The sequence below is a fragment of the Sturnira hondurensis genome, unplaced genomic scaffold (genome assembly GCF_014824575.4).
Source record: "Sturnira hondurensis isolate 20B ecotype Veracruz unplaced genomic scaffold, ASM1482457v3 Scaffold0022908, whole genome shotgun sequence".
Classification (NCBI taxonomy): Eukaryota; Metazoa; Chordata; class Mammalia; order Chiroptera; family Phyllostomidae; genus Sturnira; species Sturnira hondurensis.
The window spans coordinates 2,088,562-2,232,740 of record NW_028095539.1 but is presented as its reverse complement, the minus strand read 5'-3'; the positions used below and the strand labels follow the sequence as shown (position 1 = coordinate 2,232,740).

The 144,179-nt window shown below is 46.8% G+C and overlaps 2 protein-coding genes, 1 non-coding gene and 1 pseudogene across 16 annotated transcripts in view; 2 read left to right on the top strand and 2 right to left on the bottom strand.

Annotated features, from left to right (window-relative positions):
• Window positions 1-22,291, top strand: part of MAPKAP1 (MAPK associated protein 1) — a 211,292-nt gene extending 189,001 nt beyond the window's left edge. For all 8 annotated transcript variants that reach the window (XM_037036875.1, XM_037036876.1, XM_037036877.1 and 5 more), the window contains 2 exons: window positions 17,821-17,918; window positions 21,856-22,291. In XM_037036875.1, the coding sequence (XP_036892770.1) occupies window positions 17,821-17,918; window positions 21,856-21,981 (224 nt within the window). In that variant the 3' untranslated portion in view covers window positions 21,982-22,291. The remainder of the gene's footprint in view (window positions 1-17,820; window positions 17,919-21,855) is intronic.
• On the top strand, window positions 10,558-10,688 carry LOC118980408 (small nucleolar RNA SNORA38). The gene has a single exon (XR_005065098.1). It is a non-coding gene; the product is annotated as a small nucleolar RNA SNORA38 (small nucleolar RNA).
• Window positions 22,292-72,620: 50,329 nt separating the features above from the next.
• Window positions 72,621-133,244, bottom strand: GAPVD1 (GTPase activating protein and VPS9 domains 1). Of its 7 annotated transcripts, none has more exons than XM_037037020.1 (27): window positions 133,088-133,237; window positions 128,672-128,781; window positions 112,565-112,782; window positions 110,688-111,531; window positions 108,238-108,324; window positions 106,831-106,965; window positions 106,497-106,686; window positions 103,524-103,684; window positions 101,108-101,237; window positions 99,219-99,344; window positions 96,791-96,964; window positions 94,577-94,717; window positions 93,361-93,495; window positions 92,797-92,916; window positions 90,075-90,152; window positions 89,046-89,410; window positions 87,174-87,261; window positions 86,097-86,177; window positions 82,599-82,721; window positions 81,438-81,567; window positions 79,567-79,676; window positions 79,145-79,304; window positions 77,874-78,061; window positions 77,195-77,408; window positions 75,287-75,359; window positions 74,309-74,506; window positions 72,621-73,345 (listed from the first exon to the last, which is right to left on the bottom strand). In XM_037037020.1, the coding sequence occupies exons 3-27, from the start codon at window positions 112,747-112,749 to the stop codon at window positions 73,205-73,207; spliced, it is 4,377 nt and encodes a 1,458-aa protein (XP_036892915.1). In that variant the 5' UTR covers window positions 112,750-112,782; window positions 128,672-128,781; window positions 133,088-133,237; the 3' UTR covers window positions 72,621-73,204. The 7 variants fall into 7 exon arrangements, with proteins under 7 accessions (XP_036892915.1, XP_036892918.1, XP_036892916.1 ...); XM_037037023.1 differs by having other exon boundaries at window positions 101,171-101,237; XM_037037021.1 differs by lacking the exon at window positions 133,088-133,237 and adding an exon at window positions 132,653-132,812 and having other exon boundaries at window positions 128,672-128,780.
• Window positions 133,245-136,312: 3,068 nt separating this feature from the next.
• On the bottom strand, window positions 136,313-136,905 carry LOC118980201 (cytochrome c oxidase subunit 6B1-like; annotated as a pseudogene).
• Between the last annotated feature and the right edge of the window lie 7,274 nt (window positions 136,906-144,179).

Below are 144,179 nucleotides of genomic sequence, written 5' to 3'. Positions count from 1 at the left end.
CTTGTCAGCCAAAGACTGGATTTAGACATCCATCCTGCGGGAAGTGTCACCACCCTCTGGACGACTGGCAGTTGCTCGACCTCCCAGCGCGTAATTACAGTCCTGCCTGGTCCTGCAGAAGAGATCGCTGCAGATTGGCAGGCCTCTGCATAAATGACGAAAGTAGACACAGTCTGGTTGTGTATTTTGGCATATTATATTTTTGCAGTTAAGTAATGGAATATAGTGGTTAGATTGATCATTTTTAGGACTTCAGTCACACTGAGGGAGAGAAAGGACGCAGATCACACTGAAATTTCCCCTGAAATTCCCCTAAAAAAATCACTTTGTGATTTTTCAGATCACACTGAAATTCCCCTGTGGAAGAAGAAAGTTTAAACTACATAAGGACCCGTTCAGTCCACCAAAGAAGGCTGTGAGGCAGTGGTTCTCAGAGTTTGGTTGATATCAGCATTGCCTGCGGATATGAACTGCATTTAAAATGCAGTTGCCCACAGCCCAGCCCAGTAGGTTCTGATTTGGTAACTTCGAGTATAGCTCGAGTATCTAATTTTTCTTTTTTTTTTTAAGATTTTTTAAATTTATCTTTAGAGGGGAAGGGAAGGTGAGAGGGAGAGAAATATCAATGTATGGTTGCCTCTCGTGCATCCCCTGCTGAGAACTGGCCTGCAACCCAGGCATGTGCCCTGACTGGGAATCGAACCGCGATCCTCTGGTTCGTAGGCCCGTGCTCAAGCCACTGAGCTACATCAGCCAGGGCTAATTTTTCTTAATCCATTTTTTCCTGTTGTCCACTAATTTGAGAACAAATGTTATAAGAAATGATAAGAGATGTAAAGGCCAGCAAGTGTTTAGAATATGGTTTAAGTATTTGAGACGTTGACTAAACAGGGGCCTAAAAGAGCACAGAGCCCCAGAAGGAGGCCTGCAGACTGGGCACCTGCCACACTGGCCAGGAGGGAGAGCTCAGCGATAAAGGGGGAAAGAGGAAGGCCAAGTCCACCCGCCTTCCCACCATTCCTGTCAGCCCATGGAGGCCTCCACTCTGCAGTGGCTGCTGGACGAGGCTGGCGAGACTCTTGCCTGCTGCTCTGGGCCCCTTGCCCCAAGGCTGCCTGAGTCCCTCGCCTTTAGATAAACATCTTCTTCCTAATCTCTCTTGCTCCAGCTTGTTGGCCAATAAAGATGTCATTGTTCTAGCTCCTTGCTTCCCAAGAACTCAGGATGCATTGAAAAGTAACATCTTATAAATCCTCCAGGTGTCTGAGAAATGAAAGACAATCACATACATGGTGGATACAGGGATAAGCTGGAGTGGGAAGGTTAGGGAAAGAACTAGAAACAGTGTTCAGGTGTCCCTTACACTCGTCCCCACTCGTTGTGCCAAGGAAGGCTGCGATGCAGACCCTGAAAGGTGTGGGGCGTGAGGAGTGATGCATCTCCACCGCCTCCCAGTTGCCTCGGGATCGTTCAGTCACGCAGCAGAGACGTCTCTGTGAGTGAGGCCAGGTTCCAGGCACTGGTGCTCCAGAGCAGACGTGGGCCCCACCATTTCAGTGTGGACACTCCAGCAAGAGGATCTTTGGTCCCATTCTCAGATCTGCCTGGTGGTTCTGTGTGAAACTGCACCTGTGGGTCTTACAGAGGTCTCCTCCTCTTGTACTCTGTCTGGTCCAGAGACCTAGAAATTGTGACGCTTTCCTGAACAAAGCAGCACACTGCCACAGGAAGACACTGCCTCAGTCCCTGTCCCCTACCAGTGTGCTTTCCAAACCATCTTCCCCAGAGCTCCGGGCTCTCAGGGGACCTCACGGCATGCGTTCGTGCACGTGTGCATGGCCAGAGGTGGGCACCATTGGGCATTTAAGGCTTCCCCTTCAACCAAAGGACCTTTACGTTGTTCTAGTTGGGATTCTGAGTTCAGAAAGTCGACTGATAAAAAAACAATCTTTGAATCATCTTTTATTTTCCATTTACAGTTGACATACAATATTAGTTTCATGTGTACACCCCAGTGATTAGACCTTATATAACTTACTAAGTGTGATCATCCTGGTAAATCTGTACCCTTCTGACGCCAGACACAGTTACTGGAATGTTACCATACTCCCTGTGTGGCACTTCTTAATCTGTTTGCCTTTCTCGCCCAGACCCCTAACCTCCCCCACGGGGCAGCCGTCGAAATGCCTACATCTGCGAGTCTGTTCTGTTCCGCTTGTTTGTTTATTTGGGTTTTAAATTCAGTTGTTGATGGATATGTATTTATTGTCATCTTATTATTCATATTCTTTATCTTTTTTTCTTCCTTCTTAAAGAAGACCCTTTAACATTTCATATAATACTGGTTTAGTGATGATGAACTCCTGTAGCTTTTTCTTGTCTGGGAAGCTCTTTGTCTGTCCTTTGATTCTAAGTGACAGCTTTGCTGGGTAGAGTAAGCTTGGTTGGAGGGACTTCCTTTTCATCACTTTGAATATTTCTTGCCAGTCCTTTCTAGCCTGCAACGTTTCCGCTAAGAAATTAACTAACAGTCTTATGGGAACTTGCTTGTAGGTAACCACCTTCTTTTCTCTTGCTGCTTTTAAGATTCTCTCTTTGTCTTTGACCTTTTGCATTCTAGTTACGATGTATCTTGGTGTGGGCCTCTTTGGGTTCATCTTGTTTGGGACTCTCTGGCTTCCTGGACTTGCATATCTAGTTCCTTCAACAGATTAGGGTAGTTTTCTGTCATTTTTTTTCAAATAGGTTTTCATTTTCTTGCTCTCTTCTCCTTCCGGCACCCCCATGACGTGCATGTTGGTGAACTTGAAGTTGTCCCAGAGGTTCCTTACACCATCTTCATTTTTTCGGACTTTTTTCTTTGTGCTGTTCTGATTGGGTTGGGGTTTTTCTGTTCATTGGTTGGGTGGTCGGTTTGCTTCCTTATATTCCAAATCGCTAAACAAATTCTTGAGAGTTACAGGCTTATAGAATGAAACTCAGACTCCTCAACATAGCCTTTAGACATTGACCACTCCAGGCTCATAGCCCATAACCTCCCTTTCTGAACTTGGCTGTGGTCACTGTGAACTACTTGTATACAACATGCCTCAAATTCTGTGTTTCTGCCTGGAATACGCTTTCATCCTGACCATCTGACTTATGGACACCTCCATTTTCCTGTGCCCAGTCACCCCTTTTTCAAGATCCAGCTCATATGTCAGGCCCCCTCTCTGTAACTTTGCCCCCAGGAATTCGCACCAAGTGCCGTATTTATCTGTTTGGGGTTTGCCCCTCCCCCCCCCCATCTCCATGCTAAACTGATTGACCAAGAACCTGGTTTCCGTAGCACAGCACTGCCTGGACATGGAGCCTAATGAGGCAGAGTTTAGAAACCCAAGGTTACTCAGCATAATTTATGTTGTGAAGGGCCCAAACAAAGACGTATTCAATGAGTCAGCTTGATGCTGTTTTTTTATGATTTCCAGGATCTTCGTCAAATTAATTCAGTGAGTTAATCTATAAAAAGTTCATCTTCAAGACCATCATCAGACCGCAGAATGTATCTACTGAGCTGCCTTTTTTTTTAAAGGATTAATGGTAACCTTTTTATCTTCTGTGTCTGTTGAACCTTAGAAAAAAGTTATTTTAACAGCAGTAAAAGAAATGAAAGTCACTATATTTCATAAGTTTAGCCTGTGATTTTTATCAGCATGGTGATGTATGTTTGTAGCTGCGTTTACATCAAAAATTATTCTTGGGGCCTTCTTGAATGAATTATGGCAAAGAGAGAGAGTCTAGAAGTAGATAAGGTTTTTGATTTCTGCAATATATTTCCTTTTTCATGTTTTTATCTCTCGTAACACAAGTGTCTTGCTGAAGACTGGAACTTGTGACCAGCCAGAATAATTTAGTTGCAAAAACACGGCGAACGTTTATTAAACAGCCTTCTCTACAGAAGGCATTAAGTGTTGTGAGGATAATGAAGTTGTTCCCGGCTTACTTGAGACATGTTTGTCAGAATTTTGAACAAAAAAGAAATGGTTTTTAAAACCTTCGAGTATGGCCAGTTTGCAGTGTTTATTGAGAAAGCTGCTGTCAAACCATTAATTTGGTCGTCATAAGGAACACAACTCAAGTTTAATTGATGCCATATCCAAAAAGTGAGAGAGTAGCTGACTTGGCAGTGGGACTGCGCATCAGAGCGCCTGTGGTGAGATGCGTAATTACGTATGCTGTGGAGTCAGAAAGACCCAGGTTCTGAAACTGGTCTCCATAAATAGCAGCTTTGTGGCTCTTTCCTTCCCCTAACTTCTCCCTCGTAGGCCGTGTTCTCAGAAGGAAGATTTATTGCTCTGTCCCTGTGAGTGTTTAGGAACCTGGAACTTAATGACTAAATAGATACATGCCTTTAAAAAAATTGGACATATAAATATGGACTCTCACAAGAGTTAGTGGAGAGAATCTGTGTATCAAAAGCCCTGGGAAATTAAGAATAAATTCTGCCTTTCTAGATTTTTTTGAAAAGGCATATGCTGCCATTATTATTCAAATCAGTGATTTCTCAGTCTGGTTTTGCCACTCCTTAGGATGTTCTTTTGCTATTTTGAAGGATGTCACAAACCTCTAAAATATGAATTAATTTTAATGCATTGTAACTGAACAAAGATGTTTATGTCACATAGCAGAGGAAAATGTTTCCGTATCAGAAACTACGTGGTTAAATGGTCGTAGAAATAATTCTCCATCATTACACAGGTCTAGACACAGGCTTTGAATGCAGTGGGCTCCCTTTTTAAGTGCTCGCCTCGAATTCCAAGACGGAAACAAAAGCAAGGACTCTGCTGTGAAACTAGCGCCTGTCAGAGACGCTCGGCCATATTTAAATAAAGTACCAGACTCAGTCCTGCCAGGTCTGGTTTTGTTGCAAGAAGGCCGTGCAGGTTTGGGGTCTTTAAAGGAAGCAGCCTATCGTTAAGAAATCAGATTTAAACCTTAATAAAGTAGCTGTCATCTTTATAGCTGAAAAAAGCTCTGTATCTCAATTAAGTATAGGTAATATAAGATCTTAAGGAAGCAACATAATAGAGGTAACCTGATTACATTCTCTTGCAATAGTATAATTTAAAGGAAATCCGATTCTGTTGATGCTGGCTCTGTTGGTGGGGGATTGTTTGGGTTTTCTCTTTGTCTTTTGTTTGTTTGTGTTTGTCCAAAACACTGTTCGGACACAGGATAGGAACTCGGGCTATGAGTTAACCACCCCTTTTAAGCCCTCCTCATGAATAGAACCTGCCGAATATTTGCAATGAGAGTCAGTTAAGGTTGTGAGTTAAATTAGCTGGGCTTATTGGTGACCTCCCACTTAAATGAATCTTTCTTTTCATAAGTACTTGACAAGATCTGTAAAGTAGTGTATTTAATTTGCTAATTAAATTAAAGCTCCTGAATAATGATTTGTCCACATTGATTTAGCTTAAACAGAGAAGATCAGCATTGTTGTGATCTTCAGGAACCTTAATGGCCAAGCCAGTGAAACACAAAGGCCTCTTGTGTTTCATAGGTCAGAAGTACCTAGGTAAGCCCGGGCTGTAATTGAATTGCCTGCACTGCACCCTGCAGTTGCAGATTTCCTGTGCCTTCCCATTCCATTGTTGCACTGGGGCTTAAGAGAATGTTAACGCGGTAATAGGCACAGGGCCTTCCCCATTATACGTCTCGCTATCGAGCGGTTCTGCATGACTAGTTAAAGAAGATGGCAAGAAGATTAATGAAAGCAAGGCTAATACAGAAGGGGGTACTTTTGCAAGACTTCTACTGAGGAGATATTAGAGCTGAACCAGAGCTTGGCTTTTTCTTTATCCTGTGACCTTTGAACCTGCCTTACTGTTGAGAGCTGCCAGGGAAGTCGACATTTTGATTGATGTTGGTACACGAGTCAGTCTTTCCCATTGAATTCCACATCTGCACGAAAATAGCTTTTCCAGCAGAATTCATACTGGCTAGAAGTGATAGCCAAATTGATGGCTGAAATGCTTTTACGTAGTTTCCATTTAAACCTAAAGCTATTTGATGTTTTAATTCAGTTTCCAGTTTTCATAGATTATAAACATTCACTTATATGTCCTTAATGGGTTCATCAGCTCGTCGTGAAAAGCCAGTGTGCAGCGTCCAGAGGTTTGCAGACAGAGCTGCAGGGAGCCTTTAAAGGGGAGTAAACGCAGTCGTCCAACAGCCCCTTCAGCAGTCTTAAAAAAGGAAAACCAGACGCTTAGAGCCCAGGCAGACCGACTTTAAGGTTTTTGTAAATAAAGGAAAGCATCTGTTTTTGGAAAACTGTAGACGAGGAACTCTGAAATCTTGCCTGTACACCCACCGGAGCCCCGGCTCAGAAGCTCCCTCCATCTGTGCCTGTGTGTGCACCCTCCACCCGCTCTCCCAACAGAGGGCGGCAGGAGGACTTGGGTTTTGTGACCGAGTGGACTTGGGGACACCCCAGCTCAGGCATTGCATTTTTGGACCATCCAATTTCTTTCCTCCCTGTTTGACAAGAGTAGTGCCACCAGGGAAAACACGGGCCTGCACACACACTGACATGACAGGCATTCCAGGTCCTGAAAGGGGAGGTGCCCAGGAGTGTGTTCTTTAAATGCTCGTGAAAATGTGTGGGAAGGAGATGAGGGTGACGGCAGCCACCACCAAGTGAGAGAGCTGCCCCCACGGTGGGTGGCCATGGCGTCACACTGTAGACCCATTAAGTAGGGCACTTGGTTTATGCTCACAGGGACCTGAAGCCCAGAGGGGCACAGCGCATCCTCGGGGTCTGTTGCTTCCCAGGACATCCAGACACTTGTAACATTAGGTGGGCAAGCTCTGTGGTGTCTCTATTCTCTGATGAGGACTTATTTCATAAGTTCCAGATCAAATGGGGTGAGTACTGCCCGCTTGCAGAGCACAACGGACTCTAACATATTAAATGCCCCAGTTATTGAATTGCCTTTTCATAAGAGCACTCTGGAGCACAATCAGGAGCAGGCGGTGCCTCATCCTTTTAACAGATATGTTTCCTAGCCCTATTAAAAGGGGTCTTCATCTATCCTGTCAAAGAGAGTCTGCTGGGGTTTTTTAGTTTAATTACACTATCCAATTAAAACTCCTTGCTGCATTTGGATGCGCCTCTCCTTGGGCCTGAGTGGATATGACATTTACAAGGCTCGCCTTTCAACCAGACAATAGTGTGATTGATGAGGTGCATGTTCAGTGAAGGAGGCGAGTGCCTGTGGAAGTGCTGCTTAGTGCGTTTTGATTTATTTATCATCTTCTTCCAAAACAAGGGAGCTGCCGGGAGATGGGTTTAGGCAACTGGGGGACCACCTCAGTTTTTCCAAGTGTGTGGGAGGGAGAGACCCGCGGTGTGCCACCGGGTAGCAACAGAGAGACACTGTAAACATGGGGCCACCGTGCATCGACCGGTGCCAGCCTGCATCCTTAAGTTTTTTGACTCAGTTGGGTTTCCAGTAACCTCCAGCTGCAATCTGCTGTTAAACAGGCTGTCGCTGTGTTTCAAGGAGCATTTCTCTGGGGCTAGATACCATTGGCCGGGGCCCTGAAAACTTAGCCTGTGGGGGCCAGCCCTGCATGTGTCCCATTGACTGACCTGGTCACTAACTGGTGGCACCTGACATTCACACTAGGCATGCCTCTTAGTGCTCCCAGCTGCTTCCTCCAGAAGTTCGACAGCTTCTGTCCAGGGGCTACCGTCAGTGCTCAATGGCTCTGTAACCCTGTCCGGAACTTTTCAAGGCTATGGTGAGAAGACAAACCAGCCTCTTATTCTTAACCTATTATTGCTATGTGCCCTCAGCAAGTGATAGGTGGGACCAGTGTGTTTTCCTGTAGTTCCTGGAAAAGAGGTGTTTCGGTAGTGTGTGTTGTCTTTGCGGGGGTCAACACTCTGAATTTGGAAGGCAGGAGGCCCTCCTCTGAGCCCCATCCAGAGGATGAGAACATCTCACCTCACCTCACCTCTCTTGTTGTCTGCAGCTGCTCCTAGGGGCTGTTGGGGGTGTGTGCGCTGGCTATGAAACATGTGAGAAGGTGTTTGTGATCGAACTGGCTACTGGGTTCTCTTGCATTTCCTGTGGACTTTCTTTATTTTTCCATAGGACTTATTAATGAACCAGAAAGAATTTACTTGCCTTGAACAGAATATTGGTATTTGTTAGAGCAGAAAACATTTAGGGGGTACCAACTCTTTTTTCCCCCTAAGAGAAGCATCCTTTTTGCTATTAAGTTGTCCCTTCACTCTTGACCTGGACCTATGGACCCATGATAACAAAACAGTTATCCAGGGATAATGAAAAATGGGATGCATTTGCATTTTTCTAGATTTGCATTACCATTTCCTCAAATTCTTTCTCTTGATTTTAGCATCAGAAGAGACCCTAACTGAGAAGAGGGGTAGGGTAGGGACTGTTTACTACTGAAAAACTCAGTGTGAAAGATTTCTCAGCTGGATAAATGATGGGAAAAAGCTGTTTCCCTTGCCTCCTGCCAAGCTCCAAATTGTGTTTTCATAATAAATAAATGGAGTGCTTAGGTTTTAAGTTACTCTTATAGACATAGAAAAAGTCAGCCATTCTTTCATTAAAATCAAAATGTGTATTGCTTACAAGATTCCCATAGGCTACTTCCGGGATGGAGCAACTGCTACCAGATTAGCCCTTCTATCATAAATGACTAGAAAACTGCACAAAATAAAAGAAACTGTTTCAAACCCTGGAAAACAGGCAGTACAAGACTATGAGCCCTGAGAGAAAGGAAACAAATGAGGTGAGACCTGCCATCACTTCGGCTTTCTCCCAGGGCTTCCCAGGGAGCGCACAGTCCCAGTGAGCTGGGCGGTGGAGCCCGAGTTGGAGTAGGCTGGAGCTGCTGAAATCTGCACAGTAAAGTTTGTGGAGGAGGGCCCTCACTGAGAAGGAGCTGCAGAAAGAGGCCCTTGAATCCTTTGCTGCGTGCTAACTTACACATGCCTGGAGTGGAACCTCACAAGGCCCGCCAGAGAATAGCTGCTGGGGCGCTAAAATGGAGTTCTGGCCACCAGAGGGGTGCACCCAGAGCATTTAGTAGTGACCCCAGGAAGGCCACATCTTAGGAACATGGCTAAGTTGGCGCTGTATTAAAGACTGCTCTAATCTCTGCCTAATAAAGCTTTAAAAAGAGCAAACTGATCCAGAAGTAAATTAACTGCCTGGCAGAACAAAGCTCAATATTCTTTAAAGGAAGACGACAATGTAATGTTCATAGTATCCAGCATCCAAACAAAAATTACTGCACGTGCAAAGAAGCAGGAAAACGTGTCCTGTAACCAGGGGAAAAAATAACCAATAGAAACAGAGCCAGAAATGGCACCAATTATAGAATTGGCAGATAAGTACACTAAGTCTTCAGTGAATGTTGTCAGTAGGTTCTTGGAAACTGTAACTTTAAGCAAAACGGTGCATAATGAAGCCAGTTTTACAGTGGGCTAGTTGATATAAACAAGCATTAAGTTACTACAGCTTATTTCTGGTCACAGAAATATCAGCAAACTTCTAAATAAAGACCCAAAACTTCTAATATTAAAACATTGAAGTAAATGTGAACTATACATACATTTAAGAAAGATTAATAAAAACGGGTAAGATAATTATTTTCCAGTCCAGTCTCAGAAGTGGCCAGAACCTGTCCTGCAACTCAGCTCAAGGCAGAAACCAACACCGAACAGGACGCCCTTCCATTGCAGGGCTCACATGCCCGTACCCAGACAGTGTGCACACCCAGCACACTGGGTGCACACCTTTCAGATGTGGGAGGCAAGCAGAGTACCTGGGGAAAAACAGTGCAAGCATCGGGAGAACTTGCGAACTCCACACACAGTGGCCTCAGCTGAGAATCAGTTTGTTTTCTCATTAGCATTAATGAAAGAGTGTTGAGCGAAATGATATTATTCAATGACTTGATGTACTTCAAAATAGCTATTGTAAATATGTTCAAAGATTTAAAGGAAAACAACTCAAAAAGAAAAATGGAAACTATTAAAAAAGAATCAAATGAAAATTCTAGAGCAGAGAAATACAATACCTGAATCAAATGATTCAGATTAGGAATATTAGTTAAAAAGATCTGTGTGTTTTCTTTTGTTGCATAATAAATTGCCCCAAAACTTGGTGCCTTAAAACAACAACAACATTTGTTATCTCAGTTTTGTGGTCAGGAATCCAGCACAGCTCAGCTGGATACTGTCACTCAGGGTCTCTCACAAGACTGTGGTCAAGGTGTCAGCCAGGACATGAGCTGCTTCCAAGCCCACTGAGTGGCTTCTGGCAGTGTATTGCCTTGTGGACACCCTTAGTTCTTTGTTACGTGGACCTTTCTGTAGGGAAGCCTATAAGCTGGCAAACAGCTGCCTTCATCAAAGGAACCAAGAACAAGAGAGTCCTAGCAGGGAAGAAGTCACAGTTTTTTGTAACTTAGTCTCAGAGGTAACATCCCAATAATTTTGCTGTGTTTTATTCATCAGAAGTAAGCCTCTGACCCTCCTACAAAGATGTGTCTGTGGTTCCCTGTCTTTGGGCATCTAAGAATTGGAGGCAAAGAGATGTGTATTTGGAGAAGTCTGGGGCCAGCTTGTACCCTGCAAGCTGAAGATCAACCATCTTATCCAGGAGAAAAAGAAAGAAGTATGTAGGTGTCGCCCACAAAGGATCACTCAAGGGTGTGAAAAGCAGGAGGTGAGATCATTGGGAATCATTTCAGAATCTGCTTACACAATCAGTGAATTTAAAGACAAGACAATAGAAACTGTTCAAACTGAAGCACACAGAGAAAAAGTGGATGAAAAGAACAGAGACTATAGAATAATAGCAGCTGTTCTAACATATATGTAATTGGATTCTCAGGGCTGTAGGAGAAAACTTCTGAATTTGATTAAAAATATCAATTCACTAATCTTGGAAGCCCAGTGAAGGCTAAACAGGATAAATACAGGAGAAACTACATCAAGGCACATTGTAATCAACTTGCTGAAAAACAAGGGTAAAGAGAGAAATCTTGAAAGTGGCAGGAGAAACCAAGGTAAGAATGATTGCTGACTTCTCATCAGAAGTGATGCAGCCCAGAAGACAATGGAGTGACATCTCTAACATGCTAAAGGAAAACCTGTCAACCCAGAATTCTGTACTCTGTGAAGACATCCTTCAAAAATGAAGATGAAATAAAGACATTGTCAGACATGCAAAAATAAAAGAACTTGTTGCTATTAAACCTTCACCACAAGAAATGGTAGAGGCTACGAAATACCAGACAGAAATGTGGATCTACAAAAAGAAGTGAAGAGAACTCAAAGTGTCACCATTAGCCACTGTGCGGAATGAACCAAGAAAAAGGAAATGAGCAAGAGAGACCTCTACGAGAGACTGGCAAAGTGGCCCACAGGTTCGGTCCAGCCCACCACCTGGTTTTGTATGGCCTGTGGGCTAAGAACGGTTTTTACAGGTGAATACTTGCCATCGGTTTGGTGATAGAGAACACCAGTCTGGAATTTCATTTCAGTGAAATATTATCTCCCCCCACTAAAAAAAAAAAATCTGTCTTTCTCATTAGTAGACCTATATTTCAAAAAAATGCATTTCACTATTTATTACACTTTTAATTTTGTCAATTAAAATGTGGAAATTTCCCCCCTAGCTTTATAAGTATCTGTAAAATATTTTTATATTTGCCTTTTGGCTTGCAAAGCCTAAAATATTTCTGTCTGGCCCCTTACAGAGGAAGAGTGTGTTTGTCTCCGAGAAGGGAGGGAAAAGACAAAGGGAGGCCACCACGGGCAGGCAGCGCCCCGGCGGGGGGGGCTCTGCGTGCACTGCCCAGCTCTTACAGCAGCCCCACGGGTTAATAGGCATGTGTTTGGAATTGCGGGGTTGTTGATTCTGTCCCGGCACCGCCTCCATGAGGCTGATACTATTCCCATTTTATAAAGGAGAAGCTGGGGCTCAGAGACGTTAGGCACCCTATCCAAAGTTACCTGTAAGTGTTAGCAGAGCCTCACGTCTTCTCTCTGCCACGGACTCGAAGGCCCTTACCTACCTGCTTTTTCTGATGGGAGAGTATCCCTGACTCAGAGTCTCTAAAGGCTTTTAACAAATTTCAGCCACACTTGGTTATCTGGTTTCTCTTCCTAAAGGATCTTAAATGCAGGGAATTGGAAGAGCAGCGGAAGAATGATAGAACTTCATAAAGACCGTGGGAAGTGAAAACTGACCAAAGTTGACCACAAATGAAAGAAAACAAAGCAAAAAACGTTAAAAAGCAACCCAAGAACTCAGTGAGCACGGTCAAGGGCAACAACGGGAAGCCACGACACGCTTGTGCTGCGTACGGGAGCAGGAGCGCGGTCCCTGGGAAGGCACTCGTGTGAGTGGTGGCGTCACAAGCGCAACCAGCCCTCCGCTCCGTGGGCCACGCTTCTCCTCGCAAGGATGAGTGACCAGCTGTGGGGGCGCCCATCAGGGTGTTTGGCAGGCATTTCCTTGAACATGAAGGAAGCAAGCCTACCACTTCAAGAAAAACCAGTGACTATATTTGATCCCAGTGATGAAATTCAAGCTTTTGGGTGACAATTGGAATTTTGGGAAACTTGTGTCCAGCACTGTGAGACTGGCTTCTCCTCACATACTTTTCTGATGAGATCAGTAGTGATATTAATGAACATAATTTTTTTTCATATCAAATAATGAAATGTGCGAACATTTGGAAGACCTGCATGACTCAGTGAGCCAGTATTTTCCAGACTGCTGCGTGGTGTCACAAAATCATGTGAGCGTAAAAGATGCATTTAAAGTGCAAGACAGACTGATGGGTTTTACTGTAACAATACAGTGGGTTTATTAATGTGGTTTTAGATTCCGAATACAAGTAATCTTCAGGAAACCCATCTTTGGTGTGGTATCAAAGAGGGATATTTGCAAAGAAGAGTTTAAAGCGTACCCCCCTTTTCCAAACTTGTCTCCGAGGCTGGCATTTCTTCATAACGCTTCAGCTGAAACAGTGTGTCACAGCAGGTCAGGTGGGGAAGCAGATAGGGCAGCCCAGCTGTTTTCTGTTAACCCAAATGTTAGAGATCTCGAACATGTAAAATAATGCTACCTTCTCATACAACTTTAGGGAAATATAAGGTCTTTCCATTAAGAAATATTTTTCATGTTAACATAATGGGTTTATTACCTTTGATGAATTAATAAATATTTTTAAAAGTTCTCAGTGTTAAACCAAGCGGGTTCTAGACAAAGGTGGGCTGCAGGCTCCACCGGGAAGCGCCGGCCCTGACCACGCGGTGCCAGCCAGCTGGTGCTGGCAGGTCACGTTCGAAGGGAGCCCCTTCCCAACAGCTGTCTCCGTCCCACTCGCAGTGCGAACCCGAGAGCGCGTCTTTTAGCGGGAGGGTGTCCGCTGCTGTCCGTCTTTGCTTAAGCTGCCCCACCTGGTGACCATAGCGGAATGGCCGCTCTGCCAACTTGACCAGGGAGCCTGTTTTGTCAGCGCAGGCTCTTACGTAAGAGGGTAACTTGTAGAACAGAAGCTCAGAGGTCTCCACTTCTGACATCTGTGCTACTAACTAGTTTCTTCTGTGTTACAGTCCATCTTCCGTGTTTCACTTGGGGCAGAAACCTAAGTGTGCACACATTGCTGCACACCCAGACTCCTGCGTCAGCGTTCAGAAGCAGGCACGGTGTCAGTGTCCGCCTTGAGCGGCTGACCGGGCGCCACTGCCACCTTTGAGAGACCTGGTCGTGTTGCGTTCCCTCTGACAGCGCTGCGGAACAGGTCTGCCCAGAGAGGCCCAGTGAAAAACAAACTCTTCAAAACAATGATTTTGCCTTCAAGTATCACTTTTCTCGCAGCTGTAGGAATGATCACCTGCACCCACTGAGCCCTGCTCTGTCCCAGCACTGTGTACGGCCCCCGAGAGGCTCTGCCCCCTCCGTGAGCACCCGGCCAGCCGGCCCGCTGGGGTCTCAGCCTGGCCAACCGCGGGGCTTCTGCTTTCCCCTTGGCACCCCAGGCTTTTCTTGTACCTTAATTTCCTAACAAATGTAACATGCGAGTGAAATAATTGGAACTGATTAGAATAACAGACTTAGCATTTTCTCTTAAATCATACTGGCATTTAATATTTTTTCTCGGATGACAGATTTATGAAGACAGTTCACCCTTGTGGCTCACCTCTCCCTGTGAAAACTGCTGGTGGTCTTTGAGTTTTCAAGGGTAACCTGCCCACCTCTGGTTCCCTCTGACCCCCAGGACCGATGCCCTGGGGGCTGCAGCTGAGGGGTCATTTGAGCCTTCTTCTGTTACCTGAGGTGTGCGTGGGGTGCCTGGGGCTGATGCGGGGTTTGGTGACAGACCTGTCTCATTCTGCGTTCTCATCCAGTGCAGCGGGCGTGGGGGTGCCAGTGGCTCCTCCTTCCCAGACGCCCGTGGTGCACCACGAAGAGCAGAGGCCTCGTGTTTGTTGATCTGGTTCTTTCCAGCAAGAGGTCAGTTAACTTGTTACACTTCAGTGTATAGGGTTTGGGTCGGGTGAAATTATACAAGTGTGAATTCTGCTTATTAACAGATATTCTATTATGAAAGAATCCCCAGGTCTCGCCAGGGTTCCCTTCTTCGTAGTTCTCAGTCAGTCCCTTCGTCGGCATCCCTTCTGCTCTGTTCAGTTAAAAACTAAATACACTCCTACCTGGGTGACTGGCACGGGGACCCCTGCCTCCAGGCCCTGGGGAGCCAGGGCGAAAACCCCAAAGCACAGTGTGACCATTTACTTCACTACGTGACTTACAGCCAACCCACTGGTGGCTTCCTCAGCCAGTGAACCTGGTATTTCCAGCCCTTTGTACCTGCCGGTGTCACCTGGCCACCCGTTCATTATACAGGACCCTGTCTGCTGCATTTGTCCCCACACCATCCTGAGCCTGCTGCATCCTCCCTCCCCCACCCCCACCATGACCCGGCTGACTGCCCTTCTGCCCACCGAGCAGCACAGGGGTCCCCGGGGCGCGCCGACCGTGTGGGGAAACATGGCTGCTCATGCGCCAGCTGCAGGACGTCCAGCCCGCTGTGCTCGGCCCAGGACGGCCATGAGTACTGCCCGACACAAAATCATGAATTTACTTAAACTGGTTTTTTTTCTCATCAGTTTTTGTTAGTGTTTGCGTATTTAATGTGTGGTCCACAACTCCTCTTCCAGTGTGGCCCAGAGACGCCAGAAGGCTGGACGCCCCTGCTGGTAGAGCTTTCCCTCTGAACACCCCCCACGGACCGGGGAGGGGCGTCTGCTCTGGCCATCCTGCCACACCGCCGCCCGTTACTCCTGACGTCTGGGCCGGTGCGGCAGTCACAGAGAGGCTGCTTCGTTGCAGTTCAGACACAGGTGCTCCGCCTGACGCTCTGTGTCCCCTCAGTGCCGTGACTGCTTCCACTGGGAAGGACAACTGAGCCAGAGGCTGTGGAGAGATGGTGAGGGCTGCGACTCTCTCTCATTCCTGTCCACCTCACTTCTCCTAGGGGGCTCTGGAATGAGCCCTGGGGACAGGAAAGGGACACACACAGCCCCCTTGCACAGCAGAACACAGAAGGTAGAGTGTTTGTGGCCACCTGGCCTATCTACGCAGCCTTTCAGGAGACTTGACTCAGGGTGATTCCTTCCTGGTTGTTGGCGTGACTGTCGTGCGGACAGCAGGCCTCCCCTCTGAGCCCGCAGTTGGTCCACTCCGTGCGGACGTGTCAAGGCTCCCAGGCCCTCGCAAACTGCACATCACACACACCACGTGTAGACAGAGCTCTGACCGCAGAGCCCAGGAGAGGTTTTTAATGGAGTCTCAGTTGTTCGGGCGCAAGATGCTCGAGCATCTTGAGGTTTGTTTTCTCAGTGACGAGTGGGAGCAGGTGGTGTGGACAGTTCGTGAGATCGCTTGTCAGAGTGGTCAGTGAACCCCGAAGCTCCAGGTCCGCAGGCCTCCCTACGACCTTCTGGTCCTTCTTAGCCCCAGGCCCTGGAGTCTGTGTCTGTCACGGCCAGGTGTCAGCAGTCAGGCCTCCTGGAGGGGTGTCTGTTTGTCCTTCCCAGCCCCACGACCTTCACGGATGGCTCTGCCTGCTCGCAGCGTGGCCAGCAGAGCCGCCCACATGTCCTGCCTCGCAGTGGAATCTCCATGGCTCCTGTTCCAAGAGGCACCCTGCGAAGGGACAGGGCCACACACGCACAAGCACGCATGTGCAGATGCGTCTGTGCGTGGGCAGTTGGTGCGCTAACACAGCAACCCCCTTCCGGCTAAGAATTCTGACGGTTCAGTGCCACGATGTAGAATCAGGCTAAACTTGTCAAGTGACCGAAAGTGAGGTTTTTCAGAAGTTATTAGCTGATTTCCTCACAATGGGATTTATAGTCACAATTAGAATCATAATGATGCTTCCAGGGTAAAATCCCAGCAGCTCAACTTTTCTGGCCACAGACGGACGACATATATCAGTTTATTTTAGGAAGAGTTACCTACTGTAAATAAAGTTCCCGAGAAGATTTCTCCGGGAAAGAGGTGAACTTACAGTAATGGGGGTGATATATTATTAATTAATAACCGTGACAAGCCGCTGCTTCAGATGGAAGGACGAGGGGTGCAAGGCCATAAAAGGAAAGGCGCGCTGAGTATTAATCTTACGGGCACTGGGGTCTGGTTGGTTTGAGGCCTCTGCATTGGGGACATTTTGAAATAGCCTGCGGAGGAAAGGGGCTCTCTCCCTAAGAACAAGGGGCCACAGGGGTCTCCCAGAGCCCAAGGACAGCATGTGCTCACGGGACAGGGGCAGGTCACACTGGACTGAGCAGGCTGGCGTCTCTGCCACAGTTCAGAGGGGTCCATGGACAGTCACAGGGAGTGTGGGCCCCGCCCCAGGCACCTGCTCCTCCGTGTGGGAGGCGGTGTGAAAAGGTGCCCGCAGTGCCGCTGTGAGGACCCTCTCAAGGAGGGCCCGTTGCGCCAAGTCTCTTGGGATCAGCAGGGGTTTTGCCCACGGGTCGGTGAGAGAGGAGGCGCCCGCCCAGCAGGTGGGGGGTGGGTGCAGTGCCGAGGGCTGGCTGTGGCATGTGAGGGCAGAGGGGTGACAGGAGGCTAGACCAGGAAGCAGTCGCCCAAAAGCGACATGGTTACTCTGAAGGCGATAGGAAGGGGTGTGAGGATTTGAGTCCTCAAGAATTCGGGGGCTCTGACCCGCCGAGGTCCGAGGTCCATGGTCCCTCTGCTTTGTGAAGCGCCAGCTTTCCATGTCAGTCTTTAAAGCAGCCCTCCCCCAGCCCCCCAACCGTTCCATCCTTCCCTGGTAGGAGGGACCAGAGGCCCAGGGAGCAGCTTCCTCACTGGTCAGAAGCCCAGGGCTCCCCCTCCTGTTGCTCATTTGTTCGACCTTAAGCACAGTTATTTTTGGAGCAATAATTTGGAATTAATTCACCTTCTACCTCAAAAATACCACCTTTTACATGTAATTATTGTGTGCAAGAGGTGTTCCTCAAAGCCTCCCTAACATGATGGTGCCCTGAACTCGCTCCAGAGTAAAGTGGGACCTTGCTGGCCATTTGGCCTGATTTGTTTTTAACTGTCTGTTTTCTCCCTGGCCGGTGATGAGAAAAATGAACTCCTGTGCAGAATAGTTGCCGCCCAGCCCCCACTTGATCCTGCTCAAGTTGGAACTCGGAGAATCAGCGGGGCCTTCCCCGCAGGTACCCTCAGCCCTGCTTTCCTCTCTCTCCAGGTCATGCCATATTTAAACTCACATACCTAAGCAATCACGACTATAAACACCTCTACTTTGAATCTGACTCTGCGACCGTCAGTGAAATCATGCTCAAGGTGAGTGTCCTCCTTGGCCCGGCACTGGGTGAGCAGGGCAGGCGTCTGCTGGCCTGGGTCTCCCGCACGCGGATGAGGCTCTCGGGCTGGCTGTGCAGAGGAGGAGCCCAGACGGTGAGTACTGAGCCCAGGGCCACACTACAGGTCCGCTGTTCTGTACCCACTTCAGCCAAAGCAGGACCCCCTTCAGCTTCCTTCTAGCCCCCAGTAGCCCTGATTCTTTGTGTATTTATTATCCTTTTAGGCACCGTTTTCTTTCCTTCCAACCATTGTCAGGAGCCCCTTGAGGCTCCTGGAACAGACTCTGAGGAAGTTACTGTTGTTTGGAGACACCTTAGTGCACCTGGGAAGATTTGAGCAGCCTGTTCTAGATACACCCACCTTGCTGCTGACCTGTAGTTGCCACAGCTCAGCAGAGCTCACGGAGCACCTGCACCTTCGTGAGCCAGGCCAGCACTTGAGATACCACGGTGACACACCCAGTCCCCGCCCCCAGAGCTTCTCCTCTGTCTGCGGACATAGACGTTGAACATTAAAACCACAAGCAGCCTGTGAAGGGACAGAGAGGCAGGGCCCAGTGCAGTGCCGGGGGCGGGGGCTGCCAGGCCACCCGGGGTCTTGCCAAGCGGGGCTGGACTGGGAAGAGCTCCCCAGGGTCTTGCTGGTTCAGGAGGGCGGGGGGGTGCCCAAGATGCACACTTCTGAGATGTGCCCAGGATGTGCCCGTGCTGCGGTCTGCGCACCGTGCTCTGAGTGGCCCCGGACGGTGGTTTCAAACGTCCAGACAGAGAATCTTTCTGTGAACTGATTCTCACGTAGATGATCGATAGGAAAACCCGCTGCTTCGGCAGAGCAGGTCGTAGAGCCAGACGGGCTCTGAGTTGCGTGGTGCTGGCTGGGCATGTCACCTCTCAGGGCCTTGGTTTCTCAGCCTGTGAAATGGGGGTCATGGCAGCCCGCTGCCCCCCACCACCGCAGGCCTGTTAGAACACGAATCAAATGAGGCGTGATAGCCCCACTTAAGTGGAAAATAAGCTCCCTCCCTAAGCGTGGAGGTCACCGAGTAGTAGCAGCAGCAAAGCTGCACCGAGGGCCCCACGGGGCAGGGCCAGGCCCTTCGCGTGCCCCGTGCCATGGAATCTTCCGACTCTGAGGTGCGGGGTCGTAAAGTTGTTCCCGTTTCCTATAAAAATGGGGGCTCAGGAAAAAAGAAGTCCACCAGGACCGTGACTGGCAGAACCAGAACTTGAGCCCAGGGTCAGCAGCTTCCGGCACTTGTTCTCCTAGCCCCTCCAGGTGTGTGGACTTGAGTTGAATGGGAGATTTCAACAAAACAGAAGTGTTTTACAGAAATGTTGTAAGGTCAAGTCCTCACGGCTGCAAAATACTTTTCAAGTAGTAGATGAGAATTGAAAAGACAGTGCCCGGGGCGGGGGGGGGGCAGTCTAGGGCCGAGGCACAGGAGCATGGAAGTGGGTGGCCGGGCGCGGGTTCGCGGACCACCGGGCCACGGGGGCAGCGTGCTGCCTGGAGTGCTTAAAACCAGCAAGCTAAGAGTTACGTGCGAAATCGTCACCCGGCCGCCCAGAGAACTCGTGCAGAGTATGCGGGGAGTAGGTAAAGAAATATTCCATCACCCCGTCAGGGGCTGGGCTTTTTTTATAGCCAGCATTAAAATATTCAAGACTTGAGAAGGATTCCAGTAAAATTATAATCCTGTGTTTGACATCAAAATAATTTTCACAACAGCAGATTGATGACAGAAACACAGGTTTATGACTTCGGTATGAGGCTGTGGAAGAGCAAGTGCAGAGAAATCATTTCATGGGACCAAGGCTCCCGAGGCAGATGCTTTCCTGCCAGGTCCCTGGGCCCGTCGCCGCCCCTAAAATGTCTGTTTTCATATCAAAATGTTTGCAGAAATACTGCATCGTGCGTGGGGCTCCGGGAGAGTCACGGCATGCCCAGGCCTGATTGAGTTAGGGAGCTAACGACTGTGATCCTGATGGAAGATTAAATTCCGCTCCTCCCGACTCTGAGTTTCACAGCAATTTAAATACTTAGCGTCGTCTGCCGTTCCCAGGGCGTCTTTGTGAGCTTCACACTAACACCGAGTGACCAAGGCCCCTGCCCACGTCCAGTAGTTCAGCAGTAGTGTCTCCCTGCAGCTCATCAGGGGTCAGTCTTAGGCTCAGGTAACGCAGCTGGTGGTTCTGGAATCCAGGCATTTTCCACACAGTGAGGGTTTTGTACTGAAGCTAAAGGAGGAAATAAGGAGGCTGAGGTCAAAGACACTGGTGAACAGGCAACTCCATTCGGTTATTCCATCTTGTGCTGTTCTCTGTGTAGAAGCACGAATGTCTCCCATTTATTGAGCACCGCCTGCATGCACGACATTTTAGACACATCGCTCAGCCCTCACAGCTGCCCCCCCGCGGTGTGAGATGTTCTCGTCCCCATTTCACAGATGAGGGGATAGAGGCCCGGGCCCCTACCTGTGTGTAGGGTGGGGTGTGGGCTGGAAGCCCGCCCTGAGGGGTGCCATAGCCACCCTTCCCACCCCCAAATGGGATTGCGCCGAGCTCCGTGTGGTCCCTAAGTCTGCAGGCTCAGAGCGGAATCTCAGAGGAATCATTGGTCTCTTCAAATCGGGTTCTTCTTGTGATCGAGTGATGGGAACTGTGGCTTTATTGGCCATGAAAACTCCCTATATTTTTATGCCTCGAGCTGTAAAATGCATCGGAAGTGAAACACTCTATAGTGCATAAAATTGTGCAGGTTTTAAGCCACAGCATATTAACCAGCTAATGGCAGACCAAGGGCGTTTTTATCTTTTGATTATTACATTAATCTTCCATTAAAATTATCTATGTGATTATCACAAAGCACTGAAGATAATAAATTTAGGAAATAGTTGGCTTGTTAAGGAACGGTTTTAAATGCTTTTGTCAAGTTATATGTGCCAAAAATAAACTGAAAACACTAGGTTGGCTGAATGTGCAAACAATATAACCCAAAGATCGCTCTCATTAAGAAAGATAAAACCTCTCATTTTCACACACTGTCTTCAGTGTCCCGAGTCGTCAGCCCAGCCCTGCGGCCCTCATGATTTATTGCTCTCAGCTGGTAACGTGGCGCGGCAGCGGGCCAGGCGTGTCCGGCCTTCTGTACGCACACACCAGCCCTTCGTGCCTGCTGGCAGCCGTCAGAGCAGCACGTTTGCGGGGGCACGGCCTCGGAGCCTCAGCCCCCTTCAGGTGTGCCATCCCACCCTGCCTCCCCTGGGCACCAGCAGGTTCTCTCTCAGAGCCAGCAGGAGACTTGCCTGCTCTGGGGCAGGACGTGTGACCCGAAGAGGAGAGGCAACAGAGAGTGGCTGGTTTCTCTAGCCAAAAGTATTCAAGTTTTTTTAGTCATAACTTTCTATAGTTGAGAGCGAAGAGAAATGGTGTCTGCTGACCAAAGGGGACAAAAGGGCACCTAGAGAAGCTGGGGGCAGCAGGCTGTGCGCTGTGTGAGGAGGGGGGTGCTGGGTGCCTCTGGGAGGGCAGGGCCTGAGAACTGGGAGGTCTGTCGGTCAAGGGCCTGACCTCGGTCCAGACCCTGGCCCAGGCGCTAGCTGTGGGAGCTTGAGTAAGTGGCATTGCCATTCTGTGGTTTTCATTCCCACAACGTCCTCCTCTTTCCAACGAGGAAGGTGGGGCTCAGGGAGGCAGCTTGTATGAGCAGAGTGCAGGCTGTGCACTCCGAAAAGCTGTCCCACTGGCCTGCCCCACAGGCCGGCAGGCCCGGCGCAGTACCTGCGCCCTCCCAGCCACCCATCCCATCCCAGGGCAGCCCTGGCCCCGCTGTGCCCAGCCTGGGTTCCCTGTTGTCGCCCTGTCGAGCAGAGAGTGGCTGCCTGCAAGTGACCTGGCTGTGTCCTCTTGCTTTCTAGGTCAACTACATCCTGGAATCACGAGCCAGCACTGCCCGGGCTGACTATTTTGCTCAAAAACAAAGAAAACTGAACAGACGTACAAGCTTCAGCTTCCAGAAGGAGAAGAAATCAGGGCAGCAGTGATGCCGGCCGCCGGCTCACGCTGCTGCCATAGCTCCAAGCCTGCCTGCCAGGGCCGGGGCACCTAGGTCCCCACCCCTGGGCGGTGGTCCTCAGGGGGTGGCCAGCAATGACTTTCTGGAGCAGTGCCAGAGCCAGGCGGCCCCGGAGGAGCCTGGTGCTTCCTAGCCAGCCGGTCGCAGCCAGTTGGCCCTGCCCGAGGGTGTACATAGCCACGCCCAGACATTTCCTTGCAACTTGATCAAATTTCTTAAACAAAGAACAAAATGTACATTTCTTTTTTCCTTTTAATAAACAGGTGTACTCTTTATCATGGTTGGTGTGACGGACCGTTCTTTGGGGCAGAGGATTGATTATGTTATTCACTTTAAAATCTGTTCCCTTATTGACCAGGCAGATTAGAAAAGCTTTGGCTCGATTTCTCAGAAGGAATGTTTAGGGCTCAGTCAATAGGTTTAACTATGCCATTTGTTTAAATGAGCGCAGCACTTCGGGGCGGCACCTCGCTGAAGTTAGGGCGTGTGTCCGAGGCCTTGCCGGTCCCCCTGCAGGGGCCTCCCCGAGCCGGTCCCATCGGAGCCACCGACTGCACGGAGAGCAGGGAGGAGGGGGGTGGCGGCCAGCTTCTGCTCATGCTCAGCCCCCATCTGGAAATGGCCTCTTCCATTTGTAAGTAGCGAGTGTCCATTTCAACTAGCAGTTAGCCCTGCATGCGGATTTTTCTGGATGCTTCTCCGCTCTGCCGACTGGGAAGGGCCTCTGTTCCCCTGTTCGTGGCCCCACAGAGCCAGCCTCGCTGTCAGGGCCAATGAGAGCTGCTGCTTCCCACCGTGTCAGGGAGACCGGTGGGCGGACACCCTGGGGCGCAGGGAGGCCTGCGTCCACCGTGGGAAGGCAAGGACGTGCATCCTCTGGCCACGCCTCAGGCCACACTGGTTGCCTCTGCGGTCCTCACCAGCCTCCAGGGTCCCTCCCAGGGTGACACCCTTTCCCAGTGTCCCCAGCCAGGGTCAGGGACCAGACATCTCACTGAAGACCTGCACACCAGCAGTTTTTTAAATTGTTGTAAAGGAAGAGATGTGGTGAGAACAGTATCTCAAGGTCAAGCGTATTTCTTTGCACAAGGAGTCGTTTGAACCAGTTCTTATTTCGTCCTGATCTCTGTCCGGTCAACGGAAGCACCCTTTCCGAGTGTCTTCCATCCCTGCCCACCCAGAAGCAACAGGAATATTATTTGTAGCTTGCTATCTGTATTTTGAATTTTTAGCAGTTTTATACTTACTTTTGAAAAACGTAAATGACTCATTTGGTCATGACGCCTGTGGCATATTCCATATTAAAATAAAAGACCCATAAATCTCATCTTTTTCACAGTGCTTTGGATTCTTGGGGTCCTGAGTGCATTACCCCGAAGACAGCAGCCCTGCAGTGAACTGCTCTGGGCGGCTGCGGCCGTGGCACCAGACGTCTGTGAGATGCCGCGTCGCCTCCCCCAGTGACGGAATCCACACCTCCTCGCAGGGTGTCACGGGACACACAGTTCACGAGAGGCGTGTGTCCACTGAAGGAACGACGCAGGGGGAACGCAGCGTAACTGCCGCCCAGGTCCGCCAAGTGGCCACACTGCTCGGACCCGTCTCCTCGGCCCTCTCTCACTCCCCACAGCTGGACTTTGAGACAAGACTGTGAGCTCCTCGAGGACAGGCTTTTCCCAGTAGCAGGAGGTCAAGTTCCCAAGTTACCCTGAAGCGAGTCCACAGGCCCACTTCCCCTTTGCAGCAGCTTCTCCCGACCTGGCTCTGGTGTGACCTCCTCGACTCGAGGGGATGATAACTCGCAATCAGGACCTCGCCAAGCATGGGTGGCCTCACAGGCCTGAGCAGGGGTCCCTGGAGCCCCGGCCTCAGTTGGCCACTGACACCACCCCCACAGCTATGTGCTGGCCCTTTACAAATAAGCCTGAGCCCCCAGGACCCCACAGTCCACATCTGACGGCCTGTCCTCACCTCCGCGGTGAGGACTCGGGGCCTGGCAGGGCCTCGCCTTTGGTCCGGGACTCACTGTGGCTCCAGGCCCACGGCCACGCCCTCAGCCACTGGGCTGAGGTCTCAAGCTAGCGTCTCTGTGGCCCCGAGCCTGGCACTGCCTCCTTGGGCCTCTGCATCCTCACCTGTAAACGGAGGTGCTGCAGTAGGCGGCCTCTGCCGACCATTCTAGAAAATGTCTTAAATGTCTCAAGAGTCACAGCAAGCCCACCTGCCTTCCCTGGGTTTCGGTTTGCCAAGCCTGCAGGAACTTCTCTGCTTCTGACCGAGAATTCTCCGAGCTGAGAAATCCAGAGTGGGGCGAAAGCAGGTTTACAGTTGTTCATGTGGCAAATAATACAGTAAATAACCATACCGGAATACATGCACTCTGACTGCTGTGGGTCATCGGGTCGGCCGCCGTCCTGCAAAGCAAAAGGTCTCCGGTTCAGTTCCCACCAGGGCGCATGCCTGGCTTGCGGGTTCAGCCCCATCCAAGCACATGTGAGCAACAACCATTTATGCTTCTCACATCAGTGTTTCTCTCCCTCTCTTTCTCACTCCCTTCCCCCCCTAAAAGTGAATTAATTATAAAGGATATAAAAAGGATAAACTCTGTTCCAGTACTCACAGCTGTAACCCTACTTTTGCCCCACCCTGGACTGGGGTATCGTTTCGTCCAGTTTCCTCTGCGTGGGAAGTAGCTGCTGTTCTCTCCCAGAGTCTCTGAGTCTCTGCTCGCACGCCTCCAGCAACAGGGCGCTCGGCACCACTCGGGTCATCATTTTCCTTCCCAGCCCATGTGGTCACCACCGCTGACGGCCCACCAGGATCCATTCAGCACTGAGCTGCCGGCCCCTGCATGTCGGATTCCTCTTCCCGTGGTGAGAGGCGTCTCCTAAAGCCACTCCTGCCTGAATTCCCAGGGGACACAGGTGTCCCCACCACCCTGACAGCCCATCAGCTGTTTGAAGACCCCCTTAACGTCTTTTCTTCATTTGTTAAAAAGCTGGAAGATGGTCCCCACCCCTGTCCTGTCCCCAAAGACCTGCCAGCAGCTTAGAGTTCCGTATTCCCCCAGGTCACTGATTGCAAACAGCAGAGCCTGAGAGGGGCACAGAGCCCCGACTCAGCTGGCAAGACACAGTGCTGAGGCCAGGAGGTGGGCAGGTGGGCCGCAGAACACTCCTCAGAGAAGGCCAGGCAAGCACTGCGGAGACCAGCCTGGGCCTGGAAGGTTCCAGGCAGAGAGGGCGGGCAGGAGGAGGGAGCAGCGGGCTGAGGCCTGGAGGCCTGAGCCGTGTGCTGCAATAGCCAGCGCTGGACGTCCAGGCCAGCATGTCAGGCCCTCAGCAGCCCTGCCGGAGCCGACAGTCACAGCTTCTCGATGTTCCCCTGCACGTGGAGTGGCCTTCCCCTTGTGGAGTTCCAGGACACCTGTGACAAGGTAAGGTGTTGAGCCAAGGCTGGGCGGTTGGGGCAACCAGGCTGCAGTCTCAGTGTGGGGGGAGAATAAGGGCCCGCCCATCTCACACCCGGACTTGGGCACAGCATCGACAGCATTTGTTTCCCAGCCCAATGAGGATGGTGGCTTCCGTGTGGGCAGGAGAGGGGGCCCTGCTGGGGGAGGGGAGCCAGGAGTGAGGGGAAGGGTTTGTGCTTCTACTCAAGCCATCCCTGCACAGCCGCCCACTCCCTGCGCCCAGTGCCCACATCCGTGTGTGGCACAGGCTCCTGCCGCCTGACTTGCCAGGGCTGCCATAGGGTTTCCTCCTTCAAGGAGGGAAGGCCCAGAAAAGTAAGGAAATAGCAGGGGCTTCCCCGCTCGAGCTCAGAGGCCCAGGGGTCAAACCCGGCACCCCCAGCACTGGCCTGTGAGCTCGGGCGCATCACACGATGTTCCTGCCTCCGAGTGGGGGATAAGCATGGGAGCCACCCCACCGCTCCCCATGGGCATCAGCATCGGCGAGCCAAGGGTCGGGGGGTCCTGGGCTGAGGCTCCACGGCTGCGTCCACTCCCAGCTCCTCCGCTCACCAGCCTCACACCCTCCAGGTAAGTGGTGGCCTTCTCTGTGTCTCAGTGTCTGTATCTGTAACGTGGGATGAAATGCCCAGTTCTCATAGCTGGGATCAGATTGAATGAGACAATGTGTGTAAAGTGCCTGGTGCCTGTACACTTGATAAACAGCAGCATGGCATTGACCTCTGTCCTCTCAGTACCGTTGCCTGGATGCCACGTGCTGCCCAGTAGTGCCCTCTCTAGGGGCCAAGAGCAGCTTCCTCGGTGCCAGGAAGGAAGGCACACGGGAGCCAGGCCTCGCCCTCTGCCTCAGGGACAAGGAGTTTGGGTGGGGCTGTGGACCATGGGCCTACACCCAGTCCAAGTGCTGGAGCTGCCCTCTTGCAAAGCAGACCCTAGAGTCGGGCAGATGGCCTCAGAGTCCAGCTCTGCCTCCTGATTGGTGTGTCCTTGGATGAGCTACTTTGCTTCTTTTAGCCTCAGCTTCCTCTTATGTAAAATGGGGACAACAATACCTGCTTCTAAGGGGCACTGTGAGGGTTAGGTGAATTGTCAGGATGGGCTGCGTTCTGCTGCGACAACCAACAGCCCCAAGGCCTCGGTGACTTAACATTTCTCTTCACACGCAGTCGGCTGTGGGTCCAGCCATCCTCAGGCTTCTACAAAGTCGGAGTCAGGGACAGGGGGCTAGGAAATGACAGTGAGAGTGAGATAACTGGGGTTGGAAAGTGACAGGTCACTCCCCACTTCTCCTCGTGTTTCAGTGGCCAGAATCAGTCCCACGGTGATGCCTACTTCAAGGGAGCTGCAGGTCATGACTTTCCAGATCCGCATCAGCGCCTGCCCCTGCCTCTTTTGAAGCCTTCTAGTAGGGCTAATTACTATTCTATTAACCGTTTTCTCAGTCCACCTGACCCTTATTTTACAGATGAGGAAACTGAGGCAAAGAGAACCAAAGCCCCTCACCAGAGGCCGTGCAGTTGCCAAGTCGTAGAGTTGGCTCTCCCGCCTCCCACCTGCCCCCACAAGCTGTCCCCACAAGCTGTCCCCGGCCTCCCAGGGCCCCCATCTCAGCCGATGTGGCCCAAACGTCCGAGATTCCGAAGGCCTGGCTAAGGCTTCGCTGGGAGGGCCCTGCTCTTTGGGAAGCAGCCAAGGAGCAGCAAAGGGTTAAAACTGTCACGTTGCATTCCCGCCAAACACCTCTGCTTAAATGCCAAGCCCCAGTAGGGTGGTGTTTGCTGCAAGCCCCTGAGAGTGGTCTGTGGAGCCCCGTAATCTCGTCAGCGTAATGGGATTACATTTCAAACCGCGGCGGCCTGTTCATTACCCACTTAAACCCCTCTGACAGAGGAACACTTCCATAAAGCGCGCTCTGCAGCCCTCGCCGACTTCCCTGCTCTCCTCCCTGATTAGACAAACAGATGCTGAGGTCTGGAATGAAAAAATAATGTGCCCATTCATTCATTTTTCTGACAAGTCACAGTAGATTTTTAACTGCCAATGAGTGACCTCCCAGAGGTGCCCGCCAGGCAGCGGGCAGCCACTTCCACCAGCATGGCCCCCCCACCCTCCACCCCCACCCCCCTCCCCAACCTGGCCCTCTCCTGGGACCAGAGCTGGCTGCAGTCTGAGCCACTCTCCTCACCCTGGCCTGGCCCAAAGGATGGGTGCTGTCGGGGCTCTCGGCGGGCAACGTGCAGAGGGGCTGGGGGCCTCCCCAGGCAACCAGGATGCAGTGGTGGCCTGGAGTCACACAGGCCTGTGTAGGAATTGCAGCCCCGCCCCCATCTAGCAGGATGACAAGGACATCCGAAATCTCTCAGAGCCTCAGCTTTCCCGTCTGTAAAATGGAGATAGAAGGAGAGGGCACTTCCGTGGTGAGGGCTCAGGGGCGTGGCAGGGCTGGCACCGGGCTTAGCTCCCACTTCCGGTTCCCTGGGATGATGTGACAGGGAGGAAGCAGGACACCAAGTGCCAGGCCCTCCCTCCACCCTGACCTTGGGTGCCCTTGGGCTTTGCAGACGGGCTGGTCACTGGCTGGGTCACAGGGTCGCAGAGCTGCAGGCGGAGGAGCCCCCCTGGCTCCCTCCCACATGTGCCCCCCTCCCCACCCTCCACCCGTCCTGAAGCCACCAGATCCTTGACCCTGGAGACAGGCAGGGAGGGCGTCGGTGTGAGGGTCAGTGGTCCCCCAGCGACCCCCCCCCCGCCGCCGGGGCCAGCACACGCTGCAGACGGCACAGCCAGTCCTGGCCCCAAGCACCCTCGTCATGCCCCTTCTGTGGCCCACCCTGGAAGGGGCTCAGCCACAGACACCCTAAAGGCAAACCCACTCCTGGGAGGGGGGTGTCTGAGCTATAGTCGGGTGCCCAGCCCCAGCCCAGGCCTGGCATGGGGGTGGGGGCGGAGAGCGCTTGCTGTGCATACACTCAGCCCTTCACCCCCAGATGCCTGAGTGCATCCTCTAGGCAGGGGCTGTTCCAGGCCCTCGGGCTGCCGTGAGTGGGAACCAGAAAATGGCGTCCTCTGGGCCCCTCACCTGGCTGGGAAGGCCAGCTTTGACCGAGGGGCCTGGGGTCAGGGGCGGGGATGAAAGCCGGAGTTCCATAGTGGGTGGGGGGCCCAGGCCAGGGCCAGGACCCAAGGAAGCCCCGCGCCAGCCCCAGGTAACCAGTGACAAAGGGGCAGCCAGGTGGGTGAATGCTCAAAGAGCCTCAAGGCGGAACTGAGGACCTGCAGAAGGAATGGAAACCTGCCTCCCTGCTGTGTGACATTGGACTTTGGACTCAACCTCTCTGAGCCATTTTCTCATCTGCTCAACAAGATGAAATCCCACCTTCAGGGAATCCTCACTTCAGGAAGAGTAAATAAGAGGATGTCATGGCCCACGCACAGCAAGGGATCGGAAGCAGGGGGGCGTGGAGACAAGGGTGCCCCATCACACACACACTGTGGGCACAGTGAGGCTAGGCCCTCTCCCGGCCAAAGGGCAGGGGGCAGCTCAACACCCCCAGGAAAGCCCTAGGGCCCAGCTGGGGGGCTGCACCCTCCCTCCAGGGGCTCCCACCGTCAGTTCTCTCTAGGGCACCCACCTGCTTCAGCCCAGTCACCCCAGGCAGGGTTTCCATCTTTATGCGTTAACTCTATGAATACATAAGAAATACTGTCAAACTAATTCTTTTTAAAATGATAAAATTTGTCTATATTATAGCACTCCAGCCCCCAGCTTCCTGAAAGCTAAAAATATTTTAATGTCATATTTCCATGTAAATTTTACTTTAGAATTTAATACCCTTTTAACATACATTAAATTTTTAGCATTCTTCAAGCCCTGACTCTGTTAAAGGCCCAGCTGACGTGCATTGGAGCAAAGGGCTGGGAGGCTGCGAATTAGCCGAGAGCGTTCAGGAGCCACGTTACCCCTGAACCTCCGTGCCCCCTCGCCTCGGGAGCTGCTCCTCGGGCTGGGGAGTGTCCGAGCCAAGCCCTGGGACCCTGGTGAGCTGTCTGGGCTTCCTTACGGGTGGGAGCGGCTGTGGCTGGGGGCTTTACTGGGGCCCCGGAGCGTTCACCACAGCAGCGGCCCAGGTGGGGGACCAGATGGCTGGTGGCCATGAGCCTGGGCCCTGCGGCCAGGTGGCCCTGTTTGGGTTCTCCTTCTGCCACTGCTGACAAGGGACTTTGTTATGCTTTCTGTGTTTCCTCATCCAAAAATGAGGCCAAGGTCAGAGGTCACGAGCAGGTTATCAGCTCCGCAGAGGAGGGGCCCTCCCAGGTGACTTGACTGGCCTTGTTAGGGGTCCAGAGTGATGACGTACATGAGCCAGAGCGTCTCGCTGTGACAGATCTGTGCCCCGCTCCGGTTCCTAGCGTGAGACCTCAGTCACCCAGCAACGCAGAGGCTCTGCAAAGCCCCATGTCGGGCCCACCGGCTGCAGCCTCCCATTAGTTCTTGCCCTGGGGCTTGGCCAAGGGCAGCTGGGGGAAGATTCTGAACGTGGCAGGGAGGGGTCCACAGCAGCCTTTGGGAGAAAATGGGGTGGCTGTCTCATGCCCCACTGGGCTCGCAAGGCCAAGGTGTGGGGCCTGCCTGGGGCACTCGGCCCACCAGCCTCAAACTCTGGATGCTGGGGCTTAGCTGACCTGGGCCCACACCCCCTGAGTGAGTCACACCACGCCAGTGTCCTCGAGTGAAACCTCGGTCTCTCTGAGGGCTCAGAAACCAGGGTAGAACTAACCAAGCCTTCCTTGTGGGGCTGCTGGGAGGGAGGGGCCAGCATGGGAGGGGTGGCTGTGAACATGTGATGTGTAGCAAAATGCTTGCCTGCCATCTGTCCAAGCAATCATTAACCAGTATCAGAAATTCACAGGGCGGAGACGTGAAATTCAGTGAGATGGACAGCTCTGCTGTCTAATCATTTTCAGGGGATGATACAACGCATCGATCGACGGTGAAGAGCCACCGTTTGGGCTCCAACCGGCATCTGTGTCTAAAGCAACAGACTTGTTAACTTAGATTTACAGAGCACGTCTCCATCCTGTGACAGGAAGGTGGGAGGGAGCTGCTGCTGCTGTGAGATGCTGGGGGCATCTGGGGGTCAGGCAGGGACCCCTCTGGAGCCTGCCCGGAAGAAGCCCACAGAATCCCTCCCAGGCAGCCTCTAAGACAATGAGAAGAGTTTCCTGATGGGGAGTGAGTTCCCCGACTCTAGAGGAATGTAAGCACTCAGCATTCATTCAACAAGTACAGAAATGACCCAACTCAGAGCCGCGTGGTCCACAGGCCCAGACCCATTCTCTAGGGCTCAGGTGGTCTGATGTCTGTCACGGGAGCTGCCGTGCCTGGGGACTGCAAGCAGGCACACCCTTCTCCCCACATACCTGAGAACGCTCCTGGGTAGAGACTCGCCCTGGCTCCAATGGTGCTAACAGGAGGATGACAAGCTGGTGGGCACTTGTGGAGGACAGATTCGGAGGCAAGAGGGACCCTCCAAGCAGGAGGGAGAGTGCCAGGTAAGGGCAACCCCATGCACAGATGTGTGAGCTCGGGGGCCTCGCTGTGGGGCCGCGGCCATGGTGCCACAGGGGCCGAGAGCTCAGGGGTCGCAAAGACGTCTGCCGAAGGGCTGTCTTCATCATGACCCTGTAAACCCTCTATGGAAAGGGGCCCCTGGTGGCTACTCCTGGGTCACTGGCTTCTCCCACCCATGCTGGGAAAGGAGGGACCCACCTTGTCCCTGCCTAGGATGCCATGAGGGGCCCTCAGTGTTGGGAGGTGTGGGTGTCAGCTGGCTGACACCGAGAACAGCCCTTCATCAATGCAAGTGTCGCCGGTAGACAGCGGTTCAGCAGCCACCCTACAGCACCTTTACCACCCTCAGCTCTACTGTCCCCCTTCTGGGCCCATTCTCTCATTCTAAGAAGAGCACCCCCCACAGGGCAAGAGGGACATGGACAGGTCTTCAGTGCCTCAGGAGGGACTTCTCTCCCCAATACCATATACACATACCAGGCCAGGTCTCTGATTGGCCTGGCAGGAGTCCCATGTCCATCCCTGGGCCAATCCCTGAGGTGGGGTTGGACTACTGTGACTGGCAGCCCCCCTTCAGGGCTGCAGGGCTCTGCAGGGCTCAGGGGGGGTCCCTAGTTACCAGAGCAGAAGAGGGGCAGAGGGCCAGTAAAATCAGTGGACCTCTTCAGCAGCGATTAGGGGCCAAACTCTGTGCTAAACGCGCTTTTGTAGTTTCTCAAAATCACCAAGAAGCTGGGGCCGATAGCATCATCCCATGATAAGAAGGCTTAAGGGTGAAGGGGCTTTGCCCGGCGAGGAAGGGGCAGTTGTGAAACGCAGACCTGCTTCTGACTTCAGTCCGGAGTGTCTGAGGGCCGCCCTTCAACCTCAGTGTCCCCCGGGAGCAGTAGTGTGTGAGTGTGTGTGCGCACATGTGTAAGCATGTATGTGTGTGCGTGCACTAACTACATGGGGGGTGTTGTGTGCATAAATGAATGTGTGTACATAGATATTCCACTTGTGGGTGGGTGTGTGCACTGCGTGGGTGTGCACTGTGTATGTGTGTGAGTTTAATCTGTGTGTGGCCCCTCGCCCCCCTCCCGGGCAGGGGCACACCCACTCACACATCTGCACTCCAGGCATGGCGTCTGCTCTCGGGGGAGGCCGTGCACAGCCTCTGAGCAGCCGTCCCCACAGCCGAACAGCTGGCCACCATCTCAGCCCACATTTCCCTGTCACATCTGATTTGCAGAGTCGCGTCTGTAACAGACCCACGGGGGTGTCCAGTTAGGGCTTCTTCAGGTCGAGAAGCATTTCCCAGAGTGTCTAGTTTTTCCAACAGAAAAGGGATGTGAACAGCCCTCCTGCCTCCCGTGGGGGCTGACATCCACTGGGGGACATCTTTCTTGGGCTGCCCCAGTGAGGGCCTTAAGGGTCAGCCCGAGGTTCTGTATTATCCCATTTTACAGATGAGGAGATCAAGGCCCAGGAGTCTTGTCATTTTCCCAAGATCACACAGAAGCACTGGGGTTTGAACAGGGCCTCTCTGGCCCCTAAGCTCTCGCTTGTCACCATCCCATCCACAGCCTCCCTGCAGACGCCTGAGCTGTGCAGTGCCTGCTGGCCTGACCTCAGGACCTGCAGGAAGGTCTTCCTGGAGGAAGCCTGCAGGGCTAGCACAGCCCACCTGTGACCCTCTGACTGTCCACCACTGCTTTACAGAGCATCCAGGAAGGTACAGTGCTGGGTGGCTTTGACCTCCTGACCTCACCATCTTAGCCAAAGCCCTTTGACTGTAGGAGAGGAAGCCCGTGGTGGGTGGGGGCAAAGGGGGTCCCATAACCAACCCCCACCCTTGGCACAGCCAGGCCCTCCAGGCCCAAGCCACATTCCCTTTCTTGGGGGCCTGGGTTGTCGGTCACCTCTCCTCCATGCCTCCTGCAGAGTCATGGTCCCCCCAGGTGGAGAGGACACCCGCGCCTCATGTACCCCCCACCACCACTCTCACTGTCGCCGCCTCACCTTGGAGCACCAGCTCCCAGGGGGCTGCAACGAGTCAGCAGTGCCAGTCCCGACCAGGCCAGGGAGGGGCTCCTGGGCAGGGTGTGTCCCTCTGTCCACAGGGAGTCAGGAGTGCGGAGGTGGTGACCGTACAGCCACCTGCCCTCTCCTTCCCAGACACTCTGCCCTAGGGTTAGGCCGACTGTCAGCTTCCAGGAGCAGGGACCACACCTGCTTTTCTTCACCAGTGCCTGGCACGTAGTACATGTTCAACAAATACTCATGAATGAACGTTAAAAGGTAGCCTGGTCCCCAAAAGGTTTCTGTGGACACAGAGGTTCGGGAAGCGCCGTGTTGACATGGCGAGGCAGGGTCCTCTCTGGCCGGACCCCTCCGAGCCTCCAAAGGGCCTCCCTGCACTGTGCTCCAGGAGGGGGGCCCTTTGTGCCGAAGGGCGTGTTCACATTTTCAGGGCTGGGGCAGCCGCGTCAGGCCCTGGCTGGGAGTGTGGTGTCTGGAGTCAAGCAAACCTGTCTGCTGCCTATTAGTTCTGTGGCCTTGGTCAAGTCACTTCACCTCTCTGCACCTCAGTTACCCCGCACACTGCCTTGGGGATCATCAGGGGCACCCCACCTTCGTCCAGGCTGCCATCATCGCCCTCCTGGCCCACACAGCAATGGCCGACCCCCAGCCTCTCTGGCTCCCGTCTGTCTCCCACCCCCGAATGTGAGCTCTGGTGCAGAGGACATCTTGCTTCCCATCCACTGTGTCCCCAGCACCCAGAGCAGGCCTGGCACAAAGTAACATTTATCAAATGTATGTGCAAATGAATGAATGAGTATTCCTATGAGAACACTCCGAGTTAGTCTGCAGCAGGCCCGGTCCAGCAGCCCATGGCCACCCCACCCCTTTCCCTGTCCCTCTTCTATGCTTCAGTCTGGCTCAAACCTAAAGGAAGTCCGAGTCCAGCCCGACAAACATGTATTCAATTCAAATAATTACGGTATATCGTATTGGAAGTTGGCAGACAGCAAAAGATGGTTGGATAATTCTCATACCCACATAAAAACAATAGCCTCCACCTCTAGAGGGTGCTAGAGGCTCCAGGCCTGGGCTCAGGCCCCAGATGCATGAGCTCCTTGCCTCTATACCACACCCGTTGGCAGGACTACAGCCCTGTGCCCATTATACAGATGAGGAGAGTGAGGCTCAGAGTGCTCAGCGACTCACCCAGGTCACACAACTAGGGGGAAGCAGGGCAGAAATTTCAACCCAGGTCCCACAGTCTTAACCCTTCATTGTTTTCTTCTAAGAGGCCTGGGACCGTGGGAAGAACACAGTTCTGGAATCTGGATTGAAATCCCACTTCTGCTTCCCCTCCTATGTGGGGCATCCGGCCATTTTTCACCTCCATGAGCCTCTGTTTCCTCACCTGTAAAATGGGGCTACTAATCCCTTCTCTACACAGTCATGAGAATTAAATGAGCTAGTAGGTGGGAGAGAGAGTTCTGAAATTGAGCCAGTTTTGTGGCTGTGCATGTGCAGAGGGACAGAAAACCCTAAGAAACGGCTGCCTTAAAGAGGAAGCCCTGCCCTGACTGGTGTAGCTCAGCTGGTTGGAGCATCGTTCCATAACCAAAAGGTTGCTGGTTCGATTCCGGGTCAGGGCACATGCTCAGGTTGCAGGTTTGATCACCAGCCAGGGCGCGTGTGAGAGGCAACTGATCAACGTTCCTCTTTCATATCAATGTTCCTCCCTCTCTCTCTTCCTTCGTCTTTCTCTCAAATAAAAGAAACCTTAAAAAATGATGAAGCCCTTGGCTGAGCCTGAGGCATCAGGGCCCAACACAATGGCTGGCGCATAGCAGGGGCTCAGTAAACTTTTGCAGAACAAGTGATTGCCTTCTGCTTATGTCGCCAACTGTCCTGGGACACACAGAGAGGCACAGAGCTTGAACCAGGTCCTCCCCTATTCTCATCACACGTGATGAGACTACAGAGGATGCACCCTGGCTGGTGTGGCTCAGTGGTCTGAGTGCTGGCCTGCAATCTGAAAGGTCGCCAGTTTGATTCCCAGTCAGGGCACGTGCCTGGGGTGTGGACAAGGCCCCCAGTTGGGGGCGCGTGAGAGGCAACCAGTCGGCGTATCTCTCCCACATCAATGTTTCTCTCCTTCTCTCTCTCCCTTCCCTTCCCTCTGAAAATAAATAAATAAAATCTTTTTAAAAAGAGAGAGAGAATACAGAGGGTGCAACAGAGCACTGAGTGATGTGGAGGCCAGGTCAGGCCCAGCCCACATGAGCCCTGGTCCCTGTCTTCCAAGACAGCAGCCGCACTAGGCCAGGAGGCAGCCTGGACAGTCAAGAGACCCCCCACACAGTGGCCACGTCCACCCCCAAATCGGCGTGCCCTGGACACCAAAAGCCCCACCGCAACTGGTTTCAAAACAGACAAATTAATTGTTAAATCATCGCCGGACTCCAGATGGAATGAGTTGAAACCCTGGGAAGCCCAAATTCTCAAGAATAGTCCATCCCCGTGCCCCTGAGAATGCTGGGTAGTTACTTTTCCTCCTTTGTCTTACTGTTTTATTTTAGCAGAACCACCAAGAAGCAGCCACAAAATCAGTTAAAGCTTCCAGAGTGCTTCTTTCCACCGAGATCTTTTACAAAAGGTAAAAGATTTACAAGACCTGAAGAGCAAACCAAGCAGGATAATTGTTTTTGGAATGACCCCAATATTTTCACCCTGGCGACCCTGGCTGAGCATCTTGCCCCATATTTACGATTCCTGGTCCTCCGCACACCGCCGGGCGACCTTTCTGAGCCCCTCTGCGAGCCCCCAGCCCCTTATCGGGCCTGTAACTCACCCTGACGTTATCTCTCGGGAGGGTTTTATGCACTTTAATTTAACTCCCCTCATCATTATTTCCCGGACTTCAAGGTTCTCTCTTTCGAGCTGCCCTTCCTGGGACAAGCATAATCTGTTTGCCATCAAGCCCAATAAATATGTTTGTGCGGGAGACGGAGCCACTGGGGAGAGCGGCTCAGACCCGGGAAGCGGCTCCGCTCTCCCCCGCCGTGGGGCAGCAAGGGCCGGCTGTGTCCTTGAGCCCCTGCCCGGGTGGCAGCCACGGCCTCAGTTCCAGGCCAGGTGCCCACATCCACCAAACGAAAATACAGGATACCCAGTTAAATCTGAATTTCAGTAAACAATGAATTTTTCTTAGTATACTAAGTATCTCCCACTCAGTATATGCTAACAAATGGTTTGTTTTTCTGAAACTCAACTGTAACTCTGTGTGTGTCTTGTGTTTTATCTGCTCCCAGCTACAGGGGGGCCGTCCCACTCTCTCCCCAAAATACACTGGAGAGTGTATTAGTCTGCTCAGGCGGCCGTAACAAGGTACCATAAACTGGGTGTCCCTCGCATTCTGGAGGCCAGAAGTGCAAGGTCAAGGTGCCGGCCAGGTTGGTTTATTCCGAAGTCTCTGTCCTTGGCATGTAGGTGCTGCCGTCTCCCTGTGTCCTCACACGGCCTTTCCTCTGTGTGTCCTCGTTTCCTCGTCTGACAAGGACATTAGCCATACTGGATTAGGGCCCCCATTTAACTAATCCCCTCTTTGAAGACCTCATCTCCAAACACAGTCCCACTCTGAGGCGCAAGTATTAAGACTTCAACATGCAAATCTGGGGGGAACCCTTTCCACCCGTAGCAAGCAGTCTCCCACCCTCTCCGACCAGACAGTCCCAGCGTCTGGGGCTTATATGAGGACAGCCCTGTGAAGGCAGGGTCCTTGATTGTCCCGTAACCATTGAACTTGTTCAAAGGATCTGATCCTAAACTCACCTGCCATTCGGTGCCCATGCCTTCCCACAAGGAAGGTTCTTTGGGCTCTGTCCAGAACAGGGCCCGTGGGTATTTATTTGTTTTTGTTTATGTTGTTTTTAATATATTTTATTGATTATGCTGTTACAGTTGTACCATTTCCCCCCCTTTATTCCCCTCTGTCTTGCACACCCCCTCCCATCTGCATTCCTCTCCACCCCCCTTAGTTCATGTCCATGGGTTGTACATGTAAGTTCTTTGACTTCCCCATTTCCTATGCTGTTCTTAACCTCCCCCTATTTTGTACCTACCGTCTATACTTCCTATTCCCTGTACCTTTTCCCCCATTCTCCCTCCTCCTGCTCCCTGCCGATAACTCCATGTGATCTCCATTTCTGTGATTCTGTTCCTCTTCTAGTTGTTTGCTTAGTTTGTTTTCTCTAGGTTCCATTGTTAATAGTTGTGAGTTTGATGTCATTTTAGTGTTCGTATTTTTGATCTTCTTCTTTTTCTTAGATGAGTCCCTTTAACATTTTATATAATAAGGGCTTGGTGATGATGAACTCCTTGAACTTGACCTTATCTGAGAAGCACTTTATCTGCCCTTCCATTCTAAATGAAAGTTTTGCTCGATAGAGCAATCTTGGATGTAGGTCTTTGGATTTCATGACTTGGAATACTTCCTTCCAACCCCTTCTTGCCTGTAAGATCTCTTTTGAGAAATCCGCTGACCGTCTGATGGGAACTCCTTTGTAGGTGACTGTCTCCTTTTCTCTTGCTGCTTTTAAGATTCTCTCCTTATCTTTCATCTTGGGTAATGTAATTATGAGGTGCCTTGGTGTGTGCTTCCTTGGGTCCAACTTCTTTGGGACTCTCTGAGCTTCCTGGACTTTCTGGAAGTCTATTTCCTTTGCCAGGTTAGAGAAATTCTCCTTCATTATTTTTTCAAATAAGTTTTCAATTTTTCACTCTTACTCTTCTCCTTCTGGCACCCCTATGATTCAGATGTTGAAACGTTTAAAGTTGTCCCAGAGGTTCCTAAGCCTCTTCTCATTTTTTTTGAATTCTGCTTTCTTCATTCTGTTCTGGATAAAGGTTTATTTATTGCTTCTGGTCCAAACCATTGATTTGAGTCCTGTTTTCCTTCCTTTCACTGTTGGTTCCCTTTATTTCACTTTCTATAACCTTCACTTCTTCCTCCATTTTGCAATCATACTCAACCATTTCTGTGAGCATCCTGATTACCAGTGTTTTGAACTCTACATCTGATAGGTTGGCTATCTGTCACTTAGTTGTATTTTTTCTGGAGCTTTGATTTGTTCTTTCATTTGGGCCTTTTTTTTTTTTAGTCTCAGCACACCTGTTATGTAGTAAGGGGCTGAGCCTTAGGTATTCGCCAGGGCGGGGCAACCCACTTTGCTGTATGTGGGGGAGGGGTCCGAGAGGGAACGGTGACGCTTGCTCAGCTCTCTACTGGCTTCCAGTCCCCTCTGCTGCTACCCACAATCAAATTGGACCCTCTGGTACTGATTCCCAGATGGGTGGTTTGTGTATGTTCTAGGTCCCTGGGGGTCTCTCCAGTGAACTCTCCTGTGAGGCTGGGGGTTTCTCCCACCACTGCAACCCCCACAGGTTTTTTCATTCAGAGGTATTAAGATTTTATTTCCCTGCACTGGAACCCTGGGTTGCGCTTGATCTATCTCACTCCCCAGTTGTTCCTCCTGGTTTATCTGCATGCGAATGTGGGACTGCCTGCCCTGGTCCCACTGCCGCTGTCCTGCCCCGAGTCCTCTCAGCTCTGCTGCTCGTCTCCGCCCCTCCGACCCGTCATCTGATGACTGTTTCTTCTTTAACTCCTTAGTTGTCAAACTTCCATACAGTTCGATTTTCTGTTAGTTCTGGTTGTTTTTTATTTCTGAATTGCTGTCCTTTTTTTGGTTGTGCGGGGAGGCACAGTGTGTCTACCTATGCCTCCATCTTGGTCGGAGGTCGTATTTGTTGAACGAATGGAACCAGCACAGGTTGCCTGACTGCGGTTCGTGCCAGCCACAAAATAACCACCTGCACCCCTGACCAAAGGTGCCCATGAGCACTGCCCTGACTTCGCCCTCCAAAAGAAGGCAGACTCAGGAGAGCGCAGACCGTTACATGAAGTTCAAGAACAGGCGTGTCCACTCCACGGCACCAGGGGCTGGAGCGGCCGTGCCACCTGGGGAGAGCTCACAATGAGCCCTGGAGTTGCGGGCGCCTGACGCCATGACAGTTACACCTCAACTCACAAGTTAGGGAGAAGTGAAATAGTCATAAAGTGTGTCTGAGCCACACCAGTGTGTGTACAAAGGATTAAACTGCATAAACACACAAACTCAGAAATGAGAGGGTGTAAAACCTGTTGAAAGCGGAGTGAGCCTGTGTTTCCGTAACAGGTTTGTACCCAGGTGGTTTCCGGGTCTGATTTCGTGTCGGAGCTTCGCAAAATCTTACCCTCGTGGGGAATGTCGTTCAGGCTCCCCACATGCGGTTTGCGCAACTTCCTGTAAGTCTATGTAATTAACTCCAAAACAAAAGTTTTTCAGGAGATGTAAACACGAGAAATGTGTTCAGGAAGTCAGAACCAAATCTTTACTTGTATGATGTATTATAAACCCAAGTGAGAATACAAAATACTCTAGTCGTCCAGGTTGAACTCTGAAAGATAAGGTAGACATGATTTATAAACTCAAAGAACTAACTCTGTGTGGGAGAGTTATTAATACATAACAAGGTAACTGACGCCCATGTGGAGAGGCATGGCGAAAAGAGTAATAGGGGAGAACCATTAATGTTGCATGAAGTAGTAATTTCGTATCCCATCGCTGTCTGACGTTCCCCCTCCGCCCAGATGGACGGGTTTTCATGATCATTATCCAATCATGTGCCCCGTTGAGGTGAAGGCTTGTTTTTACTTATTTTTAGAAGACTCTATCAGCTTCTAACATTTCTAAATATTAGTAATTAATCTCTTGGCTTCTGTACTTGATATTCCAAAATGAAATAAAAACCAAATGGGAAAAATAGGCTGGAATCAGAAAAGACGGCAGGAGAGCAGGAAAGTCAGGTGATTCAGTGAGACGAAGGTTTGCGTCTGTCTGTCTGTCTGTCCGTCAGTTCGTCTGCCTGTCTCCTCAGCTCTCACCCCCCAAGTCTGGCACAGAGCAGGCACACACACGGTTGTTTGGTGAGTGATGCCTCAGTCGGGCTTCCGCCAGCGGCCTCCCTGGCTGGTGAGGCTCCCCGCGCTGGGTGCCCGAAGCCTGGCACCCACGAGTAAAAGTGTTGCCGCTGCACCCCCACAGAGGCCCTGGCCCGTGCAGGCCCCGCCTGTCCCTTCACGAACCTGCCCCCCGCAGCAGGGAAGGACGCTGGGGAGGGAAGAGAGCTCGTGCTCCTCTGGGGAGGCCTGGCCTGGGCGCCGCTGCTTGGGTTGGTCTCAGGCCTGTAAGACACCGTGCTTCCTCGGGGTCTCCTGATACAATAAAAGATTATCAGCTAAATCAAACACGAAGTGACTGGGGCCACTGTGCCCTGTTGGATTGAAATCGTGTGGGCAAAGTGGTTTTCTCCGAGAGATTTATTTCCTGCGCTGGCTTCAGGCAGCCAGCCCAGTCGGAAGGAACAGGGCTGGTCTCCCTCCATTTGGGGGAGGGGTGCGGGCTTTTATTTAATCTTCCCATGAGCTGGAACTGGGAAGACAGCGTGAATGGACATTAATTCTGAAACAAATTATTAAAGCGCGATCTGGGATTCCGGGAAAGCCGTCTACCCCTGCCTCTCTGCCACTTCCCCTCACGGAGGCAGTAAAGCCCCTCCTCTCCGCTTGAAACCAATATCAGGCCGACTGAGGAGAAAGGCCTGGCATTGACCCGCATGCAGCGCCTGGCTGTCCTGCGCATGCCCTCGGGCCTGGGCCCTCTGCCCACCTGGGCCTTGACCGCCTAGAAGGACTCCCATGTTTCTTGTTCCCTCATTGCCTACGTTTGCGCTCAGGATGGCCTAGGCAAAGATGGACACCACCTCGCACGTGGGCTAGACCGCCGTCCGCCTGCACCACAGGCGCCTTCACCACCTTGGACCTCCGAGCCCCTTCCCCAGCCCAGGCCAGTGTGGAGGTGGCTGCTGCCCTGTGGGAGCTGCCTGGCCCCCCACACCCGACTTCCAGGTCCTTCTGTTCCTGAGCCAGCCCAGGCCCTGCTCCTCTGAGGGGAAAGAGACCTGGAATTCAAGGGGTGGCTCAGAAAGCATGGTCTGGGGGGCCTGGGGCCTCCTGGTTCTGGCAACGCAGAGAAAGCTCAGACCCAGCAGCCCTGGGGGCCAGTCTGGAAGAGGGGGACCATCGTTGGTGAGTAACTGTGGTAAAGAGGGTGCACTGGGCATGGGGGGGCACACAAAGGGACGAAGTGAGTCAGCTGGGTGCTGTGGTGACCTCAGGGAGCTTCCAGCTAAGACCCCTGACATAGGCATTGAAGGAAGAGGAGGGTACACAAGCTGGCCCAGGACATTCCGGGCAAAGGAGATAGCATCGGCAAGGGTCTGCTGGGAGAACATTTACTGGTACATGGAAAATCTATAGTGACAGTAATGGTTCTTGTTTACTGAGCATACACCATGTGCCATGCCAAGTACTCCACACCTGTTCTCTCATTTCAGTCTTTCCAGCAACCCTACAAGGAAGTAGGAATTACCATTATTCCCACTTTACAGATGAGGAGACTGAGGCTCAGAGGGGCCCACTTGCTCAACACAGAGCCAGCCTTTCTGTGGGAGAGTCAGGATTTGAACCCAGGTCTCTCTGACTGGAGGGACAATGCTCTTTGGCCTCCCCGGACCAGATCCCAGCTTCCCCGATTGGCCCATGCGGTGCAGGACCAGCAGGCTTCGAATCCAGGTCTGCTCTGCTGACCAAGACACCAGGGAGCCCAGGGCCCAGCAAAGCCACCTGATCTGGCCCTCCCTTCTTTTCTGGTCCCTTCCTGTCCCTCTGAGGACAAAGCCCACATTCCTTCCTGTGGCCGGGGGTCTTGCACTCTGTCTCCTGCAAGCCTCCCCTGCCTCAGTCCCCACCACTCACCCCCTCTCACCATGGCCTGCCTCCCTCTCCTCAAAATTGACATCCTTCCTGCTTCAGGGCCTGCGCCTGCCCAGCTGGTCCCTCTGTCTAAACTGTCCCTTCAGACCCCTCATTGGTTCACCCTTGAGGTCCCAGCTCCAGCACACCCAGTGGAGACCAGGCCCTGCTGTGAGCTCTTGAACTTCTTAAAGTCAAATAATGTGTGATGAGAGTCCAGCCCGTGGTAGACTCAGGGTCCCCCGGAGGCAGGGCCGCCCCCCTGCACTCAGCACGGACCCCAGAAACAGCAGGTGCTCAACAAGTGGCTATTGTAGCATAAAGAAAAGCGCCAGCCCCCAGCCCTACAATGTCCCTCAAACCCTGCCCCTGTCTGTCCTCTGTGCCCAGCCCTGCTGGGGGGAGGGGCCAGGGGAAGAACCAGTGGACCTGCCCCCAGAGATCTGGTGGAGGGTGGGTGAGACAGGCGGGGGGAGGGGAAGGCTCTGCGGAAAGGGGTGGGGGCTTGTGCCGCCCACCCCCGCCTCCCTCCATAACTTCCCGAAGCAGCAACATCGGACAGTTGCCAGCAACAGGATCACAGACAGGGTGACAACCAGCTACGCTGTAAACAGAAGTCGTCATTCTCTTGTTCTCCGATGGGAAGAAAGTACGCATTTCTTCAAATTAGGCCATTAAAACAATGAAAAAATGCCCAAACATTTGGAAAGAATTGAATGTAATCAAGTCACCCCTCTCCAGCTGGCAGGGCGCTCACCTCCCTGCCGGACTAGTTTGCTCAGGTCAAATTTTGCCTCATCAGGACTCAAATGTCTTCCTCCAGGACAGCACGCAGTCTTTCCTGGTCACTGCAATGATCTGAAAATTGTGGGTGAAAAAAGGGGACACATGCTAAACCTGACAAGCTCAGGGGAGGCCTGTGTGGGTGGGCTTTACAAACTCAGAGACCAACATTACCACACAGAATGGTCGGAACACAAAAACCCCTAACTAGAAGTGAATGACGGCAGGTAGCATGTCCTAGGCCTATAGCTTCCCTGACAAAGGTCAGTCTCTACCTGGAGTGAGCCTGTCTATTGTCTTTTTGCATCTAGGAAAATGCCCCTTTGAAATGTCACAGTAGCCCTGCCTGGTGTGGCTCAGTGGATTGAGTGCCAGCCTGCAAACCAAAGGGTCGCCGGTTCGATTCCCAGTCAGGGCACATGCGTGGGTTGTGAGCCAGGTCCCCGGTAGAGGGCGCAGGAGCCCAACCACACATCAATGTTTCTCTCCTTTCTCCCGCGCTTCCCATCTATCTAAAAATAAATAAATGAAATCTTCAAAAAAACAAAAAAGAAAAAAATGTCTCAGTCATCCCCCCTTTCCACACCCCCAGGGCACAGCCTCCCTCCAGAGCACGGGCCACACAGCCCCTCATTATTTTCGTGATCCCTGAGGACTATTTCTGTGTGCTGTAAGGTTCCGCGTTAACTATCTGTACCCACCAACATAAAACAAGTGCATAGGTCTCTGTTTTGCCTTTTTGTCCAATCCCAGACAACCCCACTTTGCTTTCTCCCTCCCCCCTAATCTACCGCCCCCAGATTTCATGTAAGTCTCACATCTCCTCCTTTGAGTCTAACATAAAAATAAGCAGCAAAACTGCCATTCTCTGGAGCATTTTCTCAATCTGCTGATTTCGTTTCCTGGCAGTTGTGGTCAGTTTGGCTCAAATAAACTCTTGTAAGACTTTTTCTTCGACTGGATGTTCTTTCCTGAACAAAATGATGGCAAAACCCCTGTCCCTTTATTCTTTTCTTCTCCGGGTCCCTCTCAGGTCTCTCCTCCCCCATGGCCCTGGGGGCCATGCCTCGCCCCTGCCTGGGTCAGAGCCCTTGGGAAGCCTTGTTGGAGACCCAGGCAGCGCCAGCGGGTTGTGGTGGTGATGATGGCCCCTTCCAAAGACATTGGTCCTTCCACACTTGTGGGAACAAAACCCTGAGGGTGAGTGAGGAGGGGCAGCCAGTCTTGTGTGGGGTTGAGCAGAGCTTCCTAGAGAGGGGGCCCGAGGCTAAATGGGACTTCCTGAACAGACACTGATATAAAATCGTGGCTGACGGGGCCTGGCCCTGGTTCCTTGTCCCCTGGCTGGAGGAGGGGCCTCTGCACCCATCAGGAAAACTGCAGCCCCCCCCACCCCCACCCTGATCTGGGTGAGGCTAGAGTGGGGACCCCCGGCTCTGCCACGGCCCTCCTTCGCTCCTGCTGCCCCTCACTGTGTGTGTGTGGGGGGGGAAGCAGGGGGGAGTTCTCTGGTCCCTGCAAATTGGGAGAAAGTCCAAATCTCCTTTTTTCTGGCGTTGAGGACCCTCAAGCTCTGGCTCCTGCAAGGCCATCCCCTCCCCACCTCCTCTAAACATATCCCTCCCCCAGGTGCAGCCACCCTGTCCTGCCCGCTCTGCTGGGCCGGCACACCTGGCCCAGGTGGGGCTTGGTTCTCTCCAAACCCCCTCTCCTATCCCCCACCCCTCCCTGGGCAGAGCAGGTCAATAGGAAATGTGTTGATTCTGGAAAGAGCTGGAAAGGACCTGAAAGTGCCCAGGCTAGAAAACCTTCAGCTAACGGACATTCACCACCTCCCAGGCCCTTTCTTCAGTTGCCGGTTTGGGACCAGTCAATCCCACCCACACACCCCGCCCAAGGGGGCGCCAGGCCTCCCTGGGCCTGGAGTCAGGAAAGCCCTGGAGACCAGAGGCCCAGTGCACAGTTCAAGAGGATGCCAAACAAAGACACACGTGCACACTCACACTCCTCCATTCCTGTCAACTAGGGATTGTGACCATCTCCCATTCAGAGGGCCTGGAGGTGGGAAGTTGATGGGGAAGGAAGAGACCGCCCCATAGTCTGCCGCCCTTGCCCCTGCTCGGTGCCTGCAGCTCCTGGCCCGGATCCTTCCCTGCTCGTCCCACCGGCCTGCAGGGGAGGAGGGCCAGGAACAAAGGAAGAGTCCCCAGCCCAGCCACACACGCGAGCCAGCACTGGGCCCACCTCCCACAGCCATGCACAGGCAGGTCTCCCTGCTGGCACACGGCCCAAAGCAAGTCCCTGTTCCCGCCCATGGCCGCTCTCACATCGCGAGTGGATCTGCACTCGCGGACACACAGCCTCCCGGACCCCTGCGCACACCCACTGAGGTGCGCACTGTAAGGCCCACGGGTGCCGGGGCCGCGTTTCTGCAGCACCGATAGCCAAGGCCCTGCGGTGGTGGCACCCGCGGGGATGGTGTACTGAGCGGGGAGAGGCGGTGGTCCAGGCGCTCGAGGGTCTGCCTCTCTGATGCCGGCGTGTCCGTGTGGGCCTGGGCCTCGCTCTCCCGGGGTTAGACCCCCCCAGGCCCCAAACACGTGCGGGGGTCTCCACCGACCGTTTGACCGACAGCCATGGTTGACGGACACGCAGGACCGAAAACAGCCAGGTGCCTGCGCCCCTCGAGCTCCGGCCGCGCGCCGCCTGGAGGCCCGGCCGCACGAGTCGCCAGGGAGCTCCAACCGCAGCCTCGTGGCGCCACCTGCAGGCCCGATCCCGCAGGCTGCCCGGCCCAGGGCGTCCAGGGAGCGGCTCCGCGGTGGATCTGAATCGTCTCTAGCATTATCTGTCTCTTCCCCTTCCTGGGGTGCCTTGAGGAACACGGTTCTGCTTCCACCCAGTCACAGCAGACAGCCTCCCAAAGTCCCCACGCCCCTCCGGGGACTTGGCCCCGGTTTTAAGGCACAAGGTTTTAAGGATGGGTAGGAGTTTGTCATCGGCAAATGCAGGCAGCAGTATTTCGAGGGGAGATATGGGGCTTAGGGGCCTGCGGGAGCTTGGCTAGTTCTCTCCGTACCTTGGTCGTTAAGAGGACAGGCTTGGACACTCCCAGGCTTGGACAGGCTTGGGTCCCAGGCCCAGCCCTGCTGTGTGACCTATGGTAGGTGACATGACCTTTCTGACCCTCCCTTTCCTTCCCTGTAAAATGAGAGTGAGGATGCTCTCCTCAGACAGAGGGCACTTTCAGGGCCAGCACAGAGTGGGACGCACAGGGTGGGACACTCGGGCACCCAGGAGGGAAGACCAGGCTATTGATAAGGAGCAGTTGGGGATAAGAGCAAAGAATGACATGGCTGGGGAGGTCATCGGAGGTTGCATAGACTGGAGGGATCTTGATCATCAAGATGCTGAGGCTGAGCCAGGGCTGGGGAGGGGCTCCAGTCCCTGCAGCCCCTTCTCCCACTGCCCCGGACACCCCAGGCCCATGCACCTGCACCCTTATGACCCGGCCTCTGTTTTCCTCAGACACCCTTCCCCCACCACACGCACAGACACCTCTGAGCAGGGTCAGGCGGCTCCGCCATCACTTCTGCTTCCTGCTACATAGATGCTCCCAGACCCGGTCCCACAGAACCAGTTAGAGCAGCGTCCCTGACCCCTGGACGCGGCCTGTTGGGAACCCGGCAGCGAGCAAAGCTCACCTGAGCTCTGCCTCCAACCCCTGCCCCCAGTCTTCCACAGAACAGGTCCGTGGTGCCGAAAAGGTTGGGAACTGCTGAATTAAAGCACCTGCCGGGGACGGGGCTTTGTCAGCAAATTATTTCCAGCCTCTGAGGCCCAGGAGTAAATCTCGGAAGAAAGGATGCAGTGGATTGGCTGAGGAGGGGAGCTGGAGGTACCCCCCAGCAGGTGGGGGGAGGGTCACGTTTGGATCCAGGCAGCTGCAGGCTGGTCTTCACCCCCGCCACCCCCCCGCCCCCTAGCTCAGACCCCAGCACCGCCCCCCCCAATGTTCTGCCAGAGAGCTGCCTCCCAGGGGTTGCATGCCCTGGCTCCACGCCAGGAATTCACCAGGAAGCTGCTTGAAAATGCCTTCCAGGGCTATGGGCCCAGGGGCCAGGGGCCAGGGGCAGGGAGACAGTGGCCTGGGTATCTCCAAGTCCTTGTCTCTATGGCCAGTCTGTCCTTCAGTCCTTGGAGGCTTCTCCACCACGCAGACAGCTCGTGCGGATCAGGACTAGGGCTCCTCACTCACCTATGGGATCTTCTTTGCTCTGAGCCTCGATGTTTCTCTTTGTAAAAGGGGGGTGCGTGGGAGCTTGGCCAGCCCTCCCTGCTCCACAGTTTGAGGTGCCTGTGAATCCCTGTAAGGACTCCTGGTTCAGGTGCAGGCTGGCCTTCCTCCAGGGTGGACTCTTGCCTCGGGCAGCTAAGGGCGAGAGGCTGGGTGGAGTCCCACTCAGGAGCTCCCCCCAGGAGCTCACAGCCTCACAGAAGGGAGGAAAGAGCTAAGGGAGCCCTGGGCAGGGAAGTGGGCATTGACTCCACATAGAGGGTAGAGGCTTACTGGGGAGGGATCACTGGAGTTGGGCTTTGAAGGATGAATAGGAGTTCACTGAGCTGAGGTATCATTCTCCCAAATTAGCAATGAGCCTGGTTCAGTAGCATCTCTGTGAGAATTAGGAACAGCCACTCTGACTTCACTTTGCTTCCATCTTTCAGAAAACGGTCCTGACATCAGAAGACCTGCTGGGGTGATAATATGAACAGTGCATCCCCAGGGTCGTGTGGTGCATGACCCTACTAACTGCACTGCAGCTCTGGGAGAATCAAGCCAGAGGGGCAAGGAGCTGCCCACCCCACCGGTCTGGAGAGGGACAGAGGCAGGCCAAGGAGGCCTCTCGCCAGCAGAGGGCTGCGAGGGGACTGTCCCCAGGGGTGCCATTAGGCATGCCACATCCCCAAACATTGTAGATTCAGAACTTTCAAAGGTACCGACAGGGACCCCCATCTTGGACCATGACCCTCAAGGACAGACTGACATGGTCGTGAGTCCTCACCCAACTCAGTGACAGGGTACTGGGGGGAGGCAGAAACTGAGGCCGCTGTCACAGAGGGACTCTGTGCCATGCTTGGGGTAGCCCAGCCTGGGTTCCAGTTCCTACTTGTCAACTCAGTGTGTGAGCTTTGACGTGGGACAGTCAGCTGGTGTCTGGCACTTAGCACACGCCTGCCGGTGGTGAAGGCTCAGTGCTAAATGTTGCCGTTGGCGCCCCCGCCCTAGACCACCAGGCCCCTCCTCTCCAGGCCACATCCGCATCACCTCGCCACCACCCAGCCAGGCCCAGCCAGGGGCTCAGTAAGGACTTTGTTGTATGGCTGAGCCCGAGAGTTAAGTACCACCATCATTGCTGTCGTATACCTGAGGAGACTGAGGCTCAGAGAGGGTTAGCCCTGTGCCCAGAGTCACGCAGCTCCTGCACAATGTGACTGAATTTGCACCCAGGTCCCTCTGATGACAAAACACAGGCCTCAAAGTGGGTAAGGCCTGAGCGGAGAAGCTGCCAGTCCCCCGAGGTAGAAGGTCACCAGGGAGCCAGGAGCCTGCTGACTCCCCTGGACCAGAAGCCACTCGGGAAGTGCCACAGAGTGCCTGCATCAGCAGCCTATGAGCTCTCCCATCTGCAGTCTCCTGATCTGATTCTCCGGTTTCCACACCTCTGCACCGGGGTGGCAGCTCCTCGCAGGGAGAGCGCCCACTGCTCACCCCAGAGCTCAGCCTGGGGACACCTGGACACCCCCGGACTCACTCTCTGTCCCCGGTCACACTGCCCTAGACCATAAGGGACCCACTCAGACCGCTGACATGGCTGGTGATGATAACAAACACTAACAAAATAATAACAATAAGCAAATACAAAATAGTAATGGCAGGTGGTACCCCAGCCTCTGGGCCTCTGAATTAGCTAAGGAACCCTGCCAATAAGCCCTGATGGAGGGGCAACAATTGTCCCATTTTGTAGGTATAGAGACTCAGAAGTCACTTGTCCAGTGTCACGTGGCTAGCAGATGATGAGGCATAGCTTGAACCCAGCCCCCACTGTTACTGCCTGGTGGCAGGGACAGCCTCTTAGGAGCACTTTCCTTTTTGGTAGTGACACTTTTCATTTCCCATGTGTCTGAAAAGGTAGAACCAGACCTTCAAGCCCAAAAGCTCATAAATATTAAAAATAAACATATTTTTGAGGCAAGAAAACCTGTAAGTACATGAGAACAGGTGGACCTGGTCATGGACTTCAGGGGAGGGAGGTGGGTCAGTGCAGCACCCACTGCCCTCCTCTCCACTTACATGGGCAGCCGGGTCCCGGGAGCCCGGGACACCAGCAAAATACCCCAGCGGCTCACAGGGTGTGACTCCGCACCAGGCTGCCCTCGGGCACTCTGACCATTGTACTGCCTGAGGTGCATTCCGGCCAGGCTCTGGGGGAGCCAGAGACACACTCTAGGAGCCTACCTTCTAGATGTGACCTCTCTTTTGTGATGGAGGAGAGAAGGGGGCTCAGAGAGGTGAGAACACATACCTGAGTGCTCTGGGCTAGTAAGCAGAGGGGTGGGACTCCAGGACTGGCCCCTTCACCGTCCTGGGCTCAGAGGGGCTGGGCTGGCCGAGGACCTTTCCCAGGCCTCAGCCGGCCAGGCTGGCCCGGAGCCTTCCGGTCAGTCCTGCGCCTGCCCAGCTGGGCGGAGCGGGGTGCGGGTGGGGATCTGGAGGTGAGGAATTGTTTTGTTTTTTGTTTCCAGAAAGTCCTCTAACTACAGAGGTGCATATAAAAAGCAATACAGCACGGTATAATAAGGGCTCAAAGAGCTTCTGGCCTTTGACAAGCGGTATGACTTTAGGGCACATTACTTAGTTTCCCTGAGCATCAGCTCTCTCATTTACAAAGTGAGGGTTCAAATCCCCCCATCTGGAGGGTCATTTAGAGGGTAAGTGAAATGATGAATGTGTATCCATCAGCGTTCAACCAGGAAAACAGTATCTCAACTGGGCGCAGCTGATCCAGGAATGAACTACCCAGATGACAGAGTTGAAAAGCCAACTGGAGGAGTCTGTGACCCAGAGATGACTGTAGCAGGAAGCCACTCCCCACCCTGGGCCGGGGCACAAAGGGAGGAGATGGGGTTCACAGGGGCCACCTGGTGGAAGCTGGAACCAGAGAGGGCCAGCTGCAGAGGGCACAATGCCACCATCGGAGGCTGCCCATGGCACCGCCACGGGTGGGGGTGGGGGGAGACCCTGGTTTCTCCCTTCTCCCGCCCTCCTGTTTCCACTTGTGCCTCCCATCGTACATCTGAGGAACCTGGGAAACTGGGCCGCAGGGTGGCCCTGAAACACAGGGCCGAGCGGGGACAACCAGGGACGGATGGACCTGGGGGTGTTTGCACCGCCCTGGCGAGGCACAGCCCGAGGTACCCAGTCAGTGGCTGTGATTCCTGTTCTTTTCCTTCACATTATTAATACATGCTCAACACATTAGGACTGATTTTGGTTGTAACAAAAACTCGCTCTAACCAGGTTAAACATGGGCGGGGGCGGGGGGGGGGCGGAGCCGGGACCAGGAATTTAACAAAACGTTGCAGGGAAGTCTCCTGAAATGCAAGGGCAAGATCAGGGCTTGGAAGCAGAAGCAGGAAAGGTTCCGGTTGTCCCCAGCGTTCCCCTTCTGTCTCTTGCTTCTCTCCGTATGTCTGCTCTAGACTTTTCGTGGCAAACACGTTCCTTCGAGGGCTTCCAGATTCAGACTGAGTCTGAAATTCCTCACTGTCTTTTCCAGGTTCCTGTGGGAGGCCTTCTGATTGGCCCGACTTGGGTCCAGTGCCCGTCCTTATCCAATCAGCTATGGACGAGGGGGCGGGGTCACATGGCTGCCGCTCCTTCGCCCCAGGACCAGTGAGCTGAGAAGGCCCTGCAAATCCTGTGTGGAAATAACTGAAATGTTAGACTATTGTTTGAATTGTGAATACATGTTGACACTTTGGGATTTTTCTGTTTTTGGTTATCCCTACTGTTAAACATAAATGCTGCAACAAGCTGCCCTCCCTCCAGGTGGCTTGGTTTAAAGTGCACGGGCCACGACTGATGGGCCCCTTTACCGCGCCCCAGGACGTAAGTGGTCAACAGCTGGTGGGATTTTCTTAGATGACTGCTCTCTACAAGGAGAGCCAAAATCGAGGGTTTGAGAAACAAAAGGCAGTTGGGCCGCACGGTGGACCAGCCCTCCTGTGGCTGGTTTCCCTTTTTGCATTTTACATATTTATCTGATCATTACTCCGGACTGCGGTGATCCACATGGCAGACTCCTACAGACAAAGGCTGGGCTTCGTTCAATGGATCTTTGACCTCAATAGAGAGAAAGGTGTTTATTTATCAGGAAGGTAAAGCAGTTCACGGCAGCTGGTGGGAACGAGCTCTTTTCTCCCCAATTTGTATTATACGATTTTTCAAAACAGGAAAGTTGGACAATTGCACAGTGAGCACCCACCCAGCCTCCGGCTAGATGTCCACAACAGTGGCTCGCATTTTACCCATCTCCCTCTTTGTTGCTCACCTCTGTCTCTCACTCTGCGTGTGTCTGCCTCTCTGTCTGTGTGTACATTGTTATGTTATGTTTTATACATACAAATACGTAACTTTTTTCTGAGCCATTTGGGAATGCCAGATACCATAACCCTTTGACCTCTAACTTCCTTTCACCTCCCAATAAGGGCCTTCTTCTACACAACGACACTGCCATGATCGCACCTAAGAAAATTAGCAATGATTCTAGACTTACAGTAAACATTTCAGAGGCACTAATTCAAATTTCAGGGAGACTAATTGCTGTTAATAAGCCATTTCAAGGAATAAATAATAGTCCCTGAAAAGCACCCCACGTCGAGCCTGGCACACCCAGTAGGAACTTAGTGAGTGTCAGCGTGCCCCCCACCCCCACCCATGACCACCACTTTTTAAAACACTGAGTAATTCCGAAGGGGATGGTGTGAGGTCACCTCCAAGTGGCGTGCGGTCAGCCCACCAGGGCTGCAGATGGGGCTCCCCCAACGTTCCCCGGCAGCCACAAAAGCAGACCCTGAAGGCAGGAAGAAAATTGCTGGAAACAGAAGACAGAGTCACAGGGCGCTGAACTTGGCCTCACCAGCCTCCCAGTAATGGCGCCAGGGAGGGCGTCTGTGCCAGCCAGTGCTGCTCAGCCACGACGTGGCAGGCAGAGCCGGGCTCCTGGCCGGGGTCCCTCCATCTACCAGGGCAGGAGCAGGGTTTTTTTTTTTTAATTGTTTTCAAAACAGATTTCATGTGGTCCCAAAATGAGACCATGATTGTAAATTAAAGTGTAATTAGCCTTTACGCTTTTATATTCATTAACTCTTCTCTGTTAATGATGCTAGGCTGGAGCAGAAACCCTGCATTATGAAACCACATCCAGGAAATAAAATAGTGATTTAGATAATGGCCACAATGTATTGCTACTTACACATAATTAAACAAATGCTCCATTTAAACTTGGAAACATGACTGAATGTTGATTAACCCTCGCCCAGCAATTCTGCTCGGAACTGGGGAAGGGGCGGCTCCGTGAGCGGGTCCGTAACAAAGCATCTGGCCCAGCCTCGGTAGCCAGCCTCGCCTGCCCGCCCCGTCCAGTGGCCCCACCTGTGCGGACCGGGTGCGGGTCTCCAGCCAGGGAGGGTGGCCACGGGGGGCAGTGACCCGCAGAGTCATCCTGGGACCTCTTAAGCAGCCATCACACTAAGGGAAATAAGCCAGACACAAAATTACAATTACTATATGATTCCACTTATCTAAGGTACTTAGAGTAGTCAAATTCACAGAGACAGACAGCAGAGGGGTGGCGGATAAGGGCTGGGGGGACAGGAAATGGGGAGTGAGGGCTTAATGGGGCAGGATTTCAACCTGGGATGATGGAGAAGTTCCGGAGACCAGTGGTGACCATGGTCGCCTGGCAGAGTGGGTGTAGGTAATGCCACTGAGCCGTGTGCTTACAAACAGTTAAAAAGGCCAAATTTATGCATATTTCACCACAATTGTTTCAGTTTATTTAAAGCATAAAAAGAGAAAGCAACAGAGAGCCCCGACCAGTGTGGCTCAGTAGGTTGGACATTGTTCTGTGAACTACAAAGGGTCACTGGTTCAATTCCTGGTCAGGGCACATACCTACGGTGCCGGCTGGGTCCTGGTTGGGGATGTGTGAGAGGCAAACACACACTGATGTTTTTCTCCCTATCTCTCTCCCTTTTCCTCTCTCTAAAAATAAATAAATAAAATATTTTAAAAATAAATAAAATTAAAAAACAATAATTATTTGTTACCGCTCATGATTTCTGAGGGTTGGCCATGCAAACAGGCCTGGCACCTGGGCTGCCTGAAACCACCACACAGCGGATGGCTGATGCTGGCTGTGCACTGGGGTCTTACCTGGGGCTGTCAGCTCAACCCCCCACATCTACCCTCTCCAGGTGGCCTGGGCTCCTGAAACATGATGGCCAGGTCCCAAGAGCAAGCAGGGAGAGAGAGGGAGAGAGAGAGAGAGAGAACCAGGTGGAGAGGTAGAAACCATGTTGCCATAATGACCAGCCTCAGAAGTCACATAGCATCACTTTGCCATCAGATATAAAGATCTGCCCAAGTTCAAGGAGGAAGGCCAATGACCCATAGTAACAAAAATTTCTGGGGAAATACAGTGAGTAACCATTACCAGGCAAGGTACCCTTACAGGCAATTGGAACTCAATTCCACTAGTGACCTCTAGGAGGCAGCCTGCCACACTATTGAGCATTCACTAGAGGCCAGGGGCTGTGCCAAGGACACAGATATGCCATTTACTGTGCTGCAGCTGCTATTGCTGCCCCCATTCTAACAATGAGGGAACTGAGGCTTAGAGAGTACGGGGCAGAGACAGCCCAACCATCCACCAAACCCATCCTTCCCTCTCACACACACACAGTTAGTTAGACTGCATTCCCCAGGTTCCTTGCTGTGGGCGTGGCCACACACTCTCTCTGCTGTGGGTCGTGAGCTGAAGTAAGAGGGGCCCTTTGGGCCTGGTCAAAAGACCTCCCACACGCTCCTGCCTGCTCTCCTCCCTGCTGGGCAGCTGGGGCAGCGTTCGGAAAACGCCTGTCGACAACGTCAGGCTCGTCCTCAGCCTGGGTCCCTGAATCACCTTCGGGACAGCAGGCCAGTTGCCGGTGTACCAGAACCTACTCGACCACCTCCCCATTTAGATGAACATACATTGTTCCCCATGTTGTGCCCTTACCAATGCAGCCGCAATAAACATTCTTAACTACAGGGGTGGGCAAAAGGAGGTGTACAGTAGATTCTACTTTTTCCTGCACGGAAAAGGCATGCAGGTTATGATCATCCCAATAGCTTTAGGAACTCCAAAGCATGTCACAGTGCAAGTGGAACCTACGTTTGCCCGCCCCTGTGTTTGTCATTATGAATTTGGGTGCGTGTGCCTCTCTAGACGCCACAACGCCGGACTGCAGAATCGGCGCCACTTGCTTACACAGGTGATGCGTGCTATTTGAATTACTCTCAAACACTTTTTGGCAATTGTGTGTATGTTTAAACAAATGTTGACATAGGGCTTAAAATGTGCCGGGCAGTGTTCTATGTTCTCTACAAATATTAATTTACTTAATCTTCACAAGGCTGTACAGCAGGTGCTATTATGATCCCCATTCACTGATGGGAAAACTGAGGCGGAGAGAGTGACTTGCCCGAGGTCGTGCAGCCAGTAAGTGGAGGAGGGCGGGGCTGGGATTTGAGCCGGAGTCCATCTTCATGACCAGCAGGTCCTGCGGCAGAGAGGCCCCCATAGAGGACGACGGTGTGGCAGCTAGACTGGCCGGGACCAGGCTCTCCTCCCTCTCCGGAGAAGTGAACGGAACCCTGCGGTCGCTGCCATTGTGCTTCATAAAACACCCTTAAAAAATGAATCACGTGTGTGGCTGGTGTGGCTCAGCGGGTTAGGTGCCAGCCTGAGAACCTGAAGGTCTCTGGTCGCATTCCCCATGCCTGGGTTGTGGGCCAGGTCCCCTGTTGGGGGTGTGAGACAGGCAACCAATCGACGTATCTCTCGCACACTGATGTTTCTCTCCCTCCCTTCCCTTCCTTCCCCTCTCTCTAAAAGTAAATAAACAAAAATTTTTTTAAGAAAATCAGTCGCTTGCCCAAGTCTTCTCCCCGATGTCTTGCTCTTTCTCAGATTCCTGGTTTCCTTGCTCACTGGTCCCGGGGATCAAACCAAGCTGGGTGCAAACTCTGGCCCTGCCTCGGGCAGCCCTGCGCCCTCACCAAGGCCGTGTCCTTTTGTCCGACAACCAGGGAGAGCAATAGGTCCTAACTCGAAGGTTTCGAGGGTGACGTGAGAGTGAGGCCAGGGAAAGCACTACGGTTTCAGCCGTTCACTCAAGAATTTCTCGAGCCCCTACCGTGTGCCCTGGGCCCCTGTAACCCTGTTGGTGGCCTTTCTGGCAATTTTCAATTCTTCACGAGTGCCACCAGCCCCAACACCAGAGGAACATCCTTGTGCACATTCTGTGCATTTGTCAAATTATTTCCCGGGATACATTTCTAGCTGTGGAACTGCTGGGCCTCAGGGCGTGGTGATGTTTAAGGCCCAGGGCAAGCCCCGCCCACTGCCCCTGGGAAGGCCACGTGCCACTTTGGCCCAGCCAGCAGCTCTGAGAGGCAAGACCTGGTGGCTTCTCTGCTCCCTCTTGCAATGGACACCAGGTAGGACTGTTGTCCACCTCCCCGGCCAGGTTCCAAACCAGACCCGTCACAGGAGATCTGTTCCTAGAACGGAGCAAAGAAAATCCCGAAGTCAGGAGTGGGGGGGTGGGGGGACGGGGGGACACGGGGTGGGGGGCAGGCCTGGCCCTGAGAGGCAGCCCCGACCTATCGCTCCTCAGCCGTAGGCAGCTATGGGCACCCTCCCCCATGGTGTGAAGCCCCTGACAGGGAGTCCCAGCAGGCCACAGGGACTGGCCCTGGACAGGCCAGTAGGGGCTGCTGAGTGGGAGTCAGCGTTGTGCAGAGGTAACTGGGAAGGTCTCCCATCTCCCTAGTCTGAGGAGCAGTGAGTTGGGGAGCGGAGGGGACCCCTGGCCCAGGCCAGCGGCAGGAGAGGCCCCTCTGAAGAGGCAGCATTTCAGGGGTGAAGAGTGTGTGGGCAGAGGGAGCAGCCTGTGGGAAGGCCCAGCGTTGAGAAAAAAGGGCACCGAGGCCCCTGCAGTCACGTTAGGGAGGCTGGACCACATCCGCAGGGGAATGGGGGGCCGTGGGGGCCCGAGAGACAGCCCTCCCGCCGCCTGGTGGAGAACGGCTGGAGGGAACTCAGAAACTAGGTTTCTGTTTGTGCCTTTTGTTTGCACCACAAAGACTAAACCTTTCTTTTATGAGTATAGATTCTATTTTAAATTTATTGGAGTGACATTGGTTAATATGTTTATACAGGTTTTAGGTGCACATGTCTGTGATACATGATCAGTATACTGCCTTGTGTGCCCACCACCCAAAGTCAGATCCTCTCCCATCGCCTGGGAGATGCGCCCCTTTACCCTTTGCTGCCCCCACCCCACCTCCCTCCGCTCTGGAAACTGCGCACTGTCGTCTGTGCCTGGGAGTTTTCAGTTGTTTTTCTTGTTTGTTCACTTGCTACTTTCAGTTTTATATCCCACATATGAATGAAATCATATGGTTCTTAACTTCTCCTAGCTGATTTATTTCTTTTTTTTTTAAGATTTTATTCATTTATCTTTAGAGGGAAAGGGAGGGAGAGAAGGAGAGAAACATCAATGTGTGGTTGCCTCTCATGGGTCCCCTGCCGGGAACTGGCCTGCAACCCAGGCATGTGCCCTGACTGGGAATCGAACTGTGATCGTGTGGTTCACAAGCCCGCGCTCAGTCCACTGAGCTACACCAGCCAGGGCTGATTTATTTCTTCTAGCATGATATTCTCAAGGTCCACCCATATTGTCACAAATGGCAGTATTTTATTTTTTCTTATGGCTGAATAGTATTTTGTTGTATGTAAGTACCACATCTTCTTTATCCAACCATCTACCAAAGGACACTTTGGTTGTTTTCAAGACTAACCATTTCTTAACCTGAACAAGACCATCCTCTTGAATAGTAAGAATCATCCTGGAAATCAAAACTTGGGCAAAGCCCGCAGCCCAAAGTGAGAGCAAAATAAAAAACTTTGCCATTTCAGGTGTGTTCTCCAGGTTTGTGTCTGCTCAAGCCATTCCCTCTCTCTGGAATGCACCTCTCCTCCACCTTAATGCCGCCTGTTTCAGCTCTCCCACCATGGAACCTCCTGCAGGAAGTCCTCCATGATTCACCAGCTGGCAGTGGCTTTACTTCCTTTGATCTCCCTGCGAGTTTCTTATCAGGCAACCTGAGGTCCCTGAACACGTTCACCCAAGTGTGTGACAGTCAAACTCATCTCTGCCCATCTCCTCCACCCCAGCCTCTAGCCAGGGCCCTGCAGAGAAACCTCTGGCAGCAGCTAACCTCTTCTGTCTCACTTTTCTCTCTGTGTTCCCTGCACCCAGCACAAGGCCTGGCACGAAACAGGCATCACTCATTCATTCATTCATCCATTTGCCAAACACAATGAGTTTGCCAAACTCAGGAGAGTGCTGCTCTGTTCCGAGTGCGTGCCAGGTGCTGGTCGCATTGATAAATAGGGCAGACCCAGCCCAGCGTCTCGGAGCTCACCAACTTCTGGGAGAGGCGGAGCAGCCATCAGGCCAACACGGGGGTGGCGCTGGGGTGGGAGAAGCCAGCCCGGGAGGAGGAGGGAACTTGCAGGGAGGAACATGTGCTGCCGGTGCCGAACTATGCTTCTCGCAATGCCTTCCTGCGTGGTTCTTACCCATGAAATTGGGAAAACAGAAGCGAAGCAGTGACCTTTACTCTCTGAAGGTCACCGTAGTTAGCTGGGGAGACAGGCAGACCCAGAGAGCATCCGGCTCTATGTCCTGTTTGCTGGCCCTGGTGACCAGCAGTGGCCCCAGGCCCACCTCCACATGCCTGGCTTCTCAGAATGCCTGGGGGAGGCCCCTCCTCTGTCCAGTTCCCTGCTGGACCGTCACTTCCCCAGCTCCGTCCACAGTCCCTATAGTGTTAAATCCGTCTCCCAGAGCACTCATGGGGGCTCTGCTTCCTGGCCGAACCTGGCCTGGTGCAGTGATTGATTGGGGGGGCGATGCTCCTGGGTTGCAGAACCTTAGGGATGAGACGCTGGCATTGGCGCTCAGATCTGCATAGAGTAGAGGCATTAAGGGCACTGTCGTCATAAGTAAAGGGGACACTGGTGGTCCGTGGCCTGCAGTAGTGAAGCAGTCACTCAAATGATCACCTCTAGAGCCACAACCAGCATGGCTCAGTGGGTTGGGCGTCGTCCCAAAGAGTGGAAGGTCGCTGGTTCTCTTCCTGGTCCCGACACATGTGTAGGTTGCAGGCCAGATCCCTAGTTGGGGGCATGCAAGAGGCGACTGATCCATGTTTCTCCCCATCTCTTTCCCCTTCCTTCCCCCTCTCTCTGAAAAAAAAATCTTTAAAAAAATTATCACCTTTAGACCCCTGGAGTCAAGGGCTATGAAAGGGACATTTTAACAGAACAGCTACTGGTAGATATGGCCCAGTGACAGGGAAAAGGGCCCTGGCGGGTTGGTTGTGCAGGGATGGTCATCCTCACGCACAGATGAGGAAGGCCGGGCTCAACGAAGTGAGTAACCTTCCGAGGTGCCACAGGAAGTGAGGTGCCACAGGAAGTGAGGTGCCACAGGAAGTGAGGGGCGGAGGCGCCAGGCTCAGCCTGGAAGGCAGTGCACTGGGGGGCTATGTTAGTTCCCTGGGGCTGTGACAAAGCACCACCAGCTGAGCGGGGTAAAGAACTGAAATTCACGGCTCTGGCAGCAACTTGCTAAAGGCAAAATGTGGGCTGTTGTGAGGTTCAAACAACCCCTCTGAGCTGTGGACGCAGGGGAGTCCCACCCACTTGCAGCTCTGCTCCTGGACCTTGCCTGACTGCGGGCAGGGCAGGCGGCCTCCTGCAGTCACTGTAGGGAAGGCACAGGCCCCCACTCTCTCCTTTCCATGCTCTCCTGAGGCACAAAAGCCTTCAGCGTTTGAGAGCAGGGTGGGAAAAGCCCTCGGGGCACAGGCAAAGATGCAGCCCAGGGATCAAACAGCAAAACGCTCTCGCTCTGGGGAAGGGTAGAAATGCACCCTGGGCCCAGTGCGTTAAACCTCACCTGTCCCTGGAGGGTGGCAGGACCCCTGAGACCCAGCTGCTGCCTAAAAAGGCAGCTGAATCTGAATGGAGAATGCCCCTGAGTAACAAGTAACAAGTAACTAGGTCTACTAGAGGGGCAGGAGGCACCGAGGGCGACCGGAGCAGCAAAACCCAAACCCAGCTCCGCTCCCGACTAGACTGGCTCAACTCCCCAGATCAAAGGCCCCACGAAAGAAGTGTGCCCATTGCCAGGTATACACACTACTGACCAACTCAACAGTAGCAGTGGCAAGGAGAAGACAGTGGAGCATAACCTGCAGATTATCTGGGAAGAAGACTTGCCACCTGGAGTGGCATACCCAGCCAACCTATCGATCACACAGGTGCAGAGAAGAAGGCCATTTCCAGATGTGCCCGATCTCACAGGTGAGGCCGAGACCTGCCACGCGTGGGGTGGGGCGTCAGGAAAGACACGGGTCTGGAGAGGGGTGAGGGTCTCCGGAGCAATCAGCCCGGACTGGAGCAGGACAGGGGGCCCCAGGAGGAGGTGACCACGGCGAGGGAGATCAACAAGGCATTTTCAGAACACCTACAAAAGAGACCTCAGAAAGTTCTACAGTTCTGTTGGAGAGTAGGAGGGGATTAATAATCAGGACATGGAAAACGAATCGAATGAAAAGGATGAACATCCAAAAAGTTGAACAGGAATGGAAGCGTGATCGAAACCTGCTCCGAGGCTCAGGTGTGAACAACACTTACACAGGTGCTACATGCTGACTCAACAGATATTGTCACACAGCCACCACGTGAGCACGGAAAAGGGTGAGCTGAGATGGGCTAGCACAAGAACTAAACTTTCATGTTCCCTTGTAGGAAGTCAGTTGACAATAACTAAAGTTGATTCACTGAGAAATAGTTGTATCGCTCTGGCCAGTGTGGCTCAGTGGACTGAGCACTGGCCTGTGAACTGAAAGGTCGAGAGTTCAACTCCCAGTCAGGGCACAGGTTTGGGTTGTTGGCCAGGTCCCCAGTTGGGGGTGCAGGAGAGGCAACTGATTGGTGTTTCTCTCCCTCTCCTTCTCACTCCCTCCCCCTCTCTCTAAAAATAAATAAATAAAATCTAAAAACTTGTTTTAAAAAAGAAATTGTGGTAGGACCATATCATTGACAAATATGGAGGACGTGCCTGTAAATTGTTTGAAATGATTGCCTTTGGGGAAAGGAGCTCAGGAAGGAGGCGAGGATGGGTCTTTTGGGGAGGAAAATGAACACTTAAATTACAGTAAAGAAGATGAGGCAGTTGAACTGATTGGTCTCAGAAAGCCTTTCCAGACCGGCCCGTCTGGGGCGCTACCGCTGCCGTGGGAGATGGGACAGTGGGGCCACCGGACCTGGGCCAGCCCCAGGCACCCCCTCACAGTGCAACCCAAACCTTACACCCGAGAGCCAAGGCGCGCATCCTGCCACTTGTATTAGTCTGGGCCGAATATTATCGTTAACACTTTAATTACCTAGACTCCAGGTGTTATAGATTAAACTGTATCCTTTAGAGTGCACGGGTGCCAAACTCACTTTCACCAGGGGCCACATCAGCCTTGCAGCTGCCGTCAAAGGGCCGGATGTAATTTTAGGACTGAACAAATGTAACTACTCCTTCGCAGTTAAGCGAGAGCGTGGGGCTGCTGCCGGATAGAACAAGGTGGAGGCTGGGTTCGGCCTGTGGGCCATCTGTGCTCCAGAAAGATACGCTGAAGTCCTGACCCCCAGCACCTGGGAACGTGGCCTTATTTGGAAATAGGGTCTTTGCCAGGGTAATCGAGTGAAGATGACGTCGTCAGGGCAGGTTCTAATCCAGTATGACTGGTGTCCTCGGGAAGAGAGAGACACAGAGAGAAGACGGACACGGGGCAATCGGGGCAGAGGCCGGAGCGAGGCAGCTGAAACTCAGGAAACGCAGAGGACTGACGGCCACTGCCAGGAGCTAAGAAGCAAGACTTGTCCCCAGAATCTCAGAGGGAGCATGGCCCTACTGACGCCTTGACTTTGGACTTTCAGCCTCCGAAACTCTGGGAGGACAAGTTCCTGCTGTTCTAAGCCACCCAGCCCTAGGAAACCAGCACAGAAGGGATGAGCTTGCCTTTGACCCTTACATCGCGATAGAAAGATGGCGTTGTTATAACCATGTTTGTACTGCCTGCCCCACCCCGCCCCGGGCACCCCACCTGTGGAAGTGGGTCAGCGTCCTGCCTCTCCACCCTGGCCTGGGAACTGAGCCACTGACCCTCTGCCATGGGCAGCCATGGCCCTCGGTGGCCTCCCGATCCCTACAGGGGCTCTGGACTCGCTCCTCCTGCCTCAGGTGGGGCTGCTGCGGGGGTGGGAGCCCGCTCTCCGGGTGGAAATCGGGATAAAGGCCAAGAGGGAGCCGGCTCCTCTGTTGTCCAAGCTCCACTCCGGGAATTTCCAGGTGATGTGCAAAGTTCAATGGAATGGGAGCACGACAGAGTTGGGGGGCGGGTATTACCAAGACTTCTCAGGGACGCTCTCGCCCACAGATGGAGGGAGCTGACCTGGAGCAGACAAGCACCACTGGGCACCTGGAGATGCCCTGGCGGGTGCACCACTTACAGAGGGTCCTGCGCAAGCTTCCCCTTGGAGAGGCCTCTGGTCCCCCACCCCACCCCCACTGTGCTCTCTCTGCCCCTCCCCGCCCCCATCCCCCCCAGTGTCTTCTGGCTCAGTGCTGCTGATTCTGTCAAATGAGCTCATCAATCTGGAAGGCAGGTTCATGGAGAGCTCCAGGGCTGGGACCGGCCTGGAAGGGTGTCCATGCTGGTAGGAACATGGAGCCCGAGGTCAACAGGCTGGGCTGTCCGGAACTCAGGTGCACGCCTGTGTGTGTGTGTGAGTCTTGTGCGCACGTGTGTGAGTGGCTGTGCATGTGTGCACGCGTGTCCAGGTGCATGCATATACACACATGACCATGTGCATGTGGGTGAGTGTGTATTGGACTGAAGCAGAGGAGTTCTATGCATCCACCTAGGCCCACCCCAGATGGCCTTCCACCCCAACTCTGCCCAGGAAACTCTCTGAAACACTGTCCTGCCCCCCACCTTCCCCCGGTCACCGTCAGTCACAAGGACCCAGCTCCGGTCCTCCGCGCAGGAACTCCCTTTCAGCCTGGTGCTCACCAGCTCATGTCCAACTTTCAGGTAGAGTAAAGGATTAAATGGAAGGCACAATAAGAAGTGAAACAATTAGAATTTCTGCCTCATTATCATGGTAATCTTATCAGTCGGATAATGAGGTATTAATGGAGATTTAATGTGCATCTCATAACAGAATCCCTTGGAGAAAACACACAGGGAAATTGCTGTAAATCCACTTAATGATGGAGAAGTCCCAAAACACCATATTCCAAAGGATGAAAAATGCAGGATGCAAATGAGAAAGAATCAAGGTCAATAACACCACGGGGACGGGCCTAATGGCAGATTTGGAGATATATGTAATAAAAATTGCATGTTGCTTTTAAACCTCACCCTCTGTTGTTTTCCAATGTGCATCCCTCGTAATGAAACACAGAGTGCAGCCGGAATGATTTGTATGTTTTAGAAACCATAGGGGGGATGGAAACATGTCTCCAAACCCATCAGGCCCCCCGCGGGGAGCCGTGGGGACCAGAGTGTTTTACCAAGAGGCCTCCAAGGGAATGGGGGGCAGAGGAAGAGCGCCGTGGTTGGCGGAGGAGGAAGCAGCTCATCTGAGTTCAAGGTCGTTTGGGAAACACCAGCAGGAGGCTGACGCATCTACTTCCGCTCCTCCACTCAACCGACATTTGTTGTCGGGCGCCCGCTGTGTGGCCGACCACAGGGACAGTGAAGGGCACGCCCAGATGCAACCGAAAATGAAGGCTCTAATTCAGAGAGCGCCTACTGGGTGCCATGGTAGGCAGTACTGAAATGCCTTACGTGGATGATCTCCTCCAATTTCCACAGCAATGCCAGGACGTAGAAACTATTAAGGTCCTGAAAACTATTAAACTTTTCAGATGAGAAACTGAGGCTTAGAGAGATTAAGTTGTCCCAAGTTGCATGGGTGGCCTGCACTTCACCATGACTATATTTAACCGTTTGGGGTCTACAAAAGGGAGAATTTCATAAGGTCCAAGCTAATACATTAATATATTTTTAAAGGTTTTATTTATTTATTTTTAGAGGGGAAGGGAAGGAGAGAGAAATATCAATGTATGGTTGCCTCTCGTGCGTCCCCTGCTGGGAACTGGCCTGCAACCCTGGCATGTGCCCCGACTGGGAATCGAACCGAGATCCTCTGGTTCACAGGCCCGTGCTCAATCCACTGAGCTACACCAGCCAGGGCCCATTAATATTTTAATATGTCCTGGCTAGGGACCCTTCCTACATATGCAACCCGCTAACAGAGGCAGGAGAAGGGGACAGAAATCGTGCACAAAGCGGAGAGACACAGGAAGCAAGGAGCAGCCTCCCAGAGGACAAGGAACAAGAGCCTGCCAAAGCTACTGAACGCCAGCTCTGGGACTCAGTCCGGGGGTGCTGAGGAAATGAAGAAAAAAGCCCCCCAACACTCACCCTGTACGTGAAAAGTACTTTGTGATTTGGAAAATGCTAAGCAAATGTTGTCTGCTTCCTTCTTATACTTCGCTGATGATAATAAATAACCCTTGCGCCTCCCAGATGTTTACAAAGACCCAAGGTAAAGTCAGTTCTATTTTGAGTTTCCTTCAGGGAACTTAGAAAAGGGGAGTTTCCTGGCGCTCTGATTGCAGCATGAATAACTGTTCCGGTTTTAGTCCTGAAAACCCAACGCCCCAGTGAACTCCTCAGTCCTGGGCAAATGGAGACGATCGGTCCCCCTCTCCAAGCAGAGACCTGAACTGCAGGGTGGTGGGTAGGAGACAGCAGGCTTGTTGTCTGTGTGCTAGGCTCTTTGCCAGCCGCCAGGACGGCAGGGCACAAAGCTATTCCCTGTTGAAGGCCGTCTGAGGGGACACCGGTGCCTCTGTGGTAGTGGCAGTCCATGGCGGGCAAGGACAGAGGAGGGGGACAGAGAGCAAGCCTTCGCCACAGGGCTCCTGGCCAGATTCTGGAAGAGCCACCAAACATCCGCCGCCTGCCTCATGTGTCTCAGGAACACCCTGAGGGCCGGAGGTGCGCAGACCCCCTCTACAGAGGAGGAAGCTGGGCGTGCGCCGGTGAAGCGACTTGCCCAAAGTCACAGGCAGCTGGTGAGCCCGGGAAGGGCGGAAGAAGGATGCCCAGGCCCTGGGTGAGGGTGGAAGCGGCCCCTGGAGAAGAGGTCAGTCTGAACCAGGAGGAAGGCGGGTGTGCGGTAACGTTTCTGGAGTCTTGCAGCTGTGTTCCGTTTAATCACAGACTGCAAATTGAATGAAGTGGAGACAGTGTTGCCTCTTTGAATTTCCCCCAGGCCCTGTTTCAGGAATAAATAGGCATGATTTGTAATTAGCTTATCCATTGTGCGAACGCTTCGAGAGCACCTGAAGTGAGTTAAACATGCCCCCTGCCATCTTGTCGACAATATTAATTCGCTCGGCAAACCTTTCTTCCTGGTCCACGGTGCCTGCGACCGAATGATCCCATATTGCTCCGCCGTGGACATATTGAGAAAAATTGGGGGTTTTCGGCCCGGAAAGATGAAGACACAGTGTCCTCATCACTCTCGCTTCCCGGCGTGGGATTTGGAAGCCACAGGTTCGTTTTGCTTTCACCTGCAAACGCTCAACAACCCACCAAACAATCTCCCCTGTCCTCTCCCAACCAGACTTGAAAAACCCCGCACTGCTCACAGGAAAGGCTCCTGGTCATCCCGGCCACCGCACTGAGGGGCCCGCGGCTGGGGACAGGGGTCCCCACTGATCCGGGCTGCCTTTCTTCTGTGCAAGCTGGCGTCTCTTTGCAGGGCTGTGGGATACCTGCCCACAGCCACTGTTTGAGCCCACTAATTCCTGCCAAGCCAACGGGCGTCCTGTATCATTTATCCTCTAATTGGGGCTGCTCATCACGAGTTTTCGCCTGGTGCCCGTGCTAGCCATGTGGCGGCGGCTGAATTCCGAACCTGCCATTTCCCTGCTCCGAGCTGGTGGGAGGGCCCGTGGGCACAGGCAGCCGCCTTGACTGCCTCCGCGGTTTCCAGCAGAGGGGTTTCCATTCATCTTCATCATGGGCTCAATCTGTGCGCAGAGAGGAGGCGGCTGCCCCGGTGGGGCCCCTCCACCCCGTCACCTGGAGGCTGTCTCTCATCTGTTCCTCCGTGTTCGCAGCCGCATTTATATTCCGCCTGCCCTGCTGCTTTCTCATGGGGCCTGGGAGGGATCCCCGGCAACCAGGCCCTCTCCCCCGGCCCCCCACGGGAGCCCAGGTGCCAGCCTATTTACAACAAAGGAGGTAGGGAAGGTCACCCCCTCTTCTGAAGGAGGCGAATGGGGAGGTGGAGACTGTCCGTCTGTCCTTGCCATGGCCTTGACACGAGGAGGTGGACCTGGGCCTTGGCTGGGGAAGTGGACCTTCTCCACTCCAGAGCCTCAAATTCGGCCTGACCTGCTGACGCCCGGTGTGTGCCAGGTTCCGTGCTGGGCCCCGGGGAGGACACAGGAGTCCGGCCCTGCCCTTGACGGGCTCGCAGGCCTGAGGGGAGGTGCAGGCCAGGATCTGGATAACAATGAGCCGTCAGGGGCACTGTCCTCTACAGTTTGCAAAGCTCCTTCCTCTCCCAGGGTCCCTACAGTCCTGCGGGGCTGATATTTTGTAGGGGGGCAGACAATCCCACTGCGACTGAAGTGAAGGACTCGTCGTCCTCTAGACCTGGGTCAGATCCTGGTTCCGCCACGCATTGCCAGTGTGGCTTGGGGTAAACCACCTCACCTCTCTGAGCCGCAGACTCCCATCTATGGAATGGGACGCGCCCTGCCACCCCGCGCACAGGGGAAGGTCCTGAGGGTTCCTATGGGTTCAGCTCCTGGTGCTCAGCGGGACCGAGGGCTGAATCCGGACTTTTACCCTTGGAGGCGCCTCCCTCGGGTTGTACCTGTCTTGGCCACAAGATGTCGCCCAAGGAACAGCAAAGCGGGGCCTGCAGGGCCCCTGGACCGCCCAGACCTCCACCCGGGCACCCGCGAACTCCAGCCGCTCAGCCCACGCGCGCCCCCTACCCCCGCCGCCCAAGGCCGTCGGGTGCTCCGGGGAAGAGCCCCCACCCGAGGGCGGGCGGGCAGGCAGGCGGCTGGGTCGGAATCCCAGATTCTCCTGCGGATTTTCCGCGGCACTGTGTCCCCACGGGACACGGGCTAGAGACCGCGTCTAAAGTCAGGAATAAGTGCGGACGATAATCCTGACTTCACAGAGCAGACTAAACCGTCGCGGAGGGGGCGGGGCGGGCACAGACCGACAACCCCACTCGGTGAGACGCGGGCTGCAGCCGGGACCCGAGAGCCGCCCCTGCTCTGCCCGGTCCGGGTGGGGAGTGCAGGCCGGGGAAGCGACCCTGGGGTGACCCCANACGGGACACGGGCTAGAGACCGCGTCTAAAGTCAGGAATAAGTGCGGACGATAATCCTGACTTCACAGAGCAGACTAAACCGTCGCGGAGGGGGCGGGGCGGGCACAGACCGACAACCCCACTCGGTGAGACGCGGGCTGCAGCCGGGACCCGAGAGCCGCCCCTGCTCTGCCCGGTCCGGGTGGGGAGTGCAGGCCGGGGAAGCGACCCTGGAGTATCCGCTGTCCCTGGGGTGACCCCAACAGCCCGGCAGGGCCCTCAAACTCTTCGAGGGGCGGCCACCTGGCGCCCGATCTGGGCGGCAAAGCGGGGCGGGGGAGGGCCTGACCAAGGCCCTGGTCCCCCACCCACCCCGGCGCCCCCGGACCAGGGGGAGGCTCAGCCGGGGGCGCGGACTAGGCACGCGGCCTCCAAGGGTCCAGGGGGCTCCGGACTTGAAGACAACTGAAGCCGGGGAGCCGGGCGTCCTGGACCCCCAGCCTGACCCGCAGGTCCCGAAGACCCGGGCGGGACCCCTGGAGGACGGAGCGTGCGCAGCCGGAGCTCTTGGAGGACCTGGACTTGGCTGCTGTCGCTGCGCTTGGGTGGGGAGAGGGGCGCAGGACAGGCCCGGGCCCACACCGCGAGCGGCTGGGCTGGGGCGTGAAGTCTGCCCGGTGCAGATCTACCTGACAGCTCGGGCTCCAGGGAGATGCGTCCTTTGCAGACGAGTGAGGGGTGGGGGGTGCATGAGGCCTGGGGCCTCCCGGAGGCCGAGGCGCAGGCAGGGAGGGGCAGGCGGCAAAGCAAGGCTTCCTCTTGGGTGAAGCGGAGAGTTCTGAGCGGCAGGAGAGGAAGGAGAGGGGGCAGAAGCACGAGGCCAGAAAGCAAGTAGCAACCAAAACAGACCAGGGACCTGCCACAGCCTGGGAATCTAGTCAGCGACCTCTCGCTCTGGGACGACACTCAGCAGACTGAGCCGCCGTGGCCACGGATTTGAATCCACAGCTCTGGTTACAGGTGTTGTCAAAACTACAAATTAGGAGGCCTCAGGAAAGCTGAAAGAAAAGTATCCTATTTTTAAAAATCACGTTGGATACTCTTTTCAGGGGAGCATACAAATGAATGGTCTTGGCCAGCCCATGGTAGACTCCTGGTTAACAGAAGCACCATGACCTTACGACCACAGCCCCCTGTTCACCGTCTAGGGCAGACTCAGGACTCGGAACTGAGCGCACCTCCCGCTCAGCACCAACGTGGAAGATGTTTCGCGCTTCCCCACCACCTCTTTGCTTAGTGTTTAAAAGTCTAGGCACTGCATTTTAGAACCCTAAGCAAACAGAAAAGGGCTCTTCTGGAATGCCGCGACTGAAGAGAAAGCTCCTCAACAAGTACTTAAACCTCTAGGTAGAGGGCACCTTTACAGTGGAGAGGAGCTTCCGACCGGAAGTCACTTTGCAGGATGGTGACAATTCCAGATAGCGCTGCAGGGAGGCCTCGCTTGGCACACATGCCCTCTGGGGAGAGCTGCAGAGCCACTCACTGGGAGAGAGGGCGGAGCGGGTACATGTCACAGGCGTCCAGGAGCCAGAGTTGGCAAAGAGAGTTGTATTGTATTTTCAGCTCTAGGCACCTCATAGCACTAATGTTAATCCTGAACAGACTGAGTGAAAACTGAGCCCCAGCCCTGGTTGGTGTGGCTCAGTTGGTTGAAGCAGATTCAATTGCCAGTCAGGGCACATACCCAGGTTGTGGATTTGATTCGCAATCGGGACTCATATGAGAAGACCATCGATGCTTCTCTCCCCCTCTTCTCCTCTCTTTAAAAGCAATGGGGGAAAATGTCCTTGCATGAGGATAAAAATACTTTTTTAAACTGAGCCCTAATTTAATTTCTAAATGTTTCCTTTTAAATGAAGTGCAATCCATGCAGGGAAAGCCCTTCCCACCAGCGAGGGAGGCTCAGAGGGTGAGCCCGCTGGGTACGTGGGCTCCTTACCCAACAGCAAACCCTCAGCTGAAATGAGTAAGGGCTTCAGGAAAAACCGTGATTGGAAGCTTTGCTCTCAGAACGCAGCTGATGAATAATAGTTTCCCCAATGCAGGGGTCAGCCGGGAGCTGTGTTAAAACAGTCAAAGTTCACCCTCTCGTGAGTAACCGCTGGCTCATTCTGACTCCTTCCTGCACTGCATTTAACACCCTCTGATGTCTGGTTGGAAGAAACAAGTGTGAATTCATGGAGAACGTGAGTTCTATTTGGGAAGCCATAGAAATTTTCAGAAATGCTTCTGAGTACAGCACAGATGATGGAAACATGAAACCCAGTGAATTCAACTGCTCTCCCCTTTTAATCAGTTTTACAGAGTATTACACATCAGTGACCACACTAGGAGACAGGACAGGTTTCCTGTGCAAGACTGCATCGGGAAAGGCTTTAGCCATTCCGACAGGAGAGGCCGGACAGAGCTCCTTCACACAGGTGAGGCTCAGGGAGACCAGGCAGAGGGTCGGCTCAGCAGAAGGGAGCTGTGAGGGGTGTGGCCCCTGCCACACTGCCTTTTGGCCACCACGGGCAGTGGACCCCTCTCTCAGGAGCTTAACTGTTGCTTCGGGCAGGCCTGAGGGACACAGCAGCTCCCCGGTCAGTCCACGGCTCAGCAGCACCAACCTCGACACTGAAGTCGGCTCTACCTCCCTTCCTCTGGGTGTTCTCCAGAGTGAAAAACAGACTCTTGGTCATCCTGCTTCTCAGGTGACCTGCATCCTAACCGGGTGTCTGATCTGTAGCCCGTGGGTCGCCTGCGGCTCAGGATGGCTGTGAGTGTGGCCCAACACAAAACTGTACACTTAAAACTTTATGAGATTTTTTTGTGATTACATGTTGCAAAGTATTTAATGTGTGGCCCCGGAAGAGGCCAGCAGATTGCAACCCCTGTAGGATATATTAAGTAACAATGTGACAAAGCTGTCCAGCATTTTGTCATTCACAATTCCTCAAATATTGCCTGTAATCTACATAAGCATTCTCTGAACTTCAGATTTGTTTCTGATTCGGGGCCCTAGATTATGGCAATTGCATACTGAATAAATTCACCAAACATATAAAAAAAACCTGGAAAGACTTCTCTCTACTAATATAGGTATTTTAAGATTTTATTTATTTATCTTAGAGGGGAAGGGAAGGAGAGAGAGAGAGAAATATCAATGTATGGTTGCCTCTCGTACGTCCCCTGCGGGGAACTGGGAACTGGCCTGCAACCCAGGCATGTGCCCTGACTGGGAATTGAACTGCGATCGTGTGGTTCACAGGCCCGCACTCAATCCACTGAGCTACCCTGCCAGCCAGGGCCTAATATAGGTATTTTAGATGTGAACTGAAGGATGGATCCAAAAGCTTCAGAAAGAAGATAGCAAAAAATATCTAATGTGACTTTAATATCATGTAGCTTCAGCTGACTCAAAACAAGGGCCTTGGACTAATTTTCAATTTTCCTTATTGAAATAAGCTACAGGCACATGGGAAGCTTTTTTTTTAATTAAAAGAACAAAGAAGTGAAGCAGAATGGAGCGGGAGGGAGAGAATTGGCTCTGCCCCCCACTGACAACTCTGCACGTGGCCCGCGCTCACCTGCGTGCCCGGACACATCAGAGAAAAGAGTTTCTGAACAGCTCACCGGGTTGAGAGGCCGAGTTGGCCACTACTCGCCAGCTGGAACCCCCAGGGCAGGCACTACACGAGTCAGCTGGAGTCGGGCAGCTCAGGAACACACGGGTGGAAAGTCCTCGTTAGACGAGGGCTTCCAGGGACAACGGGTGGGAAAGTCGTGCACCCCCTGCCAATCCCTCACAAAGCCCCGTTCTCTTACTGCCATGACCTGGTCTCTGGATAAAAAAGGCTTTCAAGAGCAGGTTTTTAAAAAAGAAAAAGTGACTAGAGATTTTACCTGAAGAATGTTTACCAGTTAAAAATAACTTTACAAGGGAAGACCATCTTAAATCTGTATTTCTATTACTTAACTTTCTCCAAAAGCAGAGTATTAACACAAAGTACAAACTATAAGGTTCATTTAATTCTGTAAGACTTCAGTGAACTGAGCCGCTCACTCTGCCTTTGCATTCGGCAGCTTTGGAAATTCCAGGTGCTACTCGGTAGCTGCCCAGCGTTTCTCAGGGTGACTTGGCGCCTTTGCGCTGACACCGTGTGTGAACGCAGTGCGGGGGGGTTAGAGCAGGAGGAAACATTCACAGAACACTTTCCGACAGAGCAAAGTCAATCCACTCCCCGCCCCACCCCCCACCCTGCCATGCCGGGAGTCACCAATTCCCAAATTCCAAGTCAAGCCAAAATAAATCTCGTTCCGAGACCAAACCAGTGATGGCAGATGCTGAGTGGTCCTCACTCCCGCAGGTCCCAGCAGGCGCCTCCAATGCCCCTTCAACAGCTGGGCGGCACGACTCTGCCAGCACCTGCGCCCAGCCAAGCACATGCCTCGGACTCAGAGGTGTAACCCTGATGCCGATCTCTGGGGCTCTCTCTCTGCTCCGACCACGGGCTGAAGCCCCCTGAGCCCAGACTCCTGCCCCCAGTGCAGCCCTGCAGCCTGAACTCCACACCTGCTCCACAGAAAAGAGCCCTGTGCAGTGGCCACATCTTCCCATTTATTTCCATGGTGATAACACGGTATAGATTCAGCAACCACTGTGGAGAAAACTTCTCATTGACTTGCGAGTTAAACCCCGTAACAATGAATTTCAACTAGTCCAAGTCTTCTGTTGACTTAACATTTATTGAATCAAATGCTGAAGGAAATGGACTCCCTTTTAGATCTTGGCACGTTTGGACAGTTACCGTATCAAGTATCTGCGATGGGACCTGACTTCCAACACCTGGGCCAGTTTGACAGCCACAGCCCCACAAAGCACACGACTACCATTCAGAGGCCGTTTGGGGTACTAGTTCAATTTTGCTCTCTCCCTGAGAGGCAGAAACCACACCCACGCCCCTCTCCTAGAAATTTTCTAGGAGATTTTGCTTAGTTTTTTAAAATGACATTCACTGAATTCCTGGTCTGTGCATTCAACGTCTGAAATACCTGGAGAAGAGGCGGGGATGAAAAGAATGCCCAGCTTCCCTGGGCACAAGGAGATGCAGAGACTGTGGAGCAGGAGAAGACACCCCCAGTGCTCACTGGCTCCGGTGTACGTCACAGCCCCTTACAAAGGCCTGTCCGCACCGAGGGACTCAGGGATGGACCGAGTATGCTGCAGAAAGGAACTGTGACTGGGAAACGGACACGTGGGGCCGGTCAGTGATGACCAGGCACGAGGCTTGTGCTTGAAGCTTCAATGTGCCTCCTCGCCAATGCTTAGACGCCCAAACTGACTCCTGATTAGTTATCAATACATAATAAAATGAAATATTGAAATGCATACTTTTCTTTGGAAGAGGGAAATAAAGGCACAGAAATCTGCCAGAATAGATTTCTTTTTCCATAAGAATAGTATGGTTGGTTAAAATAGTTTTCACTAATAAAACCTGTATCACTAAAGCAGACAATACAAATTAGTTTTTTTTAAAATGACATTCACTGAATTCCTGGTCTGTGCATTCAACGTGAATAATCATCAAAAATATATTACAATTACAGGGTGGTAGGCGGCTCCGTTGGTGGTTCCTACGCTATATATAGTATTTCAGGTAAGAACCACAAAAAGGCATTAGGTATCTACCACTCCTTTGTAGGTAACGTGGGCGACTGACCATCTCTCCCCCACTACGGGCTCAGAGAGTCCCCAGTGAGAAAGGCCAGGTGACACGATTTTCACAGCCCTCATCGGGTGAGGCGGTCCGGGCCCCAACCCCACACTAGGGAGTTCCACACGCTGTACTGCACTTTCATGAGTATTTCTGTGCACTTTTTTGGTTTCTGATTTTAAGCTCAGCTTCAACGTTGTCAAGGAAACCATTTCACAAGAGGGTACATCACAATCCACTACCAGCAACATCCCTTGTTTATTAGAATCCGAAGATGTCCATATTACATCAAATATAAATATATATTATATTTACATTTCCTTCTTAGCTTTTTGACTTAGGTGAGTGTACTTATAGGTAATGCCACGCACGCCACCCCCTTCACGGCCCTCAGTGCGGACCGTATTTCCCTCCCCAGGTGTCTGTGGGTTCGACAGCATCTTCAGAGAGAGACACTGTTCTTTCTTGTTCAATAAAAGGAAACAATGGTTACCCATGAATAGAGATCGAGAAATTTTCTAGGAGATTTTGCTTAGTTTTTTAGTATTTCAAATACCTGAAAAATGTGGTCCCTTTTTGCAATACTATTCTCTACTTGGGGACGAGAAAATAAAAAATGCAACTCAGAAAGGAAAAGAGCCCAAAGAAAAGAGAACCTGCTTGTTAACTCATTAATCTGTTTAGTAAAGATCTGCTTTAAAATGTCTGAAATGCTGTACAACATTATACAAAACAATCTTCAGCCTTCGAAGCAGCTGGTACGTTTTCTTAGACACCTGTCCGCCCACGTAACAGCCCGCCGCCCCGGAGGGCCAGGTCTCGGTCACTTCCGGTCATCGATGGTTTTGATGAACTCCACGGCCGCAGTGAACTGCATCCACCAGTAGGACTCCTCCCCCGTCAGGCAGCCGGCGTAGAAGCTGCTGATGTACTGAACAGTGGACAGCAGGCAGGGTGGGTTTGCCTAGAAAAGTGAAAAACAGAAGAGCCAGTTAGATGTGTATCTCTGCAAAAATCATTTACGTTAACGTCTTCAAATGTTTTCCTCTGAAAGAAATACTCGTCCTTTTGTAGATGATCCCCAAATTCCCTTTTTGGAACTATTTTGTGACCCACAGCTATGACGAGCAACAACAGTATCCTGGAAAGGCAAGCCAGGCTCTAATTCCAGCTGAACTACCTGGAGCTTCCCACGCTTGCAAGGCACGTAACCCTCCTGGTCCTTTACAAGCCTGAACCAACCCCAGGGCACTTACTCAACCCCTCAGGACTCCAGAACGTCAGGGAAGAAAATAAATGCTGAAGGCAAACTGGATTATAACTGGTGAGTAAGTGCAGGCAGAATCAACTAACAAAGAAACAACTAGAAAGGATAGTGTGTCCTCTGTTACGAGAGGCAACAGAACATCTGCTTTTCCACTTTCTTCACCTATGAAGAAAGGACACAGGTGTGTTAAGTGGTTAGGCAGACAAGCCAAGACTTGTTTCTTAAACAAGCTTAAATTGGTATATCACAAGCAGAAGAGAGAAGAGCAGGCTAACGGGGTTATACAGGCTGATCACGCACCGATCCTACGGGTTTCTGACTCGGGAGTCCAGGCTGTAGAAGTGAATACTGCAACGTTAAGAATTAGTAAGGTGTGTGTCAAACGCACACTCATTCCTTCACTCACTAACTGTATACTGAGCCCCAACCAAGAACTTCAGGCACTGCTTTAAAAGCTGAAAACGTTCACTAGGAACCTGGTTCTCCCATTGCTCCTTTTGAAACCCCTCACTTCCGGACAGAAAACATTCAACGTTAGACATTCTTTCTGGGTAACACAGAGCTTGAGGCTTGGAACAAAGCCAAGGTCTCTATCAGCCTGGGAAGCCCTGGTCAGAATGGCAAACTGACTGTTGTCACTGGCAGTGTTTCAGGGCCCACCTTTATCAACACGAACACCAGAACAGGGACGAAGTCATCCGCTCCAGGGACGGAGTCCTCGTTGGCCAAGCTCAGGAGGTTCATGATGGTGGAGCACATTCGCAGGATGCACTGCACTTTGTCCCGGGGGGTCTTGTAAGCACTTATGGTCCTGATCTCTGACTGTGCCGACGGCCACGGCGCCTCCCGAAGGTAGACCTGAGACACCGCACACAGGCAGACACAGCTTGAACCGAGGGGCCGCACAGGCCAAGCGCACAGCGGGGCCGCCAGGGGAGTCTCCCCCTCTTCAGGAAAACCAGACTGCGGTCCTTCTGCCGGCCACTGAAGACTGAAGCTTAACTCTTAAACTTTTAAATAATTTGCTTTGAATTTTAAAATAAGGCAACCTAGATATGCACGGAGGAAACGGCACACAATAACACAGAACCTAGAATTCATAAAATTTCAATCTTAAAACAGTGAGAATGGAACTTCTCTGAATGCAGAAGCTTTTGGTTTCAAAGACACAAACAAGCTTCTTATAAAAGAAAATAATTTATAAATTATTATGCACATTTGCTGCAGTAGTTCTAGGAATAACAGATTCAAACAACCAAAGACAATTAAAAATTTTATGCTAATCAATGTTCCATTAGTGGGGATTTTAATAAATCCAGCAGAAAGCTCAATTACCTGGAATTTTCCTATATTCTAAGAGCTTTATTTTATAAGAGGTAAAAACTCCGTTATCAGCAACTAAAAGGTAACCGGGTGTCACACTCAGGTTCAGGTCCCTCACTCTGAAGGGAGGCGCTCCTCGGCCACCCCTCCACCGGGTCAGTGTGGAAGGACCTTCCAGAACCTCAGCTGGACCGACGCAGCTCTAGTGCACATGGTGGCAGGTGGTTTACACGCCTCCCTGAGAACCGTGTCGCACACACGGGGCACCACGCAGCCCTAGCCCGCACCGCCACCCACGCGGGACAGCCGCCTCACCTCCGGGATCTGAAGATCTCTGTGGTTCGCAGTCACTACTTTAGACAACCTCTGAATGTGCTCGTGCAGGACCCTGCAAACCCCAGAACAAATACGTAAATACATGTTTCAGAGAAGAAGGTACACAAAGGGTCATAATTGATTTTTGAAAACACTTCAAGTATTTCAGACTTATTTCTAGATGCAGATTACAATTACAGTTCAGAATGCCTCTTAGCTGTAGGTATTCTACCTTGTTAGAAAAGTCACATCTGGGACCTGCTTGGAACTGCTAAGTGAGCAGGGGTGCCTGCCCCCAGAGCAGGGAAGTCCCTCCTTCCCAGACGAGGGCAGCACTCAGGGCGAAGGGAGAGGAGCCCTAAGCTCACGAACTGCCTGGACACACTAATCAGTAAACAGGCTGCCAGGAGGTGGAGGACCAACGGCCGGAAACCAAAGACACTTAGATGGAGAAGGGACTCAGAACACACAACCTCTCATTTCACTGGTGAAAATAATTCGGCTTCAACGGGTGAAGGTTTTGGCTAAGGCCACACAGGAGCTAAACCCAGCTTTCCCGGCTTCTAGTTGTTCTTTCCAGAATATTGTGTTAGCTCATCCTCTACAAAACCCACAGAAATACTATGGAGGAGAAGGAAGAAATAACCTGCTTCAAAGTGGCTCTTTGCAGTCTGAATGTCCTTATTCCGTATCCCTCGCTAAAAGCCAAGAGCTAGCTGGCACCTGGCATATTAAGGACAGAGGCCTGGGGGCCCCCTGGGGGGCCAAACAAGTGAGCATCAGGTTGGATGGACCCTCACCCATCCAGAGGAAAGTGAACTCCCTCCGATGTGCACACTGTATCTTGTAACTTGCATGCAGAACAGTCCAACCAAAACGGCTCACTACCCACCCAGAGATCCTGCTACACGTCCCTGCCACAGCCGGTCGCTGTCACAGCAGGGGGCACAGTGGCCACCTCAACGTGCTGGGAACAGAAACGGGTTGTAAAGCAATGCTCAAGAAATGCAGAAGAGGAAGAAGAAAACCGCTAAATCATCCAGTTTCACTTGCCCCCAAATGACCAGTTTCCCTTGCAGGTATTTATTTTGTAGGATTAAGCTTTAGGATTAGTTTCTAAAATCAACTTTCCTGAGATGTAAGTTACATACCATATAATTCTAGACATTTTTTGATATTCAAACACATAACTTTTCATTCCTAATGAACAATGAACCCCAGCCAAGCCCTGTGCTCCAGGATGAGACAGAGTGGCTGAGAACAAGCATCCCTCGCCTGTTTTCAGGGGGCAGCATCGGGGGATGGGGCACTCATCAGGTGCCCCACGAACCAGGGCACAGGAGCAGGGGCGATTCTGCCCTCCACCGGACATCTGGCAGTGTCTGGAGACCTCTGTGGTTCTCACAGCAGGTGCCGGATGACTGGCTCTCCTGTGTAGAGCCCAGGGAGGCTGCTGAACTCCTCCAACGCACACGACAGCCCCCGCAGCTGAGAACCACCCCCCGCAGCTGAGAACCACCTGGTCAGCCGTGCCAGGCTGAGACTTGTGACTCTAACAAATGAGAAAGGTAACAGGCCCGAGAGCCCTGACAGGGACGTGAACCTCGTCAAAAAGGCCAGGAAGGTTTCCCCGAGTCACGATCTGAAGGCAAGGCAGAGCCGGGGAACAGACAGCAGTGGTGCCCTCCGGACGCCCAATTCGTACGCCCCTCTGCCTGGTGCCCCACACCCTGAAAACTGGGCAATATCGTCCCTCTTGATTTTGTAACTTCGATGGGTGAAAAGTGGTGACAACATGCTTCTGTCTCAGATACCGAGTCTCACGGACAGCTTGTCTGAAACACAGGGCCTGCTGAGGCCCCCTTACGTGGTCCAACCCAGGCACCGAACACAGAAGCAAGCACTCACTGGTCACGAAGTGTGTCCCCGTCCTGGTTAGGGTAGAAAGCAAGCTTGAAAATCCGATTCATCACACTCCGTTCAATGGCCAGCTGCGCATCCTGAAGCTGCTCCTCACTCGCATTTTGCCATATGGCGTCCTGGGCCATCACGCCGTAAAGGTACTTTAGGAAATCTTCTACCTGAGCAGTTTTATCATCAGCTGCTGTGAGTTTCTGAAAGTCTCCAATGCAAAATAGTAATTTTTAAAATATACTATCTGAATAATTTTAAAAAGAATACTATAAAAACTTTAATCACTAGCTATGTAAATAGTATGTTCTTATGTCTGGACATGGTTTATTTTAGGAGAATATGCAGCCAAATCACTAAAACCAGGAGAAAGGTAAGAGAGATAGAAAAGCTGAAGAGCAGGGGTGTGTTATTAAAGTGATATACTTTGGTTTAAAAAATGAAAAAAACTGTATGGATCCACAACTCTACCAATTTTGTCGATTTTTAAATAAACTACAGATATTCAATAAAAAATGTACTGTTTGACAGCAAAGTTTAATTAAGAGTCCACACAATGACTGGGAGTTTGAGGAACTGCTTAGACGTGCAGGCTCTCCAACCAGCAAAGCCAAACCTCCAAGTCTTCCCAGTAACACGTGGCTGCAGGGACGCTCGCGCCAAGGTCGCCGGTTACCTTGAATGAACTCCCTGATCTTCTTTTCTTTGCTCTCCAGCAGCAACCTCACGCAGACGGTGGTGAAGTACCGATTGGCCACCTCCTTGTCCCGCAAAACCCTCTGCAGCAGCCTTTCCAGATGAGCCTGCGTGGTCTGCAGTCCTTGTCGGCAGCGAGTGAGGTAAGCAATATAGGGGGCCCTTTTCCTGAAAGGAGATATGCTTTGCAGGACACCAGATATATCTTTGGAGACTAAGAGTCCTAATTTTTCTTTAAAAAACAGATTACTTCACAGATTTTGGTTTTGCAAATGCACCACGTCAGGCTGCAGACAACTGTCTTGAGGATGAATTATGCAGCCAGCCCAATAAACAGACCCACTCTCCTGGGCTGACCATTCAGCTACCGAATTCACTAACCACAGCTGAGTCCCTTCACACTTCTGGTCTGTTTTATATTGGAGCAGTCTCCATGCTAATAGGACCTCATACCTCATACCTAACAAGAAACTGACTGCTACAGAAAACTCGAGTAAGAAAAAAATGCAGGTTACTATACCACTAGATCATTAAACACACCACCAATTATCTGCATACAGTCTAAATGAAACAATCATTAGCGCACCCGTGCCCTAAGCCTCCAAGCCACTTCACTTCCTAAGCACCTCCATTATGTCCTTGTCCTTAACTGTTAGCAAGGGACTGGTCCTGGACAAAGGGCAGCAATTCCTAGGCCTCTGGCTGCCTGTCTGATCCAGGGATGTATGTAGTCTTCCCTATCACCCATAAAAAAGTGAAAATGAGCCCTGGCTGGAGTGGCCCAGTGGATTAGCGCCAGCCTGTGAACCAAAGGATCACTGGTCTGATTCCCAGTCAGGGCACATGCCTGGGTTGTGAGCCAGGCCCCAGTAGGGAGCACACAAGAGGCAACACACATTGATGTTTTTCTCCATCTCTTTCTCCCTCCCTTCCCCTTGCTCTAGAAATAAAAAATAAATTAAAAATCTTTTTAATAAAGTGAAAATGATATCCTAGTTATCCTGGCCTCACCTCTGCTAAAGCTCTTTTGTACAATGCTTATTTATGTAAAGGGCACTTCTCTGTTTGTAAGAGCTGCTCACTTATAACCACATTTCCAGACTAAATAGCCAATGTGCTCCCCGGGAATCTACAGCCAGGTAAACGTAGCCAGGCACGTTGCAGTGAGCCTAGGTTCACTCCCCAAATAAGGACGGAGGAGGACACGCTTCCCACTGGGACAGGCCCGCAGGCGAGCGGCCGGGGCACTACCTGTAGTCCTCGGCAATGGAGGCCAGCAGTTTCCTGCACGTCCTGTTATCGAAGCGGCACACGCAGCGCATTGTTTCTTGCAGTTGAGCCATTAAGTTCTTATCTTGTAAGTTAATTGCTTCAGCTATCTGAACTTTTAAGAAGCATACGATTTCGTTGTCTAAACAAAAAAAAAATAAGAATTCTATTACTGCTGAGAAAATGCATGTGCTTACGTAAACGGTGCTAGATCTAAGCTGAACTGCCGACCTCAATGCAAGAACCCTACAGTGATCAAAGTGCCCTTGGCTGAGCGTAATATCAATGTATGAAGCTGAACCACCTGGAGCTGCTGTGACGCTTCAATACAGTTGACCACTGGCAATTTCATATGGTTCAACCTACAAATGTAGGAAAAAACAAACTGTCACATAGCTACCTACCTTCTGGGTCTGTGTGGTCGGGCAGACCGTTCCTTGTTGAATGGGTTAGCATTGGGAAAGCCACAGAGTCCGCAGAGCAAAGAGCCAGCCTCAGTTTCTTTTTGGCGTCTCTGAAAGTGAGTTGGAAGTTCATTAATGTCTATGTCCAGATATGGCCACATTTTACAAACACTGACTGTGTGAACTAACATGCTACCTCAGGACTCAAATATCTCAAGTGTTCATAAATAAAAGGTGATCTTAAAGCTACTGACACCTCACTTAAAGGAACAGGCTTCCCAGTTACCAAGGAGCAAGGATGTAAAAGTGCTCTGGGCAGGGGCCATTCTATAAAGTCACCAAAACCGAGCAAGTGACTTCTGCCCTGCTGGCACGTGCGGAGAACTGGGACGGGCACCCAGAATGCCTTGCCCGAGAGCTCTCGACAAGTGTTGATCCAGCCACTAGACAAGCTCGGGATCGGACAAGAAGCCCGTTCTTACTGCCCTCGTGCTGGACTCCTTCTTGGCTGAGCCAGACCTGCTTCCTTTCAACTTCCAGCTACCGAAGCACCTACCAGCACCCAGGACAGAGCGCCCTTCAGTAACATGTTGCCCTCCACAACAATGCAGCTCTCTTCATGCTGAGAGATGCCACCGACATTCTTTTTCTTTAATTTAATCTTTATTGTATTTATTTCCCATTAACATTCAGTCCCCTTACGCCCCTCTCCCCAGCAATCACCACACTGTTGTCCATGTTCATAAGTCCTTTTTCCTTTTTGCTCAATCCCTCCACCCACCTTACCCCTCACCTGCAGTCACCAACATTCTTTTATCTGGAGTGGACATGGCCCTTTCTGGTCCTGCAGGGCATGGACCAGAGCTTTTTCACAATGTCCAAAGCTGCCACCCAAAGCAAAAACTTGAAACACCTCCGAGAACAGGCCAGAGTCTGCCCCTCCTGCAGAACTACCACTTGTCCACGTCACCCAACTGGCTGAGTCCTCCCCTACTGGCTTGTTTCCTATAGGTCGAGTGATTTACAGACCAAGCCTATCAAAGGTAATATTCACCCACTTTGCAAAGACTAATAAAATACATAATGATAAAGTCATGGCTGAAAAATAAAAGTTATCTGTTACTCCAATTTTATTGCAATAAAAAAATATAAAGCTGCCCTGCTAGTGTAGCTCAGTGGATTGAGCACAGACCTGTGAAGCAAAGGGTCACTGGTTTGATTCCCAGTCAGGGCACATGCCTGGGTTGCAGGCCAGGTCCCCAGTAGGGGACACATGAGAGGCAACCACATATTGATGTTTCTCTCCCACTCTTTCCCCTTCCCTTCCCCTCTCTCTAAAAATAAGGAAATAAAATATAAAGAATAAAGCTTTGTAATATTTACAAATAAAATGATGCACTGGTTGGAGTTTTCTTTAAACTAATGGGGGAAGTAAATATGAACAACACTGGCCATGGATTGGGGGCTGCTGAATCTGGGAAACAAGGAGGGTGACAAAACAGGGGGCGAGAGCCGGTCTCCAGGGGACAGTGGGTTAGTCAAGGACTCTGCAAAGGACCCCACCTCCCCCTTCACCCTCCCCCAACATTTCTCACTTGGCCTACTTTGTAGGGGCACAGGCACTGCCACGTGTTTCATTTTAATTACTTCTGTGGTGCCTGGGAGCATAGCGAGGTTTTCTTTTATCCCTAAATTAAAGTTTCGATACTGGGCAGCCGAACATGAAGCAGAGTCTTCTCAGTAAACGGCCATTGCATTCTCATCTCTCTGCTCTACACATTTAAGAGACTCAACGCATCACCTGACTTGAGGTGGCTGCAACGGTGATGAAAAGCCCAACCCCAGAGCCCTAAAGCCTGTAGGAGGAATACCTGTAAGAGAAAGCTGAGTCCTGAGGCTGGGCCGCTTGGCTTGCAGAGTCTGGCAGATCATCGGCTGAGATGTTTTGCAGTGTTTCATCTCGAGGAGAATCATGTGCACTTTCCCCATCACCCATAACCTCTAAACAAACCCACCCCCAAAAAGGTAATTAGGTTAATGGCACTAGCAGTTAATTCCGAGCAACTCAGAGATAAGTTAGCACTGTGCTTTACAACAAGAGTTCTTTGAAAAAGAAAACTTCTAACATTTAAACAAGATAATGGATAGGGATGATAGCGTATCAAGAGATCACTTATTGAGAAGAGAATGGTTTTGTTTCTCATACCAATCCTAATTGAAAAAAAATGAGTCTTTATTAATTTAATAAAGATAATGCTCTGTGATCAGAATCACTGAACCACAGAACTTAAAGGGGCCTCCAAATCATTTTAACTAACACCTAACATGTCATGTCGTGGACATGGAAACTGCCCTGGGGGACAGCTGCAAACCCCTTCACTGGCCATCAGCTGAGTGGACCGAGTGCTCAGGGCCCCCAGTCCCCTCCCCAGTGCTTCTCCCACGGCCATGATGGAGCTGGGGGTAAGCTCACGAATGCAGCTGGGGGGCGCCATGACAATTTTATGTTTTAACTAATCAATTTAGAAAAGACATGCATGTATAAAATCAAAGAGAATAAAGAAGTTCCTTGGTGTAATAAAGATAATGTGCATATACAGAAAAATATTCTTAGGAGATAATTTCAAGTGCGTCAAGAAAAACCAAATAGAGAAAAAAATATGAGAAAATCTTAACTGATGTCTATTTAGAGAAAATATGGACCTTCATTGTATTATTTTTTTCAACTTTTCTGGAAAAAAAGTTGTACTATTTTTTGAAAAAGTTCAACTTTTCTGTCATTTTCACCTCTCCCCACGCTCCCCCTCTTAGTTTTCTCCCAGAGACGCTCGGTACACACACCAGCACCAACACAAGCAGTACACAAGCTACACTTTCACAGGCTTTCATCTCCTGTTCATTTATCTTGAGGACTGGACCATATTTTTCATACAGCTATTCAAAAGCAGCTAAAGTAAGGCTACTTTTAATGCAAATTGCCTCTATCACTGTGATATAAAAGTTAATATTCAAATCCTGATCATGGTCATCACCTGCACTCTCATAGTTGGCCATGGCTCCGTCACTGGGGCTGGTCCGTTTGATGGCGTTCCTGTACTTGTCTAGAATGTCCTCAGCGGCCTGAGCCTGGGCACTGAGTCTAGGGCTGGGATCATCTGCAGGGAAAGGAGAGTGAGAGAATGAGCACCCCTCGGTTTGGACCGACTCTGCTGTTAGTACGACACCAGGAGCATAATCCCAAAGGCCGATTAGGAGGTGAGACGTAAAAAGAGCACATATCTCAGTGTTAAGAGGCACCATGCAGCTGCCCACGCCTCCCACTGCTAGGTCTGAGAACCTTGCCAAAGCACGGAATTGGGAGGACTGGCTCCACTTTCTCATCATCGCCAGAATTCTGCATGACAGTGTCAATAAATTCAGTGCAGACTGAATGGATGATGGGTTTCTAAAGTGCTGACACTCAAACCACTGTTATTAGCAATTCATGCTAACAGAACGTCCAACAATGCATTTTCATATGCGGACTTCATTTATTCAGACATCTCCATGCTGAAGGAGCAAAAAAAGTAGTATTTAAACTGAGAATTAAAGCCTTTTAAATAACAATAGAAATTGCCTTCCTCCATCCTCCTTCCTGGATTTCTCTCTCTACATCAGATTTGAAAACATCACATTTTCATATTCTGCCTCGCTGGCTCGCACCCTGACACGCAGCCGCTGGAGCAGCGTACTTCTGTGCACGCCGTGGTGCTGGAGGGGCCCCTAGAGAAGCTAGACATTGCTGGGGAGATCTGGAGTTGTACCTGGGGTGCACGGAGAAAAAGCTATCACAGTCACAGAGGCAGCACTGCTTACTGGCAGGACCACTCTCCTGTCAGCAATATCAGCACATCAAAATGTTTTCCTGCCATCGAATTGATTAACAATTATTAAAGCAAAGGACTGCTACAGATCTATGGAATATAATGTAGTTCCCTAGTGAAATTTAAACTCCTGGGGTAGATCTAAGCCAGGCAGGTAACTACCATAAATGCCCACATTCTGATAGAATCCCATTTTTTAAGAAGTCAAAAAATCACATAAAAATCACTAGAATTTATGTGTGTGTTAACAGCAGCTAGTATTAACAGCAGCTAACATTTACTGAGCACTCACCCCGTGCCAGAGATTGTGCTAAGCATATCGTACATAAATGACCTCAATCAATCACTGCGCCGAACCTGCAGGGGGTGCTGTCACCCCCACTTTACAGAAGAGGAAATTGAGGTGTATGAGAGTTTAAGTATTTATGTTCACAGGCTCTTCTTTTGTTTCCATAAAAAGTATTTATTATTTTTGTCTCCATAAAATTGTAGTCAACTGTAGAGAGCAAGGATTTCCAAAGTAATTTAATCTTTCTGCTATAATGGCATTTGAATGCATGATAAGAATTGTAATCTGATCTCTTCGAAATGTAAACTCATAAAGCCTTTTTCATTACAAAAAAAATTTTTTGGAGAGGGCATACTTTTTACTATTGGTTTGGAATGCTGTTGAGACTCTTTTGAAAAAAGAACAATAAAATTTGGCTAAACACAGTAAAAGCCATAATGTTGCTCATAAACCTTATTTCTATAATGCTACTCTTAAAAATTTTATCCCAGGAAAATAATAAAAACAAACAAAAACTGCTACACATATGAAGCTGTGAGCAGTATTTTCATAGTAATAGTTAGAGTCGATCTAACTATCCAAAAGCAAGAGAAGGTTTGCATCGCAGTAAAATCCTATGATAGGTCATCTCAGAACCAATGACAATTATTAACAAACCATCTATGCCTAGAAGAAATTTGGGAGAGTGTTGATGAAATAACACGTGATAGAAGAATGCACTTAAATACACGTTCTGATTCAGTCATGAGAAGCCATGAACAAATATGAAAACACTGGAAGAGAACATGAAAAAAAGAAATGCTTAGGATGGTGGGATTATGGGCAGACTGTTAAGAAATCTCCTTTCATAGCTTTTTACAATGGATTTAATGATGATTTTCAATGGGTCATTAGTTAAGACTGTGTAGAAGTTTCTGCACCAGTAGAGAAGTTAAATGGCTTGAATTAAACATAAAGAAAATGAAATATTTTAGGAAAAAAATTTACCCTACCCTATTGTAGCTTCCCATTTAAGTACCAAGAATCAGGAAAAATGTATTGCCCAAAGAAAGTAAGTTCTCCAAAACTATCAATTCAATATTATCAAAACATGAGGTTTCAAGAAGAGTATTTATCCCACTCTGCAAACGCTGGCAGTGTCCTACCACTGGAAATATGGTAGGGAAACGTAAGTGTATGGCCAAAAGAATGCCTTTGCAACTCTGCTCAGTAAGCCTGTAAGTTCCTGAAGGACAGGGGTTGTGTGCGATCTGACTTAACACCTACAACACTTAGCACAGTGCCCAGCGTGAGTCAGACGTTCAACAAATACTGGCTGATTGAACGAGATGGGCTTGACTGCTCTCCGCAGGGACCCAAGGCCGGGCAGCACAGCTCCTGCTGTCTGGAACCCTCCATTCCAGGAAGGGCATGCACCCAGCAGGGCGGATGCTGGGCAGGGAGCTACCTCTAAACAGCACCAGACACCAGAATAGCATGCACTGAAATGGGATTCTACCGGTACGAATGCTGAGCTTTGAGGAGGATGTTCTTTTGAAACCTATCTCGTTTTTAAATAAAAACCTTCACTTTAACTTAGCAGAACATAATTTAAAATCAAGATAAGAAAAATGAGGTGAGAAATTAATTCCGCTCTGGATGCTCTGTCATCAGTAGTGCACAGCTACCGAACTCAAGGCTGCGTCAGTAACACTACTCTTCTCACGCTCTTTCCTTTCAGGTACTCGTTCAAAATGTGCCAAAAAGCAGCTGTAAAAACAGAAATGCTGAATAAGGTAAGAACCCAACCCCTAGCTGTATTTTCCTTGGGTCAGATAACAATGATAAAATGATTCAAGCTGTAAACAATTAGTGAGGTTTATAAACTTACGATATCGTTTAAACACACACTTTATGACAAAAAAGGAAATTAGGTAAAACAGAATTTCACTGTGATCCTGAATAGTCAAAAGCTACAGGCGGAAGTCAATTTAGAATTCTACGATCAACGTGAGAGAAAACCACTCAATCACTGACCCAAAGGCATGGCATGCAGAGCACTGAAACCAGCACCGCACTCCCTAAAAGGCACTCCGCGTCATCACCCCGCTCAGCTGTCGGGCTGCAGGGTGTGTCTAGAGGCCCAGGACCGGGGCCTCATCATAAACGGAAGCTATGATAATGAGGATGATGATGGTGGTGGCGGTCTGCAGGAAGAGCACACTGAGGTTCACTGTGGCTGCCGACTGGTAACCACAAAGCTACAAAGAACATACTCCCCACTGTACACACACAGACACACTCTTCTAAAAAGGCAACGCTTATGGCACCCAAGAAAAAGTGTTATGAAATATGTGCTCTGGGAATGAAGGAGCCAGGAAGTCCATGGGTCTACAAACCTGTGAGTGTTGAGAATCTGTCAGGCCCCAGATCATCTTTGTCTTTTTCTTGTTTTTCTTTCTTTCTAAATGGTATAGGAGCTGGAAATTAAATAAAGTCAGTAGTGTGACACATAACATACTGCGCTACTCGGAAGACAGCAGTCATTTGGGTTAACTGGCGTGCCGACATTTCTAAGTGAGAGGAAGGTGAAAAGTTTAAAAGCTAAGAAATCCCAAGTGTCCATTGATAATAGTTTTTACAACAGCACTGAGGGTTCTTAAAGAAGCTTTCGGAGTCGTCTGCCACAGGAAGAATGAATTAACAGGAGTCTACTGGGACTAAGTCAAAACCACTGCCTCCGCACCTCTGCTCAAAAACAACGCGGTCAAAGCCCTGAGCCTCCTCCTGCCCTCCTCCTCCGCAGAACCGAGCGCAGCGCCAAGCCTGTGCTCCTCGGCACCTGACCTGACCGCCTCGGGGCGGAGAAGAGGCCTTCGGAAGAAGTCACTAGCTTTAATCCTGGAGGATCTCTCCTTTCAGGAAGAGACGCTTTTGCAAACTCAAATCCCAGTATCTATTGGTATGATGCCAGGCTATGCACAAAAAAAAAGCAAACGATTTTATACAACTACCTCTCCAAATTAGACACTCACTAATAAGGTATAAATAGTCTCAAAGAACATAAAGGTTAAAAGCTGAACTTTATTCCAGGAATGTAAAGGATGAATTTCAAATTTTCAGTTTAATTCCTGACAGCATCGCTTTCTCCTGCAATAATTATTGGCAATTCGTATGTCGCAAGTCCTACACGTCTACCATCAGGGGGCGTATGATACTTAAACAGCCATGACTTGCATGACCTCCACTTATGAAACTACTACCACTTCCTGCAAAGACCAACAACTGCTGCTTCTAAAGCTCTTCCTCAGTATTTACTTCACCTGCGCGACACCATATTCTTTACCCTGGAAAGAGCTAGAAACAAGCCCAGCAAGCCTCAGAGAGAGAGGAGTTCAGGTATTGGCTCTCTGAAAAAGATTTTGGGGCTTGGCTTCTTATTGCTAATATGGCATTCTAATATTTTATAAAATTACCTTTAGGCATGGCAGAAACAAAACGTTTTCTCCACCAAGGTCTGTTCCTGTCTGATTTCTCATCATCGCTATCTTTGCGTTCTTCAGTCTGTAGGAAAAGTTCGATGCTTTATTTGTAGGTGGGCAGCAGGACAAATTACTATGAAAAGGATTTCATTTAGTCTTCGAAATACAAATACCACTCAGGTTTGTCTTAGAAGCAAAACTGTTCTTATTGCTGTAAAGGAAAATCTGAAACACGGAAGTGCACCCTTCGAGCACCAGACAGAGATCTGCTTGAAGGCAGGCACCGTCTCATCCCTGTTAGTAAACTGAGGGCTTGATGAGGAGCCTGGCACAGTGTGGGCACCCACATACATCCTTACAGAGTAAATACAATGCAAGTAACGTCTAGAGGGGTAGTAGACATGGTAGCAACAGCACCGATCACAACACCGAGTCTGGACGGTGTGCCAAACACTGAGTGTAAAGATATATGCTGTCTCATTGAAACCTCACAGTAGCCTTAGGAGATAAATGCTATTATGAAGCCCTTCTTAGAGATGAGAGGTTATCACTCATCTTCCCCAAAGTCACACAGTCTGTATGTGGCATGGCTGGGACTCAAACTTAGATCTGCCCAACTTCGACATTCAAGTTTTGATCACCAATGATGCTGAACTGTCATCGGGACCACATGTCGAAAGACAGGAACTATAATTCTTTGACTAGCCCATCGCGTGACCTTAGACAAATCATTCGATTTCTGTTTCTACAAAACAGGAATTAAAAATATTTTCTCTAAGAGCATTCATGTAGAAGGGGCTCCCAGAAACCAAATCAGGGACAAAAATAAATGACAGTAACAAACCCACTGATTAAAATAGAAAGCCATGGGCCCATAGATATAATTAATAAGTGAGTAAATAATAAGTCTGAAAAAACCCAGGATATTTACATATTTTTGAAGTGCCCACTCCCCCACAAAATACTCATTAATTACAAAGGAAAGCAGTAACTTTACAGTGGGGATGCCTGGCAGACCACACCTTCATCAAATGACCCAAATGACCAGCACAAGCAGGGAAAGTGACACACTGTCACATCAGTGATATTCCTGCCGAGGATGACTAAGCTGACACTAGTCATGAGAAAACATCAAACAAGCCCAAATTCTAGAAATGGGCCTGTAATTTTTAAGTGTGTGAAGATCATGAAAGTGAAGGACGATCTGAGAAAACACTCTAGATTGAGACTAAATGACATGACAACTGAATATAAGATGCAATTCTGCACGGGACCCTGTAGAGAGTGTCACTGGAACAACCAGGGGCACATTCACAAACGGGGTGTGAGTGTCGGAGGGTCCGATGCAGTGGTGCGCCAGTCTCCGTCTCCCGGTGCTGACTGCTGCAGTGCATGCAGGAGAAGGCTCCGCGTGTGGGAGACTGCACTAAAGTGGTCTCGGGGGAGGAGCATGGCAGCTCAGGCTGGCAACATACTCTCACATGGTTGGGGGTGGGGTTTTCTCTACTTCCAACTTCTGTGTAATTGTTTCAAAATAAAAAAATAATGCCCATTGGGGGAAAAATAATAGCTAATCATCTCAGAAGAAAACTGTGAGGTTTAAATGAAATTAAATATAAAATTACTTTGATGAAAGTTTAAAAGTGTTACAAAATGCAAGCTATATTACTACAAAACCAAAGTACTATAGTACTTCTAATGGGTTATATGGTTGTGAACTTACTAGATTGACAGATCATCTTTAATTATGACTACTGTCCATCCTTAATCCTCGACGGATATAACCCATGTAATTTTAGATACCAAGGGCATCAGGCAGACAGAAAAGCTGACCACAAATTCGGCAGTGTGGCCTGTGTCCCATACCTCTCCTCTTGAGGAGTCCTTACTCGGGGATGAAGATGACGAATGAGGTGCAGCCACCAAAGAAGTAGCACCAATGGCTGCGGCTGGAGGGAGCTCTTCATTCCCTGGGCGTCGGTTCCAGCTGGGGTCACTCATGGGTCTCCGGACAGAAGACACTATATCAGAGCTCCTGCTGCGAACTAATCTCTCAGGGTAGGAGTGCCTTTGCTTGAATGCCTCCATTTCAGCTGGCGTTAAGACATGGGAGCCAACGTTTGGTAACCTGGCCTCATTTCCTCCCACAGCTCCTTCTAGGATCGGGGGGTCTGGTGGTGGGTGTGATGGCCTGGCATAGTGAACCTTGGGCCTTACCACAGCAGAAGCCCCTGGAACATAGGAAAAAAAGTTTGCAACTGAGACACAAATGACCCAACCAAGGCATTAACAGAGGGTTTTGGTTGAATGCCTTTGTCTGTGATAAGACAAGAGTCAAAAGCTCACTGATGCCCTGGCCAGTGTGGCTCAGTTGGCTGAGTGCCATCCCACCAACCAAAATTTTGATCACAAGTTTGATTCCTGGTCAGGGCCCAGCCAGTTGGGGCACATACGAAGGGCAACCTGATTGATGTTTTTCCTACACATCGATGTTTCTCCCCATCTCTTCCTCTCTCCCTTCCCCTCACTTAAAAAAATAAATATTATTTTTTTAAAAAGTTCACTTGGCCCTGGCTGGTGTAGCTCAGTGGATTGAGCACGGGCCTGCAAATAAAAGGATCGCAGTTCAATTCCCAGTCAGGGCAGATGCCTGGGTTGCAGGCCAGTCCCCAGCAGGGGATGTACAAGAGGCAACCATACATTGATATTTCTCCCCCTCTCTCCTTCCCTTCCCCTCTAAAGATAAATAAATAAAATATATTTTTTAAAAAGCTCACTTGATGATCATTTCACCATATATACAAATATTGCATCGTTTTGCTGTATACCTGAAATATAATGCCATGTCAATTATATCTCAATTTTTTAAAAAAAAAGTTCATTTGACTAGTTTACCTTCATGTGAAGACAGTGGATCGAACATGGCAAGCAGAGACTCCGACTGAGAAGGGGGGGAGGTCAGCTGGTGGGCACCTAAACCAAACAGTGAGGCTGGGTCAGAACTCATGACTCAGAGAGCATTTCAACACTGTGAAAATGGTTCTGACATTTTTCCAGTTTTCAAACTGTTTTAATCAATTAGAACTTGGGGGCATTTCAGGGGAAAAAAATCTAATGAAGGTCAAATTCTTATTACTCCAAATTCCTATTATGCTTTTTTGCTACATACAAGGGTTTTAATTATACTTAAGTGGTCTGTCATCCACATGCCTGTTACTTCTAAGAGCCAAACTAGATCACAGTCAATGCAAAGATCACAGAGCCAGAAGATGTGAATCACCAAAATCTCAGAATGCCAAGCTTCCCTGAGTCTCACCTTCCATCTATAAAAATAGGGGCAACACTACCTACAGAAGGAGTATAAATAAAACCTTGTAGAACTTGAAATTCTAATACTGCTCTCAGCAAATGCCAATTTCTTTTTTTTTTTTTTTAAATATAATTTTTATTTAATTCTTGTTCAAGTACAGGTTTTAATTTCTTAAAAAACTCATATTAAAATGAACACCACATTGTATCATGAAAGAAACTCAAGCTTCTAAAGTGCACTATTTTAAGCTACAGAGTGAAAAACACTCCTCTAAGCCTGTCTAAACAATCAAGATCAGAAATATTAAAATAGGTTGAGTGTACAGAGCCTAACACTTTCAAATGCGTAAAAACTGTTACTCTAGACTTTCTGAATCTGAGCTTTTTTGATAATGAATTACAATGTTGTGTGCCTTTTCATTTTTCCTTTTGTTCTCTATCTTATACTTATCTCCCTTTTTAAAAATTACAGAAATAGTGTATCATTATGAAAGACAGCTTAAAACATGAGTTCTCAAAATTTTAATCTTAGAACACCTTCACATTCTTTAAAATTACAGGCTCATTATATGTATTGATATTTAATTAGAAATTAAAACTGAAAAGATATATATATTTATATGCATATCCACTAAAATATACCCATTAAATGGGAATACAAATGACCCTTTATAGTGAAAAATAGCTATATTTTCCAAAATAAATAAGAAGAGTGACACTGTTTGACACTTTTACAAATCACTATATGGTTAGAAAGAACACAGCTGGATTTTCAAATCTGTTTGTTTTGAATCAGTTGCAATGACATTTTGGTTAGAGACTGTGAAGAAACACTGGCCTCACACGTGCAGTTGGAAAGGGGATGATATTTTAATAGCCTTTTCAGTAATTGCGGATATTCTTCTTTGATACTGTACCAAATCTTGACAAGTAGTTTTTTAAAGGTGAGGTATACCCTAGAATCTGAGACCTAGTCAGTGAACTTTCTGTTCTCTGTGGCATTAAAATTAACTGGACTGTCTGGCATTTTAAATGGATCTTTGACCCACGCCAGATTTGTGACATCATGCATTGATCATCTGGAAAATATTCGTTCAATTAGATACGCTAATCTTCTAAATGTTGACGCATTTCAACATACGAATTTGAAAAATTGCATCACCGCCAATTTCACCAGGAAAGTGTTTAAGTCCTGGGAAACCGTGAGGCTCCCAGAAGTAAACACAAGTTTTCCAAAATTTTAACTTTTATCTGAAAGCTGGAGTGTGATCATTGACAACAAATTCTACTCTGTCAGGAAGTGACAGGCTCATTCTATTCATTTTCAGGACATGCCTGACAAATACCCAAGTGAGAATAAAGACAGTGTGTCTGTTGGTAATTCTTTCAAGTGAAAATGGTGTTTCACGAAAAACAAGAAAAAAACAGGTAGGTAAGCTCACAGTCCAAACAATCACAGAAGTGCTTTTCCATCATCGGTCCCTCCTACCTCTTCACACAGAGTCAGAAAGACGTGCACTCAGGGCGGAGATGGAATTCAGTGACCCCCACTGCTTCACCAGGGCACTATCCCCTTTATTTAATGACCACGGCTGTACGGCTGCCCTGCTCCATGCTAACGGCCCCGGCCAGTGTACCCACTTCAGCTGGGGCAGCACCATCGGTGCAGATGTCAGTAGAGTGGAAAGGACGAGAACCTTTTATTACTACGAAAACAGTCTGCTCTCATGCTCTCCACCCCCAACAGGGGCTTCAGGACTCAGCAGTCCACGAAGAGTACAGTTTGAAAGTTGCAAGCTTAGGACAGTTGCCCTCAGCTGGGGCTATTGTGCCCCAAGAGATCACACGGCCGTGTCTGGAAACCTTGCTGGCTGTCACAACTGCAGGAGAGGGCGGTGGGGGCATGCTCCCAGTAGAGGCCAGCCCTCCCACCATAAAAAACTGCCCGGCCCCAGTGTCAACAGTACTAATAATGACAAACCTAGAACAAACAGCAATATAAAAAGGTACTTCTCTATTCATTTAAAAAATAACTACATAAATCCTAGTAAGTGGTTATATCAAAATTAATTTAACCATTCTATTTTTCAATAATTAGGCTATTTCTATATTTCACAAACATTAATGTTATGAGAGCATCTTTCTGCGTAAGACTTCCTTATGACTGATTTTAGGACTAACTATATGTATCGCCAAATGACGTCTCAAAGGGCTGTAACAACAAATATTATCACCAGCGATGGTAAGTCTGCCAGTCTCACCACGAATGTGATTGTTTTAAAAAGTCACTCTCATTTCCCCATCTTACCATGAGTTACTTCATCCATGTCTGGACTAGTGACAGAATCTTTACCCCCAAAGTCAGAGCTACACTCTGATCTCAGGTCTTCAATCTTATTGGGAATATCCTCAGAGGTTGCACTTATGCCTTAGAAAAAGAAAGCAAAAATAAACAGCAAGAACAAAAGGACCACACAAATAGTATGAGTTTTGGAGAAATGTAAATACTCTCAATTTTTCTATACATGTGCGTCATTTGGTGTTACATCTTTATTGTACTATTGCTTAAATGCACTTCCCTTGATTTGCACAACATAACCAGAATTACGGGTGACATCTAAACGCAGTAGGCAGTGGCTACCGAGAACAGAGTTATAGAAGGAACATGTACCGACCATTTGCCAGTTACTTCAACATGCTCTATAAAAGCCACATATTAAATTCTCACAGGTTTAAGGCCCTATAGAAATAATCTAATTTCCTGGAAATTACCCAGCTCTTAAATAAAACGTATCTCTTGTGATCAATTTTATAAATGGAAAGGTGGGAACACACCTTGAAATCCTTATTCCTTAAAACAAGACAGACATACCCGACACAACACTGAGGCCTGGTGTGCTGGGGCGGGAACTGACCTCCCTGACATCCGTATCATCAGAGGTGCTGCCCAGTCCGGAGCAGCTCTCCAGCTCCTGCAGGCGCTCCTCCTGCTTCAGATCTGGGGCCTCTAGACAGAAGGCGTGAGGGGTCACGTTAGTGATTCTGCTAGCATGCCACAGTTTCAGCTTGTGACCCAGATGGTGAAAGCTACCAGGGCATGAAAGAAATCAGTGTAAATAGATTTCTAAGTCTGGGCCAGTTAGCGAAGTTAGTTGGATCAAGTGTTAAAAAAGTCAAGGTTATGATTTTCATCCCAATTGAGGCCAGTTCATTGTGCAAAGATGAAAACTGATTCCAGGTTACCCTTGGATGTGCTCTTGGTTAGTAATTAAACTGAACAAAAGAATATGAAATAACATTAAACCAATCACTTTCTAAAAAACAATTTCTATGGATGCTCAAAAGATAGTGAGAGAATCCTGCTGTCTCCTTATGTAAAGGTCAGCATGTCTAAATGTGTTAACGTTATACAACACGTACCAGGATCACTTAACTATTCATGTGCCAAGTACATCAGAGAGAACATAATTCAGACACACAGTTATTTTTATTTGTATTCTGGTAGTTGACATTTAATTGAAGGCAAAGATTTATCATCATAATCAGAAAAAAACAGAAATGCAATACATAAGAAAAAAGAAAGTACAAAATACTTCATATATATTTATAATAAGCCTGCACAAATAATTCTCAGTGCTTTGGAGTCTCAATTTCAGTGCATTTCAAAAACACATTAGGTACATTTTAAAGGGCCAAGTTCTACCCTGGGATAAATCTAAACAAGCTTACCAGGCACCCGACCACTCAGGGTTCCTGTTCTGCGATAAGTGAGTGGGAAATACTGGACTCACCGCCCCACCCGGGACCCTGATGAGTTACTAACAGCTGCTTCCAAAATAACTGAACACAGAGTCAGAAGGCACCTGTCACCTTAGCCTATGCCATCCAACACGGCATTTTTTCTTGATGAACAGAAAATACCCTAATTTCCCATTTGAAATTCTTAGCAACAGGATATACTATTGCATATACTATGCTCACACTTGTCAAATGTATACCTGAAAAAATGTCCATCATATAGAAATTGGAACACCTTACATTTAAAACTTCTGTGCAAATCAAAGTGCAAATAGTGACAGCATACTAACCTGAGTCACTTGGCAAAACCTCTACACTCCAAGCTTCGCTGGTTGTCTCTGATATGGTAGAACCAGTGCAGTGGTCAAGAAGTACTGACCCTGAACCTGGCAGGCACAGTAAACTGCCTAACATGTTCTCTGCTGCTGCACCTGTATGACCAGTGGGGAGCAAAAGGTTAACAAGGGTCCTGAATGGGAAGGGCAGAGATAACGGAAAAAAGCCAAACACCAAGCTAACAAAATCTCTCTACTCTACCCACAAGAAATAAGCCAAGGTAAGGGTAATTTCAATCAATAACACCACTAAAAACTCAAATTTCCCACTCTGGTCACAATGACACAAGCTCTTTTCAGCCATTGCCTCCTGTTCACCTTGGACTCTCCATAGAGAAAACACATTGTTAGGTCAAGTCATTTCCACTAGCTTTCAACTTGGTCTTTCAATAAATTTTATGTGTCTGTGCCTAATAGCTCTCTAAAATTTATAGCTCTACAAGGATTAAAAACAGTCAAGAGACATTTAACCACATAAAGTTATACTGGCCGAAGATGTTTTCTTCTGGCACATCAGCCACATACTCAGGCAATGAAATATCTTTGCAGGAAAATGCATATTACCTCTGTAGCACTCATTCAACTGCAAACACAGCTTACTGCTCAAACAGAGCTGACTGCCAGAAAAAATGCTAAATACTTTAGCATCTGGAACAAAATAATGCTAAAATCAATTAAGAAATCTATTTACACTACCCCAAAATGCAAGCAGAAATGACTCAATATTATTATTGTACATCTGTGTTAAACACACTCAAGTTCAGAATGTTCTACTATTTCTGATTAAACCTATTAAGAGAACAATTCTACTTCAGTGCATGAAAAAACTTTTGGCCCTGGATAGTGTGGGCTTAGTTGGTTGGAGCGCCTTCCCATAACCAAAGGACTACAGGTTCAATTCCCAGTCAGGGCACATTCCTAGGTTGAGGGTTTGACCCCCAGTCCGGGAGTGTACAGGAAGGCAATCAACTGAGGCTTCTTTCTCCCATCAATGTTTCTTTCTCTCCCTTCCTTCCTCTCAAAAAGGAATGAAAAAAAAATGTCCTCGGGTGAGGATTAAAAAAAAAAACAGAAATAACTCTTAGAAAAAGGTTATTGGCAAAAGTAACCTTTTAAAGATATGTCATGACATAATTAAAAATAAAATAATGTCTAGCCCTGGCTGGTGTGGCTCAGTGGACTGAGTGCCAGACTGCAAACAAAAGATGACTGGTTCAATTCTCAGTCAGGGCACATGCCTGGGTTGCGTGCCAGGCCCCCAGTTGGGCACGTGCAAGAGGCAACTTATCGATGTATCCCTCACACATCGATGTTTCTCTCCCTCCCTTTCTCCCTCCCTTCCCCTATCTCTAAAAGTAAAGAAATAAAAAATATTAAAAAATAAAATAATGTCTAGAACCTGCCTGAACATAAGGGGGAAAGAGAGGAAGGGTAGTGAATGGGAGAAGAGATGAAACAAACCGGCCACATGTACGTGTAACTGTTGAAGCCAAGCGAGAGCTACACGGAGTTCACTACACTATTCTTTCTTATACTTCTTTAAAATGTTCCATAAATTGTAAAGAAAATGAAGATGGTGGTTATGAGACCATATGAATCTTTTAGAACTCACAGAACAGTCTCTTAAGAAGAGTGAATTTTAATGTTCCTAATTATACATCAATAAAGTTGATATGAAAAAAGAAAAAGAAAAAAAACTGATTACTTTTTGGAACTGAATTAATCCTTCCAGAAGTAAATTCAATTTTTAAGAGACTCTCAGTATCATATTATTCCAAAAGATTTTATAGCTATAATCTGTCAGAATTTTCATTTTAAGGTAAGGCACAATATTTAGGCTCTAAAAAACATCCTAATCACAGACTAAGAACATACACTATGCTCTACAAACAAGACTTGATGAGAAGCTAATTCAAAAGACTGGTTTTTCTTTTTGGGGGAGGTGGAGGGTGGAGCTAAATGTAGTCAGGGAAAACATACCTGTATTTACAGTAAGTAAAGAAAAAACACACAAATGCCTTGTTCTGTGCAGTCACCTCGGTTCCCCAGGTGGCACAGCCACACCCACATGCCTGTGAGAGCACCGACATCCCCCCACCGAAGGCGGTGGGCATGAACCACTCAAGAGCAGTCTTCCAGAGACATTAAAGAGCAGTGAACAGCAGTTACCTGCAATCTCTTGCAAGCGATCTTCATCAATGTTAGGGTCAAAATCACTTCCCAAGACATCCGTACTCCAGGTCTCACTCACTGTTTCTGATATATCCCTATCTTCTGTCAGTCCCATCATGTCACGAATTTCAAACTTCCTCAGCTTATCATCAAGATTATCTTGTGTTGTAGCTATCAAAAACAAAATTAAGCACTTAAAAAAATGGTAGCACAGCTATGCTTTCTTAATCAGATATGAGGAATTTTATGTCTTTGATCTCCATTTTACATATTTTATCATTAACACTGAGCACACAGTACCAAACACTAGATTATCCCCTCACGGATGCAGTCTTTTGCTCTCTGAACTCAGGTCAGTACACTGACTTCCCCTTCTGGCGGATTACCTGGGGCCACTGATGCAATTAATTGTGTCCCCCTATCCACAACCTCTGCGGTGTGACTTTGATCAAGAATTGGGGTATAATTCCCCCCTCTTTGAATTTGCACAGGCCTTGTTACTTGCTGTGGCCAAAAGGGTAAGGAGGAAGTGTGCCAGTTGCCAGGCTAGAGGTCAAGAGAAATTATAAACTTCTGCTCTCTCTCTCTCTCTCTCTCTCTCTCTCTCACCCTTGCTCCTCTCAAGAGAACCAGCTTAAGCTAGCCAGCTGGTGGGTGAGGGACTGCACTGGGGCAAAGCAAAGGTCATCTAGACCAGCCAGCTTCCCACGGACCGGACCGACTGACCGCCAGCTAAGATTAGCAGAGCTCCCTACTTGTCCACTGGTGACTGTAGGTGCACGAGTGAGCCCAGTCCAAATCAGAGAACCACCCACCTGACCCACAGACTTGAGAGCAAAAAGAAATGTTTACTGTTTTAAGTCACTAAGTTCTGAGGTGGTCTGTTACATAACAGATTATTCTGTTATTTAATTATTGTATGTAATTTAAATCATTGTAGCAATGATTAAGTGATAAACCTATACTAAAAAAAAGTTTTTGCCCTGGCTGGTGTGGCTCAGTGGATTGAGTGCCAGCCTCCGAACTGAGAGTTGGTGGTTCAATTCCCACTTAGGGCACATGCCTGTGTTGCAGGACAGGTCCCCAGTTGGGGGCCCACAAGAGCCAACCAATCAATGTATCTCTCCCACAGTGATATTTCTTTTTCCCTCCCTTTCCCTCTCTCTAAAAATAAATAAATAAAATCTTTAAATGGAATCTGTATTTAATGATGCCATGGCATTTTCAAACAGAATTCTGTCTGCTGAGACAGAATTAAAAAATAATAATTTTTTATATGACTTGTATACATCCCCCTATTCTAGAGTTTTCCCTCTTCCCTTGAGTAATGAGAAGCAGTCTGCAACGTGCCTCAGTCTATGTCTCAATCTAGTGTTCACAGACTGCAGACTGCCACCCACCTACACCCACACGGCCTCGAGGGCCTGCTAAAGAAATGACGCTCTTTCAACTTTTGTCTTCAGCTACTACTATTTTAATCTTCTCTGTTATTTATAAAAATTTTCATCCTAATTGATACAATGACAAATTGATCAAGTAAAATATACCATTACTTTTATTCAATATACACATACCCTAACTAGCAATGACCTTTTCCTCTCTAAAATGGACTGAACCAGGATTTCTAAAAATGAGACAGGGAAAATGGCTTTTTCTTTTTATTCCCCAACTAATTTTTATGTGCCCTACAGTCTAGAATCACCACCTCAAACCCAGTTGAGGGCCGGTGCCTTCAACACTCCCTTGAAGGCCACCCAATGATCTTTAAATACACAAATCCAGAGACCCTAAAGACCCTTTTTAAACTAACCTTCCAAAAGCGTAACGAGGACCCAGCTGTTTTCCAATCCTTACCTCCTGCTATCCCCGTACTAGGCAGTTCCTGCAGGAGTGGGTGGCTTCCCGCCTCTCCGACGGCCTAACACTACTCCTCCACCTAGAAGGCCCGATCTCCAGCTTCTGCCAATGTGATGCCAGCCAGGCTTTAAGGCTAGTGTTTTCTTCAGTGAGCTTCTCCCCACACTTCAACCACTGTACTGCTCACTCGGAACGGCCAAAGCACTCTTATGATACTTTCAATCATTTGTGTACCATTCTCTCCCTCTTGTAGGTTCCTTGAGCCCTGAGGTTTTGTTTGCATTTCTTAAAATTTTAATGTCACAGAATTGAAATACTTTATGTTACAGAATTCACACAATTCATTTTAATTATTCTATGTAATTTAAATCTAAAGAATTCACTTACCAACTAAACACATCTTTAAGAAATAAAGGAACTATGAATAAGTGCAAGTTTAATAGTCATTATGTAATCCACTTAAATTTATTCTTACTGAACACAGCCCACTTACATGGAAACATACCGTTTATCCTGCAACCAGGTAACTTCTTTGCTACTTGCCCAGCTATGTTCCACTTCACCTTACCTTGCTCATGCTCCAATAGCTGTAGAGCTTCAACACCATTACTCCCAGAAGGTCCTGCTCCAAGTTCTGATACAGACTCTCCTTCCAGGTCTAGAGAGGACACTGAATTGGAGCGATTTGAAGGACCTAAAAAAATGTTTCTACTATGAGTGAGTTTAAACAGTCATGAGCCATCATGTAGGTAATTTTTCATGCCTTAATAAGAGACTAAAGACTAAATCAAATGCTTTTAATATTGTGTTCATTTCTTAAAAATATATATGCCCGCCCTGGCTGGTGTGGCTCAGTGGATTGAGCGTGGGCCTGCAAACTACACGATCGCAGTTCGATTCCCAGTGAGGGCACATGCCTGGGTTGCGGGCCAGTTCCCAACAGGGGACACACAAGAGGCAGCCACACATTGATGTTTCTCTCCCTCTCTCCTCCCCTTCCCCTCTAAAGATAAATAAATAAAATATTTTTTTTTAAATATATATATATATGCCCAATGCGGCTTCCAGGGAATTATCCTAAGGAATAATTTAAAAATTCACCACAGGTTTATATTGGGCTTGTATCAGGGTTTCTTATAAGTGGAAAGTGGAAGCAATCTACATGTCTAATCACAGAATGCTTAAATGAATTATGAAAGAAAACAGCCATTAAAAACCATGTTATTTAAGAATGTTAAATTTTCAAAGGAAATGCTACTGTTATATTGTTAAACAAAAAAAGGTTACAAAACAGCACACACCTAATCTTGCTGTAAATAAACCAAAATGTTAACTGTTATTAACAGAATGGTGAGATTACAGATGATTTTATTTCTTTTCAGCATTTTCTACAATAAATGTACATTATTTATGTTTTTAAAAATTAGAGCAAAAAGCACTGGCTGGTGTGGCTCAGTGGATTGAACACTGACCTATGAACCAGAGGTCGTTGGTTCAATTCCCAGTCAGGGCACATGCCTGGGTTACAGGCCAGGTCCCCAGTAGGGGGCGTGTGAGAGGTAACCACACATAGATGTTTCTCTCCCTCTCTTTCTGCCCCCCTTCCCCTCTCTAAAAATAAATAAATAAAATCTTTAAAAAAAATTACAGGAAAAGTTATTATATTTTGTTTATTTTAATGTTAGTAAATAAACTTTTTCATTAAAAAGTTTGTCCTAGGCCCTGGCTGGTGTAGCTCAGTGGATTGAGCAAGGGCCTGGGAACCAGACAATCGCGGTTCGATTCCCAGTCAGGGCACATGCATGGGTTGCAGGCCAGTTTCGGCAGGGGCCAGTTCCCTGCAGGGGATGCACCAGAAGCAACCATACATTGACGTTTCCTTCCTCTCTCCTTCCCTTCCCCTCTAAAGATAAATAAATAAAATATTTTAAAAAAAAAAGTTTGTCCTAGTACACAGAATGAGTCTCACTTCATAATCTTGCCTTTAAATTTATTTTTTATTCCTATTTCCAGCGTACCATTCTGCTTCATAAAAGGTGTGTGTGAATATACAGAACATTAAAAGTACACACAACACCCTGAAACACCAGTGAGTCATTTTTTCCATTTAGACATGCATTATATCCCTCTAAAGGAGCTCTATAAGCTTAAAGAAATAAAAGTCCAACATCAGAGAAATAAAAGTTGGTATTATTCAAGTCTCAGTGAAGACTTGAATCTTCTCCATTTTATATGACCACGGGTCTCCTGAAATCTTGAATTTTTTTTCTTGCGACCTTAATTTTATTCAACAAACAATCGTTCAGCCAACTGTTCAAGATTTTTAGAGGAACACTTCATTACGCCCCTCAGTCAGGAGGGGCACAGACAGTATAACTAATTTATAAGGCTCCTTTAAAGAACACAAACAAAATACTACTTCAGTCACACAACTCCTTGAATGAAGTAACCCTTCACCTTCAGATATTCCTTCCAGATTATCACTGCAGAGGGAAAAGCGCAAGGTTTTATCAGGTTTACCGTGGAGTTTGTTTTCATCGACAGGGACATCTCCTTGTCCTCCATCCGAAAGTTGCATGTTTAGGACCTAAAAAATAAAATGCCATTGGTTTGTCAAAACAGAAAGAAAACAAACTACAGCAAATCGCATATTCAAGTTTTTTTAATCTTAAATTATCATTTTAAACTAAAAACCAACCCTCAAGGTTCTGCTCAAGCTTTTAAGTACCTAGAGAAGAGAAGTGTATCAGAAGAACTGAACCAGAGGGGAGGGAAATGGGGAGCACTGCAGGGGGGTGGCCTGGGATAGGAGTAAAAGACAGAAACCTGTACTTGAACAACAATTAAATAAATAAATTTAAAAAGGAAAAAAAGAAGAAGAACCGAACCTATGTGCTTCCATTGCCCTACCAGGGCGAGCTTGAACAGGCAACTGGACATCGAATGAGCAGTGGTCAGGATTGTAAGAATCCGAAGACCTTAGGGCAGCAGGCCAGCCCTTCTGGTTCTGCCATGTGCCAGCTACAGAGCCTTGAATAAGTTATTTAAACACCCTAAACCTCAGTTTCTCTAAAATGGCGATAACTGTGTAATGCTACAGAGTTGTTGAGGATTAAATAAAAAGATGCACGTAAAGCATCTGGCATAGCTAAATGATATTAAATTCACAGTACAGTTTTTCAAACGTTAATAAACTAAGTTAGCAAGAAGAAAACATATAAACAAATTATCTTGTAAGCACCAGAACCGAATCAGTCTGGTTTGAACCTCCACTAGATCACCATATACCCATGGCCACAAAAGTCCACACCCGCAGCTGATGTAACTTCCAGCCACCTCTAGCTTAGAGCTGATGGCCTTTTTATAATGTTATTCTGTTTGTCAGATGATTCCAAATAACATAACTACTTCTCACTCCCCATAAGCCTCATAACTCAGCTTTGTGTGTATCTCTAACTTAATGAAGAACTGAATGTTTCTTTGGAAGACTGTGTTTTAAGTACACCTGGAGCTTGAACTCACAGTCACTGGGTTCCTAGGCTGTTGCAGGAAAATGAAGAAGAGTATCCTTACTTAAATAGAAAGGAAAAAAAAAAAAACTAACACCAAAAAAACTTGTAGCTGCTGTGTAAGCCTTGCACTTAAATTAGTAGATTAAAAGTCTTTTTAAATGGCTCTATGTATTTACTTGTGTGATAGTATTAAAGACAATTTTTTTCTATTTGCTTGAAATTAAATACAGACAGAAAAATTTCACATTCTGTATTTTTAAGATAACTCAGACCTTTAAACTCATATTGAGTGATGTGCAATGAACGTTCAGGCAAAACCTATCTAAAGGCCTAGACTGTGGTACGAATTAATGAAACAAAGGCATCAGACCACTGTGCAGACATTTCCCTGCACAGGGATACAGACTGCTGTCTTCGAGGCTGCCACTGAGTTGGGGTTTGGGGACAGCTAACAGATAAGGTAGAAGGCACAGAGCTCGCTGACTGCCACAGTCAGCTGTTTCTTCTTCCCTCATTAAGCACCCCCTCATTGTTGTAAGTTTATTATTACATTCCAAAGTAACTAAAAAGTTGATTCTGACAGCTATTTCCACCTCATTCATTTTTTTTGTGGGTGCAGAGGGACAGAGTTTGGGAGTTCGACACACCTCTTTCCTATGAGTGATGCCACAGATCCAAACACAGCCATCCACCAGCATTGCTTTATCAACCACTGTTACTGGTCCCTAATTCTCAAGCCAGGACTAGGTCTTCTCGAATAGTAAGCAGTCACTGTTGAATGTTAAGATGCTGCTTTTTTCCCGGGGGGTCACAATGTTTGAGGGGTGGCTCCTACCTTTAGAGAGTCAAGAGTTCTTCTTTCCTTTTGCCCCTGTCCCAAGCTCTTGTTTACAAATATTTTAAATCTGAGTCCCATACCCCCGATCTCATTTCTTCAAAATGTTTTTTTTAGTTTTCTTTTTGCAGTTATTGCTTCCATTTTTTCCTAACAGACCAAAGAAAAGAAAGTACTTCTAAAGAATGTTTGGCTCTTTAAAAAGCAGATATACCAGAAGACTGGAAAAGTCTCTTCAATTTCCATACCACGATTTCCTGGCTTCCTGCCTCTTCTACTACTAAGGAAATTCCTTTCGGTTCGGCACTGGTCCCCAACTGCAGGGCCACAGATGCACTAATGTGAAGGGCCTGCGGACCTGTTCACAGCAAGTTTAGCATTTGCCGCTGTGTCATGGCAGGCCCACTGAAGATAAAGAAAAGTACTCAATGCATACTGAGTGTATTAAGTGATTGACAGAAGTGCCCATTAATGGGAATAGAATCTAAATTTCTTACATAAGTTAAAGGTAACAATACATTCATACCTCATTTTCTGACATCATCCCTGGAGTCAGCTGGGGACCTGTCCCTAAGGAAATGACCAATACTTCTTCCGGCTGCACTTCCTGGATGGTTTCTTGAGATGATCCTTCATGGTCCATATGTAAGTCTATCAGCATATTGGTACGGCTTCTGCTTCGAGTTGCTAATAAAATAATTTAAATAAGAAATTTAGAGAAAAAGATAAAATGAACAAAATGGCACACTAAATACAAAAATATATCTTCTATCAATGTAGAACATTTGCACATGCACAAAAAAAGTGGTGAGGGGATGAATAAGAAAGGAAAAAAAACCCTGTATCGTCCCAGTTACTCTAGCGATGACTAATACAGATTCTCCTTCAAAACTGACAATCAGAAATAATGACCCACATCCACTTGACAAAGTGTGACAGATGACCACACCCGCAGAACAGCAAACACGTCCCAATCAATTTAAGACTTGGGATGACAGGAAAAGCATTACCTTATTTCTTATCTGTTCAAGACACCTTCAACTATTTCACCTATAAAAGTATTTAACTGTCACCAGCCTCCCATATTAATAACTCATAAGCACTAGAAAATTTAATATAGAAATCTGATAGCCATACAAAATAATATACATTAATTAGGCAACTGTTGACAAAACCCAAATCGGTTTTTTGAAAATACACTGTTTTCCCTGAAATGTATTAACCTCTTTCCAAAGATGGAGGAGAGATTTCCCAATGTTTGATCACAAGTTTCCTTTCTGCTTACTGGAAATGTTCTAAATGAACACAGGATATAATTATTTGGGGATGTTTTTCCCTATGTAGTACGTTCTTTCTAAAATCGTCCATCCTATAGAACTTCTGAAAGATTTGGATAGTTGGTAATAATTTCTGTATGAGTTTTAGTCTCCTGTGATTGAGTTTCAGTTTTCTTTTAGAGGTCAATAAAATTCAATACAACCAGAATACGAACTAGAAATTCTATTTCAGCGCAAAATAATCAAAAGTACAAGCATAGAGCAAAACACTCTATAGTAACAAGTCTTCCAACTTCACTTTGAGTGAAAAATACAAAAGTATAAACAACCATCTTCTCTCCCGAGTGCTGTAGATCTATCTGTTCATTAATCACTTACTTTCAGAAGTCAGTGCACAAATCAACTTTGAAAAGTCAGGTTCACCTCACTATCTTCTACTGAATTGTGAACTTAAATTCAACTTCATGAACTACATGAACCTCATGGAACAATCTTCCGTCATTTATAAAAATGCAAATAATCAAAATTCATATAACAATTTACACAAAGCAAAAGCAACATGCACATGGAACACACTTTTATCAACTATTTCTTATGAGAAGTTACACAAGTAGAGGAAGAACACCTATTACCCACCAAACGGGGCTACTAGAGTAATGTGAGCAGAGAGATTGGTGGCTGAGGGCTCCCAGGCAGCGATGGCTGCTAACTGTTGTCCTGGGTTGCGAAAGCATTAAAGAAAGAAAATCAACCCTCTGAATAATGGACACATTTTTAAAATATGAAATAAATTCAATGACCAGGCCACATGATTATACAAACTAATACTGGGCGAACATGTGAAGTTTACTTTCCATTAATCCATCTTCAGTGATACTTCTGGACGATCGGAAACCAAAGAACGAAAGCCCAGGAGTGAATGGGGAGGACAAAAATCTCTCATTAACCAAAACTCATTTACTCCTTCATGTTAAAATAGTACAAATAGCCTATAGTATTAAAAATCATTGAGTGTCAAGCTTTACTTCTTTCTGTTTTTAATTCTAAAAAATGACATTTGGGGATGATGAAAGCCAAAAACTTGAAGAACACAACCCCATATTCCTGTTGATATTATTTCATACAATGTTAAATGTAAGGTAGGTTAATATTAAGAAACTGACAGTTCTTAACACATCAGCTCATGGAAGGTTAAATGTGAAATTCCATTCTTCAAAATGGGTAAGATATAGTAACTATTCACGTTCACTATTGCTGAGCTCCTCATTATCATTGAAAAGCTGGCACTAAGCTATTCTGCTCCCTTGGCCTGATATTATTTTACTCTTTCCCTGTCTTGTTTACTGTGTGTAACTCCCTTTCCTTCCATGGCCACCTTCTCTGGGCGGCCTGGGAATTCTGTACGCTTACCCCACCAAACGCTCAGGGCACTGAGGGGCACTGCTCTCTTCTTGTTTCCCCAGCCAGACCACCAGCAGCTGACTTAGAGTGAGGACACACATGGTCTCTGTGTCTCCAGTATGGAACACAGTACCCAACCTGCAGAAACGTGACTGTAATGCCTACTCTTTCAGCCTGGGTTTTTTTGCTAAAATGGGTTAAATGAAACAATTATAAAGTATTTCCTCAGTGTCTGGTAACACAGTACATGCTCAATTCTTTGTTGAATATCTATAAATAACAAATGTTTACTAAGTGAATAAAACTTAAGCCTAAGTCATACATAAATGAATAAATGACTAAGTAAAATGGAACTTTATTTTATAAAATGATTAGACAGCTCAGCTGATAAAAAATGGATCACTAATAACAATAATGGAAAATAGTGCCTATGTAGTTTTGACTTTACTGACAGAAACTTCTAATATTATTTTACTATATTATTTAGAACTTTATAGGAAAGACAAAGCTACATTATTCAAATAATGACTCCTTGTAACAAATGACACTTTCAAAATTTTGCAAGAAGAGACACTAAAATACCAAGTATATCACAGGAGGCATGATTTCAATTATTTATGAAAACTATGTTTAAAGGGAAAGCCTACTGCTAAACCTTAATTAATCTAGTGCAATTACAAAAAACTGAATTACTATCAGTATGCATGGAGACAGATGTTTCCAAATTGTTTAAAACTATACTTCAAAACACTGAGCAATAACAAAGGCAAATAAAAATTATTAATTTAAGGTGAAGCCCCGATATGAGAAAGTCTCTTCACCTATAGGCAGTCGATTCTTCTTATTCGCTGGAGTGGCTGCTGGAGACAGTTGAGGGGTACCGGAGGGGGTCATTTCCAAACTGCTGCTCTTCCACGGCTTGGCCTGGGGTAGGTTTGCCAATAAATTGTCGAGAGCCATTCTATCTTCTCTCAGTTGATCTCCAGACATCACACTCTTCATAAAATTCACCTGGCAAAAATAAAAGGACATTAGCTAGTGAAATCAGTTTTTCAGACACAATATAGATTTCTCACACAATGTACTCATCTATGGCTCTGCCACGTGTAGATAAATGACTTCTGAGGAAATCCCATTAAAGAATAAAGCCATTACCAGAGTAATAAGTTGACTGTAGGTTATATAAACCACAGTTCTGCTCAACCCTTCCAGAAGATTAACAGGGGACATTGGAGGGGTCTCCACTGCCCGGCCCCCAATCACAACATCAAGGAAAGCAGCAACACAGCTCTGTTAAAACAGGAGAGATCAGAGTGAAGTATCTCTTCTTTAAAATAAGGAAACAAAATTGCTGGTTAAGATGGACAAGCGATGCAAAAAGTTTCTCAAAGTTTTTCTTCTTAAAAATTATACTAAATCCACCATTAAAAAATTTAAACTCTCTATGAATTCATATAGAATAATCTCCAAGGTTTTCTAGTGCATGAAACAAACATGATACAGAACAGCGCACACTGCCCTGTCCAGGTAGCTCAGTTGGCTGGGGTATTGTCCCGATACTCCAAGGTTGTGGGTTTGATCCCCAGTCAGGGCACATACAAGAAAGAATCAACCAATGAATGTATAAATAAGTGGAACAACAAATCAATGTTTCCCCTCTCTTTGTCTCCTTTCCTCTTGCTCTCTAAAAATCAAGAACAGGCCCTGGCTGGTGTGGCTCGGTGGACTGAATGCAGGGTGCAAACCAAAGGGTCACCAGTCTCATTCCCAGTCAGGGCACATGCCTGGGTTGAGGGCCAGGTCCCCATTTTGGGCACGCGAGAGGCAACCACACACTATTTCTCTCCCTCTCTCTTTCTTTTCCCCTTTCTCTCTTAAAAAAAAGAATAAATAAAAATCAAGAACAAACAGTGCACGCTATCATACCACTTGTGAAAAGGGATGAGTAACTAGGAAAATATACATAGGAATTTGCTTGTGTGTGCGTGTGTGCGCACACACACACACACACACCCCTCTTGGAGCACACACAAAAGATTTAATATCAAAAACCTCTTGGGGAGGAAATAAAGGCTACAGATCAGAGGTGGAAGGGAAATTTTACTGTATAACTTCTGAATTTTAAAATTGGGTGAATGTTGCATACTCAAATATGATTAACTAAAATTTTACTTAATTAAACTAACTGGACAATGCCATACATATTAACTCAGGAAACATACTTAAAATTATACAGTTATTGAGGATTTGATTTAGTGACAGTTTTTAAAAATTAATCTTCTTAAAATAAAATAATCTTAATAGTTTCTTGGTTCTTATTATAATAGAATCTCTTCAACACTTCTATAAGTGACAATTAGTAATCTTTAGTGACATTTTCCTTTAAATGTTGCTGATCCATCATTATATTCACTATAGCTATACCAGAGTCATCGAAAGAATATTTAATCCTTTATCCATCACCTAAGAACAAGATTTAAGAAAGAGAATAGTCAAATTCACTAATACTTGGGCAGGATTTTCTATAAACACTATTTCCCATAATATAGTATTCATTCTTACTTTGTCAAATTTTCCAAGGCTGCTCTTTGTCCGGGGATCTCCTTCTTCAGAGCCGGTCATTGCTAATTGTTGCAAAAGGCGGCCAACCTGCAACCCAAAGCAGTGGTAGGGAGACAAAGGCTACAGACACAATGCCCTCTCTCTGAAAACTCTTCCATTTCATCCCCAAAATCTGCTTCATAATATTCATACCACCTAATCAACATACAAAATAGGGTCCCAACTATGTATCTTTTCAACATCAGGTTTTACTATACTTAGAGTTAAGCAGCATACACAGAACATTTTGCTTTAACCTCTCCTTAAACATATCATGCCAATATTAGGAAATAAAAATACAACACCTTTCTTTCTGATATTGCACTTTTCGTGTGCTCATAAATTTTAGAATTAACTTGTAAAAGCTGACTCAAATGACTTAAAGTTACTTGTTCGGTACATTTCCCTACACAGCTCACAAAGTACTCAAGGTAGATTTCCCCCCTAGATTTAAAAGCAAACAATTTTTAGAAAGCATACACTGTTTGGAAAGTAGACGTGAATTCAAAGAGCAATTTCTCTATTGCCAAAAGTGAACTGTTAATTCACTCTCTCTAAAGAAACTCTGCAAGCCCTGGCTGGTGTGGCTCGGTGGACTGCATGCCGGCCTGTGAACCAAAGGTCACTGGCTCAACTCCTGGTCAGGGCACATACCTGGTCCTCGATGTTTCTCTCTCCCTCTTTCTGTCTAATTTATTTATTTCTGTCTAAAAATAAATAGATAAAATCCTTAAAAAAAAAGACACTTAGCTGAAAGTTAGTAGCGTATAGCATCATCTGTTTAATATCTGGGACAATTCTCCTCCCTTACTACTCATTTTGAAAATAATGTGATTCAGTCTCTGTTGAAATGACAAAAATAAACACTACAACTGCATTGTCCTAAGAATAAATTAGTATTTCACAAATGCTGAAAAAATTTAAGTTTTTATTTATTTTTAGAGAGAGGGGAAGGGAGGGAGAAAGGAAGTAAAACATCAATGTGTGGCTGCCCCTCACCTGTGGCCCCTGCCCCCACCAGGAACCTGGCCTGCAACCCAGGCATGTGCCCTGATTGGGAATCGAACCAGTGACCCTTTGGTTCACAGGCTGGCACTCTATCCACTGAGCCACACCAGCCAGGGCAAAAACTTTTAATTTTATTTCAGGGATTTCAATATATTTAATTGACCAACACCCCATTATCATAGACTTGATCATGAAAAAAAGTTTACCATTTAAAAAAAATTCATCCAAAGATTCTATGCCAAATAAACTCAGTCTCTTCTTCACAGTATTTCTGGGTAACAAGATATGACTAAAAAATTCCCTTAAGAAATAACATGATTTTAGTGCTTTAGATAATTAGGGGGGAAAAAGTGCTAAGACAAGTCCAAAAATCCTTTCTGAAACTCTTAGGTTCAGAAGAGTTTCATATTTCAAAATTTGGAGATTTTAGGAAGGTTGGTCAGTACATATATGTAACATGTCCAGTATTTAGGTATCATCCCATAATCAAACACATTGACATTTTTGCAGCAAAAAAATGAGTATTTATTAGCACTAAATAGAATAATGAACAAATATAAGCAGCCCCGTATTAGTTCAGACTAGGTTTTGCTACCAAATGAAGTATTAAAGACAGTTTTCAATCGTTCTGGATTTTGAAGTCATGGGAAGTGGGCTTGTGAAAATTCAACCAAGTATACTTCATATGTGTGAAGATGCCATTTAAAGACACAAAGTGTTTTATGAAAACAATATTTTAAAATCCCAACATGACTGCTTCTGTGTCTTAATAAGAAAGTATTGCTCTGGCCAGGTAGCTCAGTTGGTTCAAGTGTTGTCCTGATACGCCAAGGTTGCAGGTTCAGTCCCAGTCAGGGCACATACCTATGTTGAGGGTTCTATCCCTGGTTCAGGAGTATATGGAGGCAACCAACAGATGTTTCTCTTTCCCTTTCTCTTAAAACAATGACAATGTCCTCAATGAGGATTAAAAAAAAAAAAGAATCTGCCCTGGCTGGTGTGGCTCAGTGGACTAAACGCTGGCTTTTGAACCAAAGGGTCACTGGTTCGATTCCCAGTCAGGGCACATGCCTGGGTTGTGGGTGAGGTCCCCAGTAGAAGCCCCTGAGGGGCAACCACACATTGATGTTTCTCTCCCTCTTTTTCTCCTTCCCTTCCCCTCTAAAATAAGTACATAAAATTTTTAAAAGAAGAACCAATGTTGATTCCATAAGTCAGTGGAACAAGTCAATGTTTCTCTCTCTCAAGTCAGTAAAAAAAGGAGCAAATATTTAGGATGGTCTAAGGAAAAAGAATGGTAAGATTCTATGAATAGTGTCATCACATTTTCTGTTCCCACCCCCACTGCCAAGTCAACCAATTTTAACATGAATGCCACATAAATAATAATAGCAAAAGCATACCTGCATCAGATTGAATCTTGCCACCTCATTAATAGGAGCATCAGAAATGATTCCGTACTGCTCTGGATTGACAACTGCGGGACAGATGAAGTAGGCCAGCAGAAGATCAGTGCACATTGCCCTGACCTCCCCGACCTCCAGTCTGTCTACACAGGAGAGGGTTTTGTACATCTGCGACACGATCCACCTCAAACTGTGAGGGAAGCAGTATGTGTTCTGTTTGAGATAACCAATAAATTTGTTCACCAAAGCCACTAGTTTGGCCTCATTGGAATCCACCATCTCTTGAACCTTCTGCCTGAATCGATCCGAGCCTTTCTCTCCAAAGAGTTTTTCCTGTTGAGATGGGGAGAACCTCTCAATTAGCTTATTTGGGTCAGTTTCCAAATGATCTTCATCTTCCACCAGCAGTTGCATGATTGGCTCATGTAAAGTAGCTGTGAGGAAAAGTTTGGCAGAAAACAGTCCTTCAGAGAAAAGTTTAAATAAGATGCTGAAGGCACAAGTTCCTCTCCTCAAAAGTCGCCTGGGGTTGTCACTTTCTTTAAGCTCAAATTCAATCAAGTATCTCAAAACCTGAAGGAGGTAGCTCTCATCCTCTTGCATTATGCAGTTGCCATAGAGGGAGGTAAAAACTGTGTAAATAACACTTTGTGTGTTCTCCTGATTAAGTTTCTCTCCAGCAACCAGAGAGGAGGCAATAAGACGAGGATTTTCCCTTAATCGACTCAAGAATTCTCCATAAGCAGTCTCCTGAAATCCCAACTGCTTATACCCATCAACAAACTGTGTATCTTCCAAAATCTTGGCATGTTGGCAACATTCAGCAGGGGAAGCTTCAGCACTAAAAAAAATGAGCAAACAAAATAATAAAATTAACAATAGTAACATACATACTATACTGAAACATGGAATGTGAGTTGATTTTAGTTCCAGCAATGAGATCACTCTGAATTGCTAAAACCCTTTAGACCACCAGCACCCAAAGGTGTAAAGACAGAAAGAAAAAAGGACAAACAAGAACAAACTCCTCACATTAAAACAGGTTCAATGAAAAGTACTGAGAAGTAACCATTATTCTGATTTCTTTCATCGAAGATTAGGCCTGCCTCATCTTGAACTTCACTGAAATGGATCCATACAGAGTACGGACTCTTCTGCGTCTGGATTCTTTTCTCAACAATATACCTAGCACTACTATTCCTAGAACTGGAAACTGCTTTTTGGAAATCAGAACATGAGGTATCAACACAGTGAAAAACAAGGTTTCTAAAACTGAAAAGTAGATATACAATAGCGAAACACAGAAATGTATACACTAAAATGTTAGGAAAAAAGTAGAACACAAGATAATTTACTCTCTACACTAACAAAATGTGTATATACAAAGATACAAACTTCGCTGGTGTGGTATAAAATATTAATGCCTAAGTAATAATTCTCTATAACAGTGCTTAAGGGATTTAATAAACAAAATAAGCAAAAACCTTAATGTTGATTTAAAACCCTCTGAAACCAAGTACTCTGTTGGAAATAGATCCATTTATCTGCAGTTAGCAGTTAACACAGAACCAGAGTGGTTTATAAAATGTAAAACCTCAAATCTTTTCTTTTTTTTTTAAATACCACCAGTGTGTATTTTTTTTAAAGATTTTTATTTATTTATCTTAGAGGGAAAGGGAAGGAGAGAGAGAGAGAGAGAAAGAGAGAAATATCAATGTATGGTTGCCTCTCGTGCATCCCCCGCCAGGAACCGGGAACTGGCCTGCAACCCAGGCATGTGCCCTGACTGGGAATCGAACCGCGATACTCTGGTTTACAGGCCTGTGCTCAATCCACTGAGCTACACCAGCCAGGGCCTCAAATCTTTTCTTTACCTGGTTATGATAAGCCGATCCAAGTTAATTCTCTGCTGTTTAGCAATCCATGCTGTACGATACAACTTTTCTGCTGTCTTAAGCACATCCGCATTGAGCCTCTGAATGAGCTGTTTCTCAGAGTTTACATACAGGCGTTCCTGCTTGAGGTGATGGGCCAGAGTATGAATATCTAACTTCACCATCTTCAAATGTGGAAAAGGTACAACAGCTGATCACTAAGGATAAAAAGACAAATTTTAAAATGTCAGGTTACTGAAACTGTTTTCCAGATCAAAAGGGATTGAATATATTAAGAATAAAGCTACAACTAGTAGCATGGTTAACTCTAATTTTAAAGTAATCTATATAATTTGTATTATAAAAGCATTATGGGAGATGGAGGAGCGGGGAAAAAAAAGCATTATGGGTTCAGTATAGAAAAACTGGTTAAGTACAGATAAGCAAAAAGAAATTCCCAATAAGGCCACTGCTCCGAGACAGCCACTGCAAAAATCCCGTGTATGTCCTGCAAGGCCAGTGTCTACTTATCAGCACTGTAGTTTCCCTGGCTGCTCTTTCACAACCAATCGACATACTCCGTTGACCCCAGCTTCCCACCACGTGTCAAATGACCACTCCCCCCCCTTCACCATCACCTCCCCCTGGAGCCCTGCAACCACCACTTCCTAACTGATCTCCCTGCTTCCTTCCTTACACTACTAGAGTCTGTTCTCTCCACAGCATAGAGCAGGGGTGTCAGATTCATTTTCACCAGGGGCCACATCAGCCTCCCAGTTGCCTCTAAAGGGCCAAATGTAATTTTAGGACTGAATAAATGTAACCACTCCTTAATAGTTAAGCGAGAGCTCGGCGCTGCTGCCAGGTAGCAACAAGGTGCTGGGCCTGATAAAACAAGGTGGAGGGCGGATTCGGCCCGCGGGCCTCGTGTTCGCCACCTGTGGCGCAGCGTATCCTTCCAACTTGTCAGATCACGCTGTTCCCCGACTGGAAATCCCCCAGAGCCTCGGCATTTGCGGGTCCCTCTGCCTCTGTCTGGAAGGCTAGTCCTCCAGGTATCTTTGCAAAGTTGCCTCACTCAGGCCTTTCCTTCGTGCAGGTCTCTCTGCTCACATGTCTATTTAAGAAGGCCTTCTCAGATAACTCTTTCTAAAATAGAAAATATCACTTCCTTCTTCTGGCCTCTTTAAAAGCACTTCCCCCTATCTAGAACTGTACTACAGATACCTACTTGCAGACTCAGCTTGCTTAGAGCATGGCTCCCCCACGAAAGGTTAGGGCCGCCAGGGCCAAGGCTCATCACTTACAGCTGTAATTTCAGGGCTGAAGAAAGGGCCTGGTTCACAGTAGGAGTTGAATAAATATTTGCCAAAGGAATGAATGATATCACACAATTCTTATTTATCCAGTAGCTAAATAAACTGATTAAAATAGCACACATATTTTAAAGCATTATTACTTAAGCTATGCCCTTGGACCTAGAATGCCTGCCAGACCACAAATGTTTTATATCAACAACAGAAGTGCCCGGGGCCCAGAGAGCAGAATCCAACGTTGTGTCCAGACAGCAGGCAGTCATTAAAGTAGACAAGTACTTCTCATTAAGAATTAAACATCATGATTCCACATCGAAAGTTGCTATGAAAAGAGAGCTTTAATGTTTTCACCATAACAATGCAACAAGAAAATGACAATTATGTGAGATGAAGGATACACTGAATAAAGCTTACTGTGGTAAACATTTTGCAATACATATGTGTATCAAATCATGACATTATATGCCTTAAATATATGTTGAATTTCAATTACATCTCAATAGAGCTGGGGAGGAAGAATGTGGTCCCAGCCAATCAGATTCATAACTGACCTTAATGGATCTACTTGGAATTGATCAAATACAACTTACAGTGAATTTAGATTTTGAAAGAGAAGACAACCCAGGCCACCAAACTCTCAATATTTTTAGAGATCCAATAAAAACATGTTCTTATATATAAAATAAATATTTTGGTGCTAAAATAAAAAAAAATTTTAAACATTATGTCACCAACTGAAAATATATTTAAAGCCAAATTATTTAAAGGATTTAACAACTTTCAAATAAGTTTGTTTTCAGAAATGTTTTAACTTTCTTTTATTTTAATGAACTATTGATGACTAGGAAAATTTCAGGTATGACCATATAATCTGATTGCTATAATTTAATTGCTTTCTTGTACCTTATCAATTCCCTACTAAACCATGCAAAGATGTTATCCCAAATCTCCTATATGGTTAAAGCCCCCAACTACTTTCCTCTCAAAAGATACACGTGTGTCTACTTCCCCAAGGTGATTCACTATTAGTCAGAAGGACATATGTATACATTCAAAAACTGGTGACATGCATACATATACATCTATAATCTGACCAACTCAACCTACAGAAAACACACAGCAGAGTTCCATGTGGAAACCCTAAGATCCTCTAGGGGGCTCTAAGTCCACAGACTAAGAACAGGATCATTGAACAAATGATTATAATTACGACAAGTATTATAGTTAATGAAAACAGTACTGAATGGGCCCTTAAACATCAGTATGCTTCATTAATCAGTTCTGTTACCTTGGGTACATAATGCAAATTCTCTGAACCTCAAATTTTTTTCATCCAGAAAATGTGGACACAATCTCTGCATTAATTGTGTGCCTGGCACAAGCAACGCATTAGGTACTACAGACACAAAAAGAAGATTAAAACAAGTCATGCCTTCCAGGACTTTTTAATGTAGTAGAATGAGGCACACCTGCACACAAATGGCTGCCCAAAAATGCTATGAGGATTATGCTACTACCCGTAAGACTATAATGTAGAGTAGGGACAAGAGAGAAGGAATGACTGAGGAGCTGGATACCTGCGCCAAGTCTTAAAAGGCAAGTGTCTGCCAGAAGTAAAGAGAATGGTGGATGGGGACGGAATTCTAGACAGAGGAAGCACACCAGCAAAGGCACACAGAGGTGTGTAACAAAATATACTGAGAAAACTATGCTAGTTTGGGAGCACACATGTTTGTGTGTGTTAAGAGTGAGGTGGGGGGAGGAAGTGTATAAAGAGAGATAAGACTACAGAGACAGAAGGTACAGAGAAGCCAAAATTAAGAAACTTGGACTGTAGGTGATGGGAAGTTTTAAAGGGAATTAACTTGATTAAATTTTTATTTCAGAACATAAACTCTGGCAGTAAGGAAAAGGATGAGGAGGTGGGGATAGGACTGTGGAGCTGGAACGGAGGAAGAGATTAAGAAATAGTTGATGGGCAGGATGTGTTGCAGTAGCAACGGAAAGAACAGGACAAATTTGGGAGATGTTAGGAGGTAGAAATGAGACTTGATGACATCTACATATGGGGAAGGCGAGTAGAGGTTTCCAACTCAGGGGACAACAGTGGGTACCACATGAGAAAACACTTCATAAATTGAAAATTGTGCCTGCTATGGTTCTGAGAACTTTACACACTTAAACATAATAATATCCCCCTTAGATGCTCACAACTAAGGAAACTGAGGTCAGGGTTCACACACCACATAGGTGAAAGGTGACAGTACACTATTATCATCACTCTGATTTCTACAACAGTGATTCAGAAATCCCGTAGTTAAACAGGAAAATATAGACCCCGGCAAGGTAGCTCAGTTGGTGAGAGCATCATTCCAATACACCACGGTTGTGGGTTTGATCCCCAGTCAGGGCACATACAAGAATCAACCAATGATGGTATAATTGGAACAACAAATCGATGTTTCTCTCCCTCTCTCCCCCTGTCCTCCTTCCTTCTCTCTGAAGTTCAACTTAAAATATTTTTTAAAAAGCAGAAAAATATGTTATTTTTAAGAGGTACATACACAAGTGCATAGAAATTGTTAGGATTTCTGTAACTTGTACATGGTTCAGAAGAACATGATTTTAAAATGCAGTAAAATGTAAACAACTGTTGAATTTGGGTGGTGGGTATATGGTGATCACTGTATTATCCTTCAACAGTGTGTGTACAAGCTAAAAATTTCTCATAATGAGAAGATAGGAAAAAGTATTTTAGAAATTCTCAAACTGTGCCCTTCTTGCTGCTTTAATACAATTAAATTCAACAAAAAAGTTACTGTGTTTTGCTGGTGCCTAGCCAGGTCCCCTAATCTCAAGGAGCTCATGGTCTAATTACAACCAAAATACTGTTCAAGATAGAGAGGGCACCTTACATATTTCCAACGTCACAGCAAAATGGGAACCAATTTATGAAATTTAGAAATTAAAACCTCCAAAATGTAGCTTCAGTTAAAAAAATTAACACTTGAAAGCTCCACCTAATCTAAACAAGAACTCACCTTCCAAACCCTTCAATAGTCCCAAATGTCTTCAAATACATTTTTGTAGAGACATTTTAAATAAGCCTAGAACACTAGACAAACTAGTGAAGAACTTTTTCTTTAATCTAGTGTGAGAATTATAAGCTTTATTCATTTCCTTTCTATAGTAAGCTAGTCAAATGTTGTCAAATAACAGGGTATTGGATTACCCTCCAAAACAATACTTATTTTTTTTAATTTATTGATTTTAGAGAGAGGAAGGGGGGGAGAGAGTGATGGAGAGAGAAACTTCGATTTTTTGTTGTTCTGCTTATTAACACATTCATTAATTGGCCCTGACTGGGGACTGAACCCACAACCTTGGGAACAGCACTCAGGACAACAACACTCTAACCAAGTTAGCTACCCAACGAGAGCCCAAAACAATACTTTTTTTGTAAAAATTTTATTTATTTTTACTTTTATTTATTTTTTAAATATTTTATTTATTTATCTTTAGAGGGGAAGGGAAGGAGAGAGGAAGAGAAATATCAATGTATGGTTGCCTCTGCCGAGGACACACAATGTGTCGTGTGTCCCCTGCCGGGAACTGGCCTGCAACCCAGGCATGTGCCCTGACTGGGAATCAAACCTCGATCCTCTGGTTCGCAGGCCCATGCTCAAATCCACTGAGCTACACCAGCCAGGGCTATTTTTACTTTTAGAGAGAGGGGAAGGGAGGGAGAAAGACAGGGAGAGAGACATCAGTGTGTGGCTGCCTCTCACATGGCTCCCACCAGGGACCTAGCCTGCAACACCAGGCATAAGCCCTGACTGGGAATTGAACCGGTTGACCCTTTGGTTTGCAGCCCATGCTCAATGCACTGAGCTACCACCAGCCAGGCAAAAAACAATACTTAAAAAAAAAATCATTGTATAAATGTATAATCCTCTCATTGCCACATGCAGGAAAGTGTCATTAAACCACTGGGTAAAATGGAAGAGATTAAGTATGAATTATTAACTTTGACCTATATTTTTGCCCCAGTTTATCTGAATTAAATTCATACTCTGAATATTACTGTATAAAACATGGAGCACATGCCAGAGTATAATATTGTATCTCTGTCTCTCCCATTAGATGGTAAACACTGAGGGAAAGAACTCACTCAGCTTTGCATCCTGGCATTGCTGATGGCAGGCAGGAGAAGCTCACCATGTTAATTCAGGTAGCACCAAGTCGACTGGCTCACACACTGAAAACAAGTAATACCACACACATAAAATATCACTTTTAACTGGTCACCACTTAAAAACAACAGTTGCAGAAAAGGGTTTGAGAATTTTAAAAGGTAAAGTTAGTCAAGTTTTCTCTTCTAAGGTGCAAAGAGGTCAGCCACCAGGACTAGCTTAAATAAATGTAGGCATACATAACCAAACGTGGGGAGATTTTTACTATATTGGAGACAACAGGAAAGAACAAACACTGGCAAATAAATTCACTGCCTGAAAAGTAACAATATGAAACTAGCAATAATATCAGACCAACATTTATTTAGGACTTTACTAGGACAGGCCCTGCTGTTTTTTCCCTCACCATGTCTTCATTACTTCTATGGCAACTGTGCTCAGTGACAGCTGAGAAAAGTGTCCGTCTGCACACCTAGTAAGCAGCCACATCAAAATCAAACTGACTCTGTTCTGACTCCAAAGCAACCCTTGCTCTCAACCAATTAACCTAAACATTTTGTCAGTAACATCTACTTTAATTTCCAGTTCTGTTAATAACCGACTCCTGAAAGCTCCTTTTATCTATTGGTTTTTACAGAATTTTACGTGGCTTCTATAGTGACGACTACTTCATTTGAGTTTATACTCAAATGTCACTTAAAATACAGGTGCCCCCAGCATGCACCTCTTGGCCAAGTTTAAATTCTTTATTTCCCCCACCTGCTAATCATCTTAATATCAAGATACAATCTGATCACCCAAGATGCAAATCTCCACAAGCCAACCTAACCATTTGCACCCTATGGTGCAACATGCCCGCTCATGCCTCCTGTCTCGTGCAGCAATTGCCCCTGACCTTCCTGGCATGTTCTGTCATGGCACAAACACACTCTGAGTCTCAAAACAAGGCTCCTCCTTCCCCTCAGCAATACTCTGCTCCAAATCCTTCTCTCTCTCTCTCTCTCTCTCTCTCTCTCTCTCATTCTTTCTAATTCCTCTGCAAAACCCAAACTTAGTCCTGGGAATCCAGACAATGGAAAAAAATTCCTAATGTGTCTCTCTCTTCAATCTATCCTACACTGATAGGTTAGTATTTCCAAAGTACCAATTTGATACATGAGGTCCATCCTGAAAAAGTCAAGACATTGTTAAAACAAAGAGAATGGTTTGTGTGACATTGATGTAACCTGGCAGCCAAGGAGAATGGACTGGAAAGTGCATGCATGAACAATGATGACTTCACTGTACGAGTTAGTGAGGGCGGCAGACACTATTGAGTGGATATATGTACTGTGTTGGCCATGGCATTGAAAATGACTGAGCAAGTAGAGCAATGAATGAACCTGCATCAAATTTTGTGTTAAGCTTGAACATTCTCCACTGAAACTACTTGGATAATTCAGAAGGCCACAGCTCTGGGCAACTGGTGATTGACAGCTTTGTCACAACATGCCCGCTCATGCATCACATCTGGGGCAGAGGTTTTTGGCAAAATACCAAATAACCCCGGTGACTGAGCCCCTCTACAGCCCAGATTTGGCACCCTGTGACTTCTGGCTTTTCCCAAAACTAAAATCACCTTTGAAGGGGAAGAGATTTCAGACCCTCAATGAGATTTAGGAAAATACGACATAGCAGCTGATGGCGACTGGAGAACTGTGTGAGATCCCAAGGTGCCTACTTTGAATCGGACTGCGGCATCATGGTCCTACATACAATGTTTCTTGTATCTTCTTCAATAAACATCTCTATTTCTCATATTACATGGCTGGATACCTTCTGAATAGACCTCGTAAACCTTCCCAATCCCTCAAAGTCCCTTTTATTTTTTATTTATTTATTTTATTTTTTAAATATTTAAAAAAAATTATTTATTTACTTTTAGAGAGAGGGGAAAGGAGGGAGAAAGCGAGGGAGAGAAACATCCATGTGTGGCTACCTCCTATGTGGCCCCACTGGGGACTCAGCCCCAAACCCAGGCATGCGCCCTGACTGGGAATCGAACCAGCGAACCTCTGGTCTGCAGATGGAGTGCACTCAATCTACTGAGCTACACCAGCCAGGGCTCAAAGTCCCTTTTAAAAGCCATGGACTTTCCTGTAGGGCCAGAATGTACAAACTCATCTGCGGAAGTCAAAAGGGAGCCTATGTGCTCAATGAAGACCCTCCCTTTATTAATTCTCCAGGCTTCCAATCGCAGGAGTCAAAAATGGAAACCCCACAAAATTCTGCATGTATTTGGGAAGCAGATCCTCTCCCCTTCCTTCCATCAACCTTTACAGCCAGCTCCATCAGGACCTACCCTGGACCACCCAGTCTTAATCTAGCCTGATGTGTATTTCTGTTCATGTCAATCACAACAAGAATTTGTTTCCTGAAATCTGAAAGCATTTTCCAAGTTAGACCATTTCTTTTTGGAGTGGTCAAAAATTAGACTTTGAAAATCTGTAATATTAAATTGAGTTCTGCTTATCACGTTTCTGCAAAAGTTACATCAGATTTTAAGCTTTTCAATTCATGTTATGAAGATATCAGTGGGAAGATTTTAGTTGAAGGAGTGAAGTTCACTGGGTTTCTAAATCATTTCCACAATGCAAACTAAGGTGTGTGGGCCAAATTCAGTTGGCTGACTGTGTGTATACATAAAGTGGTACTGGAAGAGAGTCCAATTTGTTTATATATTATCTCTAGTTGCTTTCATGCTACACTGGCAGAGTTGAACAGGTGCCAGAGTCCATATGGCCCACAACCCTAAAATATTTACTATCTGGCCCTTGACAGAAAAGGGTTGCCAACTCCTGATAAGCAAACATGCCTCCTATAACACAGAGCACAGAAAAGAAGCATAGCTTGATAAGGTGAAATGTGTGAATTAGAAAACACATGAAAAGTTCCAAGAAGCATACGTACACATATTGCTGGGTTGACCAAAAAGTTCATTTGGTTACTTTCTGTATCATGGCTCTGGTAGCACTTAGTCGTCTTTAACTTCATTTGAAACAATTTTGTTAGACTGTATTGTGAAAGATATCATATCAATGTGCATTTTTTAAAAAAGTTATCAAAGTTGGTGAAGTCTAGTGTACAATTTTAATATTGAAGATGGAAGAAAATAAACAACATTGCTGGCATATTATGCTTTATTATTTCTTTTTAAATGTTTTTTAAAAGATTTTATTTACTTTTAGAGAGGGGAAGGGAAGAAGAAAGATAGGGAGAGAAACATCAGTGTGTGGTTGCTTCTCATGCGCCCCCTACTGGGAACTGGCCTGCAACCCAGGCCTGTGCCCTGACTGGGAATCGAACCAACTGCCCTTTTGTCGCAGGCCAGCACTCAATCTACTTAACCACACTATACAGAGCTGCTTTATTATTTTAAGAAAGGTAAAAACACAACTGAAATACAAAAAAAGGTTTGTGCTGTATATGGAGAAGGTGCTGTGACTGATCGAATGTGTCAAAAGTGGTTTGCGAAGTTGTATGCTGGAAATGTCTTACTGGACGATGCTCCCGTAAGGTAGACCAACTGAAGTTGATAGTGGTTCGATAGAGACAGTAATTGAGAACAATCAACGTTATATCATGCAAGATAGAGCCAACATATTCAAAATATCCCAATCAATAAAGTTATTGGTAAAACGGAAAAATGTGTCTTTTATTCTATGGAAAAAAACAATCTTTTTGGCCTATCCAATACAAACTTCGGTGACCCAAGAGGACTCTAATGTAGGACAAACCTGCTTCAAATGTTTTATGGAATGAAAATCATGTTTCATGTTTTCTTTGTTGAAAATTTCTAAAGGCATCCCTACTAATGATATGTATCTTATAGTTCTAAACTCTAAGTAATAGCTAGACTTCAAATAAACAAACTATCATCTCTTTATTAATCTAAAGTCAAAGAGTAACTTCATAAGAGTAACTTTCTTGCTTTATATAGTGACTACTTAAATAAATCCACCAAGATGCCGCCAAAGCTGCAGTCTGAAGCGGCTGAGACTGAGTTTTCACACCTACCAGCCACGTGCTTCCCTTACCTAAGTTTCCATATCATCACCTTCAAAACTGGGATAATTTCCTCGTCAACCTTACTACTGAACCATACTGTTCATGTGGGATGACTCTGAAGTGTAAATGACTGTACCATGTAGGACATCATTATTCTCCCCTATGACACTAAATACCACCGAATCACTAAGAGGCAAAGCCACTCCACTGAATCTCTTTCAGTCCTTCTGTTTACATCATGGAGAAAATCTAAGCAAAGCTCCAATCTGTCTTTAACATTTTCCTAACACCTTCTAGTCTGTCCTTCTAATTAAAGCACCTTCCATGAACAGCAGCCAGTGAGGTTTTATAACATTGTTTTGTTTATACTATATTTAAGTTGCTTTCTACTTAGAGTAAGAAATGTTAGCCTTTTGTTCTAGTAGTAACATCGAGCTTCTTTCAAAATATTTTTAGAGTGTGTCCTTAAAAGAAGGCATTCAATAAATAAAAGTACAAGTAGTATGTGGATCTGAAAATCATGATGCTACTCAAGACAGAACTTTTACCTTGTCAGTGACTTCTTTCGTTCATCATACAGGCAGTTTCCTCAGAGTATTTATGTAATATCCCTATTAATGCGATAGGGCAAAAAAGGACATGACTGCCGTTTTTACCAGTAAACGACCCACTACAATGCCAGCTCCTGTATTTTATCAAACACGTTTAGCTTGAAAATTTATGTTACCCATCATTTTTCTGTGATCTAGCCAACCCATTTAAGAGATGGTGGCCCTTGCAAGTATCTTTTATAAACATAAATAATCATGCTGAATTACAAGAGTTTGTCTGCATTCGTGTTCCCTTGTAAGACTAATTTCCTTCAATGCAGGAACAGTTAGTTGCTTACTCATTTTGTAATGTCCTACTAAGCCATATGATTTAAAAGGGTCGGATATTAAAAATAAGTTAATTTCTTTTTATTTTTTATTTTTAGAGGGGGAGGGAGAAAGAGAGGGAGATAACATCAATGTGCAGTTGCTTTTTGCATACGCCCTACTGGAGATCTACATGGCCCACAACCCAGGCATACGCCCTGACTGGGAATCAAACCAGATATACCCTTTGGTTCACAGGCCAGCACTCAATCCACTGAGTCACACTAGCCAGGGCTGAGTTAATTCCTTTCCAAAAAAATATGAACAGACAAGCACAGTAAGCTTTATTTAACACAGTTCCTTCAACCAATGTTTATTAAACACCTACTATGTGCTAAGCACTGATGAATAAGACAGATAAGGTCTGCTCTTGAGGGGCCTACATTCTCATGGCAACTTCGAGTGGTTTTCACAGACCAGATTCCTATACGTACTCTATTCCCATCACTCCTTTCACCGGCCAGTTAAATCCCACTTAGGCTTCTGGGCCAACTTCAAACTGAGGAGCCATTACTGGCCACTCTCTCAACTCAGATTTTTTCTCATTTGGGTTCATCTCTATCACAGCATTTTACACTGTTTGCAACAAAAAGTTATCTCAATAAACCGCCAAGCTCCCTGAAGTGGGGACATAGTCCTCTTGGTATCCCTATCAGTTAGCGGGAGGACTAGCAGTTAGCAAGTGCTAAATAAATGTTTGAATTTATAAATTATTTACTGAATGATAAAGAGCAATGCTCCAGTTAGTAATCAACCAAGCTGCTGCTCATTCACTTCCAAAATAATTTAGGAACAATAACTAAATTTAAGTTGAAGATATTTACTAACTCTCCAATGAACATGTTTGCAATAATTATTAATGAACAAAAAAATTTTCCTCACAACTGAGAAATGCATATCATTGTGGATAAAATGGTAGCAAGTGATACTTTAATATTTTTAGTTGGTATATTTGAAACAAGAGTAAAATATTGTAGAAGAAAAAATGGACTTAGTAACGACTGTTCCTGGCACAAGTACAGGAAGTTGAAATGCTGACTACTTTGAAGATGCAAGTAATATAAAACCAGCATACCCAAAATCCCAATCAGCAGCACAGACTTCTTGTTATGACGCCAAAATCCCAGACCGTGACAACAGTAAGTAAGTAAAACCCGAACAGGTATTGATTTAACCACCAATACATGACTAATTTTCCAGAGCTCAAGAAGACAGGTTAACCACAGAAATAGTAAAGCCATGCGTAACAAATGGCTATGGGTTAAGCCACACTAAACTATACAGCTCAACTGAGAGAATATCAAACATCTGGACAGTTAATATGCATTACTTAGCAAATACTATTCCAGTTCACAAATCTTGACTTTTAAAAATATTCCTTGATTTGTATGCAACCACATAAAAACCACAAGTTCCCATCAATGTTTTATCTGTGTATTAAGAGATATAAAAATACTTATAAATAAACTTATTTTATTGGAAAATATATTCCTTGAAATCATTACCACTGGGATTGGCAATATTAAAGAAGACTGAGTTTAAAAGACACGAACGTAGCCCTGGCTAGTGTAGCTCAGTGGATTGAGCACGGGCCTGTGAAGCAAAGGGTCGCTGGTTCGATTCCCAGTCAGGGCACATGCCTGGGTTGCGGGCCAGGTCCCCAGTAGGGGACAGATGAGAGGCAACCACACATTGATGTTTCTCTCCCATTCTTTCTCCTTCCCTTCCCCTTGCTCTAAAAATAAATAAATAAAATATTTTTTTTAAAAAAGACACAAACGTAGGTTATGGTATGCCCCTATTCTGGAATACTACATGCAGATAATTATTAAGAAGAAGGTATTAGACGTACACGGAAAGATGTCCAGCATGTATCATTGAGAGAAAAACGCAAACCGCAGCACGGTATGCACGGTAAGGTCCCAGAGGCGTCACAGGGGCTGAAACTCAAACCCTGGAGCAAGGCTATCTGGGCCCAAATCTCAGTGTTGCTGGAACTCAGTGTGCAACCTGTGGCTAGTTACCTCTCTATGCCTCACTTTCTTCATCTGCCAATGGACAGAAAACAGAACTTACTTCATAGGGTATGTTCATAGGGTTGGGAGGGTTTAATGGGTTAATACATGTAAAGCACTTAGCCAGCACAAGCATTAAGTATAATTTTAGGAGAAAAAAAAACCCAAAGCATATAGTATGTATATACATATGCGAGGAAGAAAAGTCTTCATTTTTGCATTATTTTAGTTGTTTTTTAAACAAAGAATATTGATTACATTAGTAATTTAAAAAAAAGAGAAAAAAACCCTTGGCCCCGAGTTCTTCCCCACTGAAAGATCTGCTAGTGCAATTTACTTAAACACTCAGGACCAGACAAATTCTGTGAATAACAACATATTTAACATGAAATTTTCATCCAATGAAAAGAACACAGTCCTTAATTTCTAGACATACTTCAACAACAGCAAGCTACACACCAATGAGCATAATTACAAAGGCATTAAAATCATATCCCTTTATTTCCCAGAGGCAATAAATGAATACAAAATATCCACCAAATCCAGAAATGGGGATCAAGAACTTTCCCAATTAGATAAATATCCATTAACTCTATTAGTCTATAATTAAATAGCACCAATCTAATTTCCTATTCAGTAATCTCTAATGACAACTCATTCAGACATATATAAATCTGGAGATCAAGATAAACCAAATAACTAAAGAAAAACCAAAAACCCTTGGAACCCTCTGCAAACTTTTGAGAGGAAGAATTCACCACCCACATGCTTTGAGGAAGCTTCAGCGACATTTCTGCTGAGCTGTATTACTGGTAAAGCCTGTTTCAAAACCCAGAAGTCCACCCGAAAAATTAAGAGAAGCAATGTGAACAGCAGGCTGTCAGGTCCACTATTCACATTTATCAGACTGGTGGTTCATAAAATTATAAATATCAATTATCCAATTTCAAATGAGATTACTACCATTGGCTGTGTTAACCTAAAAGGAACTTCCTGGACCACACACACACAATTTCCTAGTTAGTTAAAATATTTTTTTCCAAAAGAAATAAATCACTAAGATGTCTCCAAAGAATTATGGATTTGGTAATTTTAAATGGGTTACGTAATGCCTAAAAAACAAAAATTAACTCAATAAATGTTAGCTATTATTATCATTACTATTATGATGATGTTTTGAAATGATAGAATAAAGAAGCTTAGTAAGTCACTTTCCATCAGAATCCAAGTTGACCCATCACAATCTTGAACAGTTACACATTAAAAGGCATTTTGTTTGAAAGGAATCAAAGATTCCTTGGCTTCTAAAGGAGGTAATAAAAATGAGATAATTTTTCAAAAAGAATCCATCTATTCTTTCTTAAGTTTTTCTGGTAAAGAAATCTGTATTTATAAACACTCTGCAATTCTGCCTTAAGTGCTATGACTTTTAGACCTAATGTATTTTTGTAAAGTAGTCAGGATTTATAAATAATGGAAGTAAAATTAAGAGATGGGTCACAGTCCTGTCTTAGAAAGTGAAAGCAGACAGTTACAGTTCCAAGTGGGTCGAAAATAAATTAATTTAGCTTAAGTCCTAAAAACTTCAAAACTACATGTATTTGAAAAAAATTAAGATTGCAGGCCCTGGCCAGGCAGCTCAGTTGGTTAGAGCATCATCCCAACACATCCAGGTTAAGGATTTGACCCCAGCCAGGGAACATACAAGAATCAACCAATGAATGCATAAACGGGTGAAAAAACAAACTGATGTTTCTCTCTCTTTCTCCCTCTCTCTCTCTCTTCCTAAAATCAACTTTAAAAAAAGAAATGATGCTTTAAACTAAAAATTAAGATGGCCTGGGAAGAAAAATTGATTCCGATCCTGAGAATACAGGAAAAAGGCTAATATTCCTTGACTAACTTTTTGTATTTGAAAATTTCCAACAGGAAAACCATGATTTAATCCTTTCAAACACTCATACAAAATATATTGAAAACAAATTAGTAAAAAAAAAAAAAAAAAAAGAACTGAACGTGTTTGACAACATGCTTTCCACCAGTCTGCAGCGTGGGTGTACCGGCGTTACATGGGAGCAAGACCAAGCAAGCACCTTCGGGCCAGTCATCTTAGATTAATGAGCAGACATCTTGCCTGTTTTTACGCTTACAACAGTGTGCTTAAAGCCTCAAATTTAAAAAGTGGCTCATAAAAAAGGTATATACATTGAAGTTTCATATTCAAACTTAGAAGAAAAAACAGAGACACTATGAAGACCCCTGGAAAAGCCTGTTTTAAACATTTGCTCAACTACTCATTCATGTATATTAAATAAAAGAACCTCAAGTATCAAGATATTCACCTCTTCTTTTGACCACTGCATTGCAAGTTCAAGAGGCGGTTTCAGCTTAGGAACAATAAAAACCTGCCTTTCTAAAAAAATGTTTTTACAAAGTCATAATACATAGTAAGACATTCTGAAAAATTCAGAAAATGCAGGTATGCACAAAGAAGGAAACTTTAATTGTCTATAATTTTAAAAAACAGAAATCAAGTACCTAAAGCTTCCTCTAACATGCATTTATCATACAGAAATTATTGGTTTTACAAATGAAAACATCTTGATCAGGATTACTTAAAGAGTGAAAGCCTCAAATAATTCTATGCAAATACAAGTTTAGGCACTTCAAATATGAAAACAATGCTGAAATCCCTCTTGCCTAAGAAAAAAATTAACTCCAGGGAAGAAAACAGCTCTAGCTGGTGTGGCTCAGTGGACTGAGTGCTGACCTGCAAACCAAAGGGAGCTGGTTTGATTCCCAGTCAGGGCACATGCCTGGGTTTTGGGGCCAGGTCCCCAGTAGGGGGCCTGCGAGAGGCAATCATACATTGATGCTTCTCTCCCTCTCTTTCTCCCTCCCTCTTTTTCCCTCCCTCTCTCTAAACATAAATAAATCTTTTTTTAAAAATAAAGAAAATACGTGTGGTGGGAAAAAACACAGAAAACTTGAAAGGGAAAAGAATTAATTAACTATTTCAGAAAATTGTTTTCAAGTACTGGTCTTTCCAAGTACTGGCTTACCATTAGGATATATCCACTTTCCCTCTTCAATTTCATATAAATATGAGGGGTAACTTTTGAAATAAAACTAATTTAAACTGAAGCTCATCACATCCAAAGCGTGGCAAATGTTATAATGTGAGCTGAGCCAAAAAAGAAGTTACATATTGTTGTAACTTATTGTAACATATTGTTACAACTTCCAGAATGATAATATCAGGCCGCACCGCCTCCTAAGGTGGTAGGTACTATGTGCCATCACTGGAGAGCGGCTGACAAACTCACAGCGGGGCCAACTGGGTGAAGTGGGGAGTGACGGCATCGTGACAGTGGCCAAGAAGGCACCAGAGGAGTAGAGCCTGTTTTAAGGTCAGGGATGTGGTACCAAGGCGGAAAAGAGCGAAAGCAGTTTGAGAGCTGGAACACCAAAAGGTAACTAGCAATTACTGAGTGAAAGACACGCTCGCTGCTGGTGCTTTTCATACATGATTATTATTAAATTTAATCCTATGTGGTAGGTATTTATCACTTTCATTTCACAGAAGAGAAACCAGGTTTGGAAAAGTCACATAACTCACCACCTATTCATTCAGCTATTATGTGACAGAGAAGGAATTCAAAACTCAATTTGTTTGCTCTCCGGTTCTTCTCCAGTATACTGATTCAGATTCACTGTGAGCAATCTCCCTGTAGAAGGAGAGAAAGAGAGAATGAGGAGAAAAGTGAAGGAGAGAGGAAATGATCTCCAATTTAATTTACAAAACTGTCCTTGGCTTTGTTCAATGGTTCCCTTCACCTGGAGCCCTTCTCCAATACTCCTATAGCCAATTACATGTATGATTTAAGGTCCAGTTCAAATCGCATCTCCTATATACATCCATTCCCTGATCTCCCACTCTCATCATTAGAAGTACCTCCCAATCGAAATTCTCTTGACCTTTTAGAGTGGCATGTCTATTAACAACTCATGACTTTGAGAAAGTTTTAAAATTATCACTCCATAATTACTTATTAATCACAAAAGAAAAAGGGGTGCCTTTACAATAACCATTAAATTTTCATCAATAATGAAACTGACATCTCATGCCTCTACGTGATACACAGAAAGAAACCTAAAATCACCTGCACAGCCAAAAATGTTCAACTTGAATCTGATCATCAAGAAACATTCAGACAAATCCAAATCAAGGGGCATCTTATAAAACCTGGTCTAGATGCTCACCACCATGAGAGACCAAAAAAATAGGTGTAAAACGATTTCAGATACAAGCAAACAACTAAATATGTGAACCTTAATTGCATCTTGGGTCAAAAATAAACACTGAAAAACTAAGAGCGATACTGGGACAACTGGGGAAACTTGGATATATACTACATATTAAATAATATTGCATCTATGTTAAATTTCTTGAGGGTGACAGTTGAATTGTAGATATGTAGAAGAAAGTCTTTGTTCTTCGAAATACGTCCTTAAGTATTTGCAGGAAAGGTGTGCTGATGGTACCTATCTATACCTATTGGCAAAGTTCAGCAAAATATGTCCACTGTTTGTGAAACCAAACACAGCAAATGTTAACAATTCTTGAATCTAGGTGAAGAATGTATGTGTGTTTATTATGCTACTCCTGTAACTCCTCTATAGGCTTATACTTTTTCAAAGAGCTGGGAAACATTTAAAAGTTATGGATTCCAAAACAATAATCAACAGAAAGATACAAAGAATGATTTACCACTTGTGTTCCGCCTCCCAGAAGTGACTGTTAACAAATACTGTCATAGTTGCTTGTCATCTTTAAATAAAAACTACAGATATCATCCCCTCTATCATCACTCCCATTATTCTTACTGCCCTCCAAAAATTGTGAAATTACAGGAGATGTGTGCCCATTTTCAACTTTTCTAAGCACTGCAAATATTGTCTCTCAAGGCAGCTGTACCAATGTAAACTCCAGCAGTTTCTAAATTACCATTTCCAACCACATCTTCACTAATATTTGATACTATCAGACATCAGAAATTTTTATCTATCTGATGTGAAAAATTCAGTCACTTATACCAACCTAGGATCACACAAAGAGCCTCAACAAAATAAGAACTTCACCCACACCCTTCCTTTACATCCTTATAGAAAACTTAAGAATAATAAACCTAACTGGCAGCATACACTAAGAATAACTAGTCCTATATGAAACTGAATGCCCACAAAAGCACCAAAAGGGGTTTGGAAAATAATTTCCTGTCTTTAAAAAATGTAAGACTTAAAAATTAAAAACTAAAATAAAAAATATATTTTAAAAAGTTCAGATTCAATCAGCAAGTATTTACTAATTATTAAGAATTATTAAGTGCCAGCCACTATTCCTTTGAAGACAAAGTTCCCATTCCCACAGAGCTAACATTTTAATAGGGAGACAAAAATTAAAATACTAAATAGCCATGGCTGGTGTGGCTCAGTGGATTGAGCACCAGCCTGGGAATCAAAGATCACTGGTTTGCTTCCCAGTCAGGGCACATGCCTGGGTTGTCGACCAAGTTCCCAGTGGGGGTCACAGAAGAGGCAACCACACACTGTTGTTTCTCTACCTTTCTCCCCGCCCCCCGCTTCCTCTCTCTCTAAAAATAAATAAAATCTTAAAATATATATAAAATAAAATACTAAATAAATATACAAAGTATATGACAGATGCTATAAATAAAATATAGGGGCAGGGGACAAACAATGACAAAGGACACAGCAAAGTACCAGGCAAAACCTCTCCAAGGCAGTGATTTGTGAAATGGTGTGTTCAGTACAATATAAACTACGATTTTGGCATCAACACCTGTTTCATAAAATACTCTTCCTCACCCTTCCATATCCTGCCTTTATTTTTTCCAGAAAAAGTGTGCAGCAGTGGTTTTCCATTATTAATATTATTTTAGAGGGGGTGGGAATCTCATACCAGATGCTGACAGGTACTTTACAAACAGGTGCAAATTTCAAGCCACACTTACTCTAAAAAAAAAGTTGAGTCATTTGTCAGTGAGAAGTCTGATGCAAAAATGAAGGTGAACTGCAAAAATTTTAAATGGGTACAGACCAGTGTGGCTCAGTTGGTTGGGTGTCCTCTCATAAAGCAAAAGGTTGCCGGTTCAATTCCCGGTCAGAGCGCATGCCTGTGTTGCAGGTTCAGTACCTGGTTCAGTACTAAAAGCAATGGAAGGATGTCTCTCTCTCAAACCTACGTTTCTCTCCCTCTCTTTCTCGCTCCCTTCCCCTCTCTCTCTAAAAATAAATAAATAAAATATTTTTAAAAATTTGTAATGAAATCTCCAAAAAAAGAGAAAAACCTTATCAACTCTCTGACTCTATAATCTGCACATTTACTTTCTATCGCATATGAAAAGAAGGTAAGAGCAATAGGAAAAACATATTTGAAGAGAGATCCTGAGGTTTTCACTTAAGGGAAGACAATTCTTTAAAAGGCACACTATCCACATGATTTAAAGAAAACCAGCACCCACTAAAACTTCCTATCATCAGCTCCCGCAGTGGCTTGGAGGGCTTCATCCCCTGGAACTAGGAGGTACAATAACACTAACATTTTAAAGCCAGTGTATTCACTACTCTTTCTTCCTCAGATCGTTTTGCTGCTTGCCCAGGACCCTGAATGAAACACCTGTGGTCTATTCTATCTCCCAAAACTCTTACTCTGATTTCAGCCAACACTTCTCTTTTACTCCCCTGATTACAAAATCCCCTCTTTCATCTACATTTATCATCTTATCTGCTTGTCTTCTTTCTCATCCAATAATTCAACTACTCTTCCAGGCAGACCTACAGATCCTGAAACACTTACTTCTACTTCAGGAGTTCTTAAATATTTTTTTACCATGAATGTCTTTGGCAGTCTGGTGGAGCCTATGGAACCCTTCTCAGATTGCTTTTAAATACATAATTAAATACATGAGATTATAAAGGAAACCAATTACACTGAACTGTTAGCAAAACAATTTTTAAAAACGCTGATATAGTAATATATGTGCAGGTTGACCATTACATTAAATAACAAGGTTTGACACTGGGTCTAACAATATCATAAATTTGAAGAAATTAAAAGCATAAATGATATTCTAAGCTATCTGCAACAACTGTAAAAATGACACAATAATATCTGTAGTTTTTATCGGTGACAAAGTCACAGGCATTGCTAATTCTACTGTGTTTTGTCGGCTACATTCATAACTGAGGAAAATAATAAATTACAGCTATCCCCTCCCCCCACCCGGTTCTATTCACCAACCACTGAATCTCGGGTAAAAAACCCTTTCTAGTTCAAAGCCTTGCTCAAACTAATTTCTGTCACCAACTTTAAAATAAAAACACTGAAATCTTCTTTGACCTACCTCTTAACCTGAACAAATCACCATGCCTCCCTATTTTTACGCAGATTTATGCACAGAGCCCTGTTCATTTCCACGGTTTGCCTAGCCAGCACCCATTTAAATTTTGCCAGTCAATAGAAGGTGAGATTGAGGGAAAGGAGATGAAAGCAACCGACAGTCCCTCACTCCCATACCTCCAACAGCCAGGGAGAGCCACCAAGTACAGTTTATGGTAGGTGGGCTGCCCGCCAGGCTGGTGAGTCCCGCTTGTCCAGAGTCCCCGAGGCGATACACCTTCACCGGCCGCACTCAGAAGACATTCCACTTCATTCTCGCCTCCCATGCTCGGTTTCCCACCTGCTTCGCCTCGCATCCCATCCCCCACGCGACCCTCCCTCTCGCCCGCCCCAGGCCGCCTGGCGCCAGCGCCCCGCAACACTTCTCCCTTCGGTCTCACCGAGTTTCTGCCCACCCCCACTTCCCCAGTCACTGGAGGGAAGGGCCCCGGGGTCAGCTGAACCCCACGGCCCGGCCGTCAGGCTCAGGCAGCGGCCCAAGGCCGGAGCAGCTCCGTCGCCAGACAGGAAGCTGTGCTCCCGGCGTGGGTTAATGGGGACGGACACTCACCAAGAGGATCAAGCAGGAGAAGGAACCAAGGTCCCCGCCCGATCGTCACTCGGCCTCGGAGCAGTCGCCCTCGCCGCGAACTGCCACCAGCGCCGCCGCCGCCGCCGCTGCCGCCGTCGCAGCCAGTCGCTAGCTGGCTTCTCTGCGTCCTGAGGTGGCGCTGCCGCCACGACATCGCGCGTGCACGGCGCCGCGGGGACCACTGGGACTGGTAGTTCGGGCAGGCGGCCAGCGGGGGCCCTTCCGCTCCAGCGGGCCAAGTGGGCTCCGCGCCGGAGCGGTCCTGGATGACCGCAGTACCGCGAATCCCCTTCCGGGAAATTGTTCTTCACCAAACAGACTCTCACTTCTGCTTACTGTACTGCATACTGAACCCCACGGCCCGGCCGAACATTGAAAAATGCACAAGTGTTTGTGTAAAGTGAAACAACTCAGAGCGCTTACGTTTTCGATAACAACTGTCACTCGCCCTGGACGCATCATTCCAAATGCAAAATTTTGCCTCTCCTTTCCCTCCCATCTCCTCCTCCACCCGCCCCCCCCCACCCCTTCTCTCCGCCCTCCTCCTTTGGTGGTAGCTGGACCTTTAAACCTGATTTCCCACTCCTCATTTTATCAAATTTTACTTATTGTGAACTTGACCATACAGCTTTTAAGTTGACTGATAATTTTAAAAACACCTGTTTACAAAAAGTACTCAGCTGAACAGCCGTAGAAACCTTAGAGTTGGAATACACCTTAAAGGTCATTAGTCCAATTCTCCCCCAGGCAGGAATTCCCTGTTGCACATTCCAGGCAGAGGGTCGTCCAACTTCTATTTCGAGTTGTTCAAATTTTAGGGAACTCACTATCTTCAGTAAGGCAGCCGGCTCCACTGTTGGACAGCTCTAAGTGTTAGACCGTTCTGCCACCTGCTGAATTGACATCTACTCCTCTTTGGGGGCTACAGAAATACGGAATGTTTACCACATGACAGCCTTTCAAAAAAAAAAAATGAAAACGATTGTATCTTCCAACTCTCAGAGTCTCCAGGCAAAAAAGAAAGTAACATTGACTTTTCTATTTCAAATGTGAATCAGCTCCCAGGCTACTTTCTATTTAGTCATGCTCCTTGATTGTATTACTGTGAAAAACTGTCAAAATTTGCTTCATGTTTATTGCCTCATTTTATTACCACAATAACATTCTATGGTGAGCTGGTCAGGTATTATTGCTATCATATTATCATTGGTCTGATTCAAAAATTCAATTCTGGCCTGGGGTAGCTCAGTTGGTTAGAGCATCACTCTGGCACATCGAAGTTGTGGGTTCCATCCCTGGTCAAGGTACATACGAAAAACAACAATGAATGCATAAATAAGTGGAAAAACAAATCAATGTTTGTCTCTCTTTCTCTCCAATCAATCAATCCACACATTAAAATTGTTAAAGAATTCAGTTTGATCAAAGATTATTTACTTACCAGTTGTTATAAAGCATTGCAGAAAGCACCAGGGGAATGGAAAAAAGCAACAGGACACAGTTCTCACTCTAGGGTGAAAGGAAAGCTCACACAGATTAAGGATAGTAATAGTAAACTAAGATTCAAAGTGCTCCGAGATTCCAGGGAAAGTCTTCAGCAGGTGGAGGGGCCATGACCTTAGAAAAGAGTGACATTGCATGGTTGGATTTCAAGAAGGCAAACGGTGATAGAGGATTGTGAAGAAAGAACCCAGCCAAAGCAAAATGAATGCACAGCCACGGCCAGGTGGCTCAGTTGGTTGGAGTGGCCGCCAGTGCACGGAAAGGTTGCGAGTTTGATCACCTGGTCAGGGCACATACCTTGGCTTGATCTGCAGTCAAGGTGCACAGAAGAGGCAACCAATCAAAGTTTCTCACAACAATGTTTCTCTGTCTCCCACTCTCTTTAAAAACAAATCAATAAATATATCCTTGAGCGAGGACTTAAAAAAATGAATATGTGAATGAACACATTCATAGCTTGTTCTCGGCACAGTGCTTTGCTGAGCTGGAGCACACAGGCCAGAGAGGGCCAAAGAAAGGATCCCAAAAGTTGCAAAAACTTCCTGAGGGTCCAGAAGAAACTACACTGTGAATGGTAAGTAAAAAGGGCACTGGGATGGTCAACTATAATTGTTCTCAGTCCTACTCTGTCGTTTACAAATGAAGAATTTGGACTAGATCAGCAGTTTTCGATCTTTTTCTCTACCCGCACACCCAAGGAATACAACCCGACATCAGAACAATGGACCAGAATACTACAACTTAATTGTAATTCTTGTGGAATATGAGTGCGTATTCTTAGCACCTTTTACATAGGGGAAAGAGAATTCAAGAGGTGAAAAGATGCTCAAAATCAATAAATAGTACTCATTGAAGATAGAGAATTTCATCTTATTCACCACTGTCTTGCTGGAACCTGGCATAGTAACTAGGATGTAATACCCATTTGTTTGATTGGATTCGGGTTGGTTTGGGGGTGTGTTTTGCCTTTTTAAATCATTACTATTTCATTTTTTCAATTACAACTTACAATCAATATTATTTTGTATTAGTTTCGAGTGTACGACATAGTGGTTAGACAAACATATACTTCACAAAGTGTTCCCCCTGATAATTCCATACATTTGTATAATATTATGACTATATTTTCTATGCTGTATATTTGTTTGTTTTTTAAATGAATGGAGTGAGTCCTGACTGGTGTGGCTTAGCGGGTTGGCCATCTTCTGGCAAAATAAGAGGGTGCTGGTTCAATTCCCACTCAGGGCATGTGCCTGGGTTGCAGGCTAGGCCTTCTCTCCCACATTGATGTTTCTCTCCCTCTCTTTCTTCCTCCCTTCCCCTCTCTCTAAAAATAAATAAAATCTACTCTGGTTGGTGTGGCTCAATGGATTGAGTGCCAGCCTACAAACCAAAGGGTTGCTGGTTCAATTCCCAGTCAGGGCACATGTATGGGTTGCAGGGCATGACCCCAGTAGTGGGCACACAAGAGGCAACCACACATTGACATTTCTTTCCCTCTCTCCCTTCCTGCCCCTCTCTCTAAAAATAAATAAATAAAACCTTTAAAAAATAAAAATAAATACAAAATTTTTCACTTTTCCAACAAGTATTTATTGTTAGTTAAGCCATGATTCAGGATCCTAGGGTGGGATGTACCCAGGTCCCCCGTCACCTCTCTGGGAGAAGGATGGAAGTCAGAAGACAGGTGGGGTGCAGCCAGTTCAGATCTTCCCAGGAAACGTGCCTCCTGCAGGGTGGTCATCCCAGGCTGACACCCAGGATATGGGGCAATGGGACTTGTACACACACCGGTACAATTTGCACATGGAAACATCACCCCCTTTAACAGCCATTGCCTTCTCACAGCGGTGGAAGTCCAGGTAGTTCTGCCAACAGTTCCCTATCTGGTTCTGGTTGGGAAGTGGCTATCAAAAGGGGCAGGCGTGTAGCTCTTGATTTTGGTCTTCATGTCTTTTGCCATGTTGCTGACTCCAAAAAAGGCCCCTAAAGCCACTCACAGCTCAATGTAAACACCTTTTTTAAAAAAAATAAATGAATGGGGTGAATAAACAGTGAACCCTGGACAAAGCCCTTTTCTTTCCACACCACTCAGCTTTTTCTGACATACCTTTATATGGGCACGAAATTCATACTGAATCATGATTAGAGCTCAGTTCCTCAGACTCCCAGCTCCATGGTCCCCACAAACTACCCCACCATGGACTCGGAGAGCAGTGAGGAAGTGTCTTAGAAGTAGCCAAGAGCCCTGGCTGGCATAGCTCAGTGGATTGAGCGCGGGCCTGCGAACCAGACGATCGAGGTTCGATTCCCAGTCAGGGCACATGCCTGGGTTGCAGGCCAGTTCCCGGCAGGGGCCAGTTCCCAGCAGGGGATGCAGAAGAAGCAACCATACATTGAAGTTTCTCTTCCTCTCTCCTTTCCTTCCCCTCTAAAGATAAATAAATAAAATATTTAAAAAAAAAGAAGTAGCCAAGAAAGCCGGAGCTATACCAAATGATTTGAGGAGCCTTTGACAAGTATTTCTAAGCCAAATTATTTTATTCTCAAGCCTGTGATAGGCCCCAAAATGTCATAATTAGAGATAGATACATTGCAACATGGATATCTGAGCTGAGTCTCAAAGAGCATCTAGTCTAACCCCCTCATTGGACTTTGGAGGCTGTTCCTCAAGAGAGCCTAATTAAGAAGTATCTACCCCTGGGGGAAAAGTAACATTTTAAGTTATTACTCATCGACACTTAGAAAATAATGACAGTTCTCTTTTGGGGATGGTGAAGAGTCAGTGCAAAACAGCTCAATTTTGATACAGCACAGCTGTGAAAGCAGCATGGCTATGAGAGAGCCCTGGGGCCAGGCCTGTCTCTGACCAGACGGCTCAGCTCCTGGATGGTCTGCTCGGCTCCACTCTCCTCTCTCTGGTGAGACATCTCCTGCGTTTCAGCTCCGCCGGGGAGCTGAAGTCTGGTCTCCGATGGAAAGGGCAAGTGCATGCACCAGGAAATAATAATAGTTAAATGAGAGAAAACAACATCAGAAGGAAAAACAGGGCCACATCCAGAAGAAAACATTAGGAAGACCGAGAGTAAGATGAAAAGGAAGAAACAAGGACTTCACCTATGAAGTAGATTTGCTTGGCACATGGCTCGGCAAATAACTTGCTTTGAAGTGGTAGTACACACTTGGCCGTGGAAAACCACAGCCTGTGGAAAGTTTAATCTTAGGGTCTCATCTGAAAGAGTCAATTAAATTATAAACTAGGTGTTAAATAAATGCAGCAATAACATGAGTAGAAACCCATGTGGTAGATAATTCACAATTTTACTATGAATAAATTCAGAGACTGTATTTCCAACTATGCAACAGAGATGCCGCCAACCTTCACCATCCCATCTAGTTGTTATAAGGATAAAGTCAAGAAATACAGGGCAAAGCTTTGTTTACCATAAAGCAAAACACAAATGTAAGCTGCTCTACTATGACACAGTTCACACTCGAACTCAGCCATTTTTCATTCACGACATTTCTTTTCTAAAATTTATTTTCAATCAAACAGGTAATACAGGTATTCATTTTTCATCTTAAAAATGTATATAAATAAGTCTCAAATTCCTTTAATTCCACCAAGAGGGAGCCACTCTTGTCAATATAATAGGTATCTGTCTAGATTTGAGGGGGTGGAGGGTGTGTTTAACACAAATGGGATTATACGGTACTTACTGTTCTGTGTTCTATAACCTGCTTTTTTTTCATTTAATAATAAATCCTGCCCTGGCTGGTGTGGCTCAGTGGACTGAGTGCCAGTCTGTGAACCAAAGGGTCACTGGTTCAATTACTGGTCAGGGCACAGGCCTGGGTTGTGGGCTAGGTCCCAAGTAGGGGGCACACAAGAGGCAACCAAACACGGATGTTTTTCTCCTTCCTCCTCCCTCCCTTCCCCTTTGTCTAAAAATAAAACAAATAAATCTTTAAAAAATAATAATAATAAATCTTGGGTATCTCTTCAAATCAATACATAATAACCTACCTTGTTGTTTTGAGGCTTTGCGCAATATTTCCATAGTATAATCTACATTGTTTACTTAGCGTCTTTTTTATTTATTTTTATTTATTTTTAGAGAGAGGGAAAGGGAAGAAGAGAGGGAGAGAAACATCAGTTGACTGCCTCTTGCATATGCCCCACCAGGGATCAGGCTCACAGCCCAAGCACTGCCCTAACCAGGGACAGAACCAGCAACCTTTCACTTTGCAGGACAAAAATCGAGCAACTGAGCCACAATGAGCAGAGCACTTGACATCCTTTATCAATGAACATTAAGTTTGACTCATTACATTTTGAGTAACAAAAAATGCATGTGAATTAACTATCTGTTATTTTTTAATGGGAAAATTTTTCTAAAGCTCTGAGAATATGTAAACAAAAAAATTCAAGAAGACATGCATTGAAGCTGTCTTATACACAGGCAGCAAAAAAATTAGTATTCCCTAATAAAATCCTTTCTGTAATTTGGAATAATCCAATGGAAAAGTAAAGGACAAGACTCAGCTATAGTCTTCTGGGCCCTTGGCTGTACTGTTCTGGCCCCAGCTGGCAGGCTCAGAACTAGTGGTTAGTATTCAGAGGTCAATTTACTATAAAGCTGATGGAGCTTATGATTTAGGGCCTCTCACTTGCTTGGGGACACTTCCAAAGCCAGGGCAATGTATTCATGCAGTCATTCAGTTTTGGAACATTTGCCAATGAATCTTAACTCATTGGCTAAGTTGAGGATGACAGATACAAGCCTAAAACCTGAGAATACCAAAAATGAGGAACGTGATTCCTATAGAACAAGGTCATAAATCGTGCAACTCACACTTCAGCCTGATGAAATCTACTACAAACCTTATTCCTCTGCCAGTACCGAGATGACGGAGAGTAGCTGTCACCATAGACTTTGGTGCATCTACTTGTATCTGGATTTAACCCACAACTAATTATCAGGTATGAAGTACCTTTAACAAAATCACATCTTGCATATTTTTTGCTGACAACTTTTTTGTTTTCTTGTATTAATTTTAGTTTGCACTTCTTAAAGTTTTTCAAACTTGGTAATTTTCTGATAAAGAGTTTTTTTTTTAATAACAAGAAAATGTAAGAATCATAGGGGAAAAGGGGAGGGACTCACATAAATAAGTATAAAGGACACATGGACAATAATTAAGGTGGGGGGTGAAAATGGGAGGGAGGGGGGAGCACTGGGGGGGAGGGCAGGGAATATAAAACAGAAAACTGTACTTGAATAAGAATTAAATTAAAAAAACAAGAAAATGTAGACAAAAAAACATACAATTCACTCTTTGAATAAGATATCAACCATTTGAATGGCTATATATAATAATGATGTATCATAATTTGTCATTTCAAAATAGAAATTGTTTACTTCTGATAGCAAATTTTGAAGTGCTAAATTCATGCAAAGTTTTAAAAATCCTAGAATACATAAATAAGGAGAAATTTGAGACTTTTTAAAGCCTACTTAAAAATATATGGTATAGTGCTATCATACTGTTGAGTAACCTACTTTTTTACTTACTATACAACAGGTTGATTTGCTAACTTGACAAGCTAATTCTAAAATTAATAATAAGATACAAAATGCCAAGAAGAGCCAAACACACCAATGAAGAAGCAATGTGGTACGACTTGTTCTACTGGATATTCACATTGTATAGCCATAGCAATTAAGAGAGATGCTAACAAATATACTAACATGAGAAATGGTGTTGGGACAATGGGGTATCCACTTGGAAAAAATTGACTCACACTATATACAGCTCACATATATACAAAACCAAATCCAGGTGAAATATTGAGGTCTAAAACAGACAAGTAAAACTTGTCTACTAAGTTTTTAGTAGATAATTAAGAAGAATATCTTCCTTTAAAAATGATTTTATTTACTTATTTTTTAGAGAGAGGGGAAGGGAGGGAGAAAGAGAAAAGAAACATTGATAGGTTGCCTCTCGCATGGCCCCAACTGGGGACCTGGCCCACAACCCAGGCACGTGCCCTAGACTGGGAATCAGCCCGGCAGCCTTTCGATTTGCAGGATAATGCCCAACCCACTGAGCCACACCAGTCAGGGCAGGAGATTATCTTCATGATCTCAGGATAAGGAAAGGTTTTTTTCCTTTTTCTATTGAATTTATTAGGGTGACATTGGTTAATAAATTTCCACAGGTTTCAGGTGTACAATTCTGTAATACTGTATGGTCCGTTTACCATCCCAAGTCAAGTCTCCTACTGTCACCATTTATGCCCCTGGAAAGACTTCTTAAACAAGATATAAAAAGCACAACCTTAAAGAAAAAATTGACAAATTTTCTGTTTGTCAAAATACCTATTCATCAAAAAACAGTATTGATTCTATAAATTGATTTTGGTGGTTACATCATTTATATATCAGATAAAACTGTAGAGAACTCTACACAAACACATACATGCAAATGCAGGCAAAACATAGTGAAACTGAATAAGGTGTGTAGTCTAGTTAAAAGTAATGTACCAATGTCAATTTCCTAGTTTTTCCACTTATATAAGATACCACCACTGGAGGAAGATGAGTGAAGGGTACACAGGATTCTACTACTTTTGCGACTTTCTGCAAGTCTGTACTGCTTTCAAAATTGAAGGGTTTGGAAAAAACAACAGTAAGGAAATAAAAACACATGACACAGAGTGGGAAGACACTTGCAACACATATAAGGACTGGAAAAATTACTAGCATCTTGAATATAAATGATTAATTACAAAACAAATAACTCAATAGTGAAATGGGCACTTTCAGAAAAGAAGAAATTGAAATGATTAGTAAAAATATGAAAAGGTACACACATGTTCATCTGTGATCAGGGAAATTAAAACTAAAGGCACAGTAAGATGCCAGTACACATACCCTAGACTGTCAAATAAAAAGTTTATATCAAATATTGACAATGATGTGAACACCTGACTCTCAGACTTCTGGTGACAACCATGATGGAAAGCGATTTATCATGATCTATTAAAAGGTGAGCCTTTTGATCCATAGCTTCTAAGCCTGGTCATACACCCTAGGGAAATTCATAAATGTGTGCACCAAGAGTAATGTGGAAGCATGTTCACAGCAGCATGGTCCTTCTCCTTTTTAATCCTCCCCCTAGGATATGTTTATCGATTTTAGAAAAGAGGAAAGAAGAGAGAGAAAGAGAGCGAGAGAGAAAGAGACCCAAGTGAGAACATCCTTCTGTTGCCTCCCGTACGTGCCCTGGAATGGAACCCACAACCTTTGGTGTCCAACCAACTGAGCCACTTGGCCAAGGTTAGCAGCATGGTTCTTAAAAGCCAAAGTCAACATACAACGTGAAATATGATATATTGCAACACCACATAGAAGTGAAAGTGAGTGAATTAGAGATACACAGAAGAGTAAGGGTAAAACTTTAAAACAGTTTTAATAATAGAAGCCAGACACAGAAGAATATGTAATCTCTGATTCCATTTACATCAAGTAAAAAACCAGGCACTAAACCATGATGCTTGAGGAAATACAGCTAGGTGGTAAAACCCTCAAGACTGTTCCAATAAAGAAAAACAACTTTTTTTAACGAGAAAGGGGATTGTGATCAGCTAGGGGGCAAAATGAGGGCATCTGGGTCCTGATGATTCCATTTCTTGACCTGGATATTCATTTTATGATTATTCATCAAACGGGGGGTTTATATTTTATGTACGTTTCTGTGTTCATATTGTAATTTAAAATAAAAAAGGTTTAAAATATGCCACACATCGAGCACCTAGTAGATGCTCAAGGGTAGCTACTATTGACATAAAAAAGCCAGCTGGTTTGTGACAATCTCCAAGAAACACTGCTAGCTGGTTAGGGAGCAGAACCACCTGTGCCATATGCCCGCCCTGTCACTGGCTGTAAAACAGGGGTGTGTGGACACACACACACACACACACACACTCACTCACTCACATTGTATATGAATAAAACAAGTCCAGAAGGCTGCACGGGAAAGTGGTGACCGTGGCTACCTCTGTGAGTGTACTGGGACGGGGCTGGGAAGAGGTAGCGGGCAGACTTATTTTCATTGTATACTGTACCCTTTGAACTTTATACCGTGTACATAAATTTCCTGCTTTAGAGATTTAAGATATATAGTATCAACTATTATCACACAAATTCTATAGAGATAGTTCTTTATACTTAGATTATTTTACTTCCAAGGAAAATTTAAGACAGAAAAGTTAAAGCTAACATCTTATGTATAAAAATGCTTTACAATTGGTCAACTATGTGAAACATAACAACAGCCTTATGAGGAAGCAGAATTATATCCGTTTTATAGGAGACATTAAGTGACTTGCTCTTAATCACAGCTAAGCAAGTAACAGAACTGGAGCTCAGGTTTTATGCTTCCAAACCCCATGGTCTTTAGTCTCTATCACACTATCTGACACAGCATATCCTCCTAATGCCTTCCACCAAAAATATATATATACATAGAGAACAAAAAATACTTACTATTTTTCATTTTTGTGAAGGAAAGGGAAGTGAAAGTTCTCTATTAATTATAAAATTATTACTCTGGCTGGTATGCTTCAGTGGATCAAGTGCGAGCCTGCAAACCAAAGGGTTGCCCGTTCGATTCCCAGTCAGGGCACATGCCTGGGTTGTGGGCCAGGTCCTCAGTTCAGGGTGTGTGAGAGGTAACTGATTGATGTATCTCTCCCACCTCGATGTTTCTCTCCCTTTTTCTCCCTCCCTCCCCCTCTCTCTAAAAGTAAATTAAAAAATAAATAAAAATAAATAAAATTATCTTTTTAAAAGTGAAGACAAAAAAAACTTATTGCATAGCACATTACACTTCCAGAAGTGCCAAAAATAAATAAATAAGAACTTCCAGGTGTCAGGGAGACACTTTTGTTCTACTCCAGTGTTGTTCAACAAAGGTTAAAAATTATTCCCAGCCTTGGGTCCTGGCTGGCGTAGCTCAGTGGATTGAGCGCAGGCCTGCGAACCAGATGATCGAGGTTCAATTCCCAGTCAGGGCACATGCCTGGGTTGCAGGCCGGTTCCTTGGAGGCTACCTACTAGCAGGGGACACACAAAAGGCAACCATACATTGATGTTTCTCTCCCTCTCTCCTTCCCCTCTAAAGATAAATAAACAAATAAAATCTTTAAAAAAATTATTCCTAGCCTTTTAATAAAAAAGGCATCTATGTGGCCAATTTAAGAGAGTAATTAGATGCAGCACTTTTTAAAAAGATTTTCTTTATTTATCTTTAGAGGGGAAAAGGAGAGAGGGAGAGAAATATCAATGTATGGTTGCCTCTCATACATCCCCTGCTGGGAACTGGCCTGCAACTCAGGCATGTACCCTGACTGGGAATCGAACCGCGATCCTGTGCTTTGCAGGCCCGCGCGCAACCACTGAGCTACACCAGCCAGGGTAGGTGCAGCACTTTTAAAAGCATTTCCAAAAGTCTTTGTCAAATTCAACTTATCATCAGTTACTATTCATTGAAAAAAATCTTGAA

Coding starts and splice junctions, on each gene's coding strand:
- GAPVD1 (XM_037037020.1), bottom strand. CDS start 112,749: ATGGTGAAGTTAGATATTCATACTCTGGCCCATCACCTCAAGCAGGAA. Junction 94,718..96,790: donor TCGCTTGCAAGAGATTGCAG/GTAACTGCTGTT, acceptor CTGGTCATACAG/GTGCAGCAGCAGAGAACATG. Junction 79,677..81,437: donor GACTCAGCTTTCTCTTACAG/GTATTCCTCCTA, acceptor ACTCACTTTCAG/AGACGCCAAAAAGAAACTGA.